The 118,379-nt window shown below is 54.0% G+C and overlaps 3 protein-coding genes, 2 long non-coding RNA genes and 2 other non-coding genes across 16 annotated transcripts; 3 read left to right on the plus strand and 4 right to left on the minus strand.

The window, feature by feature from the left end:
* Nucleotides 1-6,635: 6,635 nt before the first annotated feature.
* On the minus strand, nucleotides 6,636-8,564 carry LOC118972371 (uncharacterized). The gene is made up of 3 exons (XR_012124101.1): nucleotides 8,351-8,564; nucleotides 6,836-7,267; nucleotides 6,636-6,740 (listed from the first exon to the last, which is right to left on the minus strand). It is a non-coding gene; the product is annotated as an uncharacterized lncRNA (long non-coding RNA).
* Nucleotides 8,565-11,620: 3,056 nt separating this feature from the next.
* Nucleotides 11,621-22,725, plus strand: TNFAIP8L1 (TNF alpha induced protein 8 like 1). Of its 2 annotated transcripts, none has more exons than XM_017650987.3 (2): nucleotides 11,621-11,769; nucleotides 20,460-22,725. In XM_017650987.3, the coding sequence occupies exon 2, from the start codon at nucleotides 20,464-20,466 to the stop codon at nucleotides 21,022-21,024; it is 561 nt and encodes a 186-aa protein (XP_017506476.2). In that variant the 5' UTR covers nucleotides 11,621-11,769; nucleotides 20,460-20,463; the 3' UTR covers nucleotides 21,025-22,725. The 2 variants fall into 2 exon arrangements, with proteins under 2 accessions (XP_017506476.2, XP_017506475.3); XM_017650986.3 differs by lacking the exon at nucleotides 11,621-11,769 and adding an exon at nucleotides 12,900-12,998.
* A 1,588-nt stretch (nucleotides 22,726-24,313) lies between these two features.
* MYDGF (myeloid derived growth factor) lies at nucleotides 24,314-35,328 on the minus strand. 3 transcript variants are annotated; one of them, XM_037018079.2, is made up of 6 exons: nucleotides 35,098-35,317; nucleotides 33,933-33,983; nucleotides 28,102-28,163; nucleotides 26,973-27,054; nucleotides 25,670-25,742; nucleotides 24,314-24,908 (listed from the first exon to the last, which is right to left on the minus strand). In XM_037018079.2, exons 1-6 carry the CDS (start codon nucleotides 35,272-35,274, stop codon nucleotides 24,829-24,831), a joined length of 525 nt encoding a protein of 174 aa, XP_036873974.1. In that variant the 5' UTR covers nucleotides 35,275-35,317; the 3' UTR covers nucleotides 24,314-24,828. The 3 variants fall into 3 exon arrangements, with proteins under 3 accessions (XP_036873974.1, XP_073076583.1, XP_036873973.2); XM_073220482.1 differs by lacking the exon at nucleotides 24,314-24,908 and adding an exon at nucleotides 25,378-25,499 and having other exon boundaries at nucleotides 35,098-35,319; XM_037018078.2 differs by lacking the exons at nucleotides 24,314-24,908; nucleotides 25,670-25,742; nucleotides 26,973-27,054 and adding an exon at nucleotides 27,314-27,621 and having other exon boundaries at nucleotides 35,098-35,328.
* A 5,163-nt stretch (nucleotides 35,329-40,491) lies between these two features.
* Nucleotides 40,492-76,745, minus strand: DPP9 (dipeptidyl peptidase 9). Of its 7 annotated transcripts, XM_073220476.1 has the most exons (24): nucleotides 76,621-76,678; nucleotides 75,955-76,054; nucleotides 75,661-75,713; nucleotides 74,214-74,370; nucleotides 73,634-73,724; nucleotides 69,701-69,954; nucleotides 64,799-64,911; nucleotides 63,933-64,106; nucleotides 63,686-63,854; nucleotides 62,830-62,943; nucleotides 59,812-59,940; nucleotides 58,874-58,935; nucleotides 57,964-58,064; nucleotides 56,943-57,120; nucleotides 56,605-56,767; nucleotides 53,434-53,513; nucleotides 50,587-50,739; nucleotides 50,035-50,170; nucleotides 48,034-48,179; nucleotides 46,820-46,966; nucleotides 45,774-45,926; nucleotides 45,026-45,168; nucleotides 43,691-43,802; nucleotides 40,492-41,453 (listed from the first exon to the last, which is right to left on the minus strand). In XM_073220476.1, exons 5-24 carry the CDS (start codon nucleotides 73,687-73,689, stop codon nucleotides 41,361-41,363), a joined length of 2,676 nt encoding a protein of 891 aa, XP_073076577.1. In that variant the 5' UTR covers nucleotides 73,690-73,724; nucleotides 74,214-74,370; nucleotides 75,661-75,713; nucleotides 75,955-76,054; nucleotides 76,621-76,678; the 3' UTR covers nucleotides 40,492-41,360. The 7 variants fall into 7 exon arrangements, with proteins under 7 accessions (XP_073076577.1, XP_073076576.1, XP_073076578.1 ...); XM_073220475.1 differs by lacking the exon at nucleotides 74,214-74,370; XM_073220477.1 differs by lacking the exons at nucleotides 74,214-74,370; nucleotides 75,661-75,713 and having other exon boundaries at nucleotides 76,621-76,680.
* A 309-nt stretch (nucleotides 76,746-77,054) lies between these two features.
* On the plus strand, nucleotides 77,055-77,126 carry TRNAG-UCC (transfer RNA glycine (anticodon UCC)). The gene has a single exon. It is a non-coding gene; the product is annotated as a tRNA-Gly (tRNA).
* A 197-nt stretch (nucleotides 77,127-77,323) lies between these two features.
* TRNAV-CAC (transfer RNA valine (anticodon CAC)) lies at nucleotides 77,324-77,396 on the minus strand. The gene has a single exon. It is a non-coding gene; the product is annotated as a tRNA-Val (tRNA).
* Nucleotides 77,397-106,693: 29,297 nt separating this feature from the next.
* On the plus strand, nucleotides 106,694-112,000 carry LOC108391393 (uncharacterized). The gene is made up of 4 exons (XR_001851749.3): nucleotides 106,694-106,888; nucleotides 107,112-107,408; nucleotides 111,228-111,335; nucleotides 111,431-112,000. It is a non-coding gene; the product is annotated as an uncharacterized lncRNA (long non-coding RNA).
* Nucleotides 112,001-118,379: the final 6,379 nt, after the last annotated feature.

Consider the following 118,379-nt stretch of genomic DNA (forward strand, 5'->3'; position numbering starts at 1 on the left):
CCACCCCACCCCCAACTCCAGCTCCCTCCCTCCACAGCCTGACCTTGAGGGCTGGGGGTAGACTCTGGGGGACCTCCTGGGCTCCAGCATCTGCCAGGATTCAGTCTCTTGAATGTCACCGAGTGTCTAAAGCTGACCAGGTCTCTCGTAATCTCTGCGATGCTTTGTCTGTCTCTCCGGATCTGGGGCGTATCTCGGATCCCTCACGTGTCTCACCCTCACGTGTCTCTGGGTCTGCCCCCCTCTCCCTCTGCCTGGGTGCCTTACCTTGGGGCATCTGCATCATCCACTGCCCCTCTCCACACCCCCTAACTCCCCTCCCCAGGCCCCTGTGGAGTCGCACACCCGGTAACCCTGCCCACAGGGGCAGGGGATGGTCTGGCCTCCCTCCAACATCTCCCCTCACCCCTTCCTGCCTCCCTGTCTCTCCTCCTCCCTCTGACATAATATTTCAGTGTTTGCTGGGATCTCAGATGTGCTGGGCGCCCTCCCCCGGCACTGTCTGTCTCTGAGCTTCACATTCCTCTGCTATACCGGGTTGGGCCCCTTTTATTTCTGGGTCCCTCCATCTGCTTCCCTTCTCCCCAGGTACTCCTTAGAGCTGGGGGGTGGAACTGCGATGGATCCTATCGGCTCACTGTCTCCCTGCTTGGCTGGGAATGGGGGTGGGGAGCCAGAGAGGGAAGGGGGACTCCTCAAGGTCACACAGCACCTGGCTTGGGGTCCCCTGAGGCTTCAGGTGCTGGTCCCAGCTGCAACCCCTGCTTGCCGTGCGACCCCTGGCAGTTCGGCCTCCTCTTCTGCATGGAACAATGGGCGCACCTTCTCACGGGGTGATGATTAAGTAAACCAGCGCCGAGAAGGTGCTCAGAACATGGAAGGAATGGACTCTGAGGGTTGCTGTAGCCATGGATATTCCTGGGGGGGAGGGGGCTGTGGGGAGGGGCTGACTCGCTTTGGGACCCTCATCTGAGACAGTTTGGTTCAGAAAGAGTGATCTGGGGTGGGTGAGCTTGGTGGGGGGCAGGTGGGGAAAGCTAGTCTGTTTTACCCAAGAAAGGGGGTGAGGGTTGGGAGGCTGGGGGAGTCAGGGGCTTTGGGTTGCCTAGCAGCAAGATGAAGTTGGGGGACAGGGTAAAGCCATCCCAAGAGCAGGGATTGTTGAGGGCATTTAAGAAAAGGGGGGTTGCCCAAGATTTCAAAACAACCTAAGTGTCCATCAGTAGATGACTGGATGAAGAAGATGCGGTACATATTCACAATGGAGTATTATTCAGCCGTAAAAAGTAAAGAAATCCTGCCATTTGCAACCACATGGATGGAGCTGGAGGGTATTGTGCTCAGTGAAATAAGCCAGGCGGAGAGAGACAAGTACCAAATGATTTCACTCATATGTGGAGTTTAAGAACAAAGGAAAACTGAAGGAACAAAACAGCAGCAGACTCACAGACTCCAAGAAGGGACTAGCGGGTACCAGGGGGGAGGGGAGTGAGGGAGAGGGACTGCTGAACCACTGCCATATACATTTGATAAAAAAGAAGAAAAGAAAAGGAGGCTGACTTTAGGATTTTGCTTGGGGGTGGGGAGAGGCAGAGAGTAATCAAAGAATCTGTGTGTGTGTGTATGAAATCATTTGTTCAGTCCATATTAAGAGCACCTGCTGCATGCTAGGCAATAGAAACACAGCAGTGGACAACACAGACAAAAGTCCCCACCCTTGTGGAGGGGACATTCCAGGGGGGGGAGATGGAGGATTAACAAGATAAAGGTCAAGTGGTGAGGTAAGCTGTGGACAAAACAAAGCAGGGTGGGCACTCTGGGAAGGCCTGTCTGAGGAGGCAACCTTTGAAGGAGATGAGGGAGGGAGCCATGCAGAGATACGAAGGAAGACCATTCTAGGCAGAGGGCAGAGCACATGCAAAGGCCCTGAGGCAGGACCATTACTGGAGGGGTGTTTATATATACATAACTTTTTTCAACTATAACAGGATACTATTCTACATTAAAACTTTTCTATCACGTTTTTTTTTTTTTAAGGAGAGCAAGGCAGAGGCTTTTATTTAGAGAGAAAGCCAGAGGACAGAGCTCCCAGCTCAGGCCAGGAGGGGACAAGAGAGCCCGCGGTGCTGCGCTGTCTAGGGGTTTTATAGGCAGTTGAGGGACAAAGGGCTAGGGATGCACACCTACTAAGTGGTCCCAAATATCTTTGAAGAAACACTAAGTTTCTTATTAGTCTTCCTGGTTATTTACAAGAAATTTACTGCTCTGATTCCCTCCCGGGATGGCAGCTTCCTGGTCGGGGAGCCTATCGCTCAAGACTGCCTGCTTTGCTCCCAAGGTGGGCTGAGTTATTGTCTGTTTGCTAAGAAACTTTTTTAACTAATTTGGTTTTAAGATGGAATCCTTCCTGTTTTTACTATGTTGTTTGGGCTTGCTTGCTACATTCCCTAAGTTGCAACAAATCATTTGTTTAGGGCTAGAGGAAGAAAAGCAGCACTTGGGTAGAGTTAGAAAAATAAGTGGTGGGGGGGCAGTAGGCTAAAGCAAATCTCACAATGGATCATCTTGCTTTTGTTTTCTTCCTATCACTTTTAACAGCTGTATAGTATTCCACAACAAAACCATAATGTAATGTCCTTAAAGTTTAGAGCCCTAATTCTAGAATGGCTCTTCAAGGATCCTCACCTCTAGCTTGTGTGATCCCCTCCAACTGGGTGTGAGTGGGGTTTATGACTCACTTGTAATCAACAGAATATAGCAAGAGTGATGGAAGGTGATTTCTAAGGGTTAATTGGGTTACGTAAGATTGTAACTTCTGTACTGCTGGTTCCCCTGCCCATCTATCTCTCACTGGCTCTGTTTGCATGCTTGCCCTGGTGGGGAAGGCCAGCCTGCAGGGAACTGGCTGCTGCCAACCTGCCCTCCACCACCCTTGGAAGCCGAGCCAGCCCCAGTCGTGCCTTTAGAGGAGACCATGACCCCATCCATATCCTTAAATGTGGTCTTATGAGACCCTGAAGCAGGATGCTCACTAAGCCGTGGCTGTGAGTAGCAACGGGTGTTGCTTGGAGCCTCTAAGATCAGGGTCATTTCTCACACAGGTGACTAAGGCCACATGCATGACTTCTTCCTTGAGGTCTGTTTCTGGAAGGGGAAGAGGGAACGGCACGGGCAAAGGCTTGGCGGTGAGACAGGCTGGAAAGCAGTTTCCTTTGGTGGAGGCACAGGTGGCATTTGGGCTTGTTGGCAGGACGCTGGGGGGGCGGCCACTGGAGCTCGGGGCAGCCCAGGATGGGATGATGGTCTGGGATTTCAACTGGCCACTGCAGTCATGGCTGTGTGGGCACCAAACTGTCGGGGGGCAGGACCAGAGCGGGTGGGGGGTTTGAGGGCCCCAGAGGTCTCCTGACAGCAGCCCTGACCCCGCAGGTGCCCTGTGCATTTACATCCCCCCATCCTCTAACCCCTCCATCTCTCCCCGCCCAACTCCCTCCACCGCCCGCGATGGAGAACGGAATTACATTTTTTAACTGCTGCTTCTTTCCCCAAACCGAGGTCCATGAGCACCAGGCTAAGCGCTGTTGCTCCCCTGCAACAAATATGCGCCTTGATTCAGGTGCTGTTTCCCTCAGAGGTCGGGGGGAGGGGTCCTTTTTCTGAGAGGCGACAGCACTGAGCTGGGAAAATTCATCCTGTGGATCCCAGATGCCTTCTCCCTGAAACCTCACTCTGACCCCCTCCGCCTGAGCCAGGGTGCCTGCCTGGTCACCCTGTGCTGGAACCCTCTGTTTATATGTTTGTCACCTCCTCAGAGACTTTTCTTTTGCTCTTCACTCTACCTGGCACAACTTTCCCACACCATTAGGGCTGCCCCGAGCTCACCCTCCAGGTCTCTGTTCAAATATCACCTCCTCCAAGAAGCCCTCCCTGACAACCCCAACTCAAACAGCTGCCCCGTCACTTTCTATGCCATCATCTTCTTGCATTTTCTTTATAGCACTTGTCACCACCTACAATTCCCTTATGCTAGTGATGGTAATTCATGAAGTGCAATTAAGGGAACTGGATCTTAGCTGCCCAACTTCTCCTCAGTCCACACTACAGGCTGACAGACGTGGCCTGCCCACCCCCCTCTCCTTCTCGATCACTCTCCCGCAGGAATCACTTTGCGGCACACAAACATGTTTTAAGTGACTACTGCACTGGACCGTGCATCCAGTGGTTCCCAATGCTGTGTGCATATTAGAATCACTTGGGGAGCTTTCAATTCTTACCACCACCTTCCACCCTATCCCCTGTCCCAGAGATTCTGGATTATCTGGTCTGAAGTTGGGGGCTGGGTACCTGATTCAAATGTACCCCCAGGGTGTAGAATGACCACCCTAAGTTTCCTCATTCTCCAAAAAGACCATGCTCACTGCTGCCTCCAGGTCTTTGCTGAAGCTGGTGCCTATGACTGAAACACCCTCCCACCCCTGCTCCACCTATTTAAATCCTCCACCACTTTTTCTCTCTGTTATAATCATTTATTTTTAATTTTGAGAAAAGTGCAAAGATGAATATAGGAAACACCTGTGTATCTTCCACTGGGACCAACAGTGAATGATTAACACTCGTCATACTTACTTCAGGTCTTTTTCATTTTTAAGAAACAAAATATGAGAAGTAACCATGACATTCCTTTGATCCCCACCACTATTCACACCTTTTTATATGTTTATAGACCTACATACTCTCACCCACTTATATTCATGAACAGTGAATAGGATTATTTCGTGCAGTAAAAATATTCATTTATGTACTCATGGTATACAAAATTTTGCAATTTCCTTTTTACACTGAACATTTTATTTTTGATGGGGTTTGAATTCAAGCTTTGCCACGTGCAGGCTCTGTGACTTTGGGAAAGTTATTTAACCTCTCTCTGCCTCAGTTTCCTCCGAGTCATGATCTATTGCTAAATAACAAAGGGCTCCCCAACTTAACAGTGTGATAACCACAAACATTATCTCTTAACATTTCTAATGATCAAAAAATTGAGTTTTTTATCTGGATGGTTCTGAAGGCTCCACTGGGGCTGGGGGAGCCGCTTCCAAGCTGGTCCATGCACACGGCTGTTGGTGGGAGGCCTCGGTTCCTCTACACATGGACTTCTCAGTCGTGCTGCTTGGGCATCCTCACAACATGGCGGCTGGCTTACCTCCCTACTGAGTGATCCATGAGAGAGAGCAAGGATGAAGTCAGAGTGCCTTTCATGCCCTTGTCTTAGGAGGCACACATTGTCACTTCTGCCTTACTCTATGCATTAAAACTAAGTCACTAAGTCCAGCCTACCCTCAAGGAGGAGGGAGTTAAGCTCCATTCCTTCAATAGCCAAAGAATTATTGGACACAATTTAAAGCTGCCACATATGGAAAATAGAGATCCTAGTACTCTCTACTTTCTAGGCTGGTTTTCTAAGGGCTGCTGTGTGTTATCATACATAAAACACTTAGCACAGTGCCTGGCACATAGTAAGTGCTCAACAAATGTTAGATATTATTAGTGTATAGATCTAATTATTTTTTCTGCTCTACATGATTTCATCATGTGAATAGGTCTTAATTTATTTATGTGTTCTCTTTCTCCATGGACGTTTAGATTAATTCCTAGTGTTTAATATTACAAACACTGCCGCTGTGAACAATTTTTACACATCCTTCTTTGCTCTTGGCAAAGTATTTCCCTAAGGACCGTGACTAAAAATGGAATCTCTGGGGCCCTGGAAGTGTGAACCCAGGAAGCATCAATTCTCTTGCATCCTGTCTCCAACCATTCACCAAACAAGAGTGCACCAGAGTTAATGCCTCAGGGCCTTTGCACATGCTGTTGCCTCTGCCTGGAATGCTCTTCCCACAGATACCCACACAGCTCCTCCTCACCTCTTTTAGGTCTCTGCTCAAATGTCACCTCCTCTGAGACATCTTCTCTGAACATCTTGTCCCTCTGATAACCGGCTTCATTTTTGGCCAGAGAACTTTTCCACCTGCCATTATACACATGTCATTGGACTGTTACTGTGTGTCTTCCCCCCTGGAATGTCAGCCTTACCAGGGCAGGAAATTTCATCCATTTTCTCCAACTGCTGCTTCCCCAGCACCTAGAACAGTGCTCTACACAGCAGGCATCCAGTAAATATTGTTGAGTGGGCATCAAGGCTAGGCATAGGGCTGTATGCCCCCAGTGCATAAATAACATGTCTTCAGGAGCTGCTTGGCGTGGTGTGAAATAACCTTGAACTGCAGTTTCAAAGAGACTTATCTTAAATGTCCTTTCCATTGTTTTGCAAATCTCATTTGGGTCCTGGGGGGGGTCTGGGATGCTTCTCCCATCTGCTACTCCCACAGGATGCCACCGGATGGGTGTTTCTGCAGACAGCAGTACACCAGTTAGATTCAGATGAAACTCTGTTTCCAGTTATCTTCTATCTATGCCGAGAGATGACTATTTTTCTTTCACCGAGGTGGCTAGAAGAAAAAGACTTGAAAAATCCAGTGCATTTATTGATGTTCCGAATGTAAGTGGGTTGCAAGGAAAATATTAATTAACAACTATGGGTATTGGGGGGGAATGGAAAAAGGAAGAAACCATGGACTCTGGTTTGGAAAATGTTACCTGTTTATTTTACAGATGAGGAAACAGGGGCCCAGGAAAGAGGATTTCCCAGGACCAGGAGCCACTGGTGGACTGAAGGTCTTCCTCTAGGAAGGGAGAGGGGTTGAATGGAGCAGAAGGCATTCCATCATCTCCACCTCCTCACCCTTCTGTGAGCAGGGGTCTCTCCCACCCGCCTCACCCGCAGCTGATGAGACGATGCTCTTTGAAGATCTCGAGGAAACAGCATTACAGGCAGGAGGAACAGCCCATGCAAAGGTCCTGGGGCAGGGCAGTGGCTATTGTGTGGGAGGAATAGCGAGGAGGAGGCCCGTGTGGCTGCGGCAGAGTGAGCGACGGGAAGGGGGTAGGGAGGGGACAGGACAGTTAGTGCAGGGCCTCATGGGGCAGGGGGAGGACTTGGGCTTTGACCTCCAAGAAGATGGAGACCCTAAAGGGTTGTGGGCGGGGCACCTGACTCAGGTGCTCATGGATGCCCTCTGGCGGCTGCAGGGAGAATGCACTGAAGAGGAGAGCGATGGAGGAAGGGAGACCAATTGCACGCAGCTCCGTCTCACGTTTGTTCTGTGTCCCCAAGGCCAGTGAATTCCTTCTCTGGGCTCGGTTTTCTTATCTGCTAACGAAATTAACAAAGCCTTCCTCCGGGGTCGAGGCAGGGACTCTGAGATAACGCGCGGAAGCTGCCTGTTGCCCCGGATTCCTGCTGGGCGTGGAGCACCGAGTTACTATTTTACCGTGTCTGGGTTCTGCTCACACACCCTCGCAGAGGTGGGAAGATGAGGTCAGAGGCACCCCCAGCTCAGGCCCCGATTAAGTCACCAAGATAGGCGGGTGGGTGTTGAGGACAGCGGCGGAAATCGATTTCCCACCCGCACCGTGTGCCCCCCTCCCCGGGAGATGAGGGTGAACAGACGCTGAGCAACATCACACATTACAGGCTGTCTGGCGCAACCCTCAGCACACCTCGTTGCCCAAGACCTTCTCCTATAGGAAGCCTTCCCAGATTGTCCTGACCCTCTGAAGTCTTCTGTGTGCAGAGGACCTACTTCCATAAGCTGGGTTTAGCACTTTCTGCATCCTCAGCCAGTCTTTGCAATGCGGAATGATGGGTATCATGCGTTTGATTTACAGACGAGGAAACGGAGGCTCGGAGTGGACCTACGATTTGCCCATGGTCAGCGGGCAAGAATAAAAAGGACCCTCCCGGCTTCCTCCTGTGGTTGACGCCCGCTCTCTCTTAGAAGCAACGGAGTCCCCAAAGTGAAGGTTCCTCTTGCCAGGAGAGATCAGGCCAGCCGCTCCCCAACCACCCGCGCGCGCACAAGGGCGCACACGCGGCCGTTCATCCCCGCAGACGCCGCCTCCCACACGCAGGCGGCCGGCTGGCGTCTGCACGGCTGACACTTGTAAATACATCCTGCGGCTGGGCAAGCGCCCTCCTCCGCGCCTTCCCCGCGGCCAGGAGGGGTGGGGGATGGGAGCGACGGAGGCCGAGGACTGACGCTAAGGACCTTCCCGCCCTGTGCAGGGGAGAGGAGGTCGCCCAGGGCCTGTGATCCTGACCGCAGGCCGAGTCCCCGGGATGAAGGCAGCTCCCACTCAGGGCCCTTGGGGTAGTTGTAGGAGCCCCCCCAGGATGGCCGCGCTGGGCCCGCCCGCCCAACCGCTTCCTAAGGAGCCCTGAGAGGGGTCTTGCGGGAAGAGACGGATGGACTGTGGGGTACAGATGGGTCGCGGTCCGTGCGAGTTACGCCCGGGTTTAGGACGTGGGTGGGGGGCCGGTGCTCTGGTCACTGCCACCGGCCCCCAAAGCGCCCCGCGGGTGGGGAAGCCGCCAAGCTAGGGAAGAGGGGCTCCCGGAGACTCCCGGGAAATAGGGCTCCCCGGTTTCTATCCCCACCCTGCCACCATCGTGGTCCCAATGCGCAGGCGCGAGGCAGAGACCCAGAGAAGGACGTCGTTCGCTAGGGGCCACACAGCGCCGTGGGGGGGGTGGGGTGGGCGAGGTCTGATTTCGTGGTGCAGGTGACACTGGATGGGTCTGGGTTCTGGAGTGGCTTGGATCTGTCCAGCACGCAGATCCCGCGCGTCCCGGCAAACCATTCCCGGGAAAGCTAAGGAGCCGCCGGCCCAGGCAGTGGGCAGAGCACGCCCCCTGCCGGGCACGGCCAGAAACGGCGCAGCCAAGACACTCGGACCCGGGACCGGGCCCCCACCCCGGCTGAAGGCCCCCAGCTCCAGGTTGAGCCTCCACACTGAGTTGAGATCCGACACAGGCTGAGCTCCTTGAGACTGGCTGAGCCCCCCATCCCGCCCGAGCCCTCAACCGCGGATAGAGTCCTTTGTCCCAGGCTGAGCCCCAATTCCGAGCTGAGTCGCCCCCCCGGGAAAGAGCCCCTGGTCGAGTCTTTACTGGCTCAGCCCCTGCCCTGCTAGAGGGACTCCAAGGATGTCGGGGCCACCCAGAGGCTCTGTACATTTTTACATCCCATTTACACTGCCCCGGGTTCTAATCCCACCTCTGCCACGACCTGGGACAAGCCTATCCTTACTTTGAGCCTCAATTTAATCATTTATGAAATGGGACATTTGTGCCCCATTGCAGGGCTGCTATGAGGTTTGGGTGACTTTAATTTATGTAAAACGCTAACAGTGACTGGTACATAATAGGTGATCGAGGAGTATTAGCTATAATAATGTTATAATAATAACATATGTTATTACCAAATGTGCTGCTGGACACATAAAGAAAAAAAAGCTTTATTGGCACATAATTACATAGATTTCACCTCCTGAAAGCATATAATTCAGGAGTTTTGGCATATTACATTATTCGTTTTCTAAAATTGTGGAAAATATGTAAAAAATTTACCACCATAACCATTTTGAAGTGTACAATTCAGTGCCACTAAGCACATTCACACTGTTGCATAGCCATCCTCACCACCCACTTCCAGAACTTTCCAGTGGCCCAAGCTGGAACTCTGGCCCCATGAAACACTAGCTCCCTTTCCCCCTGCTCTTGTGACAGGCTCTTCGGTTTTCAAGGTTCATGCGCGTTGTAGCAGGTGTCAGAACTTCCTTTTTTGGCTGAACACTATTCCCTTGTACGGATGAACCATGATTTGTTTATCCATTCAGCAGTTGATGGACATGTGGGTTGTTTCCATCTTTTGGCTATTGTGAATAATGCTGCTATCACCACTGTTATACAAGTATCTGTTCAAGTCCCTGCTCTCAATTCCTTTGGGTGGAAACCTAGGAGGGGAATTGCTGGGTCATATGGTAATTTTGGTTACTCTTTTGAGAAACTGCTCAACTTTTCTGTAGCGGCTGCACCATTTTACATTCCCACCCACGAAGTAGGAAGGTTCTAATTTCTTCACGAATATGCCCACTTTTTATTTGTTCTTATTTATGGACACCAGCAGGCTTTATTATTCCCATGTCACAGATCTGGAACACTGAGGTTCAGAGAGATGAACACATGTAGGCAGATAGTGACAAAGCTGGCTTTGAACTCACCTGGGTCACTCTTTGCCCATGTCCATCCTGGACTCAAATCAATTTGCTGTGGTTTAATGAGATGTTAAACACAGTCCCTCTGCCTCTGTGGCCCCCATTAGCTACGCTGATCTAAAGAATGGGTCTCCACAGTTTGAGGGCTGAGGGCGTGGAGAGAGGGATCTATAACAGTGGGTCTCAACAGGGACAAATCTGCCCCCCTAAGGGGGACAATTGGCAATGATCAGAGACATTTTTGATTGTCCTCACTGGGGGGTAGAGCTTGTTCCTGACATCAAGTAAGTGGGAGCCAGGAATGCTGCTCAACACCCCCACGGTACCCAGGATGGCCCCACTCTACACACAGGAATTACCATCTCCCAATTTCAACAGTGCCAAGGGTGAGGAACTCTGGACCTGGCTGTGGGTGGTAGTTGCTGGGACAAGCACTCCTGGGTTGGAATCCTGGCTCTGCCACTTGAGCCTGTGTGTTCTCAGGCAAGTCACTTCCCCTCTCTGGGCCTCAGTTTCCTCCTCCAAAGGGATGTGGAGACATTTCATTTATTTTTGTCTCATGAGGCCCATGCCAGGGTTGTGTGTCCCCGGTGTGCAGAACAGGACTCCACACACCAGGCACTCAACAAACACTTGTCTGGCCTGCTCTGGCCTCCCCTGGCCCGCGCTGCAACTAACACCGAGTTGGGGCTGCAGGGAGGAAATGGGGCAGCAGACGGGATGAGAGCCGCTCCTGGGCTCACTTCCCAGGACTCACAGCTGCATCCTCCTGGGGGGCCCCAGCTGGCCCTGCCGCTCCACCCGCTGGCGGCCAGCAGGCTCCTGCGTGTCCCACTGGCTCATTCCCACGGAAATCGAGGCTGGATCGGGGTGTCCCCTGGTGAGGTCCCCAGAGCCTGTCCCCCAGTGGCTGCCTAAAACCCCCCGAGAATTTATCTGCAGCCCAGAGCGGTCTACCTTCAACCTTGGGTCAGATTCAGCCCTTGTGAGGGTACAGGAATCTGCATTTGTAAGGGTTCCCGGGGCAGTAAGTAAAGAAAACGGGTTTGTGCATTAGCCCAGGTGGGCCAACTGAGTCCCGGAGGGAGGGGCCTGCCCAAAGCCACATGGTCGGTCTGTTTTTCTTTCTGGCTCTCTCCGTCCTTTCTCTCCACCCAGCCCCCAGTTCTCTGTTTTTGACTCTGTGCCTCCTTCCTCCCCTATCTTCGTACTGTGCCCCAAGGCCAGCCCAGCACCCCCGCATCCGGCCCCTTTCTCGATTCCGGAGGAATTCCCCGGAGCCGTTTGGCCCCGCCTTAGATCCCGTCTCCTCCCGGGAGGTGCTCTGCTCCCATTGGCGACTTTGTACGTCGCCCGCACTGCCATTGGCTGGGCCCACCCTCTCGGCCCGGCCCCTCTCCTGTCCTTTCGGTGCGGGCGGGGGCGGGGCGGGGCCGCGCCTAGGGGAGGGGCGTTTGGTGGGCGGAGTCTAGCTTCCCGCCCCGCCCCGTCCCAGTCCTCAGGCGCGAGTTCCGCGGCCGCCGAAGCGGTCCGTCGGAGGTGGCTGAACAGATTGCCGACTATCGGTGGGACCGACGGACGGACCTGGGAGAGCAGGTGAGTGAGCGATGACATGGCGCCCCCCATCTCCGCACATCTAGGGGACCACCTGGCCGCCCTCTGTCTCTCCTGCCCCCTATACTCCTGCACCCCGTATCTCTCTGTGTATTTCTGTCTCAGTTTCCCTGTCCCTGTCTGTTTCTTGCTTGCACTCTGTTACTCTCTTGCTGTGTGGGTTAGGGGGAGGCAGACTGCATCTGCACTGTCCCCCGTGGCTTGGGGTGGTGCTTTGGGACCAGCTTCCCCCCACCCCGAAACACACAGGGATTCTGATGGACTCTGCCCCTTTTACAGTGCAGGGTGCCAGGTACTAGGGCCAGATTCCAGTGTCAGGAGGGCATTCCAGGTGGTGGGGAGCCTGGCCAAAGGCATGAAGGTGGGAATGACTGTGGCCTGTGGCGGTCCAGGCAGCCAGGATAGCCAGAGCCGCGCCACCCAGACTGGCCACCTAGGAGCTCCCTGGTGGCCTGAAGCCTTGGCCTCACTTTTGCCAGCTGTGAACTGGGAAGGTAGCTGTGGTAACTGGCAGGTGATCTGACCTAGATCTGTGTGCGTCCCCACCTCCTCTATCCTGGGGGCCCCAGCTGTAAACAGGCCTGGGAGGTTACTTCCTGAGCATATCTGAGCCCAGCTGGGGTTGGTGGATGCCCTGGGGGGCCGCAGCAGGGTAAGGACGGTTCCGCCCAATAGTTGGGGAGTTCAGACCTTGGAATCAAACAGACGTGGGTTTCTGTCTCTGCCACTCGCCAGGGTACCTTGAACAAGTAATTCGATTCTCCGAGCCTCAGTTTCCCCTCTGTAAAATGGAGATTGACATAACTCCTTGAGGGTCAGGGCTGCTTCCAGGATTAAATGCTGAAACATGGGCCCTGCATGTCTCCTCCTGTCCCTCACCTCCCACAGTACACCTCTCTCACCATCTGCTCTACATTCCTCCAACATGTTAGGTACAGTCCTGCCTCAGGGCTTTTGCACGGGCTGTTCCCTCTAATGCCATGCCAGGTTCACTGGCGCCAACTTTGAAACATAACAAGTTGCCCAGATGGGCCTGGCCAAGGGACTGCCAGGCAAGGGCTGAGCTACTGGGAGGGGTGGAGGAGGGGCCGGCCCAGAGACGCTGTACCTATGGAAACCAGAACAAAGAACTGTCCCTCCAGCCACACAAACACACCTGGGCTACGCTTCTCCCACTTGGCAGGGCTGATGGCTTGGGATGCCAGTAGTGGGTGAGTGCCCAGACTCCTGGAGGGAGTGGGTGGAGGGCTCGAACACTGTTCTGACAGGGCGCAGGGGGTCTCTAAACCAAGAGACCAGTCAAGTGTGGAATGGAGGCCCTGTAGTGTCCCCTCCATTGGCCTTATGCAGGTCAGATTCCCCCTGAGACTGTTTGCTCATCTGAGGCCTGGGCAGGTGAAGGCCGTTTGGTTGCTTCGGTGATCCAGTGTGGTAGATTCAGGAGGCCTTAGTGTCCCTGTCTGTGATATGGGGCCAGGAAAGGGTGCCTGAGGAAAAAACTCCAGCTGTTGTCATGGAACCATGCCCAGAGGCAGATGCTGAATAAGGACTCATGCTTGTCTGGGTACAGCCTCAGGTGTTACAGCTGCTCAGGTGGGGCCCAGAGATGACAGGACAGGACGTGGCGCAGTTATGCCGCATGTGGCTCCTGTGGGATGCTGCATCCCCACCCTACCTCAGAACAGCCTCCCCGGATTCCCACCCACCTTAGCTTTTGTGAGGCCGCCACTGGCCGAGTCCTTGGGATCTAGGAGGCCCTGCCTCCAGGCCTGTCTCCCTTTCTGTGGGTGGGAAGCATCCACCTGGGGGAGCCTTGCCCCTTTGGTCATTTATTCACTCAGCAAACAGGTTTGAGCACCTTCTGTGAGCCCAGCCTGGTGCCGGGTGCCTGGGATGCAGCAATGACCCAGGCCAATCTGGTGGCCTCCCTTACTGGGCTCATAGACAGGTTGGGAAAGATAGCCATTCATCCAGAATAATCATTTTGCTTAGTTATAATTGCAAGATAATGGAGAGACAAATGGATGGGAACTTGATGGGGGATCTGGGAGGGCTTCCTGAGGAGGTGATGTTTGAGCTGAGGCCTGAATGACAAGAAAGTAATAACCAATGGGAAACCTGGGGAGAAGGGCATTCCAGCCAGAGGGGACAGCCAGTGCAAGGGTCCTGTGGTAAGACCCTGCCTGGCATGTAGGAGGAACCGCAGAGAGGCCCATGTGGCTGGGGCGGAGTGAGAGAGGGGGAGGGCAGGGGCTCGTGGGTGTGGGGAGGCCTTGGGCTTTGACGGGAGGAAGGTAGGAGCCCTGGAGGGCAGTGGGCAGAGAAGGGGGTACCCGACTCAGGTGCTCATTGACGCCCTCTGGTGGCTGCTTCCAGGAGGACAGACATGGGAGACAAGGGCAGGAGCTCTGGAACTGGGGGATGAGGGCAGAGGCTGTACGGAGGTGAGAAACAGGTGGAGCTGTGCTCACTTAGGGGCTGTATCCGCATCCTGCCAGGTGACCCTGAAGCCTCCACCACCTGCTGTCTTTTGCTCAGCCCAAGCCCTAGCCTGGCCTCTGCAGCGGGTCAATGGTGGTCTCCCAACATTCATGATTGGCCCCCAAGCCCTTTCTTCAGTGGAAATCTGACCACAGTGGAAAGCACCCCAGCTCCCACTACAGCCTGGAGGCAGCCAGGCACCGCCTATTATTGGGGTGGCCCCCCGAGGGCTCCAGGGAACCTAGTTTGAGAACCACCAGTGTCCCCACTCTCTCTTTTGTCATATCTAAAGTGGGCACTGACCACGAGGTCTGAGTAATGGTCGATAAAGGGCTTGATGCAGTGGGTGCCTTGATGCCGGCAGTGGGTATTGTGTGGAACAAGGACTTGGGGGGCATTTGCCCCTGTGAGCAGTGGCCTGGGGCCCCTGAGGCCACCCTGAGCCTCTGCAGCAGGGCTGGGACAAGATGGAGCGGCTGGCTGGGCCATGCTGAGCGGGCCATCAATTATTGATGCGCTCTGTATGGGGCATGAAGAATTCATGCGGTGGGGGCAGTTGCCCGCGGGCCAGTGGCATGCTGGAGCCAGCTCGTCCCCGCTCATGGGAGCCCGTGGCTGTATTTCCAGGAATTTCACCATTTGGCTTTCACACAGCCGTTATTTAAAATATATATGAACGTCTAGTTAGATACAATGTATCCAGAGAGTGGATTGGTAGTTTCCAGGGGCTGCAGGGGGAGTGGGGGAATGATTGATGGGGATGGCTTTTCTTTTTGGGGAGGTGAGAATTTCTGGAATTAGATGGTGGTGGTGGTTACACAGCTCTGTGACTATGTGAAAACCAGCGAACTGTACACTTTTCAAAAGGTGAATTTTGTGGTATGGGAATTAATATTTCCACAAAAGTTACGAAAAAGCAAAAGTCATAAATAGTCAAAAATCATAACTTGCTAATTATTTTACTACATTTTACTATGATCTGTATCCTTGAGGTTATTTTCATCTACTGTATCTGTTGGGTGGAAATTGTGAGCACGTCTTCCCAGCTCTGTTCCCAACTTACCATCGAGTTAGAAGCTTGAAATGGGCCCTGGTGGGAGAATTTACACCAGGGAAATGGGCAAATACTACCAATCAGGGCTTGATTTCTTGTTCTGTTGATTGTCTTGAAAATCAGGGGTTAGCAAATTTTTTCTGTGAAGGGCCAGATAGTATACATTTTTGTCTTTGCAAGCCACTCAGTCTGTGTCATCTATTCAACACTTCCCTTATAGTGTGAGAGCAGCCACAGATGATGCATAAAGAGGCATGGCTGTGAGCCAATAAAACTTTATTTACAAAAACAGGCAGTGGGCCATAGTTTGCCAACTCCCGGTAGAACTTGGGAAAGTGATGAAGAAAATGTCAATAATGAAAATTAAACTTAAAAATGTGACTTGTCACAGCTGTCTCCTTGTGAATAGCACAAAAGCACTGAGGAATTTTGCTCCCACTTGCAAAAACCACTATCTGATTCGGCGAAGGCCATGCTCATGTGACTGATGACTGACTAAATGCAGTTCTAAGTCTTGTTTCACGTTAGTCTTACTTGTTAATATAAAGGAACACACCAAATGAGTCTCTGTCAGAACTGCACTCACTTGCCAATCACATCTGTAGGTTGGCTACTGAGAAACATTTGGCAAAACGCACTAGAACATTTTGTGAGAATCAATTGGATATATTTACAGTAAAGAATACTGTATAGCTTACTGTGTGTGTAAATTGTGTGGTGTGCATCCTGTGTGTCAGGAACATTTATGATAAACATACGTATGTACATAAGTGTGTGGATTTGTTTTTTGCTGGAAAGCTTGTTGCCAAGAATTTCCCGGCACATGTGGCGTTAGGATACAGCATTCACGGAGAATCTGAGGGGCACGGAGGACCCTGGAAGGTGAGATTTCCGGCCCACGCCCAGTGTCTAGAACCGGGAATGTGTGGGTTGAGGGGCCACCCCAGCATGACCATGGCCCAGGAATGTGTGGGTGGGTTGCTGTGTGCTCAGCCCAGGGTGTCTGGGGGAGCATAAGTCATATATCAATAGGCGGAGTCAATTAACTGTCAAAAATAAAGGGGAGGTTTGAAAAGACTGGGAGTGAATTATTTACGGTGTCAGGGGAAGCCTCTCTGTGCAGGGGGAACCTGTATATTGCGAATGCACCCTCCCCTGGCTCCCCCATTGTGGGGCAGAGGGCACAGCACAGGCAAAGGCCCTGAGGCCACCATGTTGCAGGGACGGCCATGAGACCAGTGAGGCTGGATCTGAGCGAGGGAGGGGGGCACAGGAGGAAGGGCGGTTATACACAGTCACAGGGAGAGGTGGAGGAACCAGGGAACGGAAGGGATGGGAAGAACAAGGTCCACAAAGGCGGGTGCGCTCCGCCCTCAGGGGAGGCTTCCACTGGTCTTGCGTCCTGCCCTTTGCCGCCACCCAGAAGGGGTGCGTTGTGTCTAGAGAAACCCTGAAGTTCAAGATCACTGTCTGTGGCCAGTTTGCAGGGCATTTGGGAGCTCGAGTGTCCAAAATGGGACAGGGATGACATTTGGAGTCCAGAAAACAAAGTGGCAGTTGGCAGAGGGCGAAGGCCAAGGTGCCGACTGCGGTCCAGAATTCTGGGGGGGAGGCTGTGGGGAACAGGGCAGGAGTCAACAGGTCCAAGGACTCCGCACCTGGGCACCCATTTCACAGATGGGAGGGCTGCTCCCCGGGATGGGGCGTGCCTGGAGTCACAGTGGGGAGACCTCAGGGCCAGGGGAGGGCCTGGACGGTGGACAGGCCTTTGGCCTTGTCGCTGTTCCTTCTACATGGAGGGCGCGGTCCTGCTCCAGAGCCTCAGCACCAGCCCCGTCCGTTCCCCCGACCTTGCCCCTCCAGTCCCCCCAGCTGGAGGAGCCCCACCTCCGGGAGGCCTTCCTGGCCCTCCTGGCCGAGGTCACCTGCTGTCCCTGGCTGTCACCGCCCCCCTCCGCCTTGTCTTCCCCTCTCTCCCTGAAATGATCCTGCTTGTTCCTGTGTTCGCTGCTTGTGAGCTTTACCGCCACCCTATTCATTTTATTTTCAAACTGCAGGTGGACAGCACCATCTGGGACTTGGTTTCAGGAAAATGGGGCTTCCGGGTTACTGTGTGGTAACTGCACGGCGTAGGTCTGGGGGTTAGGACCCCCTGGGGGGCAGGGTCTCTTGGTTCTTCCTGTGTGCCCAGTGCCTGGGACACAGTCGGTGCGCCGTAAATGCTCACTGAGCGCCGGAGGGGGTGTTCCAGCCAAGCCCTGAAGCTTTAGCGAGCTTTTCTGGCCTCGCATGAGAGCCAGGCACTGGGGCCCCGGGGAGGGCAGGGAGCGGGGGCCCTGCCCCAGGAGGGCCCTGAGGCGGCCTGGCTGCCTCCTGGCTTGCCGGCCTCCCACCTGGTGAGTGCAGCAAGCAGGAAGGAAGGCGGGGGTTATTTCGGTCTCTGGCCCGCTCCCCTGGGGGGCAGTCATCCCGTCAGGACAATGGGACGGGGAGGAGCGGGCGGGTGGCAGGCGGCTGGGCTGGCCCAGGTGTGGGTCGGCCTGGGGCTGCCCCAGTGGTTGGGGTGGAGGTTAGAAGGGGAGACTGCAGCTGCCCCGGCCCCTGCTGCTCTTCCTATTGGGCTTGGGAGGAGGTACAGCTGGGGGCCCAGGCCCTTCTCGAAGCTGGTAAACAGGCCCAGCTGCCCTCCTGAACCAACACTCCCCATCTCAGGGCTTGTGATGGGAAGGCCAAGGCCCAGAGAGGGACAGAGCCCTGCTCAGGGTCACACAGTGACCGAGATAGGCTGACAGACCTGGGCTCTAGGGCCCTGGGACGCCAGGGCCTCATCCCTGAGCTCAGGGAAAGGCCTTTTCCTCTCTGACTCTCAGTTTGTCCATCTGGAAACTGGACAGATTGGGATTGTCCACAAGTTTCGGCCCCAGAACAGAGCTAGCTCCAATCTGTGCCATTTCATAGATGGGGAAGTTGAGGCACGAGGTGGTTGTGTCACTTGAGCAGCTGGAGCTGGGAGCAGGCCCTGAGCACTGGGGCTGCATTTGCCATGGGACGGCTCCCCGCCTTCCAGGACTCAGAGCAGGCACCCCCCAGGCATCGGGGTCTGAGAAGGAAGGCGGAGGGGGTCAGGTGTGCAGAGGCGCTGGGGGCAGGCAGTCACTGTGTTGCTCTGTGGCCTTGGAGAAGTGGCTCAGCATCTCTGAGTCTGTGTAATTTCTTTTGCAAAACTGGCAACCAGCCCAAACCCTGCCAATACCTGGCGGAAATGACAAAATGGGCCAGGCAGCTGCCTCAGGGCCTGGCACCTGGTGCCGGTCACCAGCATCTGCTCCAGTCAAGGCCTGTGTAGGCCCCGGGTCCGGTGACTGGTGCTGGGGGCTGGGAAGGCTGTCCAGTAATCTCCATGCCCACCCTGACCTCTGAGGGCAGGCGAGAGGGCAGCCGAGGGGTGGGACTTCTCCTGGGGCTTGAGCTCGCACAAAGATGGGCTTTGTGGGGCCTCCTGGGGGTGAGTGGGCGCCCACGTGGCATTCCTGGTGTGGCTGCCTGGGGCTGGGTGGGGGTGGATTCTACCCGAGGGCTGGGGTGGCTCTCGGGCTCTCCTCATTCACTGGGCAGATGTCTCTGGCGTCTCCAAGGACACAGTGGCTGAGTCAGGGGTGGGGCGCAGCAGTGGGGAGGTCAGAGCAGGGCGCGTCAAGCAGTGATGGGGGAGCCGTGTGGCCCACCACGGAGAGGAGGTGCCTCACCATCAGTTTGGGTGTTCAGGGATGGCTTCCTGGAGGAGGTGGCATCTAGGCTGAGGAGAGGGATGAATCTTTGAGGGGAAGAGGCAGGAACGTCGGGTCCAGGGCTTCAGGGGATGTATAGGAGTTTATGAGGAACGATGCAGGGACCTGAATGAGATGTGGGGCTTAGTCCTGGGGCTACAGGGAGCTGCCATCTGTTCTCAGAGGGGAGGGGCCGTACCCAGATATGCAGGAAGGAGGTGGTAGGAGTAGAGTCTGCACCATGTGGCGAATCTGGAGACACCCGTGGCAGGAAGGATGACAGAGGACAGATGGGAGGGGCAGACAGAGGGCCCTGCAGTGGGAAGCCTGGCCATTGGTCCCCCAAGCCGGCCTGCCATTCTCCTTGGCCATCTCCCCAGCCCTCTCTGGGGCAGCAGCTTTCACAGGTTAATGTTTCCATATAGAAGGGCTCATCGGAGTGGTGCGTTTCCAGAAACCCCACAAATGGCCCTGGCGAGCCCACAGCCAGGGCCACTGGCCCTCCCAGTCGGGGCCCGAGGCTTCAGGGACGTGCATTGTGAACTCATGGGGATAATAAGCCTGGTGAGCTGGTAATGGTAACTGGGCCTCCCCTCAGAGCAGCCTGGGGCTGGGACCCCATTTAGATGAACAGCAGGATGGGGTGGGGAATGGGGAGCTGGCCTTAGGGGGCATGAGGTCCTCCTGTGGTGACTCACCTTGGCCCCTTCTCCACCCACAGCAAGGATATGGTGGGTTGGGGGGCTGGGGCTCACAAGTAGTGACTTCAGAGCGTTCTGCCCACGATTTTACCATTACACATTAATTCTTTTGACTTAACACTCTCTTATCTTTTAAGAAATAAATTCCCTACACCCTCTTTTTGTTGTTAAGAAACAAATTCCCTCAGGTTGTCATCGTCCCACAGTTTTCCTGTGTAAGGACTTTCCCTGCTTCTAGCTACGCGGAGCTTCGCTCCTCTGGGCCTGGGAGTGTGCAGATCTTTCGACCTGGGATGTGTCCACCCCCATTTTCTCACCTGTCCCTTCCTCCAGGAGGCCTGTGAGGACCCCCTTGATCTACTGGGGTGCCCATGCCACGGGCTCTGGTAGCTTTCCCGATGGTGGCACTCACCACCCATTCCTGACATGCGCGCTGGCCTGTCGGTTCTCCGCTGTGCACACCGCGCTGGTACACCATTGGTACTTAGTAGTAGGTCTGCGATACGGTCACACTGTCCGTATGGCTCCCTGAAGGTATGCCCTTGGCATGCACCCATTTCACAGATTGGGAAGACAATGGTAGCAAACAAAAGTGGCCCACCAGGCAAGCCCCGCCCTGCCACCAGGGGCCAGGGGCACTGACTATTGGTCTGTCTCTCCTCCTGGCAGGGCGATGGACACCTTCAGCACCAAGAGCCTGGCCCTGCAGGCCCAGAAGAAGCTCCTGAGCAAGATGGCGTCTAAGGCAATGGTGGCCGTGTTCATCGATGACACGAGCAGTGAGGTGCTGGACGAGCTGTACCGCGCCACCAAGGAGTTCACTCGCAGCCGCAAAGAGGCCCAGAAGGTGGTCAAGAACCTGGTCAAGGTGGCCATGAAGCTGGGCGTCCTGCTCCGTGGTGGCCAGCTGGACAGCGAGGAGCTGGGGCTGCTGCAGCGCTTCCGCCAGAAGGCGCGTCGCCTGGCCATGACGGCCGTCAGCTTCTACCAGGTGGACTTCACCTTTGACCGGCGCGTGCTGGCCGCCACCCTGCACGAGTGCCGGGACCTGCTGCACCAGGCGGTGGGCCCTCACCTGACCGCCAAGTCCCACAGCCGCATCAACCACGTCTTCGGCCACTTTGCTGACTGCGACTTCCTGGCCGCGCTCTACAGCCCCGTCGAGCCCTACCGCTCGCACCTGCGCAGGATCTGCGAGGGGCTCACCCGCATGCTGGACGAGGACAGCATATGACCCCCGCCTGGGGCGTCCTGTGGGGGGCAGAGGAGGGTGACCTCTCCGCTCCCACCCAGCTCTGGCCGCGTGCCCGGACAGGTGGCCCACCCCCTTTCAGATGCTGAGCTGTTGGAGGAAGCAGTTTTCCGGACCTGTGCTGCTTCTCCTCCAGCCCCATCCTGCTGGGGAGAGGAATTCAGTGTGGAGACCCCACAGCCTGCTCAGGGTGGCATGTCTGCAAAAGCCAGCATTTCCCACTTAATAATGTTGCTAGGGCTTTTCGTTCCTTCAGACAGGGTTGTGGTGAACCAGAAAAGGGTGCACTGTGTACCCCAAGTTCCTCTGTGGCAGCCCTCCCCCCTGGGCCTCCAAATGTGACCTTATTTGGAATAGGGTCATTGCAGGTGTGATTAGTTAAGATGAGGTCACACTTGGAGTCGGGTGGCTCCTAACTCAACATGAGTGGTGTCCTTATAAAAAGGGGACATTTGGACACAGAGACAGAGAAAAAGGCCATGTGGAGGTGGAGAGATGTGTCTACAAGCTGAGGGACACCCAGGATTGCCAGCCACCCCCAGACACGGGGAAGGCCTGCCACAGGCATCAAGGAACCAGCCTGGCTGCCACCTTGATCTCAGACCTCCGGCCGCCAGAACTGGGTGGGCACTGTCAGCGAGGCTGCCTCTGTTTGACTGGAATTGGAGTCCTGATTCCCTTGTGGAAGGGGACAGAGTGGGCCCCCAGCGTAGGGCTCCGAGTAAAGCCACCTGAGATGCACCCACATTAATCGGTCATTCATGCTGGGGAAACACACACAGATGACTATTTCTGTGAACAGACCTGACAGGACAGTTCAGTGAAGCTTGGCTTTGGTGGTGCCCAGAAGACGCAGCGATTCTTAGCTCAAGATGGGCACACAGGGCGTGGGAGCATCCTTGCCACGTCTGTCAGTCAGAAGGGGACATGGGCTTTGAAAGGTTGCAGAACGCTGCCAGCGGGGCAGATGTGCCAGGGCGTGGCAGGTTAATGCGGGTGCCCATTGGGGAGGGGAAAATGATGTCCTGTGACCGCCTGAAGAACTGCGTCTGTTGAGGGCATAAGTTGCAAATGGGGCCTGCAGGTCTTTTTAGGCAGGAAGATGGGTTTGGTTGGCCCCCTCCAACGTTTGACACATTTGGAATTAGCTGCCAACATTTTAAAACAAGGAAGCAGCACATCCTGATCTAGATTTGGAGGTTCTGGAACTCCCCTGGGGCCTGGGCTGCCCCCTGGTGAAGCTGCACCGGGGTTGCCCCCTCTCGGCTTTGCCACAGTCTCCACCACTCCCTTTCGTCTCTCCCTGGCTGAAAGGAGATAATGACCTCACCTGCAGGACGGCCTTTTTGTACTTTGGTTCCTCCTTCCCTGAAAAAGCCAAAGTTCTTTCACCGAGAGCCAGCCCCACTCTTCCAAGACAAAACTCCTCTCTTATCTTCTGTCAAGAAACGCATCTTCAAATGCAAGTGCACACGTGCATTTTGAGCACCTCCAGAAGCCCCAGATGAAAGCCTTTGCCCTGGGCTCTGCTGCCTGAATGTGTCAGTGTGCGTAACGCTTTGTAGTTGTGCCCTGCTGGGCTGTCCAGCCTGTCTGGACTCTTTCCATAAATTTGAGGTTTAATTTAAAAAACCAGAGAGCGCAGCACAACTATTTAAATAAAAGTGCCCATCTTCCACTCACATTATGCGGAACTGGTGATTGAATTTCTCCGCGCCGTCTGACAGCTCTCGCGTCCTCCTGGGGTTTTTGCCTTTTCAATCACGGCTGCATGTAAATGTCACACGGCCCTGACCCTCCCTGACAGGTCTGATTTCCGCTCCACCAGTTGCAGGGGTGACAACACTAGCAGAACGGCCGGGCTTGGCTTCTGCACGCCCAACGGGCTCCGGCCAGCTCTCCATTGTGACCGAGGTCCTGGGGCTGGGGTGGCTTTGTTTCTGAGCTTACCTGAAAGCTACATAAAGATGCCCTCACATGTCCCCTGGGGGCAGAGATGTGCCCACAGTTGCCCTGCCCCATCTCGGCAAGGCGCCCTCACGGGCTCTGCGACCTAGGTGAGGCCCAGGGACCTGGAAGGGATGACTCAGGACTGCCTGTGGGAGGATCCCACTGCCAGGCTGGGGTTTGGCCCCCACCCCTCAGGGACCCCGGTGCAACACTGCCCCCAAGGTTTCCGACGGCCCTGTTTTTGCAGGAGGCTCCGGGCGATCTTGTCTCAGGCCCTGGAGGCTCGCTTGGTTTTTCAGTCCCTTGAACCTCAAAGTTGGGAGTCAGGAAGGCTCCAGAACCCAGGAGGGGACCACACAGTATCGGCAGGTCCCTGTGCTCAGCAGACCTCGGCTGGGCGGCCCTCCCTGCAGCCGCGTGGGCCCCAGAAGTCCCAAGGCAGCACCGACATGTGCTGTGAGGATGACGGCAGGCTGTTCCCTCCCCCGAGGGTCTTCGGGGCCCGAGGACCCCCGCCCCTATTTGTTCACTCACCGGACTCTGAACCTGCTCCTACATCAGCACCGAGTGTGGACAGGGTGTCCGCCTCACTCCGCCTCCTCCAGGTGAGCTACCCTGGGCAGGCCCAATGCCCTCCACCCGCTTCTGGCAAGTGGGGTCACAGCAGCGCCCAGGTCCTCAGCTGGTAGGAGGGCCAGGCATGGGAAAGGTACAGGGACCCCTGTGTCAGTCCCATCGGTGATTCTGATCAGCAAGGACCCGATTCACAGCCCAGCCAACTGATGCCAAGAGAGCTCTGCAGTTTCTTTTCCCATTTGCTCCCGAGAAGACACGGTCGGAGGGCAGGTTGAAGGTCAAGCTGGACATCAGACTCCCCCGCCCCCACTGCTGGGAGACCAAGGCCCTTCTGCACGGTAGGGCAGCTGGGGATTTATTTATTTATGCTGCTTGTGGGTACCTGTTTTAAGTCACCATGCCACAGCCTGGCCTCAAAAAATTAAGCAAAGCCGACCCCCTGGGTGCATTGGAGCAGGTCTGCCGGGGGCGCTCTCCCTCTGCCAGGGCCGCCTGTGTGAGCCGCAGGTGTGGCCAGCTTTGTCCCAGGGGATCAGGGCCAGCCAGCGCCTGGCGCTCAGCAGGTTCATAGCTGGCCACCTTGGCACCGAGAAAAGGTGTGCCCAGGGTCTCCAGGGGTTTCGGGTGATGGAACTCACCCATCTCAGGGAAGGGAGGTGGGGGTGGCCAGCCCCTGCTGCTGTCCCGGGCCCCCAGCTCTTGCACCCTGCCAGGTGGGCACCAGCGCCAGTTACCAAGTCTGTGATTGTTTTTCAATCATCTTATTTATTTAAATATAAAAGAACATCTCACTTCTTCCCAGTTAGTCTGAAAGGAGGTCCCCTGGGGAGGTCGGAAAACAGCTGGCTTGGGGGGCAGAGAGTGGTGAGGTGGCTTTCCCGGGGAGCACCCTGGAACCTGGCCTGATCCCAGGGAAGACAGCCACTGGCTTCAGAAACCCCCCTGCTGGAAGCCCCCACTCTGTGCCCTGATGCGTCTTCTGGTAAGATGGATGAGCAGCGGGTCTTACCACTCTGTGCTCCGGAGAACACGGTGGAGAACTGGGCCAGAGCAGGGGGCACCAGGGGAGGAGCCCAGCACATCTTCGGCTTTCTGGCCCCCCTTCTCTGCCCTAGGCTTCAGCTGCTCTGCGAACCCCTTGGAACGGGGCAACGTCAGCCCGTTCAGAAAACCAACAGTGCCCCCTAGGAAAGCAGCCCTCTCGGGGTCTGGCTCCGTCAGCCGACACGAGGAGGAGCCACCCCCCGATGGGGCTCCGGGTCACAGCTCACTGCGGGACGCCTTGGCCACGATCACCAACTTGGACAGCTCAGCCTTGAATGCCCCAGGCCTGTGGGCCACTGCAAGAGAGAGGCGGCAGCTGGGCTCGCGCCACCCCACAGCGCTCCGGGTGCTGGTCGGGGCGGGGCCCACAGGGAGGGAGCAGTCTCCGCAGTCGGCTCCACAGGGAAAGGCCCCTGGCACTACAAGTCTCACAGGTGAGGGACAGAGAATTTCCAGGTGGGAAGACTTGTGGTCATTTCTGCCATGTGGCGAGTGGCTGGGGTCGGGGCTCAGACTGCATCATCTCCTGCTCTCACTGGCAAACTTGGCTCATGCCCATATGATGGTACTTTCCCAGCAGCACCAGGGAATCTGGCCTGTGCCCACCATCCCGTCTGCTCAGCGCTGCCCTGACTCTCTGCTCATCCTCCCCTTGTGCTGCGTGTCCACGAGCTAAGGGTGACTTTTATATTTTTAAATGGCCCTAATAAAAACCAAAAGAACTAATGGTATTCTGCGTTTTGGTCAAGTGATGTGAGATTCACATTTCCTCTGCCATGAAATAAAGTTTTATTAGAATGTGGCCGCACCCGTTCACTGACATGTGGTCTACAGCTGCCTTTACCCTACTGGGGCAGGCCAAGGAGCTCTGACATGGGCCTCCTGCCCTGAAAAGGGAAAATATTTCCCATGTGGCCTTTGCGGAGGCAGCCTGTGGCTGCGGGCCCCGACCTGGAGGAGCCAATGGCAGCCCCCTCACCACGGGGGCCCCTGCCCGCCCTCTCCCGCCTCCTCTGCTTGGGCACCTGGGGTCTGGCTCACATCCTCCTTCATGTACCTGCGGTTTTCGTCACTTCAAATTCCTCGTTTTTCAGGGGAACATCGCTCTCTCTTTCAAATGCAGCTTTAGACTGAAAGAGGACAAGTGGGAACTTTTCTCATCAGGAAAAAACACATTTTGACTAAAGAGGTGCAGGATGCTTGTCTAAGCACATAAAAGAGGGTCCTGCAGAAGCGGTGGGTTGGTCCACTTGAGAATGTCGCCCGGCCTAGAACTTCATGCCTCTGCTGCAAATCCTAGGAGGAAGCTTATTTCATTCCATTTTTTTTCTTTAGTTAATAATTTATGGAAATGGTACCAGCATGGCCGTTCCTTAAATGTGATTATTAAAAATCAGGATTGTGTCTCAAATCAGTTAAAATAATAGAATTTTAAGTTAGGAAGGGACCCCACAGAGTAATTAGTTCAGTGGTGTGGGGGTGTCTGATGCGTCCAGTTGGAGCCACAGCCCCCCATTGTGCGATCAAACATCCGCTGTGTGAAGGTGTCCCGTAGACGTGATCGAATCCACCACGAGCTGACTTTTAAGTCAAGGAAGTTATCCCCAGTGACCCGGGCGGGAAGGGCCTTCAGAGCAGAGCCGAGGCTGCCCTGAAGAGGAGACCCTGCCCAGGGACGGCAGTGTCGCCCGGACCCAAGAGGGCCTGCCCTTCCTGCCAGCCTGGCCAGCAGGCTCGGGAACCGCCTTGCCGATACCCCACGGCAGACACCAGGTCATGGCAATAAATCTCTTAAAGCCTGTCTCCTTTTGGTTCTGATAAAGAGGTTTTCTGGACTGACAAAGTCGTTTCCATGCTGTTTCTGACCCCATCACAGAAGCGAGGGCTGGGGGAGAGGCTGTGCAGTGCAGCAGGCCTCTAGCGGGGCACCTGGGGGTCAGGAGCATGGGAGAAGGGGCGGGCTGGGCTGTGAACCAAGGCCACAGGGGCCGAGGGGGGTGCCCTTCCCAGCCCTCTGAGCCACACGGCCTGCGCATCCAGGGCATGAGAAGGGGCCCCCATGCCCTCTGGCTTCTGGTTGGCTTTGGGGTACTGGTGGACTGGAGGAGAGGGAAGCCGGGTGGCCCCTTCCTGCTTTTCCCGACAGGTCTCTAGGAGTCGGCTGGGTCCCCCTCTGGGTACCACAATTCCCCGTCCCGTGCCTCCAGGCCTGGGGTCTGCCTGGTGTCCCTTGTCCTGCCCAGTTACAAAATCCCCTCAGAGGACTTGGTATCCATCTCCCCACCGCCTCCGGCGGTCTGGGAGGCACAGTCCCCGGCGGGGCGCCCCGCCAGCCACCCGCACGCCCCGCTGGTACTCACGTAGGCCATGCCGTACTCGATCTCAGCACCCCGTACCTCCGCCTTGAACTGTGTGAAGTACAGGTAGGACTTGCCCTGGGGTCTGAGAGAAAGGCCGGGCGAGGGGGTCAGCTGGGGGGCAGGAGACCCCTGCTTCTCAGGATGGAAACAGTTTCAAGGCACTGCTCACTCTGTGTAGAACGGGGCCCCTCCCAATCACCCCATCTTTCCTTTTCGCTGGAATGTTCTTCCAGCTGAGATGCTGACAGGCCTCTTTCACCTTCTGGGCACCAGCTGCTCTAGGCCGGGGACCCTTGTGTTCATTCACTGAATGATTTTTTAATCAAGTGCTAATGATAATATTATTATTAAATATTAAATTTATTGCATTAAAATATATTGCATTGCAATGGGGGTTGGGAGGGTGAGAAGGACAGGAGTTAACCAGGAAGGGGGGGAGGCAGGCAGTGGGGCCCCCTGCCTCTGCCGTGCTGCTCTCTGAGGCCCCTGGGAGCTGGGAGGGGCACGGAAGGGCCGCCTTTCAACAGGGCTGGAGAAAGCCTGCTGTGCACGCTGGGCCTCCGGCCCCTGGTGCCTCTGCTCGTTGCCAGCAGGGGCCGGTCCACAGGACAGGTGAGAACTTCCCCCAGCGCTGCTTAGTGAGCACCTGCTGTTTGTAAAGCAGCGAACAGGAGGCTGGGATGGTGCCAATCAGCATGATCAAAATGCCGAGTGTCCTTTGATGAAGGTCACCGTCACTGCCCTGTAACGGACTCTCTTGTGGATCTGTCCCCCTGCAGGGGCCCCAGGCCCAAGGGGGGCAGCCACAGCCTGGCCATCAATGAATCATCAATGAACGCTGGAGGCACTGGCTCTGTTTGGGTTGAGCCCCAGGGAGCAGGGCCACAATCTGACACAGGTCCCTCACCTTCACCCCACCAGCGGGCTGAGCATCCCCTTCCTCTGTCCCTGGGCTCCAGGCAGCGGGATCAGGAGGCAAACAAGGCGTTAGCCCAACGGCGGGGAGCGTAAGCCCTTGGATGATGGCCATGACTGAGGGGTGGGTTGGGGAGCGCCTGGGAGCCCGCCAGCCCCTCACCCGGGGCTGGCACCCCTTCCCGGGACCCCACGGCCAGGACCCTCAGCTCACCTCCAGATGGTGCAGGTGAAGTGCTGGCTGTCTTCACTGGTCCCCAGGCTCATCTGCCACTTCTGGGGAGAGAAGACGGACACAGGTCACTGGGTCATGAAGCGTCGCGTGCGCAGCCGCGCCCTGCATGTCAGGTCCAGTGCAGTCCCGAAGGGAGCAGGCCTTTCCCCGGCCTCCCGAGCCTCCCGGCCACAGCTCAGCCCTGAGGTTCCCCCAACTCCCACTCTGCTCCGGGGCAGGGAAGTCACTGTGTGACACCACGTGGTGGCCGTGTGTCATTACGCTTGTGTCCAGACCCACAGAATGTACAGCACTGAGACTGACCCCTCACGTCAACCTGGGGTGACGGTGACCTGTCGGTGGAGGTTCACCGAAGTGACCCACGTCCGGTGCGGAATGTGCTGATGGGGTGGGGGGTTATCAACACCTTCTGCTCAATTTTGCTGTGAACCTAAAACTGCTCTAAAAAAATAAAAAATTACTAATGTTTTAATTTAATATAAACCTTGTATTTAATACTAGACTAGTTAATATGAATTAAACATTTTTAATTTAATATTAATTAAAAATAAAAAGTTTTAAATACAAAAAAAGAAGAGAAGGACGGGATCTGCACGCTTGCTCGCAGAGGCTGCCAGAAGCCCTGCGAGGGGACATGGCGGTCGGTGGTCGCGGTTCCCGCAGGACGGGGCGGGAACGGGACAGACGGGGGCCTGGAAAGCTCTCAGCGTGCTTTTCTTTTTGAACAGCGTGATTGCAGTAGCTTTCTTGAAAAAATTTTTTAAAAGTTCAGTTTTAGATGGTTCCAAAACACACACCTCTACCAGTGTATTCGGATTTTCATGGCCTCTGCACACCTGGCCAAATGGAAATGCGGAAGCCTCCTGCTCCGTTCTGGGCTGTTGAAGGCATTTTTATGTGTTGCTGGTAAAAATGAGCATTTACAGCCCTCTCCCAAATGGTAGTGATGGCCTCCGATCACTGGGATTCCCGGTTTAATGTCAGAGCTTTTTCATTAATAAAAACGAGGCCATGTTTATGTTAATTATAATGGGGGTAAACGGTCACTTAGGAGCCTTTTGCCTGTGGCATGAAGGTGGGATACAATTATTTTGTATCACAGAGAGACGGCCACAGGCCACACCTGCCGACTTAACGGATTTTTTTTTTTCTACTTACAAATACCTATCATGTGGCTCAGGGGTGGGGGGGGGCGCCTCTGAGCACCTGGAAAAATTTTATGCTATCAAATCCACCTGGGGAGGTTTTCCTTGGAAAAGACTCTTGAAAGTGAGGCAAGTGTTTGTTTTTTTTTAATGATGAACACAAATTTAAAACTGAGTTTCTTAGCCAGTAGGGTCAACATCCCTGTGAGTAGTTTGGTTTTTATAAACAGAGCCGTGGTCTGGTGGCTGCAGGGTGGGTGGGCGATGAGGTGTCATGGCGAAGCTCGGGTTCTGGCATCGGACCCTCACATGAGTGTGTTCTGGGGCAGCCTGTTCGGCCGGAGCCTCTGTGACCTTCTCCGTATGGTCAGGGGACTGAGGAATGTAAGGGGCCAGGTGGAAGAGATGACATGTAAATGGCTGCTGATATAAATAACAGATGGGGACTCGGACCATGTGTTCACATACGACTCTATGAGTTCTGACAAACGCAGACAGCTGGGTGTCCACCACCCAATTACTTCAATCTCCCCAGTTTGTGCCTCTCCCTGCCTGTTCCCTTTGGAGTCCACCCCTTCCTGCAAATTCCTGGTAACCACCGATCTGACCTTGGTTCCCACGGTTGTGCCTGTGCAAAAATGCCACCAGAGGGGAATCAGTGTGCAGCCTGGAGTCTGTTTTCACTTAGCACATGTGAGAGCCACACATGTTGCTGCATGTATCAACGGTGGGTTTAGTTTTTAACAGCTTCACTGAGAAAGTTTACATACTACACAATCTACCCTTTTCAAGTGCACAACTCAGTGTTTTCTAGTATATTCAGAGTTGTGTAACCATTGCTACTTTAACATAATTCCAGAACATTCCACCACCCCAAAAAGATGCCCCTTCCCCAGGAGCAGTCACTCCCCAATCTGGCACCCACAACTCCACCGTGTGTGGATTTGCCTGTTGAGGACATTTCACTGAAATGGAGTCACCACTGTGTGGCCTTCTGTGTCCGGCATCTCTCACTGAGCACTGTGTGTTCAGGGTCCATCCCTGCCATCGTGCGTGTCAGGCCTTCATTCCTTCCGTGGCTGAGTGACGCTCCGGTGTGTGGACAGCCCCCGCTGTGTGTAGCCACTCGTCAGTGGATGTCCATCTGGGTTGCTTCCACTTGTTGGCTACTGTGAATCATGCTGCTGGGGACAAGTTCCTGTGTGGACGTTAAGTTTTCGCTTTACCGGGCAGACACTTGCAGTGGAAGCGTGGGGCACATGGTGAGTGTATGTTCAACTTTGTAAGGAATGGCCGGTTTTCCCAAGTGGCTGCGCCACTCTGCATTCCTCCCACGGCGGATGAATGTGCCAGCTGCTCAGCACCCTGGCTGGCACTGACAGCTTAGGAATAACCCTGTGCCAACTCTCACGTGACACCAGGTGGCCTCCCAGGTGATCCTCTGGAGAGACACCCCACTGCCAGAGAAGCAAAACTCCTGTTCCCCCTCCGAGGTCCTGGGCTGCGGGCTGTATGGCGGCGCACTGGGCCCTCCTGGGAGCCCAGACAGGGACCAGTTTCTTCTCTGTTGACGGTGCCTCTGGAGAAGCGCCACCTGGGCCTCCCAGACTTCCGTTCCAGCTGCATCCCTGCGAGTATCTCCAACCGTCCCTGTGCATTTGCTGAGAATCCAGCCAGCCATTTGCCTGTGAGGTGGAAACAGGCAAGCAGCCAAAGAGCCCATGGGCTGTGGGCACCAGTCACGTTGAGCAGCAACGGAGCTCACCGCCACTCTCCCGTGGCACCACTGGCATGGCAGGTGGCCACCTGCAGCCTCTGACTGTCACAGTCCTAGACGGGTGCTGCTGGGCTGCGCCCAACACATCTGCTTTTCTCTCGGGTGATGTCCTTCAGGACAGAAAGAATCAAGCCTATTGCTGCTTTCATGGTTTGTGGCCCAACGGCTGCTCCCAGAGAAGGCCCTGGCCTGGGGTCGCACCCGCCAGGTGTGAGTGGACTTGGCTCTCGCCCCCAGCTCTGCAGAGGACTGTGCACCCAAAGGCTTTAGTCACACAGGTGCGCCTGCTTTTGTCCAAGCTGCTGGTGACCCTGGGCACGTCCTGGTACAGAGTGGCTGCCAGGGGCATGTGCTTGGGGACCTCGGGCACTTCCCAGCTGGGAGCTTGGGTTGGTGCATCCTCAGGTGTGACGTGGGGATGACAACAGGACAGTCTCCCCTCCCGGGGGTGGGGCTTAGCCCAGGGCAGGGCGCCTAATAAAGGCCATGGTAGTGACGCTGTTATGATTTTATCCACCAACACTTCGATCATCTACACAACCGAAGCAGCCTCGAGAGGGCTGGCACGGGCAAGGGGGTGCACTGAGAACAATTCAAGAGCTCTTGGGGCGCCGGGCTGGACAGTGGGGTTTGGCTCACTCTCAGGAAGGATGCCCCACCACGTGGCCCACCCCATGAGGAGTGGACTGTTTGGAGAAGCAGTGAGGCCTGGAGGTGCTGAGGGAAGGGGCAGATGCTCACAGGATACCCACTGTGCTGGCAGCAAGGGGAAGGGCACACGAAGCCCAGCAGAGCTGCCACCCGCTGGCACCCCTGGTAAGAGTGTCACCAGTCATTTGCCACATTTTGTTAAAGTACTGTCATTGGGAATCATTTACTCTATTTGCAAACTGGACATATCTAAAATAATAAAAGTGGATTTCATGTTACTCTTGCCCAGTGGTTCTCACCTGGGGATAATTCTGTCTCCCAGGGGACACTGGGCAATGTGTGATGTTTTTGGATGTCACACTGGACGTGCTCCTGGCATCGAGGGACTGGGGGCCAGGGAGGCTGCTCAGCTCCCTGCAGTGCCCAGGGCGGCCCCCAGAGTGAGCCGGGCCTGGTGGCAGCAGTGCCAGGGAGAGACCAGCTCTGGCCCATTTCAGGGCACTGTCCTGAGAGGGAGAGCAGACCGGGCTCAGAACGAGCATGTGGAGCATGTCCGGCACGCACACGGCAAACGCTGTAGGGGTTCCCAGGCAGCCTCTGCTCTGACGCTACGCTGGGATGGGACACAGCGCCGGACTGTTCTGGAATGGCAGCAGTGCTTCCTAAAGTCTGGGTGTTGGGGAGAAGAGCACACTTAGGGACACAGAAGCTGTTTCTGCTGACTTCTGTAGCTGTAGCTTTTCCTCTTCAATTCTCTCTGGTTCTTGCTAATGAAGCCTGGGTCCAAGGAAAACACTCCCTTTGAACACTGGCCGTTCTCCCTCCGGACAAAACCGGGTGGCGGCATCCAGCCGCGACTTAATAACGGTATTTTATTCTCAGAATATTTATCTGTCATAGTGCATTACTGGCTGCTTTAATACTCTATTGCTGTGTGCGTTCATGTCTCGGGGCTGCCGTAACAAATTACCACAGATTTGGTAGCTTACGACAATTGGGATTTATGCTCTCCTAGGCCTGCAGGTCTGAAGTCCAAATCTAGGTGTCAGCAGGGCCAGGCTCTGTCCAGTGGCTCAGGGGAGAATCTTTCCTGCCTCTCCAGCTTCTGGTGGCCCCAGGAGCTCCCTGGTGTGCGGCTGCTGCCTCATCACTGCCTCCATCTTCACACCGCCTCTTCCAACTTGCGTCTTCTCTCAAATCTCCCCTGAGGGTCTCTTATAAGGGTACTTGTCACTGGATTTAGGGCCCACCTGGCTAATCCACGATGACCCCTTCATCTCAAAATCCTAAACTTAATCACATCTGCAAAGATTCCATTTCGAAATAAAGTCACATTCAGTTTCTGGGAATCAAGATGTGGACGTATCTTTTTGGGGGGGCCCCATTCAGCCTACTACCCTGCATAATAAATCACCACAAATTTAACAGCTGCAAAGCAATGCCCATGTGTTAGCTAACGGTTCTGCAGGTCAGCAGGCTGGGCTTGGCGCGGCTGGGTCCTCCGCTCGGTCTTGAAAGTGAAACTCAATGTTATCAGTGAGACTGTGTTCCCATCTGGAGCTCAGGGTCCTCTTCCTCACACGTTTGCGGCAGAATTCAGTTCCTTGTGGTTGTAAGATGAAAGCATTCATTTTCCTGCCACCAGCCAGGGGCTGCGCTCAGGCCCCTACAGGCCACCTGCACACCTCACCACGTGGTCCCCTCGAAGCCAGCACTATTGCACCACATCCTTCTCATGCTTCAAAATCTTACCTCCTCTTCTGCCACCAGCTGGAGAAAACAGCCAGCAAGGAAGCGGGAACCTCAGTGTCACGCGGCGAGACACCGAGTTCTCCATCAGCTTGAATAAGCCTGGAGGAGGACTCTGCCCCAGAACTTGCAGATGAAAGCCCAGCCCGGCTGACCCCTTGCGTTTGGCGTTATGAAGCATCCAGCGGAACTGACCACGACTTTGAACCTCCAGAACTGAGAGATGATAAATGGGCATTTTAAGCTGCTAAGTTTGTGAATATTTGTTACCTATCACAGGCAACGAGTTCAACATCTTTAATACAGGCTCACATCCCTCCTCCTCTAGAACGATGAGTGGAATCTGCCACCACTATTTAACTTGAACACTGTCTTTTACTGGTTAAGCAAGAATAGCTGAATAAGCGCCAGTTGATGCACATATGACCCATCTCCTCTGTATGACAGTGGGTATCATAGTAAACTATGTAGAATTTTCAACAACTCACCTCATTGGTCCCTCCTTGAGAAGCATAGGTGAACACACAAGTATATTTGTCCTAGAGAATGGAAGAAAAAGAGGCTTGTTAGGAGGTAATCCTTAGTGCTGAAACTACAGGCTCTCAAGATGTCCTTCTGAGATCCGGATCAAGATCTTGCTTTTGAGCGTCTATCCTAAAGGGACGGAAGCAGAGCCAGATATTTCTAGCTATGTCCCTGGAGGCCAGCCCCACTCTGCGTATGAGTGAGCTCCTGGGTCAGGACAAACAACCCATGTGGCTTTCAGGGGAGTGAAGAACAGGAAGGGGGAAGTCACATACCCTCTAGCACCCACCCGTGTGGGAACATGGACTCTGGACGCAGGACACCTGGGGGCCCATCTCTGCTCTGCTGTGTGCCTTGGAACAGTGTAAACTTTCCTGACCCTGCTCTCCTCATCTGTAAAATGGACCTAACAGAATGCGTTTGACACAATACCTGGCTGTAAGGTAGTACAACAAATAGAGGCTGCTGCTGTTAATTGTTACAGAAAGGGAAAAGGACGCCGTCTCCAGCAAGCTGGGGACACAACTGGGCTAGACTTAGGCCAGCTGCCTCCAGGTCAGGAGGGCCTGGTCGCACATCTCTGTGAAAAAGATGGGGGCCCTGGGAGATGGAAGGAAAGAGCAACATCTGTCCACTTCTTCCCTAGTCAGAACTGCGGTGGGACTGACCTGCGGGCGGTGGAGGCGAAATACCCCTCATCCTCCAGTGCCCCTGTCCCCACCTCTGGGCCCACTACGCCCTCCACTGGCGGGGGATTCGCCTGGGTCTGGGGCTAGGGCTGCTTGAGTACGCGGGGCATGTGAGGAGTCAGGGACTGAGGCTACTGACCGAGACCCTTCAAAGTCACCAGAACCCTGCAAGCCGAGGCTCCTAGCCTGCAAGTTCAGGCCTGGGTCAGTGACGACCCCGCGCGTAGAGTCTCGGTCCCCGACGGTCCGCGCCCGCTCCTTAGACCCCGCCCCTCCGCCCCGCGACCCCTCAAGCCCCGCCCAATCCCCGCCCCCAGCCGCGCCGCGCCCCTCGGGCCCCTCCCCCTCAAGCCCAGCCCATGAAGGTCTGCGCCCCCTCTGTAGGCTCCGCCTCCGCAGGCAAAGTCGTTCAGTCCCCCGGAGCTGCCGCGGCACATACCCCCGGGCCCGCGTTCTGAGAGAACGAGTGCACGACGCCGCCGGGCCGCACGTCAAATGCCACCGTCATGGGCTCGAACACCGCCTCCGCAGGCCTCAACGCTACGGCAGTCAGGAGCAGCGCGGCCCACAAGCTCGCGCTGCCGCCGCCGTCCCTCCTTTCCCTGGGCGCCGCCATCTTGGGATCGGGTCCGCGAGGCAGGGTCGGCGGACGGGACGCGGCGAGGGACACGTGGAGCGTCCGCCGGAGGCCACGTCGGCCTCGGCGCGGCCACGTGACCTGGCGCGCCCCGCCCTCCCTCCGGGACCGCCGTGGTGGGGGCGGGGCTTGGGCTAGTGAATCCCTGGCGTGCGTGGCCCTGCTGCCAGTTCTCCCGCAACTCCTGGCCATGTGGCCCGTCCTACCGCTCTTCCAATTGGTAAATGTAGTAGGGGAATAAAAGGTCGCCACTAAGGTCCAAATTTATAAATCTAGAAATGAGAGAAATGGAAGGTGACAGTGGGTCCAGTTCCACGTAATTGTTGCCAAGATCCGTGGACGATTCTAAAAATTGGTGGGGGAAAGTATGACGAGAAACAGGATATGTGCATAGCCTCAAAGTATTTCCCCCCAAGATACTTCTTAGTTACAGAGAAAAACAGTAGTGTCACAGTGGGGACGCCATGGGCAGCCCTGTGGTCGACGTTAACGTCACCAACAATGATGATAAAAAGCACTGGAGCCACCGGGGGATCCCCTGAGAAGGGACTCCCAGCAGCATCTCTGGAATTTCTGCCCGACATGCAGGACTCCATCTAGTAAGTGAACGTCAGGCCAGGTCCCAAGCCGAGGGACATTGCACAAGATAACCCAGCAGGTCCCTTCAAAAATGTCATGAAACAGAAAGGCTGAGTAGCCATTACAGAATGAGTAGCTGAAGACAACAAAACATGTGGCGTTCAGGATTGGAACCTTATTTTGGTTGGGGCCCTTAGGACAAGAATACCACAGACTGGGAGCTTTATAAATAACACCTTTATTTCTCACATTTCTTAAGGCTGGAAGTTCAGGACTGAGGCAGGCTTATTGGGTATCTGCTGGGGGCCCGCCTCCTGGTCTTCCCGCTGTGTCCTCCGGAACTCCCTCTTTTTCTGTTCATAAGGGCATTGATCCCATTCACTGAGGGGCCCACCCTCAGTACCTAATCCCTTCCCAAAGGTCCCCACCTCTCACGGTACCGTCACACTGGGAGTAAAAATTCAACATGGATTTTGGTCTGTAGCAGTCTCGTCAGTCCATAAAAATCCTGGTCCAGAGAAAACTACCTTAGAGGGAGACATGGCGAAATTCAAGTAAACTCTCTACATCAGATAATAGGACTGTACTGACATTCATTTCTTGGCTTCAGTAATCTGGCTCATACCATAGTTACAGATGTCAACCTTAGGGGAAGCTGGATGAGGGGATTAGAGAATTCTGTACTATTCCTGCAGTTTTTCTGTAAGCCTAAAATTATCTCAAATTTAAAAACTTTAAAGGAAATAATCCTAACCTCAGGGGATTATCAGGATTGAGGGAATGCAGGTAAAGTTTGTACTAGAACGGACTCTTGTACTAGCTGTTGCCAGCATCAGATGCCAATTAAGCAATCCCAGGTTTTCAGTTAGAGAAGAAAAAAAAATTTTTTTGGTCACAAATGGCTTTATTAAAATTTCAAGAAAACACTAGAGGCCTAGAGTGTCCAGAATAAAGCTTGTTTTCCTAGGCCTTCCTTACAAGCACAGAATCCAGAGACATGTCCCAGGTAACCCTGACCCTGGGCTCTATTTTACCGGTGGAGGAATTCAAATCATTCTCCTCAGATACAGAGGGTGAAGTTCAGTATCAGGGAGGTCAGAGGACCCAGGAGAAGGCTGATTGCTCTGCAGAAAACCCTAACTCCCGAACTGACGCCTTTCTGCTGGGACAGCCTGTCTTAAATTGGGATATCTGCTTGTGTCATGAAGTTTTTCCCTCTTTCCAACTGCCTGCTCTGGATCCGTTAGAAATTGGCTCCCCAAACTGGCTGCGAGCGGTCCTGTTTCCTCGGTGTTTGACACAGCGTGGTTCCACTCCTGTCTCCCATTACCTCGCTGCGTGTTTGACCTTCAGCCTGTCACTGTGAAGGATTCAATTAGTGGCCGAGTGCTATTGCTAACAAGATATTTCAATTGTGAACTCTTCAAATCTCCTACTGAAAAGGGCGAGGTTTGTAGGGGGAGTGTGTGTCTTCTTTTGAGAAAGATTGAGCCCCCAAGCTTTCCTTTTTTTTTTTCCTTTTTGAAAAAAAAATCATACTGGAGAGATTAAAAGGAAAAAAAAAAAACCACAATACTCCAAAGATTCTGGTTTTTTAATCATGACATGAAATCTACCTGGAAGTCCTAAAGGAAATGATCGGATGACACAAATTTCATGAACTTCTCTCTATGGTCAGGACATCATAAATGGGGTCGGTATGGATATAAAGGGATTGCATGGAGATCCTCTGTGGTAAATAAATAGTTCTGTATTTTGATTGTGGTGGTGGTTACAGAAATCTATACAGATGATAAAGCAAAATAGAACTACACAAACACACACACGAACACGTGTAAAAGCTGATAAAATCTGAATAAGGTTAGTCTATTAACTAACTGCATTGTATTCCTAAATTTCCTGGTTTTGACAGTGTACTCTGGTTAGGTAAGATGGAAATGGGGTGAAGGGTTCAGTGGGGCTCTGTGCTATTTTTGCAACTTCCTATGTGTCTATAGTTAGTTTTTTTATTTTTTTAAGTACCATAAATGTGTTTAAAAGGCAAATGACAAACTGGAAAATATCGGCACCAGATAAGACACAGGATTTCTGTCTGTCATGAATGGGTTCTGGCAATTAGGTAAGAGATGAGCTCTTTCAACAGGAAGGAAATCAAGCATATGCACAGGGAACTTGAAACAGAATCGGGGACCCCCTGCTGCCAGCCGATGGCCACCCACCCCAAACCCATGGTGGTGAAAACAAGCAGCCCATGTGTCAACCTGGAAGAAGCCAACGCCTCTTAATCTGCCACCTCAGAGACTGAGACCTTCTGCCAGCAGACATCTGTCCTTTTATAGCTGCCCATCATCTGTCCCTGCTTCGTTTTGACACCCCACTTCTCCTTCTAGGCCTCACCGTTGTGGCAGGAATGTGACCGAGTAACGTTTCACCAGTGATTGATGTCTCATGACAATCTGACTTTTAACGGAGTGAAGCAGGGGTAGAAGATTCTGATGACAAATTGCTGCTCTCAGATGACTGTGGTTTTCCAGTTGCCAACCTCTTGGGGCAACCCTAATGCCCCTTTTCCCACCAGTTTTTGTCTTATGACTAGTTCCTTCTTCTACTTTATATCACAGTGGGGTATGTGAAAGACATCTTGTTCCTAATACTGATTTTAAACATTCATTGGCTGAAGTTCATACCCATAAACATTGAGATCAGCAACATAGTTTGATTTGCCAGAGATAATGACAATGGGCTGATTTCCTTCATATATAAAGAGTGCCTTCAAATCAATGAGGCTAACAGATCAAAGAAAAGGGGGGGGAAATGATTACTAGTAAAAAATTGTCTTAAACATGAAAATATTCCCACATAAAAGAAACGTGAGTTCAAGTTACAGTGATTTACCATGTTTCACCCCTAAGATTGGCATATAAAAATGTTTGATAATGACCTGGGAATTCCACTCCTAGGAATTTACCCAAAGAAAACAACTTCTCAGTTTCACCCCTATGTTTATCACAGCACTATTTACAATAGCCAAGATACAGAAGCAACCTAAGTGTCCATCAGTAGATGAATGGATAAAGAAGATGTGGTACATATACACAATGGAATATTATTCAGCCATAAGAAAGAAACAAATCCTACCATTTGCAACAACATGGATGGAGCTGGAGGACATTATGCTCAGTGAAATAAGTGAGGCAGAGAAAAGACAAATACCAATGACTTCCCTCATTTGTGGAGAATAGCAACAAAGCAAAATTGAAGGAACAAAATAGCAGCAGACTCACAGACTCCACGAAGGGACTAGTGGTTACCAAAGTGGAAGGATGGGGGAGAGTGGGTGGGGAGGGAGGGAGAAGGGGATTAAGGGGTATTATGATTGGCACACATGGTGTGGGATGGATTATGGGGAAGACAGTGTAGCACCGAGAAGACAAGTAGTGACTCTGTGGCATCTTACTACACTGATGGACGGTGACTGCAATGGGGTATGGGGGGGACTCGATAATAAGAATGAATGTAATTAACAACATTGTTTTTCTTGTGAAAACTTCATAAGAGTGTATATCAATGACACCTTAATAAAAAAAAGATAAAACATGTTAACATGTAGACTGGTGAAGGAATGGGGAGACAGGCACACCTCTTCCCTTTTGGCAATGTGTATGTTGTCATAGTCTCTTTGGGACGCAATGTGACAAGGCTATTTGTTGTAGTATCATTTATAGCAGGAGAGGACCAATTACAGCCTGTGGGCCCCATCCGGCCAGCTGCCTGGTTTTGTAAATAAAGTTTTATTGGCACACTGTCATGCCCACTCAGATATATTATCATCTGTGGCTGCTTTTGAACTGCAAGAGCAAAGTTGAGTAGCTGTAACTGTCTGGCCTGAGAAGCCCAAAATATTTACTCTCTCGTCCTTTATGGAGATTGTCTGCTGACCTCTGATTTATACAAAAAAAAAAACGTAGAATAACCTATGATATCCCTTAAAAGATGCTTAGCAAAATAAATTGTAGCACATCCAGGGGAGGGAATAGAATCCAAGTATTAAAAAAATACAGACTGGGGAGGAGTTACCTCTCCAGAGCGAGGGTGCCTTTCCTCACATATATATCTTTCGTACTCGTTTGTTTTGTTTTTTAAGCCGTTAAATATTAAAGCGGGACTTCCCAAAGGATGGTGAGGATGGCTGCGCCGGACGAAGCCATCCTGCTGTTAGAAATTCAGGTACCATGCGTGCTGTGTGCCCGGCCATAGTCAGTCGCCAGTCTCCCTAGGGCTCTGGACTGGGGTGTGGCCCGCCCAGCGTCGTCTGCATTTCCTGATTCCCGAACCGCACAATCAAGCCGCCTGACAAGCACAGGTGCAAAAGGATGTAGTGGTGGCTGGGCGGAGCACCCGGCCGGAAGGACGTGTGCCTCGGGTTGGCCTGTTGCCCTAGGAAAGCCTGGGGGCGGGGCATCTTCCAGCCAAGGCATGCGCCCCTCCCACTTTTGTGCCAAGGCAGCCGTGGTTCAGGGCCAGGACCACGCTGTCCCCTCCTGGACCCGCCTCCCTCCCGTCCACTCCGGGGAGCCCCCAGCACCCGCCGAAAGAACCTCGGGCAGGTGGCAACGCTTCCGTCTGGAATCGTTTAATGAGTCTACTTCTTACACGCATAATTATAAAAGAATAAGAATCGACAAAAATATTTTCTTTCCATAATATGTAGAGGTGGTTCGTTTCTGGTGGGTTTTTTGTTTGTTTTGCCCGCCCCAGGCAGAACTCTAGGCAGGGAGGAGGGAAAGGAAGGTAGGCTAAGGGTAACCCTGAGGCGGGGAGGGTTCCGCGCCCACCCCGAGCCTGGAACCCTGGAGGGTTCCGGGTCTGCGCGCCGGCTGGGCTGGGGAGGGCGGCAGCGCTGACCCGCAGAGGCGACCTGCTGTTGAAGCGGGGCTCACCGAGTGCCGCCTGGGGTGCACCCCACGGCCAGGCGGCAGACCGATTCTAGATTCAGGCACCCCTTGCTTTGCGTTTTTTAAATAATTGTGGAAAACCCCTCCCTCCAAACAAAATGCAGATATGAAGCGGGCAGGTAGGGGAGGGGAAGCAAGGCCTACTTCTGCCGGCTGGAGGGTCAAGGCCGCGGTGGGGGCCACGGGCCGCAGGCTGGCTCCTCCGAGTCGCTGCTGGCCTCTCCACCAATGGGCGTGCACGCCTCCTGCTCCCGTGCCACGCGGGGAGGGGGCGGCTTCAGGAAGGCCCTCGTGGCTGTCGGCCTCACCTCTTGTCCAGGCAACCAGGGAGCAGCAGACAAAAAAACCCCCAGGAGCATTTAAAAAATGATAAAAAAGCGTCAGGGGCAAAGGCGCGGGCTTCTGGGGCCGGCCGTCCAGCGCAGGCGCTGGGAGGAGGCGCCGCGCAGTGGCCTGCGGACCACTCCTGCCCGGTCCCTGTGGCAGCGAAGCCACTTGTGCTCTGAATGTGCAGGCCCCGGGCCCCGGGGCTCAGAGGTGCTCTTGGAGAAAGTGCAGCAGGGTGACCTCATAGTGCTCGCCGGACTCCGGGCAGCGAATGCTGTGTCTCTCGTTGGGGTAGATCTGGGGGGACAGAGAAGGCAGGCTGGTGGCACCGGGGTCCCCCCTGCCTCTGAAGCCCCTCCACCTTCGGGCTCAGCGCGTCTCCCCTCGCACTGGGGAACTGGCTGACCTGTGCTGATTCCCCGCAGGGCCTCAACCTGCCATGTAACTGGTTAAATGACAACCTCCTACACTGCGGCCGTCACTTGAAAAGCTTAAGCACCTGCTGCTCTGTCCCCAAACCTGGGAGGTACAATGAACCCATCTCGGCAGAGGGGGCGGGGCTTCACATTTCAAGGATGTTTCCGGGCTGGTCACCCCAACTGTTTTCATTTCAGCAAGGGCCATGTTGGGGCTATATGCGCCAAGGCACCCAGGATGGCCACACCCCAGGCTTTGCTAATTTTCTCGGTCCTCTCACCCAGAAATGAGAGGGGGGATCATTCTCAGAGAGGGGCAGCCGCACGTTGGTTGCAATAGTCCAGTTCCTGAGACTGACGTCCTGGCCCTTGGATGGATGGCGACACGGCACAGGTCTCGCCTCTGGTCATGAGGTGAGGGCTCCCGCACCCTGACAATTCTCAGATGGGCTCGTGGGACAGGTGGGAAACCTGCTCCAGGCTCTTCCAAAGGACCCAGCCCCAGTCTCACCCAGGGGCTCACTCCTCCCTCCCTCCCAGTGAGATGGGTTTCTGAACTAAACTATTCCTTCCTCTCCAACCCACAACCACTGCCTTGAGAATGCAACCACCTGTGCAGAGGTCTCCCCTCCTCCACCCCTGCCTCCATTAATCCATCCCTAGATGAATCAAAAGTTTGCTCACACTGTCACAGCATGGGCTCCATTCCTTCCCTACCTACTTAGCAGCACTACCTGGGAAAGACCCTGCTGCCCTCACCCCTTCGTGCTACACCGAGTCCTGGCTGTCTGGTTACTTCCTCCTCCTGGGCTCTGAGGGCAGGGGGAGGCGCTGGCTGGCTCCAGCCGGGGCCTGGTATGCAACGGCAAATGAGATACATGAACAAAGAGGACCTGGGACCCCTAGCCTCTCAGGTCTCCTGAAACAGAAGGTGGGGTGAACTCCACCTCCCTTGGACATGCCCACACCCGCCTGTGTGCTACCTATTCACCTGTTCTCCCTGAGAGGCGCTCAAGGCCTTGCTGAGAGGCAGGGGTTATCACGACCAGTTCACAGATGAGGAAGTGAGGCCTGAGGTTAGTGGACCTGCCACCTGCAGCCACCGATGGCCACACGGGGAGGGCACAGCTACCTCTGGCCAACAGGCAGCTCTTCCCTCCACAGGGAACACTGCCTCCCTCCTGCCCTGACTGTGCCCAGCCGCAGACCCCGAGGCCTGTCTCTCCTGCCCCACCACCCTCACTGGCACTCCCTACAGAACTGAGCACGCAGAGGCATCTGGGGGGCACGAAGACGGTGAGCTAGTGGCATGTGATCAAACCCATCCCTCTCACCTTCAGATCACCTCCTGAACCCACCAGGACTCCAGTTCCCCACCGCCAACCCGTCTCCTGGAAGGTCAGCTGACTGGCCCCCGTCTGTGGGGCAGTCGGGGGATTCAGGCCACACAGCCAGCCAGTCCTGCTCACAGGCCCACACACCTCTCCTTCACCCTGACAACAAAACCCAGCCGAGGCTCCGCCCTTGGTCTAAGACCCACCCCCTCACGGGGAAGCCCCGCCCGTCATTGGGGTCTCGCCCTTCCGGGTGCCCGGATCCCACCTCCTCTCCCACAGACTCATGCCGCTCTGCTTGCCTGTACGGGGGCTACTCCCTCCTGCATGTTCCCCGTGCCTCGTGTCTGCCACAGGGTCCCTCCTGTCCTGATTCTATGGCACCCTTAAATTTCACCTCCTCAAAGAATTCTCTGACCTCACTCCTTAAGGTAACACCCCTATTAGATGCTTTCAGCATCTTGTACGGTGCCTCTAAGGCAAGTTCATTGGTTTAAAATAAAACGTGTGTGTGAGATACAATTTCAGTGACACTGACCTCCCTCTGCTGGGGCGGGTCTGGCCCTGTCCCCTGGTGTTCCCAGCACCGAGGGCAGCAGGGACCCAGAAGGGCACAGGGGGTCCAAGTGGGCGTGCAGGACGGCAATGGTGGGTGAGCCACAGAGGGCCCAGGGAGGCTTGGCCTCGGGTGGCAAGCCTGGTAGCCGGTGACTCTGCCACACCCCGCTGCTGCCCACCCGGCTGGCTCCTGGGGAGAGGCCCAAAGCATCCAGGGGCCACCCACCTGGAGGTGGTAAGGTTTTCCTGCTCGGATCAGTTGGGAGACGAGGAAGTTTGTGTGGAAAAAGTGCACGTTCTCATCCAGGAAGCCGTGCAGGATGAGCAGGCGGTTGGGCCTGGAAAACAAGGTTGGTCTGAGGCGGGACCCTCCTCTGCTGCCCCTGGGGGTCAGCCAGGGCTTGCGCCCCGCCCCGCCCCCACCCCAGGGACGGCGGAAGCAGCAGATCAGCACCAGAGGCTGACGGAAGCAAAAGAGGGGCATGCCTGGCGCGTCCTTCCAGGCAAGGGGCAGAGAGGGGTGTGTGTGCAGTTGTGCATGGAACGCCCTGAGCTACAGGAAAGCTTCTAGAGCAGTGCCGCCCTGGCACTCAGGGATGACGGAATGTTCTAGACCTGCCCTTGCCCAGTGAGGTTCCGCCACTACCACCACCATCACATGTGGCTCCTGAGCCATTGAAATGTGGCCAGTGTGGGTGAGGAACCATATTTTTAAAAAATTTGATTCTCTAAAAACAAAATCCAGGTGAAATTCACATAACCTAAAACGAACTCCTTTTTAAATAAACAATTCAGGGGCATCTGGGGCATTCACAGTGTTGTGGAACCATCACCCCCATCTGCTTCCAGAACATTCCCATCAGTCCAAAGCAAACCTGTCTGCTGGCAGTTACTCCCCCTCCCCTAGCAACCACCCACCTGTGTCTACCTCGACGGATTTATTATTCTGGTGAGTGTGATATAGACTTAAATTTCAGTGGCCGAGAGAGGATGTGGGCTGAGTATCAGGTGGCACAGGACCAGACCGGGGGGTTCGGAGCTCGGCTGCATGCTGGCATCCCTGGGGAGCCCAGACCAACCCCGGAGCAAAGAGAGCAGCCTCGTGGGGAGGGGCCCAGGTGGGGACAGCCTGCGACAAGAACCCAGCACCAGCAGCAGGGCCTCTGGCGGGCGCCACACCAGACAGCGGAAACACTCCTTTTTTTTAATCAGAGAAAGAAGCAAATGCCAAAAGGGTGACAGGGGACATCTGAGTTAAAGGCCCTGAGGGTACAACCGTACGGACCCGTGTCCTGAACCACACTGTCAAATCCCACAGACAGGCCGCTCAGGGTCGACTGACTGAGGGCCCCATGGCAGGGCCAGGGGCCCCCTGCCTCCGACGGCACCCGTGGCGTGAGGGGCGGTGAGAAGGGAGGTGCAGAAGACCCGGGAGCCCAGCCTGAAGCCGCAGGAAGACCGTGGGGGGCATCCCGGACAGGGCGGTGGCAGAGCCAGTAGGGGTGGCAGCAGAAACACGGGGGCCTTGGCGACTTAGAAGGCCAGGGCAGGGGGACCTTACTCGTTGGGCAGCTTCTCCACATGCAGAGCCGCAGAACCCGCTTCGTAGCCAAGCTGGTTGTTCTCTGGGATGTCCATGTAGCGCTCCGTGTACCCTGTGTCATAGGCCATCCAGACTGTGACTGGGGCACCCGCGATGGCCACCTGAAGGCCACGGTGGACACAGTGGAGACAGAGAGAGGAAGAGAGAGACACACGCGGGTCAGGGCCCCGGAGCCCACACTCGGCCGGTTGTCCCAGGTCCCCCCCGAGGACGTGAGGAGTAGGCATGCACGCACGGGGGCTGGCAGGGGAGGGCCCTCAGACCGTGCGCCCCCGGGACTGTGCACTGTCAAGGGAGGGGAGGTGGGCCGAACAGCACGTTCAGGCCAGGCTCGGCCCCTCCCTGGTCCCACTGCCTTCCGGCCTCCTCCTCCTCATCGCCGCCCCGCGGTGCCCTGACTGCCGCCGGCCTGGGGGCCCCTCCCCCGACGCTCTTCACACCATGCCCCACCTCTGCCCATCCGAGGCCGGGGTCCCAGGCTCAGCCTCCCACAGAGAGCTGCCGGCGGGGTTTTGTGCAGCCGGAGGATGCCATCCTGGGGTCAGCAGTGGCGGGCAATGAGGAGGGGGGCTCGGCCCCGTGGGGCGGCTGCGGGGAGAAACAGCCACGTGGCAGGGCCCCTGCCGAGACGCCTCCCCGGGGGGCGGGCTCCGAGGGGCATGGGCGGACGCCGGAGACAGGAGGGCGGGGTGGGGGCGGGGCCCACCTTGAACACGTGAGGCTTGTGGATCAGCCCCATGAGCGAGAGGAAGCCCCCGTAGGACCACCCGTGGATGGCGACTCGGCTCAGGTCCACGAAGCCGTACTTCTCGGCCACGAACTGCAGGCCCTCCACCTGGTCCTCGATCTCCACCTGGCCCTGAGGGACGAGGCCGGGCACCTCTCAGTGGCCTTCTTCCAGGCGTGCACCCTGCTGTCCCACCCCTGTCACCGGTGGGGAGCCTTCTGCCCGGCTCACACCCAGCTCTCTGGAAGCCACTCCTCTCTGCAGGCCCCATTCAAACCTGCTCTCTAGGGTGGCGGGTGGGCAGCCAGGCCCACCACCAGCCCTCCCCTGCCCCTCGCTGACTCTGGGAAAGTCCTGTCCTGTCTCTGGACCCTCACTTTTCCCACCCCTCAAATGAGAATGTTAACAAGAATAGGATCCACTTTATAGTGGATGTGACGATGACACGAGATGGTGCGTGTCCTGCCTTCAGAAGCCTGGCACATGCTAAGGCTTAAAGGGACAGCTAGTGTCATCACCACCACCACCACCGTCACCACCACATCACCACCACCGTCACCACACCACCACCGTCACCATCACCATCACCACCACCACCGTCACCACCACACCACCACCACTACCATCACCACCACTACAATCACCACTACCACCGTCACCATCACCACTGTCACCACCACTACAATCACCATCACCACCACCACCATCACTGCACCATTTTTACAGCCACCAGTCCTTGTGGCCCAGCTGTTGGGACTTCCTGCTGGTCAGGCCTTACAGATATATCTGGGTGCATCTGGGTCTCAGCACGAGGCGGGATGTCTGTATACCTGTCTCCCCATGAGGTGCAGCTCAGAGCTGAGCAGCAAAGTGGACATGCCCCTTGTTCCAAAAGGCTCCCCGACTTGTGCCTCTGGCATCCTGGCCAGGACTGCCCTTGAGGGAGGTGGCTCAGGGCCACCCCAAACCCCAGGTCTCCCTTCACCGCACTGGAAAGGACCAGAGGAACTGGGGAGAGATGTTACCATTTGGTTTTTTAGGGCCCCTTCGAACTGAAGCCCCCGCTGACATGAGCCCCTGCCATCAATCACGACCACAGCGTAGCCCAGGGACGCCAACGTGTTAAGCCGCAAATACTTGATTCCTTTGAAGGAGTTATTCACCAGCTGTACCTGTAGGGGACGGCGAGGCGAGAACATGGTACTCTGGGTGTGGTGTGACACCCGGCACGAGAGGCCGGCCGGGCTGGGCTAGACAGGCCGATGCCATGTGACAAGGCAGGGGACTTGTAGCCTACTCAGGGTGCCTGTGCTTTGTTGGAAGGCTATGTATGGATGGCCCCGTAAGGGTTCTGGATGTGGAGGGGTGAAAGGTCAGGTGGGGGGCCCTCTCGGCACCTGGCCTTGGGCTTGGGGTGTGCTAGAGAACAGGGCCCCAAGCAGGTCCCCTTCGCAGTGGGGGCCTTTGCTCCAGGCCCTTCCTGGAGTGACTCCCTGATGTCTGCAGCCACGTCCTGCCTCGACTCCACCTGCCAGTTATCCCTGAACGGCACTCAGAAGCCAGTGGGGGAGGAAGGCAGGTTGGTGTGGGCAGCCACGGCCTCTGAGTAACCTCACGTACACCAGGTCCTTGCTTTGGCACTACTGGTCTTCAGGGCCTCATCTTTCTGTAGGGCGCAGTCCCAGGCACTGTTGGGGTGTTGACAGCATCCCTGGTACACACCCACTGGATGCTGGGAGCATCCCTCACCCGTTATGACAACTACAAATGTCCCCAGATATGGCTGAGTGTGACCTGGGGGACAGAACACCCCCAGGCAAGAATTGCTCTCTTGGACAGACCCACCTGCCAGTCGGCCTGCTTGGCCCTGTCCTGTCCCCTTCTCACAGCGCTGGGCCCAGGGCTCATGGCTACCGCTGTTCCTAAGCTGGTGACCAGGGGTGAAAGCGGATCACTGCTGGACAGGGAACCCAGAAGCACACACGGGGGTCAAGAGGAGCTTCCCAGAGGGATAAGGGAGCATCCTTGGTGGAAGGGGAGGTAGGCCATACGGAAGGGCGGGGTGTGCAGAGATTTAGCAGTGGAGTGGGGCTCCCAAGGAGCCTGTGGGGTCAGTGGGGATGGGGTGGGCACTGGGAGGTGGCCAGGGGGCCCTCTTGCACTGACTCTTCTCCTGGCCTGGCTGGTGCGCAAGGACTGGCATGGAGGGAAGGCCGTGGGGAGCAGGGCTGGTACCCACCTGGGGGCCTCCATACACAAAGAGGACAGTGGGATGCTTTTTCCCAGGTTGCACTGCGTGAGGCTTGTAGATCATGCCGTAGAGCTGCACATCTGACCGTGTATGGAAGTGGAAGATTTCCGGGGGCACATAATCAGGGGGGCAGCCTGCAGAGACAGAGTGGCGTGACTGCTTGGGCCGGAGTGCATATGGCTCCAAGCGGGGCCCACTCCCGGCCAATACCCACACCCTACTGCCTGGTCCTGAGCCGCAGAGCGTGGACAGAAGGCACCCCGTCCTCTGTGCTCCCCGTGGTTTAAACCAGAATCCAAGGGCTGGCTGTGACTCTGGAGCCTGTGAGCGGGGCGGCCTGGCCCTGGTCTGTCCGGAACTGTGTCCGGCAGGCCCCTGACACTTGCTGGAGCTCATCTGTGGAAGCGACAGGGTGTCTGGGTTGTGATTAACAGCCAATTTTATGGTCTGCTTCTGATTTTCATGCCTTTACTTGTGCAAATCGGCACTGGTTTTCTAATCATGATAGTGGGGCGAAGTCTTTCTTTAAGACAGGTTTATTTAGGTGAATAGGGTAAGCTGATTGAGAAGGAAAGCAACCTACACGTAGTCATGTAGGTTGGGGGTCGGCAAATGCTTTCAGTAAAGGGCCAGAGAGTATTTTTGGCTTTACGGGCTGAAGAGACATTGGTGATTTGTTTCATAGCTACATGGCTTAGCTGTGTGGTCCTAATGTGCCCACACACAGCACATAAATGAAGTCTACAAGCATGGCAAGATGGGAGTTCGGGGCGGTGGTGCCCTAGTCCACCTGCCCACAGCCCTGGGCTGAGTGTCAGGACAATCGAGTTCCCATGGCTGCATCCCCTTGCGGTGCCTGGGGCCTGGCAGGATCCACTCTTTCCCAGTTTCCTCCCCTGTAAAGCCAGGGCCAGAGTTCCTGCTCTGTCCTGCCCCATGTGGTAACGTGTGGAGAGTCACAGACTGAGCTGTCGGGTGGAATCATCTACTTAGATTCCAGAGAGGGCGACAATCTAACAAGATGCTTTCTAGCCCAAAGGACACCTGACAAACCCAAGGGATTCTTACTTCCTAGAATGCCCTGGGCATCTCGCGCGTGGCAGATCTGGGACTGGGGAAGGGCGTCTACGGCAGTGAGTGACTCTCGTGTGCCAGGCCCTGTGTGAACATCTGGCTTTCTTCTTACGCACCGCCACTGTACCATTGCGTAGATGAAGAGTTTCAGGAAAACAGTGGCCTATAGTTCTGCAGCCAGAATTGGAACCTGGGGCCACCAGAGCAGAGTCCTGGCCACCCTCCAGGGTCCTGGGCAAACTGACCAGCTGCCTCCTGTTCCCTGAGGCCCCCCTCATGGCCAACCCTGGCTCCTGCCACAAAGGCTTCGAAATATCTGCTCTGTGCAGGTGCCCTTGGACGGCTGCCCCTGCGCATGTGGTTGCCCCACACAGGGACCCCATGTCTGGCGGACTCGGCTCCTGTGATGTGCTGACGGGGATCAGCTCTGGTGTAAAGATTAGGGGATCAGAGCTATCAGATGGTCCCATTTTACAGACGGGGAAACTTGAGTGTTAGCATCCAGGTTGGTGGGGGGCAGAGCTTGGCTAGGAGCTCCGGTGGGGGGTAGGGGGTACCTCCAGCAAGACTCAAGCACAGCGGGGCGAATGAGCAGGCAACTGCTCTTTAACCTTCTGGTGCCTGACCTCCGACCTCCTCGCCTCAGCACAAAGAGCTGAGTGTGAGTCTCTGCTCTGGGGTGTGCAGCCCTTAACTGCCCTGCAGGAATCAGGCCGTCCCGGCTGGCAGGGCACATAGGACAGCGGGGCCAGTGGTCATGGCTCAAGGATGCACTCTTGGGTTGTGTGGCCTTGCACCCACCAGGATGGCCCCTCTCACTGGTGTTACTTAACACTTCATTTTACCATCAGGCAAAGTGAGGCGCCCAGCAAGAAGGGACTTGGCCAGGGCCCCAGGGGATGTGGGGCTACTCACTGGCTGCCTCCATCATGCTGGCCCAGAAGTGGGGCTGCTTGTGCAGAGGGTCGTCGTCGGGGCCACTCAGCTTGTAGACGTGCACGCAGGGCGGCGTGCCCACGCTGCTGTAGTGGCTGATGAACATGTCGAAGTTCTGGGGGGGGGGACAGGGTGCTGAGCGATGCTGCAGTGCCTCCCTGCCCACCCTCACCCACCACTTGCTGCCTTTATGCTGTGGGCTCACTGTTTAAACTCCAGAACTCGTCTACCCACGTGAGGTGGGTGCTGTTCCCATCACCCCCTTTGTGCAGATAAGCAAACCAAGGCTGAGGGTAATCTGCCCTGGCCAGGGACCCCCAGGTGGTAACTGACAGGCCTGGTCAGAACAGATCCTTCCGATGCCAGAGCCTGCTCAACTTGCTGGTTCCACAGGCAGCAGATTGCTACCAAATGCTTGCCCTGAACTGGGAGTAGCCCTGTGCATGGCCGCTGCCTGACATTCTACAATGTTCTGAGAGGCTAAGGGTAGGTGCGGGGATGGTGCCATCGGGTGCACAGGGAAGTGCCCACCTGGCTCATGGAGCAGCTGTGGGAGAAGCCGGGGGTGGTAAGGCGCACAATCTCGCCCACCGACTCGTAGCTGGCCACATAGAGGTGGTGCTCCAGGGGCGTGTCCTTGGTGCCCTGGAAGTACACGAGCTTCGTCTCCTCGTTGACCCAGATCTGCAGGGGCACAGGGGCTCCTTGTGACGCAGCCCAGGGCTTCCCGAGCCTCCCTTTCCATGGAGGCTGGTAGGGGGTGCTGACACCCAGCAGAGGGACCAGGCCCCTCCTCCTACCCCCATGGGGAGGGTCCAGAGTTCGGGGTACAGGGGGCTCGTTCCCTTTCTTAGTCCATTGGCTGGAGAAGCACCCTCTGGGAGAGAGATGTTTCTTGGACCTGGGGTGGCAGGACCAGCCCCCAACCTAGCTGGGGAACCCCAGGTCCTCTGGCAGGACATGGAATCAGAATGCTGACCCTGGACAGCTCCTTCGGGGTGTGCGCAGAGCAGGGGCAGGGCGCAGGCCGGAGGTTGAGGGGCAGGCCGTCCTGGGTCCAGGGCCCACCCACCCCTGCCCTGGTCCCTGGTCGGGTAGCCCACTGCTCTGACCCAGGGGCTTGGGGTGAAGACGTGCCAACTCCCTGTACCGCCTGTTTCCCAGGTGAACCCCCAGCAGACTGTGCTGAGGGTGCCCTCAGGAGGAGCAGGAAAGAGCCAGACCCTGGGGAATGGCCGCTGCCTTCCCGGGGCCACCCTGGGCCAAGTGCTTAAAAAGGGCGCGTCCTCTGACCGGCAGTTACACCCTGGGAACTGTTCCTGAGGACTCTGCCCAAGAGCCAAACCCAGAATGGAGGGACAAAGATGCTCAGAGTATTCTTAAGAAAACAGGGAACAATTTGAACTCCCAGACAGACAGATGGGTTCTATCATAATGGCAGAATTTTTGCAGCCACAAAAAAATATATTTTCTTTAAAAAAACAAACAAACCGTACAAATCACCCCCTCAAACAATGATGCTCTGTATGTCCTGTGGAGATGTGTGCAAACAGGAAAGATCTATGGTGACTTCCCGCCAGGCGTCTCCTCTGAGGAGGAGGTGAGGCTGCAGGGGCTGGGGGGGTGACGATCAGAGGGATTTCGAATTTAGTCTTTTCTAGACCAAATCAGTTTGTACAACAAACGCTGATGTGGTTCGTCACTTCCTCACATTTAAAATAAACGGGGGTTTCCTAGAAATAGAGGATGTCCTTGGAAAACCCCAACCACATGGAGTTTTGGGGCCAGTTTTGTCACGAGGACCGGCAGGAAAGGAAGTGACCCCCGGAGGCCCCCAGACAGGCCGGGCAGGGCAGGGCAGCCCCCTCTGCCAGCGCAGACCAGCTGGAAGGCAGAGGGGCACATGGCCTCCTGTTATAAGCCACTCTTTCTCCTTTTTTAATGTTTAAAATGCTATGGTTGCTTTTTTTTTTTTTAGCTTCTGGGTAAAAAGATGAGATGGTTCAGATGCTGAAACATTCACAGAGATGGAGAGGCAGTAACTCGGGCTTGTGTGTGTGTCAGACGTCACGCTGAGGGTTTCAAGTTACTTTAAGGCAGAGTCCTTGCCCTGGGGTGGCCCTGCCTGTCAGGGGACATCTGTGGTTGTCACACTAATGGGTGCTTCTGGCATTAAGGGGTAGGGGCCAGGGAGGCTGCTCAAGGCTCCCCTGGGCCCAGAATGGCCCCCCCAGAAAATGAGCCAGGTCTGAATGTCAGCTGTGCTGACGGGGATCAGCTCTGGTGTAAAGATTAGGGGATCAGAGCTATCAGATGGTCCCATTTTACAGACGGGGAAACTTGAGTGTTAGCATCCAGGTTGGTGGGGGCCAGAGCTTGGCTGGGAGCTCCGGTGGGGGGTAGAGGGTACCTCCAGAAGACTCAAGCACAGCGGGGCGAATGAGCAGGCAACTGCTCTTTAACCTTCTGGTGCCTGACCTCCGACCTCCTCACCTCAGCACAAAGAGCTGAGTGTGAAACCAGACAGAATTGGGACCAGGATACGTTGTCTTGCAACTTGATTCTTTCCCAACAATCTGTAGTGACATCTTTCCAGGGCAGGGGCAGGGAGTTCCGTCAGGTGTGGTTACACTGTAATCAGTGCCATTACCTACAGAACCCTGACCCAGTGTCCCCACTGCTCACTCACTCACTCAGGGTGTGTCACTCATGATGTCCCATGGCAGGAGGAGTGCACGCAGGTGCGGTAAGCATGCAGGTGCTAATGCCTCTAACGCCTGTCTGTGGTCCGCGAGACACTTATGCTTGTGTGAGGTAGGGATGCAGGAGGGTTAGAAGAATTTGCAGAATTGGACCCCGGCGAAGCCACTATGGTCAGGCAAAGTCTTGCCACGTTTTACAACGGTTTGTGTGGGGACGAGTAGAAGGCATGCCTCTTGTGTCTGAGGCTGTGGCCTTTGCTCTTGAACCTCCTGGGGCAGGCGTTGGGTGGGCCCTGGTCAGAAGCCTGGGGACAATTCCACAGTAGGCAGAAGTGTCCCTCAAACTGCTCTCCGGGGAGAGGGGGTCTCATAGACCAGAAGGAGGGTAACTAAAAGACCAAGGGGTGCTGAGAGCAGACCATGGCCCTCCCACCAGGATCCAATCGACGGGGCCACGGAACAGCCCCTGCTTAGTGACCCCGGTGTCTCCAGTTGGTCAAACCAAGGCCCTTGTGCCCCTGAGTGTGCCAGAGCCCCGGAGGGGGCTGAGCGCAGCACGGCAGGAGGGAGGGGGTCCCGGGAGCACACAGGGCGGGTGGCGTGCATGCATGCGTTGCATCTGAACATAGAGTGTGCTGCGGGGCTGGCGGGCAGGGCTGCGAGGAGCTTCTGGTACCTTGGAGCCGTGCCTGGCCAGGACCTCCCATTCCCCGCTTGTCAGGGCGATCTCCTCCTTGATGGGACACTTAAATTCACCTGCAAGTAAGAAAAGGGAAAGCTGTGAAGGGGGGGGCCCTGGCTGCTGTGGTGGTGGGCAGGCTTGGCAACACTGGACAAAGGGGCCACGTGCAGGGTCCCCAGCACGTGGACGTTCCTAAGAAGATCCAACAATCTTCATTTTCGTCAGAAGCTCTCGGTTTTAGAACGCTGTGTAGTCCCCAGGCCCTGGACCGGGGATCTCTCGGGACCCGCTGGGATGCCGGAGAACCAGATCTGGGTCAGAACCCTTGAGCTGAGCAATGGCTCAGCTGAGTTTTTACGGCGGTGGGTTTTTTGGGTGGATCTCGCTTTTGAATTTTTACCGGGTACACATTTGAAATTTAAGGTGGATTATGACCGATGGCTCGAGTTTCTTTCATGTTCTTTTGGGTCGAGAGCAAACTATTGAGAACTTATATCTACAGAGAGACAGATGTCCCGTACGCAGACAGAGGGTGGGTAGGCCACAACTCCCAGAGCAGAGATTTGGGCCGAGCGGTTTGCCACAATAAGACCTGGGAGGGAGGGATGCTCCCCTGTGTCCCTCACTCACAGAGGCTGGACACAACCGATTTTCTGCTCACCCAAATCTCTATGATGCCCTTTCTCTGTCGGGCCTAAGGAGGCGGAGGGTGGGGGTGAACTGCACACTGCCCCCGTCTTGGGATGGCCCCCACCACTTGCCATTGGTTGGCCTACGCCTGTGTCCCAGGCCAGCCCTGCCCTGCTCCCTGTGAGGCCCCCCAGGCCCAGCCAAGGGTCAGCCCTGGTGAGGGACCTCAGTCCCATTCACTCTTGCTTCCAAGTCTCATTGGACTTCTGGATTCAAGCCATGCTTCTCAGGGCCCAGAGGGCCCCCAAACCGCACCTGCCCAGTCTCTCTTGCAGGACCCTCAGCTGTGAAGGCCACTGTGTCCCCCGAACATGCTCGCCTGCCAGTGCCTCCAGGCCCCAACCTCCCTCCCACCTCACCGGGACACCCCGAGGCTGCCTTTGAGGAACTCATTCCTTCTGACCTGAGTGACAGGGCCTTGGCATCTCGGCTGCTGGATGGCTCTCCCGCCGGTGTGAGCCGAGGACAGGAAGTGTGAGGTGGGGCCCACGCAGGGCAGATGGGAAACCACGCGCGCCCACCTCAAAGGCAGGAGGCCCCTGACAGGTACCTGATGCAAGTCCTGCCCAGCAACCAGCAGGCCAAAGGTAGCTCGGCCATTCCATCTCAAGAAGCAGCAGAGAGGATTTCTCAATGAAACCTCACAATATTAGGTAGCAGCGGCGAAGTCAACAGACACACAGACAGCGAGATGCCAGTGGGCCAAGAACACCGTGGAGATGGCTCGGCCAGCCTGAGACGGCCCTGTGAAGCGCCGGTGACAGCAGCTGCTCCGAGGCCCCCGTCTTCCTCGACCCCTCATCGCATGGGCTTCGCCTGGTCCTGACACCCAGGGGCCCCGGACTCCACCCTCTCAGGGTCTCTGGTCTGTGCTGGCGGCTGCCTCAGGCCTGTTAGTGGGCTTTGTCTCAAACTGTGGGGAAGCACTGGGCCATGTCAGGGAACATCTGTGGTTGTCACAACTGGGGTGCCTCTGGCACTGCGGGGTGGGGGCCAGAGATGCTGTTCAGCACCCCAGAGTGCCCAGGATGGCCCCACCTCAGAGAATAACTCAACCCTAATGGCACCTGTGCCAAGAGGGACAGACACTGTTCCAAGCTTAAAGAGCCCTGGCATGGCTCCTAGACTGCACAGCTTCCCTCCCCAGGCTCAGCCCCTTGGCGCTTGGTCCTCTGCCGAGACGCCATCTGGTGAGGATGCCCATGAGCCCATCGTGAATCTACTCTGCTGCCTGGAACTCCGGGCATGCAAACCTACCCAAGCGGCATTTCCACTAGCGGGCCGCTTCCACCTGAACATGTTCGAGCCCAAACCCTGGGTTTTCCCCTCCTGAAACTGTCCCTCTCGGAGTCTGCTGCTCAGACCAGACCTCCAAAAGCTTCCAGGTGTCCCGGCCTTTCCTCTTTCAGATTCGGCAGCCAACCTGCCAGCACACCGTACTCACCCCCGCTCCACCCAGGATCTGACCCACCTGGGTCAGCCCAGCCAGCTGCTGTGACTCGTCCTTGTCACCTCTCCTTCACCTCAGGCTGTGCTCTGTGCAGCGACCTGGGGAGTCCTTTTAAACTAAGCTCAGATCAATGGGAAAAGCTCGAGACCTCTCCAGAGCCCACAGGCTCTGCACAACCTGCCAGGTGCCATCCCCTGCATCCCTTACTTGCTCTGCTGCAGTCGCACGGGCCCCTAGCTGTCCCGCCAAAAACTCAGGCCCAGTCCTGCCCCAGGGCCTCTGCATGGGCTTCCCCCTGGCCTGGAGTGCTGTGTGGCTGCCTCTGCCGCCTCCTCCAGGTCTCTGCTCCATGCACATGACCCAGAGACGTCCGCCTGACCTCCCATTCTACAAAGATGGCCCCTCTCTCTCCACTGCCTTGCAGCATTTCCTCCGCTATGCTCATCTGCCCCAAGACAGCATCTCTGGTTTTGTTTTCCTGCCCACCTCCTCCACTGGCATTCCACAAGACCAGGCATTCTTCCTGTTCTCATTTTACAATCATACTCCTGGCATCCAGAGCTGGCGTTGGCAACCTTTCCTATAAAGGGCCAGAGAGCAAATATTTTTGTCTTTGTGAGACATACAGTTTCTGCCATGCTACTCAGCTCTGCTGGCCATGGCATGAAAACAGCTGCAGGCAACCCACAGACGAATGGGCATGACTGTGCGCCAATAAAAGTTGATGTAGAAAAACAGACAGGGGGGCTGGATTTGACCTGTGGCTATAGTTTGCCAAGCCCTGGTGTGAGGAGGACCTGGCACCTAGTAGGCACTCAATAAACACTGGTGGCTGAGTGAACGAACAGCTGGCTACAATAACCCCTGCTGGACGGGGAATGATGTGTGGAAAGCCTGGCTTCCTGCTCTGCCACCCCTCCCAGGTGGGGCGGCTGGGTCACAGGCAGGATCAGTGGACAAACGGCGCATGGAACTAGACGGCTGACGGGTGAGCAATGGTTGGTGGTGAGTCAGGCTCCGCTCACCTTCCTGGGGAGTGAAGGGCTCGCTCCAGTCATAGCCGTGGGCCTTTAAAACAGCGGTGACCTTGTACAAGTGGCAGAAGCCGGTCCTGCACTCGTTGGCTCGGAGGAAGCAGAGCTCGTCCTCCCCCTCTGACTGGGGGAAGGGGTAGAAGATGTCATGGACCTGTCCAGGCAGGAGAGGAGAGGCCGTGAGAAGGTGGCCTCGCCCCCCCGAGGAAGGTGAGGCCCTGGCGGACGGCTGGGCTGATGGGGAGGTACATCCAGCCTCCCGCGGACTCTCGCGCCCGATGCTGGCCCGGCGGCCCAGGTGGGACGCAGCCGCCCCCCCCCGCCCTTACATTGATCCACACGTCGGTGACCTCCTCGTACACCATGTGCGGCTGGACATTCCTGGGCACCGCTCTGGCAAAGGCCATCCGCTGCTCCTCGCGCTCAGTGATGGGGATGAACAGGGCCGGCGGGAGGAGGATGAGCTGGAGCCGCTGCTGGGGCCGGTCCAGGAACATGGCCCAGGCACTGAGCGGCAGGACGAGAGGGAAGCCGGGTGACGCGTGAGCCCCCCTTCAAAGTGGTGTGTAAATCAGAACTGTGCCCATTTTGCCAACACTTGACCAAGTAACCCTGCAGCCCACAAAGGTTTCCTGGCTGGCACATGCACTCCGGGGGACACGGAAAGATGACAGAACACTGTAACTGTTCTGGACACCTCTCATGCCATTAAGTCTTAGAGCGGCACTTGGCAAACGTTTACAACTTCTGCCAAATCCTCAGCCCACATATACCATGCTATACCTCATATTTTGCCACAAATAGGCAATTTTTTGAAAACCTGAATGTATTTAAATGGTGACCTGTCAGTACGAGCGGCAAAATGGAATATCCACAGAGAACCACCAAATCAGAATAGCATCGCAGGTATGTGAGAGTCTGGCGAGAGGCCACGGCCCGCCAAAGGCCCTCAGCCTCTGTCCAGGTTGCCAGTTAGGACAGGGACCTGGCAGCGTTTGGGAGGGGGGCGGAAGCACATTTTCCTACAAAGGGGCTGGGAAGTAAATAGTTCAGGTTTGTGGGTCACACAGTCTCTTTGGCAACTGGTCAACCCTGCCAACAGTGCGAAAGCAGCTGCAGGCAGTCAGTAAATGAATGAGTGTGGCCGTGTGCCAATGAAGTTTTAGTTATGGACATCCAATGTGGACTTTGTATCGTTTCCACATGTGATCAAGTATTGTTCAGCCCATGGGCGGCGGTGTGGGGGCTCTGGTTCAGGCGTGCTTGTCCTTGGCATGGGCAGAGGGCTGAAAGGTGAAGAGGAATGCTCCCCCTCGCCCCCCGCCCCCCAACTGCGATGGGGACACTCACTATCTGCCGTCCCGGGTCCACCCGGCCCTGGCGAGGTATTCCACCTTCGGGAAGAGCACACCGAAGGGCTGTACCAGCTCCTTCTCTTGGGTCGAGACGATCTAGAGAGAAGAGACCACGGACCCAGTCACACTGCAGCCTGACCACATGCTGCTGGGAGGAGCTGGCCACCGGGAGAGGGACGCCGTGCCCCCCAAATCTGCACCCTGGAGTCTTAACTCCTGGAACCTCAGAGCAGGGCCTTCTTTGGACACAGGGTAGTGGCAGATGTAATCAGTTAAGACGAGATCATACTTTGGTGGCCCCAATCCAACAGGACTGGTGTCCCTGTGATAGGGGAAATGTGGACACAGGCGCACCCAGGCAGAGAATGTCTTGTGACAGACACGGAAGGTGGTGGCCATCTGCAAGCCAAGGGAGGGCATGGGACAATGCTCCCTCACAGCCTCGGAAGGAACCAGCCCTGCTGACACCTTGACACTGGCCTTCCAGCCCCCTGAACTGGGAGACGATAAAGCCCGTTGTTGAAGCCCCCCTCTCTGGTCTACACTGCTTTGTTACAACACCCAGCCGGCTGGGAACTGAGGGTTCTGGTCAGGTTGTCACTGCAGAGACAGGTGGCCATGGGCAAGCCAGCTTCTGGATGCTGAAGCTTGTGTGAGGCTAAACAGGGCTGGCTTGGCTTCCCCCATGAGGACCACTGGGAGAGAGGCGGGCAGGGCCTTGGGCACGTCCCACACATGAGCTGCCCCAGCCTGTATCCTCCAGCTGCCTGCTCCGATCAGTGTGACCGGTGCCCACCTTGGGGCCCTGCTGATGCCAGCCCACTGTCTACCAGTCTCTCAACACACAGCCTGGTCCCCCAACTCCTCGTGAAGAAGCTTTTCCCGAGGGCCCTGGCCCCTCTTACCTTGCCTTGACTGTCGGTCTGGAACTCGGCCAGTTTCAAGGTGATCTTGGGATTCTTGCTGCCTGCAGAGAAAGCAAGGTGAGCCTGGCGGGTGTCAGGGCAGAGGCTGCAGGGCGGCACCTTCAGAAAGGTGACACAGATGAAGGGTGGTACAGGGAGGAAGGAGCCGGGTGTCCAAGGTCTCCCTGTGGGTTCCCACCCTTTCTGGTTTGGGCACAAAGTCCCCCAGGCAGGACTTCTGACTTTGGGCCTAGACCTTGTTCCCGACAGTGATGTGACAAGCTTCATGATTTAAGAACAGAGGCCAGACCCTGTGCTAGCTGAGGATTAGGGGGGTGACACAAACTCGACAAAGACACCTCTCTGCCTTTGGAGAGCTTGAGAGCTAGCTGCGAAGGCACCCACAATAAAACCACTGATGACACAGAAAGGTGGCACGGGCCCCAGAGACACAGCCGGGTCCTGGGCTGTTGGGAGGCATAGGTTATTCGGCTGGGACAACCCAGGCCTGCTTGCAGAGGTGGGGTATGGGTCAGGCTCAGTTCAATCACAGTCTCAACTCTGGCCCTCACTGGCACCCAGGCAGAGCCGTGTCTGAGCCTTGGTTTGTCTGAGTCTTTCCACCTAAGCCAGGAACTAGAGGAACCGTCAGGAGGCCCGACCTCACACGGCACATAGTAGGTGCTCACTGATGGTTAGTAAGAATGATTATTTTGTATGCTTCCATGGAGACCATAGACAGACTGAATCTGGCCTGCGGGTATATTTTGCGTAGCTTACTATGTGTTTTTAAATAATCTGAGGGACGTTTTAAGAATTGGGAGATTCTCAGGTGACACTGGATTCTTGGCTTCTCTTAAGAAACAGGCAAACTTGGGTCTGACCATTGCCCAGATGCCCTCAGCCACCCCGGGCCCTCTCCCGTTCCAGGCCCTCACCTGTCCTGGGGTATCTGTAGGAGTCCGTCTTCCTTTCTTCCAGTGCAGGAGAGGGCACATGAATGACTTCGACCTCCGACTCATCGACTTCCTCGTAGAGGACTCGAAGTGTCTTGTGGCCTTCCGCACCTGGGAGGGGCAGGGCAAACCGCTGAGGGTGCCGGGCAGCCCCACTGCCATCCCAACCCTGCCCACACACCAGGGCCCTGCTCTACCACTGCTGGGCCCAGACAAGAGCATGAGGCCTGGGGTGCGATGCTGGCTGGGCCCTTACTAGACCTCACGCCATCACGTCTCCTCTTGGGGCCTTGAAACCCCAACCCTGGGGCCTCAAGAAGTAACTGCAAGTGGAGACAGGGCCTTTAAAGAGGTGATGAGGTTAAAATGTGGTCACTAGGATGGTCCCTGAGCCAAAAGGACCCATGTAAGGGGAGGTTAGGACACAGACACACACGAAGGACAGAGCAGGTGAGGACGCAGGGAGAAGACAGATCTCCACGCCAAGAGACAGGCCTCAGAAGCCACCCCTGCCGGCACCCTGACCCTGGGCTTCCAGCCTCCAGGGCTGGGAGAAAATACCTGTCTCTGTTTAAGCCCCCCGGGCCTGTGAGACATCTGTGTTTAAGTTGCCGGCCTGTGGGCCTTTGTTCTGACGGCCAGAGCCGGTCGGCGCACAGGGTCTGGCTTAAGAAGCAGCATCAAGTTAGAAGCTGTCGGAGAAGCCGGTGACTGACTGGTTGCATTAACGTCACAGAGATGGAGCCCGTGGCCTCTCCTTCCTCAGCCGCTGGGAGTACTCCCACTCTGTCCTAAGCCTCCCTAGGGCAGGACCACTCACACCTCCAGCCCGTGCCACACCCCAGTCAGCCCGCAGGCCAGCCCGCCCCCCACTAGCCTTGGGTGCAGGGCTGGAGTGGCTCAGGGGCCTGAGGCCACCTGTCCCAGCACAGCGGGCCTGCTGCTCACACTCAGTGCCTGGGGCTTCTGCATCTGTCCCCGGGCATGGAGGACCCTGGGGGCCTTCAGTTTGTCGGCCAGTAAGAAGCCCTCGGTTACCTCGGTCTCAGAAAAGCCACTGCTCTGTGCAAGGCAGCCGGGAGGTGGCCCCAAGGCCTGGGGTCTGAGGACAAGGTCACCCCAGGAGGAATAAGACTCCCTTGGGCTGCAGTATTTGGGGTCTTCCCCAAAGGGGCTTCAGGGCCACTCTCAACAAAGTAAGGTCCTTTGAGGTCATCTAGGCCAGTGGATTTCCACCAGGATCCACTCTGTGACCCCAGGGGACATCTGTGGTTGTCACAGCTTGGGTGACACATTGAGTGGGTAGGGCCAGGGATGCTGCTCAGCGCCCCCATGGTGCCCAGGACAGCCCCAAGGGGACACAGCCCCAATGTCCGCAGCGCCGAAGGGGAGAGACCTTCATTTTAAGGACTTTATAGACCAGTGTGGCGTGGTCAGGTGCTTCAGGCCCCCAGGGGGCCGCAGGCTGAATGACCTGACCAAGGTAGCACATTCCCAGTCTGGGGCCCCCCGACCCCGCCCCGGGACGTGGCCCGGGGGCACATGCTGCCCTCTACCCATCCGGAGGCAGGAAACTGCCCACCCTGGCTAGGGCTCGGTGCCACCAGCAGGCCTCACAGGCCACCTAACGCTGGCAGCGACTCCTCTTCCCAAGAGCCAGCTCTTCGTATCACAGGATTTTAACGCCTAGCTGCTATCTACAGTAGGACTATAAAGTCTTTTTTTAAAGTCGATTCAAGGAAAAGGTGGGTAGATGTAAAGGCAACAGCGACAGCAGACGGGCGGCATGTGGCTCTGATGGTGGACGGCCAGCGCCCAGCACCCTGGATGCTCGGCTGTCCCGGCCACGTGCTCTGCTGAAACACAGGGGTCTGGGGATGAGCCCCGGGGCGGGGACACCAGCCAGGCCCCGAGCTGGGGCGACTGAGAACAAGGCAACCTCAGGGCCACTGCTGGTCTAGGGGCAGAGGGTCTGACGCTACTCGTGCACCAGGAAACAACTGCCCCAACTCTCGGAGGTGCGATCTGCTTGACTGAATACGGGGTGGGTAAGATCCCTCTGTTCTGCTGGGGCAGAATAACAGGAATACAAAAGGGCCCACTGACCTGGCTTCTCTCATAATTGTTGGCAAAATCCATCCGGACTTAGCTTCACCTCAGCTGTCTCACAGCTGGGACTCTTCCCTATGGCAGCTCTGGGGTCCTCAGCACTGCTGACACTGGGCTTGTCCTGGGCACTGGGGCATATCCTCACCCACTGTCTGCTGGGAGCCCCGAGGCTTAACAACCACCAACGTCCCCAGACAGGACCCAGTGTCCCCTAGGGGCAGAGTCACCCCTGGTAACGCGCCACCGACAAGCTCCAGAAGGTCGGGACATGTGTCCAAAGACATTGGCCGCAGTATTGCTCATAACGTGAAGCAAAACCAAACCATGAACCAGGGACAACCAGGAACACGGAACCGGTTTCAGTAAACCGTGGCACATCCACGCCTGGGGCGGCTGCGGCCTTGCAAAGCCCCCCTGCGCTGACCGCAGCAGACTGAATGAACGCACTCCCACCGCATCCCGATGGTCCTGGGAGGCGGGCCTTTGGGACAGGATTAAGCCCTGAGGGTGGGGCCCTCCTGAATGGGATCAGTGCCCTTACAACAGAGACCCCAGAAGGCCCCCAGCCCCTTCCTCCACATGAGGACACAGTGAGAAGGTGCTGTCTGTGAGCCAGGAAGCAGCCCTCACCAGACCCCGAAGCTGGTGGCGCCTTGACCTTGGCCTAACAGCCTCCAGATCCACAAGGAGTGAGTGTCCGCTGTTTATACGCACTCCCTGCCCCCCGCTCCAGTCGTGGCATTTGTCATAGCGGCTCACAGGGACTGAGGTGCTGATGTGACAGAAAGGCCGTGGAGGTTTAAGTGAGAAGAGCAGAAGAGCAGGTGGATGGGCGCTGTTAATAAAAGCGGCATGCGCGGAGGTGGCTTCTAACAGCGGAAAGGGACCTACCCTCCCAGGAGGCTGTGGGACACCACCAGTAGCCAGTGAAGCGGTCGAATTCTTCCTGGATGACAAAGGTGGCCACGCCAGCAGACCTGGGGTCATCGAGGACATTGGGTAAGCCTGGACGGGGAGAGAGCCACACGAGCAGTGAGACGCCGAGCCGACAGGAGGTTTCTCCCCTGGTGCTGTGGACGTGTGGGGCTGGAACACTCTCGGTGGGACCATCCCGGGCACTCTGGGCTGTTGAGCAGCACCCCTGTCCCTACCCCCTCGGTGCCAGGAGTGCCCTCACTCAGCTGTGACAACTACAAATGTCTCTGGACGTGGCCAGCATCCAAGCTGCCCTGGGCTCTGAAGCTTGGGTTTAGAGGGGAACCCAGGGCTGTATGGCAGGGATCTGGGGGATCCATGTGGGACCAGGGATCCGTGACATGAGACCACAGCGCACAGACGCTGCAGACATCTGCAGAAGGGCAGTCGCTTCCAGCTGGCAGGGGTGTGAGGGCAAGATTTGGGAGCAGGCCTAGCTGAGCTTGACCTGATGGTGAGGGACAGGAGAGCTGGGTGGGAGGGGCCCGACGAGCAGGGGGGCTGAACAATCGCCTGGTGGGGAGGCCAGGCCAATAAAGCAGAGACTGACCACAGTCCAGGTGGCTGGACTTGGCGAGGCCAGGGGAGGGCTGCACGGGAGGGTGACCCACGGGAGCAGGGCCTGGGGAGGGGCCTGGCTGTTGGGGGCAGTGGCGTGGGGGCGGGGGCCTTTCTAGAAGCTGGGCAGGCGGCTCTGACTGCAGTCTGCAGGGTGTGCTGGCCTGGACCCCAGCCGACCGAGTCCTGCATGTCCCTCTCTGCCCAGCCTCACCTCTGTGACAGAAGGTCAGCCGCCGCTCCTCGCCCGTCTCAATGTTGGCTACCCACAGGTCGCTGTTGTTGATGAACGAGAAGAAGGTGGGGTCGGCGGGGCAGATCTTGGGGTCCATGCGGGGCCCAGAACACTGTGTTTTGATTTCCAATGGCTTCATGGGGGACACCTGGGGACAGAGGAGCCCGGCTCAGGGGGGCAGAAGGCCAAATGGCTGCCCGGCCACCTGCCAGGGACTGGGGCTCACCATGAAGCCGTTCTTGCCCCCGTCCCAGCAGTGGAACAGGCTGTTGCTGGCCTGAAAGAGGAAGAGGCCGCTCTCACTGTGGAAGTCGTAGGACGTGATGCCGAAGACTCCCAGGCGTTTTCGCTCCCGCAGGAGCTCCTCTTCCCGAGAGTAGACCCCGTGGTGGGGCGTGGCCTGGGGACATGGGGACAGGGGCGCATCAGCAGCTGGGCACCCTGGGCATTCGTGGGAGGAATCTGACCATCTGAGTTTGGTGCATGCCAAGGAGAACTTTCCAGTGAGCAGAGCTGTGCTAGGCAGAAAGGGCAGAGGAGTCCCAGACCTGCTGGCCGTGCGGGTGCCCAGCGGGCCCTGGCGGGTTTCCAGGGCTCACCCAGGGCTTCCTCCCTTGGAGCCCCGTCTCTGGGCTTGGCCTTGCCCACGAATTACACGTGGAGGTGCAAAGGGATGAGGGCTGTTAATGACAAGAAGTGTGTCTTTAAAAAGCAGAGCCCAAAGCGAAACTACCCCACGAAGGACGCCGTGTGAGCACGAGCTGCCCGGCAGGGGCTAAGGGGCAGGCAGAGGACGGCGCTCAGCACCGGCACGGAGGAGCTCAGAGGGTGTCACCCGCCTCCCCACCCACCACCCTGGCACTGTCACAAATAAGCCAAAGGGCACTCTGGTGCCTCGCTGCCATCTCCTCCCAGTGACAGTCTCTATAAAAAGGCGTCAGCCCAAGTTAGTGCCACGTCTTTGGCGAGGCGTTTAGAAGGAGGAGATGCATCTGATAAGAGCTCCTATCAGAGGCCTGGTCTCCAGGGCCTGGGCACACGTGGGGCAGGAGGGTGCGGGGCGGCTCCCGTGCAGCCTGGCGCCCAGCTCACCTGGAAGTGATCCAGCATCTGCTTCCAGGACAGGAGCAGCAGAGCCTCCTTCCGCACCTTCCTGGGGATCTCAGAGTAGAGGAGGGAGTTCTCTCGGCTGCCGTACGGCATCCCTGCGGGGGGACAGAGGGAAGCCAGAGGGGTAACCTTGCCCAGGATGGGGAGATGGCCCAGCTGCTCCTGCTCCTCCCCAGAAAAGCTGTGGTGGCCCCGGTATCTGGAGCTCAGCGATAGGGACGGCGTCTCCCACTCCTGAGCTGTTGGTGCTGAATGGCTGGGCCTAAGTTACTGAAGAAACAGCGCGCAGGGCAGCACCAAAGGGCCACCGGTGACCTACCACCCTCGGCGGGCTGTTTGCTGTTACAGGGTTTTGCACGGGCCCAGAGTGAACCTGGGATCAGAGTAGGAGCAACTGTGGGACAGGAAGTGGGAGGAGGGTGTCCAGTCCAGCGTCCCAGCCCCTCTGCTGCCATCAGGGCGGGTCACTCCCTGGGGGGCGGAGCAGACACGCCTGACTGGGAACCACTGACCTACTCTACCGCTACCCATGAGAATAGCTGCCCAATGGGGGTTCTGTGCAGATTAAATGAGGTAAGAAATACAATGCACTTAACACAATGCCTGGACTATGTCAGCTTGGAGAGAGGCCTGCGAGCTTCACTAGTAAACTGCAACTTTTCACATTCCTGCATTCTGTGATTGGGACGTATCTTAATGTTGAAGGTGTGGTCATGTCCTTAGTGGCAAATAAAAGACTGGTTATCCTCCAACCGGTAGTGTTTTTGGCATAAGGTTAACAGCCGAAGGAGGATGACTCTGTCTGGAAGCCTTGGTGCCCCCTGGCCATGCAACGAGGTGGGGAATGGCGTGGCACATTCACCACGTGCAACCCTGCAGCAGCTGGCAGGACGTCCCCTGACAGCCACGGATGCGCTGTGGGCTAACGATGGATCACAGAATTCGCGAGCCCCTCTCCGATCCTCTCTCGACTTGGAGTTTTTCCAGAAGGGAGACTCGATCTGGTGCTGGCCTCTCTAAGGGCACTTCACACAGCCACGGCCAGACTCATTCCCCGTGAAAGGCGCAGACGCGCCACTGGGCCTTCTTCCTTCTCGAGTTCACACGAAAAGTGGGGATGAGAATGACGTGGTGAGATTCCGATTCCACTTACGTGAAATGTCCAGAGCAGGCAAATCCAGAGGCGGGCTGAGGGAGGGGCTGCGGGGGGCTGCCTGCTAGCAGACATGGGGCTTTTTCTAGAGCCAGAAACGCTCTGGAATTAGATCGTGGTGACAGCTGCACAATACCGTAACTACACTAAAAACCACGGAGCTGTCCACCTTTAAAAGTGTGGTTTTTATGGGATCTGAATTAGATGTTAATTTTCTTAAAAAAAAAAAAAAAAAAGCATCGCAGGGCATGTGGAAGCTGGGAGGGAGCAGGTGCGAGCTCTGGACCGCCCCGTCCGCGGGGCTCTCTGGCGCAGCTGGAGCTCTCCAAACAGGACGTCAACAGCAGTGGTCTTGCCAAGGACACTGGAGCCACCTCCCCTTTCCAGCTGATTAATAAGTGATGACACCAAATGGCGCAAGCCAGCACATTCCCCGAGTGAGCTGCCCTCAGCACTGGTGACAGTGACGACCGATGAGCGAGACGGGGGTCTGAGCAGGCCGATGGCTGTCTGCTGTCTGCCCCTCCCCTGCCTTCTCTTCCCAGCTCTGCCCCACCCCTGGGGACAGCACCCCCACCCCCAACACCCACTGGCAGGGCAGGTGGCCCAGGCCTGCACGGACGCTATTTCTACCACCGTGGCCTTGGTGGCTGGCCTGGTGGCCATGTGGCCCATACTGGGCCGGGGCTCTCCCCTGGGTCTGGACACAGGACATGAGGACACAAGAGGTCTCCCTCCCCTCTAAGGGACTCCCAGAGCTACCTGGGGCCAGTGCCCAACTCAGCCCAACATAAGACGCCCACTTGCATCAAGGGAAAGCTGACCACGTGGAGCGGGAGAGGCAACATGGACAAGGTTTCCCAGCGCTGCAGGTGGAGCCTGGAACCTGAGCTGCCACCATGCCATCTTCCTGGCAGCAGAAGCCAGCACATTCCCTTCTCTGTTCTGTCTTGTTTGCCTTGGGCTTTATAACACCCATCCGGAAAAGCTTCCCTTGTGGACCTAGTGACTGGCTCCATGGGCTTCCTGGTGCCCACTGAGGAGGCAGGGGCCCCCAGGGGGAAATGGACAGGGCAGGTGACACACTCAGAAAGACAGGCTGGGCCTCACCCTTGGAAGCCCTCTGTGCTCAATCCACGGACATCTGCAGGCTGCCAGCATTCACCCAGGTGCTGGGCTGCTGCAAAGATGGACTCTAAGTACTTGGGGGCTCGGGTGAGGTCTGCCCTAGGACTTGGACAGGAAGTGAGGTCAAGGGTATGCGACGGTATTGAGTGACACAGACAGATCGGGGAAGTGGGCACAAAGTCACCCTGACTGCTGGCGGGCCTCTGGGCTGCCCTAGGCATGCTTTGGAGTCAGCCAGGTCCACAGCTTTTGTCCGGTGCGGCCCACTACCCACTGGGGTGGGCCCTCGGCAGCATCCTGTGGACCGCGGGGACCACCCTCCCCAGCCCGACTGTGCACAGGCCATAGCCACCTGGACATCTGACCTATGCTGAACCAATTCAATTCCCTCTCCTGCAGAGAAAGCTTGTCTGTTTCTACTGGCGTCTGGAACCCCAAGCATGAGCCCCAGGAGCCCAGCAGCAGGAGGCAGGTGGGCAACGAGGTGGACCCAAGAGAGGAGTATGTCCAGAGCACATGGCAGGCTCCACATTCTCAGTGCCATGTCACGAGGCCCCCAGGGGCTCTCAGACATGCCCCTGGGTCCTTACTACGAGGTGTCCTCGGTGGCTGACCTGGGGTGGAGGGTTTCTGTCTTCCGGCAGCTCTGTGGCTGGCTGAACAACGGCTCCTGAAGAGGTCTGCGTCCTAATCCCCAGGACCTGTGACCGGGTGCCTTCCTTAGCAAGAGGGACTTTCTAGAACGGGACGGAGCTGAAGACCTCGGGCTGGGGGATCAGCCTGGATGAACCAGGTGGGCCCTAAGTGTCATCACGTGTCCTTGTAAGGGAGACAGAGAGAGACCTCAGCCACACCGAGGAGGCCCAGGGGACCAGGGAGGCCAAGACTGCAGTGATGTGGCCACAAGCGGAGGAACACCAGCAGCCACGCCACCAGGAGCGGGAAGAGGCAGGACCAGATTCTCCCTCGGGCCTTCCAGGGAGCACAGCGTGGCCCTGCTCACTCCTGGTGTCACACAGTTTTCGGGACTCCTGGTGTCTGAACCGGGAGAATAAACGTCTGTTGTTGAGGCCGTGGCGACGTGTCCCAGCAGATGCCCATGAGGGCCTTGACCAGGACGGCAACCTGAACTCGGGCAAGTGAACGGTGGGCAACTGTGTCGGGAGAAAAGGCTCACGAGGTCGTGGACCCTCCGGGGAAGGAGAGGCAAAGGCCACCAGAGGCCACACGTCTTGGCCACTCTCAGTTCCCACAACCAACTCCATCTTGGGTCAGTGAAACCTGAAGCCTGCCTGTCCTGATCTCCCCGAGGCCGGAGCTGGCAAACGTCCTCCTGCAAAGGGCCAGACTGTGCGTATTTTCGGCTTTGTGCACCAGGTGACCTCTGGCACCCACACTCACAGCAGCCACAGAAGGTAGGGGAAGGCCCAGGCGTGGCTGGGCGCCAATGAAACCAGGTTTCCAAGCACAAGACGGCCTTCACTTGCCCACCCCTGTTCTAGGCCATTCCCGGCTCTACTGCTGTGCTGCCAAGCTGCCCTCTGGTTTCCACGTGGGTCTCCATGAAGAGAGGCTGTGCCGCCTGTGGGCAGGGGACAGCCATCTGGCATCCATCTCAGTCACTGTCAGGTCGCCAGGATGGGGTCAGCCTCAGGTAGAGGGTGTTGACTGACACCTGCTCGTCTGCAGGCACTGCCCCTAGGGCTGAGGGTGCACGGACGGCGAACCAGCCCCAAAATGTCCAGTGTTGTAGCTGAGCTCCTGTCCCAGGTCAACAGCCATATGTCAGGCTGCTTTCAAAGGAACACGTTTGGAACTGTTCCTTCTTGCCTGGTGAGACCCTTAGGCAAAGTAGGGCAACGCTCACCTGCCTGACAGACATTTACTGTCCTCTGACCAGAAGCCAGGCCCTGGCCAGGAGGCTGAGGCTACCAGCACACAAGATACTCATCAGTGCCCTGCAGGCCCTCAGGTGGTAAACTGCAAGTGACAGAGAAAGTGAGGCACAGGCCCACAGGAGAAAGTGACTAGCAATTAACAAGCTCACCCCGGCTATCTAGGGCAGAGACAGCACGTCTCCGGTAATCCCAAGCACGTGGTTATGCAATCATGGCACCTTCCCTTCCCTTGAGCCTCAGGATCCTTCTTAACACATCCGCCCACAGCGAGCACCTGATGGAGTTACTTGCGCCTCCCCCTGCTGGGGGCGTCCTGTTGCTCACTGGCCCAGCCCCACCCAGTCTGGGTGCCTGGGAAGTGACTCAGGCGGTGAGCCTAGCTGACCCGGGATGGCAAACAATCGCAGGGGCCCTGGCCCACCCACGTACGGGACCCAAACCATGTGGCTGCCCCAAGAGCCGGGATGGGACCACCCCTGCTCCGCTCACCAGCACCCAACCCCCTTGTGGGACCCCTGCACCATCAGAGCGACGAGATGTCACCATGGGTGGCACAGCGTCGTGGGACAGTTTGCCCAGGGCCAGGCCCGTCTGTTCGGACTTCCTAGCTAACAGGACCACAGGACTTCGGAGCAGCCGCCATCCAGGAAACACCGCCCTGGCCAAGGGCAGCCTCCCGGGCCCAAGGCTGCCTGGAGGGCTTACCGAGGTAGTAGAGGCGGTGGGAGTGGGGGCCGGACTCATCCGTCTTCTGCACAAACTGGAAGTCGTGCGGCGCCTTGTTGACGACGAGGCCCGAGTTCTTGCGGCTGCTGTGGATGACGTCCCGAAGCTCGTCCCAGGAGCGCTTCTGCACCTGGAAGCGGGCCGCGGGGTCCTCCACCTCCACCGCAGTGCCCCGGCCGGATGCTGGCGCCCCAGTGGCCATCCTCTCCGCCCCTTCAGAATTCAGTGAGAAGCTATGAGGGGAAGGGAGAGGATGAGAAGGGGGCTGGGGCCCCAGGCCCACCTACAAGCTGCCGCTCCGCATGTACTCCCACCCCTCCAGACCAGCCTGGCCCCCGTGCAGCTTTCCCCATCTGCCTAGGTATTTCTTCAGCTGTTTCACTCCCTCCAACACCACGAAGGCTTGGGACATCCACGCCACCATCCCCTCTGCTGAGTGACTACAACTGTCTCCCGAGAGGACTCTGCACACCGCTGCGAATCTGATCCCTTAACTGAAACCCTGAACACCCTCTCTTGGTTTTCCATAGCCCCCTGGGTAAACACCAGGTCTCTGGACAGCCTTCAAGGCTTTCTGACCTCTGCCAGGCCTCCCCCTTTCATCAGTTCTCCAGCCAAACTGACCTTCTCCTGGCTCCTCGAACAGGCCAGCATCCTTTATACCCCAGGGCCTTTGCATGTGTTGTTCCTCCTCCTGGAACCCTTTTTTCTGCTCTCTGCTTGACTAACTTCGTAGGTGAGCTCTTAGTGTAAATGCCTGTCAGGCCCTCGGAAGCCTTCCTTAACCATCCGTACTAAAGATGGTCTCCGTCTTCGTCCCTCACACGCCACCTCGTTGCGGCCGCCCTCAGAGTGTTCGTCACAATGGTGGTTCACTGACTGCCTGACCTGCCACGGTGGTGTCCCCAGAGCTACATGTGGCCCCTGGCACACAGCAGGGGTCCCACGGAGGGCCGCGGGATCTCTGGTACTACGCCTTCTGGGAGTCATAGTCGCTCACAGGCAAAGAACTGAGTACAATGAATTTAACTGAGCACCGAACCTCGGCGCCCTTGCCCAGCAAGGGAAGCCCTTGTGCCTCACCGGAGGTGCTCAGGCGAAAAGGCAGCACAGCCCGAGGGTGACAGGGGCACACGCCCTCCCCTCAGAGGACGGCCCACAGCCTCCTCCCGCCCCTCCCCGCCCTCGCTGCTGAGCACACTTCTTGAACAGACTGGACCAGCCAGGCAAATATTTGCTTTAGGGAAATCTAAACATGGCCACGGTGACCCGGTTCTGGAAGAGCTGAAGCCATCTAGTGAGTCCGGCTGAAGGAAGCAGGGCGGCCTCGCTTTCCTCCCTGGGCACCACCCAGCCAGAGGCCCTGGGGACGCTGGGACTCCTGGGACCACCTGGCTTTCCAGGGGGATGTCAGTGTTTGTTTACCGGAAGTTGGGGCTGCACCCAAGGCCCCACAGTGTGGGCCACAGTGGCCGGCACAGTGTGGGCCAAAGGCTTTAGAGAACTAACAGGCAGAGCCGGGCACCCTTTTTCCCAGGTGCCTCCCAATTCCCAGACAGCCTTGCCCCTTTCTCACAAGAGACCCCACGGTGTGGCCACTGTAGGAGGAAGGGCCCCTGCCTGCTTCGAGACGGGGGGAAGGATGCCAGAAAGGCACTGACGGCTTCTGAGCACCGCCTCCATGGGCTGATTTCCAACTGACCCCGGAACAAATGACAGGGAGAAATGGCCCTTCTCAGTAGATCTACTTGAATGGCCGGCAGTGGCTCAGGGGACACAGCGGGCCAGCATGTCCTGCCCCCGGCCACAAGGAGCAGTCTGTCCAGCTCCTCCCACAGTGGTTTTGATGACACCGACCACAGCACATCCTATGGGGCCCTCAGAGCTTTCGGGGCCCTCAGGTCAAATAAACCCTGGAGAGGGCTGGAGACTTGCTGAGGGTCACACACAGCACGACCTGCCCACTGCAGAGCTGCGGTTTACCTGCAGGGCGGTAGGGGCCGGGCTGGCTGGCTGAGCACGCCACAACCCACGAAGCCCCAAGCGCCTGCTGGCAGCAAGCCCGGAAAACCAAGCCGGGGGGCTCCTCCCACCAGCCCAGCCCCCACCCCAAACTGTTTTTTTGCTCACAGCAGAAAAACGGATAGTGGCCTCAAGGGCTCCCAAAGGGGACCCCAGCAACCAGAGCCTGGTGGAAGCACTCACAGAATCACGTGGCCTATTTCCATAGCAAAGTACAATAAAAACGGTCTTGCCTCTGATCGCTGCAGATGGCCCAAGGAGCAAAAATACGGCCCAGGAGATGAGAAATGAAATGAAACATTGGGAGAAAGTTCTAGAAGTGGCTGGGCAGCCTGAGCTCCCAGACAGGCTGAGGCTTGGTGCTCTGCCCAGGCCCTGCACTCAGCCCAGAAGCAGAGAGGCTCCAGGGAGGCGGGGACAAAGGAGCAGGTGAAGGAGACGCCGCCGTTCCCACCCAGCGCCAGCCTGTTGCTGGGCTTCTCAAGTCAAGAGTTTACACAGCTGGAGAAATGAGAGGGAATTCCAAGCCACTTAGGCCAGGTCCATCTACACTTTCCTGCTGCCAATTGGTCGCATGCCGCACAGCCTGTGAGCGCCACTGGCAACTGCTCGGGTTTGACCGCCTGTGCGGTCATTAACAGCGGTCATTAACAAGGCCTGACGGGAGTTCTGCGAGCTCTGGGCCCTCAGGGCATCCGCTGGAGACCCGCACAGGGGCTGTGGCAAGGCAAGCAGGCAGAATGCAAGAAGAAACCGTGGATTCTCGGTGTGGGCTGCCAGTCTGGGAGAGTTCAGGCTGAACACAGAGTGACAAGACAGGAAGGGAGGTAGGCGCTGGGAAGGCGCTGGGCAAGGGGAGGCGAGGAGCGGAAGGCCTACCACGCTTTGGAGGAAGGCATGCCTCCGAGTGGCCCTCAGTGCAGTGTCCTGGGTGAAACAGCGGGCCATCCCCTGCCTCGAGGGGGCTGCCCAGGCACCATCCAGGCCTTCCACCATCACAGCCAGCCTTAGAGAGTCTGGGTGCAGCTCAGCCTGTGCCACCCAGGACCTAATGCACTGGAGAAGGGAGACTTGGGTCCCCACTGCTAACCAGCCCCCAACCCATGTGCCCCCAGACACGGGAAGCCTGCATCAGGGGAATCAGTCACTGGGCGGACATCACGTGTCTTCCAGAGGCAGCTTCAGGTCCGTTCCTGCCTCCCGGATTGCTCACGCTCGCTTAGGGTGTTAGAAAACCAACAAGGAGATCGGTCACCTGGGTGAGGGATTCCTACGGCCTCCTCACCTTGTCCCAGACCCCCAGATGTGACACTGACCCAGCGCACAGGCTTGCGTGCATAATTACACTGAATCCTCACTGTACCCCTGGGTGGTGACTTCTGGGGTCACCCCAATTTGGGAGACGAGAGTGTGGGCTCAGAGAGGTCAAATGGCCCACCCAATGTCACCCCATGAGGAAGGGGAGGGGAGCCTGAGTCTGCAGCCCCAGAACCCACATCCCAACCGTGAAGCCTGTGGTTCTCAGCTGGGCTGATCCTGTCCCGGGGGGAAACGGGGACGTGTCAGGGGACGTCTGTGCTTATTATCACAACTGGGATTGCTCCTGGTATGAAGTGAATGGGGGTCAGGGAGGCTGGTCAACCTCCACAGTGGCCAGAACAGCCCCCCAGGAAACAATCCGGTCCTGATGTCAGTAGACCCGAGGCTGAGGAAAGCTGCACACCCACACGGCCTCCTCACATGCCACAGAACAGTGCCTGGGGAAATGCAGAAATGAAGGGGGCGGCAGTGGGGAGCAGGGGAGGTGTCTCCCCAGACAGAAAGCTCTCAGGAACTCAGGAACTCTGCAACACCCCCACCGATCAGGGCTCCTGAAGCCATGCCCCCTACCTTCTCCAACTTCCTGTGTTCTCAGTGTCCAGGCGAAGCTTCTTAACTTTCCGCATTCACCGCTTGGCTGACCTCAGGAGGGTGGGGGAGCCTGCAGGTGGAGACACCCCAGGGCTGAAACTCCCAGCAGTCCGGGACAGCCAGCCCTTGCCCCTTCTCCCCTCCCATTTCCTGAGGGGAACACCCAATCCGTAGGTGTGCTAACGAGGCAGCAGGTCAGGCCCTGCCCTGAGAGGGTGCCTGGCATTTGCCAGAAGCCAGCATTTCTGGCTGACTGGTTCTCCCAAGGGAGAAGTCGCTGTGAAGATGGGAGTCTCAGATGACTCCAGATCATCCTCAGGCACTTGCCAGAAACCAGATAATCCCAAATTCCCCACGGGGACTGCTCTCAGATGGCCTTCCCCATCTCACCTTCGCCCTTCGTCCTTGACCATGACCTCCATGCCGGCCTTACTCTCCCCTAAACCCACCGACTCATTCCCACCTCAGGGCGCTGGCACTTGCCAGTTCCTCTGCCTGGGACACCCTTTCCTGCTTCCCGTATGACATGCTCCCTTTAATCCTTCGGGTCCCATATCACCTCTTCAGGGGTCTCTCTTGGCACCCAGTCCAAAGTTGCTTCCTTGTCGCCCCCATCCAACACCTGGTCTGCTGCACACCACTCCTTCCAGGACAGCTAAGCTCTCAACAGGGGTGAGTCAGAGCCTCGGCCTCATACTAGCCCTCAGAGTAAGTCCCTGATGGGTCAGACGGTACAAACCAGGGTGACTCCATGTCTCTGAGTCACCTCTCCCTCCCACTAGGTGTATTTAAACATGGGCAGTATCCTAGGGCCTCAGGAAGATAGATGATGATGGAACAGAATCTCCTGGGATTAGTGGGTCCCCTAACCCAGTGGGTCAAAAGCAAGCCTATTCTGCCCCCAAAGGGACATTTTTGGTTGTCACGACTGGGAGGCATGCTATTTGCATGGAGACCAGGGGTGCTGCTAAACAGCCCACACTGTGCAGGATACCCTCCCCGCACCACTACAAAGACTGATCAGGCGCCAGATAACCACAGGTGCTGAGACTCACAGCCCCTGCTCAGGAGTGAATACTCCCCACCGGGATGTTAGCTCCACAAGCACGCACATCCATCCTCTTCCTGCCGCACCCCCTGAGCCAGGAAGCACTCAGTCAACATTTTAGGTTCAATGAGTGAGTCCCTGTCCTCGCTTGAATGCTGTCTAAAGTCAAAAGGACCTCTGGTTTAGTTAGCACCTAACCAACTTCCTGATGGGCAGGCAGGTGCCCAGAGGCTTAAAGAAAAGCAAGCACAGACAGGTCACAGGAAAAAGATCACACAGAAGTGAAGCAAAACGTCCCTTTAAAAGAGCACTGGCTTCCCTCTTAGTCCAGGAGTGAAAGGAGTGGTCTCTAGAATCAGAGAGAGAGGGGTTCAAATCCTGCCTCTACCACTTCTGATCTGTGTGACCATGAGGGAACCCTTTAACCTCTCTGTGCTTTCATTTCACAAACTATAAAATGAGACTGCAATCCCTAGGCTTGGGGCTTGTGTGAAGATTAAATGAGACTGCACAAATAAAATACCTGTCATAGCAGAAACTACGATAGCCAGCACTGCTGACTTAACAAGTTATTGAAAATCACACCCAGGGGAGAACTGGGTTAAAGTTCCTTTCAGAGCCAGCATCCACACCATCCACTAAGTTAGGTGTGGTTGGATGCGGCCCTACCTCCACCAAATCCAGCTGCAATCAGTACTCTCTCCTCTTTCTCCACCAGTCTTTCCAGGGCTTCTTACTGGGACAGCTGGAGAGGGATACTGGATGGGAAGAAAGTCTCCAGCCAGAGCACACGAAGCTGCAGCTATTGGTCTGGGTCCCTGCCAACTGTCCCAGAGGGAAATAACCCCAGGGTTGTAGAAAACCACTTCCTGCAGACGTCTATTTCCCAGAGAAGGCAAATGAACCCTACAAGCCCACACACCAGCCTTCCTGGCCACCCCACACCAGCACAACTGACCTTCTAAAGGGTCCAGAAAGCCTCCATTCCGGCTGCATGTGTGGGACACAGACCTTGACAGAGTAAATGTGTCATTAACAAGGACGGGTAAGGGAAGGACTGGCTAACCCACTCTCTCTCCTTTCACCTGGGAGTCCCGACTGTTGGGGCCTGATTCTCTACCTGGATAGATTCTAGCGATGCCTCACCGCCCTGTAGCACTGTCCAAACGCACCTGGACGAATATTCCTCCCACCGGGCCAACTCCCCCAGGACCCAACGGGGACTACAGGGATTGGTGATCAAAGTGCACACCTCCTGGGCTTTGGTCCCTGCTCCTGGAAAGCAGGTTCGTTCTTGCGTCAAGACAAGTGACTTCCTCACCGTGGGAGCGCGTGGCGGGAGGGCGAGGTGTCTGTGGTGGGGGAAAAGGGAACGGAGACTTCTGATGGCTCAGCGGCAGCGTGGATGGGGAAGTGTCAAGGCTGGTCTAAGGCTGTGTGGGAAGGTGGGCCGGAGCTGGACAAGCCTCGGCGGGAAGCTGAGAGAAGGGGATGTGGGTGGCGGGAGACCAAGCGCTGGGAAGGGGTGCAGCGGATGAGGACAGGATGCGGGTCAGGGAGGTGGCCTCTGCTCTCGTATCGGGGGCATGTGTTTGCACGGGGAGGGGACCTCCAGAGCCTGCAGGGAAGGAGGGAGTTCTTGGGTGCGGCCACCCCCAGAAGGGACCAGAGGCAGGCGGCTTGGGCAGCAACGGGATGGGTGTGGACGCCGGGCCGGGGAGAGGCTTAAAAGCGCCCCGGCCAGCGGAGGTGGCGGGCTGGTTAGAAGGAGCCGGGCGGAGGGGAAACCGAGGCGGGAGCTGTTGGAAACGGGAGTCCGGCCAACGGCGAGGCCAGGGAGGAGTGAGCCGGGGAGGCCAGTCAACGGCGGGTTCAGAGTCGCGGCCGAGGCGGGACGGGGCGCGGGGGCGCTGCTCACCGGGGCTCGGGGCCGGCTCGGGGCTGCAGCGGGACTGGGCAGGGCGTCCCAGGGCCGGAGGCGCCTCACTCTCGCGGCTCCATGCCCGGGACTGCGGCCCCGGAAGTGGCGAGCGCGGGGAACAGCAGCGCTGGCGGACACGGGGGACCGGGCGGCTCAGGCTCCTTTGACCCGGAAGTCGAGTGGCCCAGCCGGCGACCTGGGATTGGCCACCGCCCGGCCGGCACCAAGGCGCCTCCGGTGCTGGGGGGGGCGCTCTGGCACGGCCCCACGGCCCTCCGGGCCAGTGGCGTGGGACGTCCCACGGACGACGTATTCTGGCATCGGGAAGGACGCAGGAGGAAAAAAGACACCCCCACGTAACTTGGTATCACCCAGTCAGAACGATAATACTTCCACTAAAGATATATAGGAAAGCCCCTAACAGCTGTGCAGCGTTGGTGGTATAGTGGTTAGCATAGCTGCCTTCCAAGCAGTTGACCCGGGTTCGATTCCCGGCCAACGCAAGCATTGGTGATGATCTTTTCTCCTTCACAGTCTATGTAAAACTTTTCGGTAAAATCAATTACTTTGAGAAAACTTTAAAAACTCCATAGTAATTTTGAAAATGGCAGAAAGAATAAGAAAAAAAGGGCACAGAACAAGAATTTGTGTAACTTTAAATTAGGTTTTAAAGCTATTGTATATATAGGAGAAAAGTAAGTGTTTCCGCCCGGGATCGAACCGGGGACCTTTCGCGTGTGAGGCGAACGTGATAACCGCTACACTACGGAAACCTGCGGAGAATGTGCTCCCCGGGAGTTTCATAAACAGACTGCAGGACAGAAATTGTCCCACTGTAGCGCTGAGATGAATATTGCTTGGTTGCGGTCAGCCGAGATGATTTCCGCTCTTTCTGAAAACCCATCACTCTGCGGGAGACAATGGAAGCTGGAAGGAATTAAAAAACAAGAGAATGTCCAACAAACTCCCAACACACTCACATACACACATCTTTACAATTTTGTCAACGCCTTTTGTATTAAAACAACCCAAGACAAATGTTGCTAAAAAATCTGAAGACAGTGTTTCATGAGTTCGTCTCAGAGATGGAATCTTGATTTAAAATATCCCTAAGTGCCTACAGATACGTACCATATTGGTTCGTCCCAAACCACTTTCTACAAGAACTTGTTGTAAAGGATTTTTATTGTGTTTGCACTCTAGGTGCTGGGGGGCGGGTTGGGGCAAAAGCCAGACATAGAAAGAAGATAATTAAAATGACTTTTCATCTCCTAACCTAGAGCTAACTAGTTAGCATTTCAGATCAGTCTTTTCGTTCCTTTTTTAAAAGAGATAGTATAAGGGGAGGGAGGTAATGGCAAGAATTTAGGGTCAGACTTCTGTGAAATCTGCTTCCCCGCACCCTCCCCGAGACCAGAATTAGGGGCAAAAATTAAGACGGATGCAAAAAAACCTCAATAATCAAGATAGCGTTTTAACGCAATATTCTAAAATACCCAATCAACGGCGAAACCAATCTCATGGTGAACAACACATTAGAACTTCAAATCAGGACAGGTTTTTGCTGTGCCTTGCCAAACTATACTGGAGTCTGAAGCAAAAGCAAAAACGTGTGCCCTTCTTTACCTCTTTTATATATACATGCATAGATTTTCTAATGGCTCTTTTCCTCTAGAACATCGTGGAAAAAATATTGAACCTTGCAAGCAGAATATTAAAATTCACAACATTAGGAAGTTAGTGTAATTTTACTTTCCTGCATTTAATGGGAGCAAACCCAGCAATATCATTTTCCATATCTACTTCTGGGGGCATTTAACCATATTTAACCATTCAAAAATTACATAAAACATATATCGAGAGGCACATATTTTTCCTTCTGCCTCAGAGTCTAATATGACCCAGCAGGGCACTGTCACATGACAATACATCGCAAAGACCTTCTGTATTAGTTTCCTACTGCTGCTGTGACAAATTAGCACAGAAGCTGCAAACAACACAAGTTTATTATCTTACAATTCGGGACCAAATTGCTCTTAAGAGGTTAAAATCAAGCTCTGTTGGCAGACATGTTCCCTGTGGAGGCTCCAGGGGCCACTCCGTTCCTTTGCCTTTTCTGCCTTCTAGAGGCCACTGCAATTTCTAGGTTCACGACCCTGCATCGCTCCAACTTCCGGTACCCTTGTCACACCTCCTTCGATTTTGACCCTCTCTCCTCCCTCTTATAAGGACACCTGCGATTACCTCAGGCCCACCAGATAATGCAAAATGATCTATCTCAGGATCTCTAATCCCATCTGCAAAGTCCCTTTTTGCCATATAAGGGGACCTATTCACAGGTTTTGGGGATTAGCATGTGGACATAGCAGAGCCACGTTATTCTGGAGGCTTTGAATAAGACAGACCATGGGGAGCAGGGTGAGGGCAGGCGCTGAGGGACCAGGGCAGGGGGTTCCTCTTGTGGTCCAGGTGAGCAGTGATGGGCAGAGGCAGTCTGAACCCTCCAGTCTGTCCTCCTCACATCCGACGCCAGAGGGCGCCCGTGAGCACCTAAGTCAGGTCTCCGTCCTCTGCGCTCCGGGACTCGCACCTCTTTCTTGTTCAAAGCCCAAGTTCTCCCCGCTGCCCACCAGGCCCTCCACGACCTGCCCGTCCACTCCTTACCTTCCCTTGTTCCGTCTCTCCTCCCTGCCCCCTCTGCTCCAGCCACACGGGCTTCCTGTTCCTCCAACAGGTTCAGTGCTGCCCCAGGACCTTAGCACTGGTTGTGCTTGCTGGCTTCCCCCAGGTATTTCCAGGGCTTTCTCCCTCTCTTATAATTCATGGTTTCAATGTACCTCCTCAGAGGGGCCTTCCCTGAGCCTGGCTAACTTTAAAACTTCCTTCCCCCACCTCCCCACCTCCACTTTGGCATCCACAAATTCATTCCCTTCATTTTACCATGTTCTTTCATTGGCTTATTAGTGCCTGAAATAATCCCATTTTGTAGGTCTGTTTACTTGTTTCTCCTCTGACTTCCCCACTGGGGTACGAACTCCACCATAGCAGGGTTTCTTGTTGTCTGTTTGAATCTACTCTTTTCCCTACATGTCACTATAGACTCAGAAACATTTCTGTTGAAATTAGAAACAAATGAACAGATGGCCAGAGGAAGAGAAAAGACCTGGGAGTGAGGGTGGAGTAATATGGGTGGGCTCTTTGGTGGAGGGAGAGAAGTTCAGAAAACATGTTCTCTCTCCCAAGAATCACCTCAAGGCCTGAGAGCTCACTTACCTGTCCCCCCAAAATACCCTCATTTAAAATGATTTCTTGGGTCCTTCAAATCTGCTTGGGGCAGCCAACGAGACGTGTGATGCCCAGTCAGTTGCTCCCTCTCTCAGCTTGCATTTGCCTGTTTGAGGTCCAGCAGGTACCCGGGGAGAGGAGGCTACAACCTGAGAAGTGCCTTGTCTGGGAAGGACAATAATTCCATCTTCCCACTAGGTGTCAGCAGGAGCACAGCCAGTTGGGCATCGCTCAGTGTCCCCCAGTCCCCGAGGCCACCCCTTCCTCACTGCCTACTCCCTCCACCAATCCAGCTCTACTGGACGCTCCCTGGATGCCAGCATCTCAAAGTCAGACATTTCCCCCCATGCACACACCCCAGTATTTGCAGAAGTGTCCCTGTTCCCAAGCAGGCAAGGTTGCCGGCCTGTTCTACCGGGTGTCTAGCCATTCCAGGAGCCTTCAGGAAAGCCGGAAGCAGGAAGAGGAAAGAAAAAAGGGAAACAAGCAGGGATTCCATGTTTCCAGTCTGGGAAACACTTCTTGCAAATGCTACCTGCGTAGACATCTTTGTGTGTCTGAGAAAACTATGCATGGGATAATGGAAATGTGGGCTGGGAACTGCTCTAAGAAATGCCACATTAACCGAGGCATAGAGAGGTTAAGTCATTTACTCAAGGTGACACAGAGAGGTTAAGTAACATTTCCAAGGCCACATAGCTTATAAATAACAGAATCACGATTCGAAGCCACTGGTCTCGTTGCAAGGCCGTGGCATAAGACTAGACTGCCTCCGAGGCAGATGAAGTTACAGTGATCATGACAACTAAAAATAAAATGCAATAAAAAGCCCTTGAATCTTTTTCAAAAGGGTGGGGGAGAGCTTCTCTTTTCATGGCACACCTTTTGTGTTGAATTTTTGGTGAACCAAGAGTTAGTTTCATAATTCAACCCATTAAAAATAGTAGAAATACAGACTATTTGTTCCCAGTCTTTTCAAAACAATAAGGAAGTCATTTCTGATTTAACCGATGTCCTCTGTGAGCTGGTATCACTACTTCAATGAAAAATAAGTTAAGAAAATAATGATAGTTAAAGTGCCAGGTCCTGAAATTCAGGTGTTTTAATCACTTATTTATGGAACTAGGGTGTGTACGGGGTGGGGGGTCCTCATTATGCCCATTTTACAGATAGGGAAACTAAGGCTCTGGGATTTAAGTTACCACGGATTCTGTGTACTGAAGAGAGAGCTTGATTTCAGGAACCATCTCATTCACTTCAGCTCTACACTGGCCCCCGGAACAGCGCGAATAGGGCTCTTTCAACTGAGAGGAATTTTCGCTATTAATATATAAATGATATGTTCCCTGGGTGTCAGACACACAATAATCATCTTTATTCTCAGGGCCACGGTGGCAATTCTTTAACAGATTCCTCCCCAGGGGAGGTTTGCTGGGAACCACCCACATCACTTTATCTTTGCAATTTTCATTGGCTTATGAAATGATGCCTTTTCTCTGCAGCCCAGGCTAGGTTCCCCCTGCCCACAGTTCCTGCCATTTGGGGGTCCTTCAGTTCTATCTCACACACCAGGACCATCACTGCCACCAGAACAGCATGCTAATACTTACTGAAGCCTCCCTGGGCGCTGGGTATTCTTCTGGCACATATCAGGTTATACTTCCAACAAATGAGGTGTGATTATTAATCTCACTATCCAGAAACCTTTCCCCAGTTAACCCCATGCCTATAAATATAGGAACAGCCTTCTCCATCGAGAGATGATGACAAAGGAGGCATATTATTTTTGCCAGGGGACAGGGTGGGGGTGAGGGTGATGATGCAGGAATGGCGATAAAAGAGGTTTGTGCGGTTGGCAGAAGCTACAGGATGGGGAGACTTGGGGGTTCGGCATGGATGAGACTTTCCTCCGGGCCTCTTTCCTGCTATCTCTGCCTCTCATTTCCCTGCATCTTGAGGCCACGTTGCATTGTTCAGCGATATTCGTAAATGTAGGGAGAAATGGGACTTCACAGGGGGAATGATAGAGAGACGTGAGATAGCTCTTTTTCCTCACATCTATCTCTCCGGCCCCCACAGTCACCCCAACACACACAGAAACTACTGGAATTTCCCCAAGACTGGGTTTCTCTCTCATTCTCTCTTGGATGACCTGGTAAACAGCCTCACTGTGTGATGTCAGGCGGGGGGCTTTCCCTCTCTGACCCTCAACTTCCTCATCTGTGACACGGGGATAATAATAAATAAATAAAATCAGGGCTAACTGTGGGACTTGGCACGGAGTAGGTGCTCAATCAGAGTGTCCAGGTGATGTGTGTTGGGCCCTGGATGCCGTCCAGGTGGGGACACTGGTGCAAGTTCTGCCATCAACTGGATGCGTCATCACAACTGACACTTCTCACCACCTCACTTCCCATGTGGGGATTCTCACCCCTGACCCCCACCCCGAGTCCACCATGAAAATGCATGCACCCCCCAACTGTTGACTGGGCTGCTATAAATCCTCAGCCGGATTTTCCAGGTCTGCTCTTTGAACCTGCATACCACCGGAGGGTCACATCACAAATAAAGAGCAGCCATGATCCAACAATCACAACGGATGTTTGTTGGGCACCACCTGCGATACCAGGCAAGCGGGGGTCCCATGCTGACCTCAGTTTTCTCGTCATAAAAAGGGGGTTACAACAGCATCTGTCTCCTGGGGCTGTCACAAGCACTAAATAGGCCACGATGCACCTGGCACTGGGCAAGCCAGTGGTGTTGAGGACCTGCTCCCTTGCAGGTTGTTCAGCCCAGCCCCTTGATTGTCCACCCAGGCAGGGGAGCACAGTGGTCTGCCAGTCTTCCCTCCAGAGGTCTTCTTGCTTTTTCTGTTTTTCCTCAAGCCCAGCCCCTGTGCCTTAGCCATTTGCTCTGTTCACAGTGTGCAGCCTGTGGCACTCAGGAAAGATATTAATTCTATGAATGAATGAGCAGACAAACCGGAGAAAGCATTCTGACTCCCTTCTGGAAATCTCTTTCCTTTGAAGAAGTAAGGCTGACTTGCTCAAGAGTCTATTACATTCACTTAGTGTTTATCCCCCAAGGTACTAAAGACTTCTGGTTAGGAAGACAGGCCTTGGACCCGGGCAGCCTCCGCTCAAATCTCAGTCTTGCCCCTGAATTGCTGTGTGACCTCAGGGAAACTACTATCCCTTTCTGTGCTTTAAGTTCTCACTTGCAAAACCGGAATACTGTGAAGGGCTTAATAGGTGATCCTCCAGAAGAGTGTTTTTGATGTGGAGGTTAGTTTTCTGTGTCCCTTTGACTGGGCCACTGGGTGCCAGATGTCTGGCCACCCAAGGCCCTTTCCTAAGATTCTCTCTGGGGATTGATTATCGACTCCCACCTGCCTCCCCACCTCCTGTTGGTTTCCCTTGGCCCTGTCCACACCTCTGTAAACCAATAAACCCTGCGAGGAATCTCTTTCGGTCCCCCATCCAGAGCAGGCCAGCTCTGTCCCGCCAGGACCCCGATTCAACTGGAACACACCCCGAACTGCACCACAGACGCGGCCTTGCATTTGGGGCGGAGTAAAGAGAGGCCTGGAGGGCTGCTGGGGGTCCAAGGCGGGGGTGGCCCGGCTGAGGTCCAGGATACGGGGTGGGAGGCTGCGTGGAGCAGCCTCCTGCGCAGCCCCTGTGGTGCCCGGGGCGGGGACAGAGGCGGACGTCATTTCCTAGATGGCAACACGGAGGCCTGGGGGCCTTTCTGCTCCTCCCTCCGTGTCCGGAGGAAGGGCCGGTCGGGGCGGGGAGGGCAGGGGGGCGGCGCGGGACGCGGAGGCAAAGCGGGGCGGGGGTCTGTTTATTAGCTCTCGCCGCGAGCTCACGGTGAATGGGACCGAATCACAGCCGCCGCCCCGAGAACTCGGGCGGGACCGGGCTGGCGGGGGGCGGGGGGCCCGGCTAGCCGGAGGCCCCCCGGTTGGCCAGGCGGGGCGGCGGGGGTGCAGACCGCCCCGCAGGGCTGTGCAGACCCGCTGCATTCAGCTCCACGATGGCCAATCAAAGACGGCAAGGGACCCCGTGGCTGCGGGAAAGGAGGGGACGGGGGCGGGAGCCTGGGGGGGAGCCCCACGTGAGCCAGGGAGCCGTCACCTGGCCTAGGGCCCCAGGCCCACGCAGACCCGTGAGGGTAGACACATGTGGGGGCTCTGGGCTCCCCAAAACACAGAAAGGCCGGAGGTCTGTCCTTCACCACACCTGTCCCCCAAGACGGGGAAGCCAGTGGGACCCAGATGGGCAACAGAGCCCGTTGCGGGTAAATAAACAGAGGGACTGAACGGCCTGGGAAGCCCACTCTCCCACCCCTGCACTCCGTGGCCCCCCGGGGGAATGCTGAGTGGTGGCTTCATTTCCTTGGTCCGCAAGGCTCTGCTGGTCTGTTCCTGGGCCGGCAGTTGCTCAGGGAGTCCACTCCTCAGTGCAAAGAGGTAGGGGGTGCGAAGGACCCTCCCAGGGGGGAAGCAGGCCGTGCCTCCAGGAAGCCCTCCTGGATTGCCAGAGGCCTCTGGCTCACTGGGGATACCCCTTTCCCCACCCCTTTCTGGGGCGTCCACCCCTCTTGGGGCTTCCTCCCTTCCCTGAGGCCCCGTCCCTGAGACCTCATACTTTTCAGAGTCCGCTTTCCCCTTCTCCCCTTGAGCCCCCTCAGGCTCCCTCCCCTGGGACCTGGAGCCAGAAGTCCTCTGCTGGGCCAGGCTTGAGAGGCCCCCTGATTATTGCCTGGCCGGGCTTTTGGGGAGAGGCGCTTCCACCTCTTCTGGCTTCCGGGTCCAAGCAGCCTGCTTGCAGTCTATAGTCAACACTTGGTGGGTGACATGGGCTGGGGGCCATGCCCAGACACCCTCTGTGGTTGTCAAGTGGGGGCAGGTCGTCCTGGGGATTTTGGTCAATACACATAAAATAATTTCTCACCATAACCATGCTCATGTGTCTAGTTCAGTGGCATGAACTATTTTTGCATTGTTGTGCAGCCATCCCCCCATCCATCTCCAGAACTTTCGCACCTTCCTAAAGAGAAACTCTGTCCCCAGGAAACATCAGCTCCACATTCCCACCCTCCCTACAGTGAATACACTACACTTGAGAGCAAACATGCCTGTTATTTACAACAACCAAGATATGGAAGCAAGAAAAGTGTCCATCAATAGATGAATGGATAAAGAAAATGTGGTACATAGACACAATGGCATATTATTCAGCCATTTAAAAAAAAAGAACTCTTGCCATTTGCAGCCGCATGGATGCACGTAGAGGGTTTTATGCTAAGTGAAATAAGCCAGGAGGAGAAAGACAAATACCATATGATCTCGCTTATTTATGGAATATACAAATAAAACAAAACAAAATGAACAAAAGAGCAGTAGATGCAGAGACACTGAGAAGTGATGACAAGGGGTTACCATGGGGGAGGACTGGGGTGGTGGGTGGGGGATAAAGGAGCACAAAAATTCTCCATCGCAAAGTAAGTTGGTCACAGGGATGCTAGCACAGCATAGAGAAGACGGCCTGTGATTCTGTAACATCTTCCTGTGTTGACAGATAGTAACCATACTAGGGAGGCTAAGGATTTAATAACACGGTAACTGTTCAAACAGTGTGTTGTGTACTTGAAACCAATATAAGATTGTATATCGACACTTCAATTAAAACAATAAAAATTTCATAAAACTAAAAAAATTTTTTAAAACATGCCTGCAGAAGTTCTCCCAGGCATGTGTGAAGCTGTGGGGTCCAGGGTATGATTGCAGCATCCTTCATAAGTTGCCAAATTGTCCCCTAATAGGGAATTGGCTAAATCAATGATGATACGTCTGAATGCTGGAATGTTCAAACGATTGAAGGGCTGTGAAATAAGAAGCGAAAGACCCTTGCTGAACAGATCTGGAAAAATGTCCAAGGGGAATTAAAAAAAAAAAAAGACACGGCACAGATCTGTAGAGCTTGCCAGTTTTTATGTAAAAGGATGGCAGTACTGTATCACGTATTTGAAAGTTGCCAAAGAGAGTAGATCTTACAAATTCTCATTACAAGGAAACAAATTTGTGACTAGGTAAGGTGATGGATGTTAGCTGAACTTCCTGTGACCATCATGATACAATATATACAAAGATCAGATGGTTATATTGTACACCTTGCACCGAAACCATCTTGTACGTCAATTGTATCTCAATACAATTGGGGAATAGAAGCAGAGGTTTTTACCCTGCCTCTCCCAACCCCAAAAAACCCCAGAAGGGCAGAAAGAGTACGAATATGGTCTAAAAAAAAAAATATATATATATATATATATATATATATGCTCATCTGTGGAACTGGGCAAGTGTCAGACAAAGCTATGAGTCTTGTTACCGTATCTCCTTCCCCATCTCTCTGTGTATGGCTGAGTTGTATAAAAATTCTACATTATAAATTAAATAATATATACACATATAGGTTATACATATAACTTATATATAATAGATGGTAATAACCACCTATTCTATATCATATAATACCGAATTCTGTGTTATATGTTGTATAATATATGCACACACATATATATAGGTTATGTAATATACAGTAATAGTCATCTATTCTATATCTTATAACACATGCATACAGCAAGAGCGTGCATTGATGTTTATTTGTATATGTACATTTGGCCCAATAAGACTAAGATCTCAGAAAACAAAATCAACCCGTAATGATTGAGATTGATCATCATTGTATTGATTATTGGAGGACTGCGGTGTGAAACCGACTCAGCCGGGGAATGGTGGGATGGGGTCCTCCTGCCCTCTCCATCTCCCTAAGTCTGCCTGCCTCTGTCTGTGTGTCCATCTGGTCCTTCTGTCACACACACACACACACACACACACGCACGCACGCACGCACGCACGCAGCCTGGAAGCCCAGGCTTTTGGGCAACCAGGGAAAGACTTCCAACGTAAACTCTTCTGTGCCTCTGGGATTTTGTCCCACGTGCATGGATTGATTACTCATGCAAAAACACAGCCTCTTTAAAAAAGGAAAAGTGGTAGCTCTATACTGCGATGATTTGGAGTGATGTGTGAGATTAGTTAAATGAAAAAAATCAATGAAATGATACTTTGGAAAGCAAATCTGTGGGAGGGAAGGGGGCAGAAAGAGAGACAGAGAGATAAGGAGACAGAGATGGGAGCCCAGTCCCATCAGAATATGTCCTCAGCACTGTTCATTGAGGCCCTTCCATCTAGAAAGTTCCTGGTTTGGAAGCAGGGAATTCGGCTTCCTTAATTTAAATGCTTTAAACAAGTAAGAGAATATGGTGGCCTTATGGGTAATTTTTATAATCCCTCCCCCAGGTATTTCTGTACTTTCCAAAGCTTTGCTAATGAACGTGCATTGCTGCTGTAAGCAACATTTGTGAGGTTCGTAGGGTGCCGTGCAAGCGTCCCTGCGTGATACGGATCACGCTGCTATGAACATGTGTATGTGGGTTTGTGTGGGGACATACGTTTGCATTCTCCTGAGTGGACAGTTCCGAGTGTACTTGCTGTGTCCTGTGATAATTCTACGCTTGACTTTTTGAGGAACCACCAGACTGGTTTCGAGAGCGGCTGCATTTTCCATTCCCACCAGCAATGCGCGACGTTCCGGTGCTCCGCATGCTCACAGATGCCTGCTGTTACCCGGCATTTTGCATCCAAGCCATCCTGGTGGGTGACCTGGTATCTATCTCATCGTGGTTTCACCTTGCATTTCCCTATGATTAATGACCTGCAGCATCTTTCGTGTTCCCATTGGCCATGTGTCTTTTTCAGAGAAATGTCCATTCAAATCATTTGCTTTTCAAATTCTTTATTCTTTTAATTGTTCTCTTCTTATTCTAAGGTTTGCAATCACCCTGCCTGATAGGGAACTGTTCTCCCCACTTCACAGATGAGGAAACTGAGGCTCAGAGAGGGGCAGGGAAGGAGGTGGTGAAATAGGTCAAGGGGGAAAGGAAACAGAAAAAAAGAAATGGGCAGTGAATTGCCCAAGTCACAGAACTTGGCAGGGGAAGAAGCCAGGTCGGTGTGACCTCCAGGACAGGAGCCGAGGTGGGGGCTCCTCCCATAGCAGAGGGATGCAGGGGCCTTTATTCTAGCTCAGCACAAAAAGGCACAAAAGGGCTCTTGAGAAAAATGAAGAGCTCAGGTCCCTGGGGAGGAGAGGCGGAGGCCGGTCTTGAGCCCAGACATCTCCCCTGAATCTGCCGTACCCACCCAGTGTGCATAGGCACAGCCTCATGGTCCTGTGTGTCATCTGTGTCACAGCGGCCCGTGGGCCAAGTACACAGAGAACCACCGGCACCCGCACGCACACACAAACATGCTCAGCCACACACTTCCGATTCTTCTAAATCAAAGCACCGCTAAGTCCTAGCTCAGCCAAGCAGCCTCCTGGCTTCCTGCCTGGGCTTCCAGGCTACGTGTGTGTGTGTGTGTGTGACAGAAGGACTGGATGGATACACAGACAGAGGCAGGCAGACTTGGGGAGATGGAGAGGGTGGGAGGCCCCCACCCCACCATTCCCTGGCTGGTTTCACACCACAATCCTCCAGATAGGCCCTTGAAATGGGGAGGGTTAGGACCGAATTTTCTAGAAGAGAAAGCGGAGGTTCTGCCAGGCCACGGGGATGTCCAGCTATTAATGATGTGGTCAGGGTCCCTTTGCAAATTGGAGGCTGGGGTCGAGACAATCAGTACTACTGGTTCAGGCTGCACGCTGTCTATTTTTATTTTTCTTATTTAAAAAAAAATTTTAATGGCTTCTCATAAAAATCCAGATCGCCAGTCTCTCTGGAAAAAAATCGGCAGATCAGGCCAGGCTGGGCTTGTTTTCCTGCCTGGAGACCCGCAGCCGTGACCGGAGGCTGGGGCAGAATACGTGGCTGCCTGCCGTCGCTCGTGTGCCTTGGTGACTGTCTGTCTGTGCGTGTGCCTCCGTGTGTGTGAGTCTGTGAGGCCGTGTGGGTTTATGATGAGTCACACCCAGCGTGGGCGGAGGGTGTGTGAAGGTGAGTTTCCAGCCCATGTGTGTTGGTAGGTGGCAGCTATGCCCCATGCATGCACCTGCAGAGGTCTGCCTGGCTGAGCGTGTGGCAGTGCTTGTGCTGGGAAGGCACGGCCTGCTGGCTTTCTGTGCATCTTGGTGCCGTATGTGGGAAGCACAGTTTGCATGGATGCTGGGGCTTCAGGAGTGTCTGGGCCTGTGCTGTGTGAGTGTGTGTGCGTACACTATGATCTGTGTGTCCGTGATGGTGTGCGTTGTATTGATGAGATCCTGTGTGCGTGGACATGGGACTGCGTGTCTGAGACCGTGTGGGCATGTGCACATGTGTCTGTGAGCATGGGTTTGCGTTCTAACATGTGTGTCTGAGGATGTTTATGTGGATATGTTCATGCATTGGTGACTGTGTGTGCACTGGCCATGGTAGTAGCTCATGATTGTGGCTCTAAGTTGGATGAAGTATAAAGACCTCTGCATGTGGCCTCAGGCACTTCTGCAGCTTGACTGGGTCCTCAGCCTGCAGGTTTATGGCGCTGGGGGCACACTCTTGTGACCCTGCCAGAAAGTGTCCCTGGGGCCTGGTGGGGCAGGGGGCGTTGTCCCAAGAATTGCAGGGGCAGCAGTGTGGTGCCCGGACTCACGGCTGTGTGTGGCTCTGGGGTGACCTCTGAGGTTGCGAGCAAGGAGGCCGACTCCTCGGGCCCAGCCTCCCTGCGCCCGGTTGCCAAGAGCATTTTCCCAGGACACCCGAGGCCTGCCATGGAGATACATCCCTGTCCCACATTACCCGCCCCTCTCCCTCCTCTCTGCCGCAGTCCAGCGTGGAAGCAGCAGGGGAGAAGGGGCCGTAGGCTGCCATCAGCTCCTGTAGGCTTAAGTGACCCATTTCCTGGCCGGCTGTGTGTGCAACACAGGCACCATTAGGGTAATGAGCCCACAGCTCCAAGGAGGGGGCATCCCTAGACCCCCAGGGCTGTGGTCCCCTCCAGCTTGCACTTAGAGGGTTGCGGGTGGGGAGTCGGATGGAAGAGCCCCAGAGAGAGGCAGAGACAGAGGCAGGACCCCAAACAACGATGCACACAGGATCAGATGGGCGTAGAAAGACAGAGGCAGGGAGATACAGAGAACACCAGCTCCTGTGTCCCACTGGCTGAGGGGCCCTCCCGGGCACCAGCTCCCTGGCATGCTGACCACTCTCAGTGCCCTGACCAGAGAATCCTCTCAACGTGCCACACTCAGGAACTGAGAGCTGGTGGCCTCAGGGGTGGGCCGAGGCATGGTGGGTGGGGCACCAACAGAGCCTCAATTAGAAACTTGGGGATCGCCCTGTGGACTTGACCCAGATCCATCTATATGCACAAATCAGTGGACAACGTATGATGAGAAGCAGAAACGCGAGTAATCCTTACATGCAAGGTCCACAAATGGACGCTAAAATCAGCGGGCGAAAGGCTGAGGGCAGAGAGTGAGCATCGTCCCAACGTATCTCCCCCAGGATGTCTGTGAATCACGAAGAGAAAGATGGTAACCTCCCGGTGGAGGCTCTGAGCTGGCACCAGGGAAACCAAATCACGAAGAGAAAGATGGTAACCTCCCGGTGGAGGCTCTGAGCTGGCACCAGGGAAACCAAGAGACCCAGGTCGTCCCCAACGAGGAGACGCACTGATATCAATTACCTCTTGACAGGGCGCTCTGGGAACATGACGCTTCAGTGGTATCCTTCCCCAAATGCATAAACTCAACCTAATTACAAGCAAACATCAGACATGCCCAAATTGAGGGACATTCTACAAAATATCTGGCCAATGCTTCGCAGAAGTGCAAAGATTGTCAAAGACAGACTGGAGGAGTCTGAATACTTTACGGGATCTTAGAACAGAATCCTATTAAGATTTAATCGCACTAATTTAATACCATCAATAACAATAGGATTAACAAGGTCATAATATTAATCCCAGTAAGAGGAAACACTGGTGAAATTTAAGGCCTGAAGTGTGGTTAAATAGCATTGTATCAGGACATGGCTAATTAGTGAACTGATAAGAGAATTAGTGAATCAATAAGACCATTAGTGAAATTTGAATAAGGTTTAAAAAAACTTTTTTACTGAGTTAGAATTGACATGTAAACTTGTGTAAGTTTAAGGTGTACAGTGTGTTGAGTTGATTGATACACGTATATTGTAATATGATTTCCACGATGGTGTTAGCTAACAGCTCTATCTTGTCGGGTAGCTATCATTTATTTTTGGTGTGAGAACAATTAAGATCTAGTCTCTTAGCAACTTTGGATAGAGCTGCACAAATGAGCCCAGGCAAGAACTACTCAGGCCGAACCACGGAATCATGAGAAATAATAAACTGTTGCTGTTTAAGCCTTTATACTTTGGGGTGGTTTGTTACACAGCAATAGGGAACTGGTACACCTCTGGCCTGTTGAGATAATGCCCCTGAATGCACAGACTCACCGACTGGTCCTGTTAAGCAAGCAGGTGACGGCTCAAAGGAAGCAGCGGATGTTTAAAGTTTCTCTCTGTCTCTCTCTCCCTCTCTGTCTCTGTCTCTCTCTCTCCCTCCCTGCCTCATCATCTCTGCGTCTCCATGTCTCTGCCTCCCTTCCTACCCACCTGCCCTCCCTTCAAACATGGGATCCTGGTTGTTGGAGAGGACCCCCTGCAAGGTGGCAGGTGGTCAGACAACCTGACACCCCCAGGGATTAGCTGCTCTGCCCCTCACTCCCCCGCTGCTGCCCCAAGATACTTGATGCGCCAGACTTTTCCACTCTACCTTGATTAAATTTCCTAGTGTTCACCTGTGAAGTTCTCTATATCCCCCCAGGCGGCGGAGCCTGGGCTTCAGTCTGCAGTGTCCCCAGTCCTCTGCAGGTCCTCCTGTGTACCAGACGGTCACATGACCGATAGTGCCACTGTACCCGCCTGGGTTGACAGGGCTGCCCTCCCCACACCCCTGCCTCCAACACACATGCACACACACACACACACACGTGCGCACACACACAGCACCTGGACCACCATCCTCCACCAGTAGACTTGCAGCATGAGCCCTGTTCTCAGCTAAAATCTTACTTTAAAAAAAATCGTAAGTTGCCTGCTTAGATTTTTTTCCCATCTTCTCCTGCTTGTTTTGAGGAGACACAAAAATGTGTGAAATTCGTGTTTCTCCTCCCCGAATATTTTTCTTTTTTTACGTTTTAAAATAATTACAGGCACTACAGGAAGTTGCAAAGATTTCCCAGGCGGTGCCTGGTCCCCTCCTGCAGCTTCCTGCAATAGTGACGTCTTACGTAACTCCGGGACATTCTCAAAATCAGGAGATTGACATCTGTGTGGTACTGTTAACTAAACGCTGGGTCTTCTTTTCCAGTTTTACACAAGCTGTCCTTGTGCACACACATCTAAGTGTGTGTATACACGCTTCTGGAGTCACACACACATGACCCACACATGCACGGAGACATGCCTGCATCCAAGCACACGAGTCGCATGCAGTGTTGCGTGCATATGTGTGTACAGCAGATTCACATGGCCACACATATGTGCATACGGCCACACTCAGACATGCCAGTGTGCACACAGCTGATCATACAAGTGCATGTAAGGGAACATTCAAACACACAGGGGCCCACGCACATCTTGGAACACCTACATGAAAGTGCACACACATGTAGTCACACCCACACACAACACACAGAGTCATACATCTGCGATCCATGCATGCACAGTCACACACACATTCAGACACCTACACACATATTCACACACACAGCCACCCATGTGTGTGCCCTCCTGCACGTGTGCATGAACACACACACACATGTGCTGCCTTGCCCATACAATAACTCATACTGGAAAAATCCACATGGTGGCTTATTATTAATATCATCAGTGCCCCCCCTCTGTGCCCCGCTTTCCTAAATCGTACCGGTCACCATGGTTTCAGGCTGCCTGCATTTGCCAGCATTCTCTCTCTCTCTCTCTCTCTCTCTCTCTCTCTCTCTCTCTCTCTCTCTCCGTGAAGAAAACATTTGCTGCATTGGTATAAGTTTTTCTGGCTTTGGATTGAACAGGCACAGAAATACATTTGGAGTTCTGGAAGGGAAGAAAAATGAAGCTGTACCGAGGCCCTCCAGCGTGGGCCTCGCAAACCCCTCACAGAGCTCTGTGTCATTCAGGCTGCAGAGGGAGACCTGGGGTGGTGGCTTGGCCCCAAAGCAGACGCTCTGGCTGCTGGGCCACCTTGCCCCTCACCTGTCCCCCTGCTGCATTTTTGATACTCTGAGTTGTCCCCCCAGCCCAGCCTCTCACCCACTTCCCACCTGACCTCTTGACCCCCTCCCCAGCCCCCCTACCCACTAACAGATACCTCAATGCATCCACATTCCAACTCACATCCACCTGCTAGAAACCTGGTCCTCATCAGATCTCACCACCATTCATCCCACCTCAGGCCAAAAATCTCAAGAGGCCCCTTGACACTTCCTCTGCTCCCAACCCAAATGTCACCTTCCCACACCCAGTTTAGTCCTAGCCAGCATCAGAATCAGGACCTGTCCAAGCAACATCCCCAATGGGGATTCCCCTCACTCCCTTTGCTCCCCACCAGCCTGGCTGCAGTGCCCAGAATGGGCCATGTTCCCTTGTACCCCAGGACCTTTGCACATGCTGTGCCTGCCTCCAGTAACTCTCTCTTCTCACTGTTTCTCTTCGTTGTGCCAATGCATTCTTCAGTTTCAGCTGAGATGTCACCTCCTCAGGGAAGCCGTCCCTGTTTCATGCTCACGCGTGTCCCCTGTACTTTGCTCCAATGTCCTGCGCTAGAATGTTTCCTTGTTTATTGTTTCTCTCCCTTTCTAGATTATAAACTCCACAAGAGACGGATGTTTCTCTGGCTCATTTATCGCTCATTGAGAACAATGTCTGGCCCACAAAAGGTGCTCAGTAAGGATTTGCTGAATAAACAAGTGAATGGGAAATAGTCACCCCTTGGGTCACGGCACCAGCAGAGAAAGGGTTTTGTCCTGTCTGGGAGAGCTAGGGCTGGGGCAGACACCAGGGTTTGTTGCAACATCCAGAAAGCTCCTTCTACCTCTGTCCATAAGCTCAGGTGGGCCCAGGCTTTTGATGTGATTAAAACAGAAAAAAGAGAGAATAGAAACAGTCTTCCTCATTTTAAAAGGGTTTTTTGGATAAGAAAAGAGGGAGTTCTTATTTCATAGATGTAAAATTCATCAACCTAAGTTTGTGTCCATACAGGAAAAGCTCTGGCAGGATGCGCTCCAAACTGCCAAGAGGGATTCCCCTGAGAGGCGGGACTAATGGAAATGTTGAGTTTCTCTTTTCTTTTCCTTCTTTAACCTGCTCAGCTTGCATTTTCAAACTGCGCTGCGATTGATCATCAAGTGACTTGCAGTTGAAGGTAGGAGATAAGCGGTCAATTTGAAAATCTGTTCAAATGAGCACATTTATTGATGTGGCCATTCTGCCCCCAACAACCTTTGCTAAGGAAATGAATATGACTGTGTACAAAGATTGAGTGCCAAAGAGCTCAGTCACTGTCCCCCCTAAACTTTGAACAACCTAGAAGTCCAATGATGGGGCCTTCATGACTTAAACCGTGGGCTGCCGTGTCAGGAAATATACCATGGCAGAGAATTTCAAAGCCTGACGAGATGTTTCTTGTCTATTAAGGGAAATAACGTACTGGGTGATTCCCTTTTTGTAAATACACAAAAGCAAACAGGTATCTTTGAGAAACACGGGGAAAGCAAAAAAATAAAAATAGGAAAGTGCTAGAAACAATTCCCCCTGCAGGAGGTGCTTGTGGGTGACTTTTCTTTTCTTTGCTGTTTCTCTCTCATTTTGAAATTATCCACAGGGAATATGCACTCATGTGATAAGAAAAAGACAACAAATTAAATTCTTTTTGAAAAGATGCAGCCGAGGCAGTGGCAGATGACTGTGTGTGTGTGTGTGCTTAGCTGGCTGTGGGTATGTGTGTGGAGATGGAGCCCTGATGACCGCTTCCCACCGACACAGGCCAGGGCTTCTCCACCTCGGCACGGGCATTTGGGGCCAGATGAGTCTTACTCAGGGAGGAGGGGGAGGCATCCTGTCCACTGTAGGATGTTCAACTGCACCCCAGTCTCCACCCATTATATGCATGTAGCACCTCCAACCAAAATGTCTCCAGATGTTGTCAAATGTGCCCTGGGAGAGGCAAAAAATAATCACCCCTCACCCAGTTGACTACCACTGGTGTCGACTCACAGAACACAGCTTCTACGACTGCCCACCCACACAGACTCTGCTGGCTGTCACAGGTGAGCTGGGACACTGCAAGCGACGTAAGTGACCCAGGTCATCGGCCTCGATCCTCATCAGCGAAGAGTTACTCCCAGGGCCCTCACCTGCTGGGGCCTCCCAGCAGCTGCATCCACTGAAACCTGATCCTGTGTTCTCACGGGGTGGGGGGGGGTGGTAGGGCGGCAGGCTTACCCAGACCCGGGAGGGGAGACGTGGCCACAGATGCACCAGGGGTGCCGCTCTGGACAGCAAGCAGTGTCGGACCCCATCCTGGGAAACGCTCCCCTCCCGAAACCAGAGACCCTAAGCTCAAAGCTGCTTAGAAAGCCACTCTAGACTCATCGGCCTCTCCCAACCTTCAGCTTGTGGATTGTTTCAATCATGGTCATTCTTTAAAATCACATATCAGAGATCACAGTCCTCACCCACGGGTGATTCTCCTCCCCAGGGGTCACTTGGCAATGTCTGAAGATTTGGGGTTGTGACAATTTGGGGCGCTCCCGACATCAAGTGGGTGGGGACCAGAGATGCTGCTCAGCAATTTACAGTGCCCAGGATGGCTCCCCCCAGACAGTGACCCCGCCCCAAAGTCAGCAGCGCCAAGGTTGAGAGACCCTGAACAGCCTCACAGAATAAATAAAAATCGTAAAGGTTAATGTTTGTTGAACGGTTGACATGAATTAGAAAGACCGTCGGACGAATCCAAAGCAAAACCATCCCTGAAACAACTTCTCCGCTGTCGCCAAATGTCAGGGAAGACAAAGAGAGCCTGTTCAGACAGGAACGCCAAACGTACGGTTCTGATCAGGCCCCAGATCAGAAGACAAAAGAACTATAAAGCACATCGTTGGTGGGCAAAATCTGCATATGGATTATACACTGAATAACAACATGGACTCCATGTTAAATTCCATGGATTTGTCGTATCCTCATTATATAAGAGACCAGCCTTTTTCTTAGAGGCACCAGATCTCTGAAGGGGCTTGGGGACAATGATGAGCTGTATATTTTAAAATGTTACCAACTGATGAAGTGCGGCCGTGGGTCCCTGAGAGGTCAAGGTAGTAAGTATTCTTCAACTTTAGATATTCTTTTCAAAATAGAAAGAAAAACCAACGTGCAGAGCTACTCAGCAGCTAAAAAGAATGAACTGCCAATCATATGCAACAGCCGGAATCAATCTCCAGGGAATTATGTTGAGTGAAAAAAGCCAGTCCCCAAAGGGTACATACTGTGTGCTTCCATGTGTAAGGTTTCCTGAACATTCTTCAAATGGCAGGACTGCAGAGGGTGGCTTTTTTTGGTGGATGCCAGGGGTTAAGGGCTGGGAGGAAATGGGGTGGGCACCCCATGGTGACAGACATGTCCAATGTCAACATTCAGGATGTGCTATTATTCTATGGTTTTCCAGATGTTGTCATTGGGGGACCGGGGGAAGGTACACTGGGTCTTGTTGTAGTATTTCTTACAACTGCATATGAATCGACAATGACCTCAGAGTGGGAAGTTTAATAAAAAGTGTATACTACTAACTAAAAATGTCTGGGCACTTAATATGTCACCAGCACTGATTAAGCGTTTTACACATGGGCTTTAAAAAAGAAACCTCAGCCTGTCAGGACGGTTCTGCCACCACTTCCATTGTACAGAAGAAGAAACAAAGTCTGCAGGGCATAAAGGGAGTTAATTTGATCACAAGGAAAGTATATCAGAATCTTTGGGAAGGTGTTGGTGGGGGTGGTATGTAAAGGCTTACAAAAGCCTTCTTATTTATTTATTTGTTTGTTTTTATTAAGGTATCATTGATATACAATCTTATGAATGTTTCACAAGAAAAACAATGTGGTTATTACATTCCCACTTATTATTGAGTGTCCCCCAGACCTCATTGCAGTCACTGCCCATCAGTGTAGTAAGATGTCACAGAGTCACTACTTGTCTTCTCTGAGCTACACTGTCTTCCCCGTGACCCCATGCACACCATGTGTACCAATCATGATACCCCACAATCCCCTTCTCCCTCTCTCCTCCCCCACCCTCCCCCACTGCCCACCCTTTGGTGACCGCTAGTCCCTTCTTAGAGTCTGTGAGTCTGCTGCTGGTTTCTTCCTTTAGTACAAAACCCTTCTTAAGATGATAATAATCATAAAGATAATTACATTCATGGTCACTGTCATTTCTTGAGCGCTAACTATGTGCCTGGCACTGCTTGTGGCCCTCTCTGTGTTCACTCATTTTATTCTCACCACATCTCAAGGAGATAGATGCTGTAAGTAACCCTGTATTACAGATGGGAAAACTGAGGCATGGACTTTATCCAGAAGGCAATAGGGAGCCACAGAGGAGGATAGAGCAGGAGACTAACATGGTTAACTTTGCTGACACCAAAATGAGTTTTACCCACACACACCAAATGATTTTTGGACAACAGCTGACTGTCCTGCAACTTAACTTAATTCTGCATGGAGACAGTGTGAGATCCCACAGGGCTCAGTCCCACAGGAGTACCCCCACTTTAGCCACCAATCACAAGTCCCTTGTGCACTGTTGGTGACTGTGTAAAATGGTACTGCCACTGTGGAAAATAGTATGAACAGTTTATAGGTTCCTTAAAAAATTACAAGTAGAATTAGCGTGTGATTCATTAATCCTACTTCTGGGTATATATCTAGAAGAATTGAGAGCAGGGTCTCAAACAGCTATTTGTGTGTCCATGTCCACAGCAGCACTATTTATGACAGCTGAGAGATAGAAATAACCCAAGTGTCCATTGATAGACGGACGCATAGACAAAACATGGGCCACCCATATGGTGGAATATTACACAGCCCTAAAAAGGAAGGACACCCTGATACCTGCTGCAACGTGGACGAACCTTGAGGACATAGTGCTTAGTGAAAGCAGCCAGAAGCAGAAGGCCAGATGCTGCCTGACTCCACTGATCTGAGGTCCCTAGAGGAGTCACATCCATAGAGACAGAACATAGATTAGGCAGGGCACCTGGTTAAGCCACACCCAAAGTCTCACCCACAGAAACTGGGAAACCATAAATATTGTTGTTCAATTGGGGTAATTTGTTATTTCAGCAATAGGTAACTAATACAGCAGCAGCATGAGAAGCTTTGTGAAAGTAACTAATAAAGCAGCAGTAAGCTTTGTGAAGTGAGTGCGCAGTGAGATGCGACAGGCACTCCTGGGGAGTGGAGTCCCTGCCCCCAGCGAGGTGCCAGCCCATCCCAAGCCTGTTGCCTCCCCTGGAAAGTGGGATTCATAGAGGCGTGTGGGGTAGATGGCAGAGTGCTTAGCTGAGGCCCTCCGTAGGGGAAGCCTGGTACAGGGGCTTCCGTGAGAGGAGGATGATTGGGAGGGACAGGGACTGTCTCATTTATGCCTGTCTGGTGACATCTCCCCTCTGAACACCGGCTCTAGCCTGGTGGGACTTCAGCAACTGTGTGTTAATACGGATCTGTGTTCTGTCTGTACACCCTGTCTTGCACATGGGGGAGCCCCTGGCATGGGTCCCATCCATGCTGGCGGCGTGAGTGCCCCCTGGCTCCATCTGTGACCCTTAACTGGCTCTGTTCACCCACGTGGATGTCACGTCCATGGTGCGGCCCAAAGCGGCTGGGCTGGGGAGCCTGGGACTTGGGCAGAGCTGGGAGCGGGAGGCAGCTCGCCTCGCCCACCCGATCCCCCCTCCTCGCCTCCCGCAGAGTCTGGAGACCCTCAGCGCAGCCACTTCTCCCCGGCGCCGGGCGGAGAGGACGCGCTGCAGGCGTTGCCCCGGCAACGGCGGGATGCCCAGCAACAAGTTCGCGGCGCTCGTCACGTGCCCGGCGCAGGCCAATCGGAGGGTCCTCCCGGAAGCAGGTCAGCCTGGGCCAAAGTCCGCCTCCCCCCGCCTCCCTCCCCCTCGCTCCCGGCGCGCGGCTCGGAGCTAATTACCGTAATTGCGGAGGGAGAGCTCGCGCGCGGGGGCTGGGCAGGCCCAGAGGGGCTGAGCGGCGAGCGCAGGAGGCAGCCCCGTCTCCCTCCCGCACCCTTGCTTCTCTTTTATAACCGGCGTCAAAGCGCTCCGTAAGCGCCTACTGTGCGCACCTGCTGTAGGGAAGGAGGGCCCGGACGCTTGCTGAAAGGGCGGGGAACCCTATCCTCCAACTTGGTTTGATTCTTAAGTTTTAGGGTCTCAAAGGAATTCAGTTGCTGTTGGCTGTGTTGAATTACACACACACACACTCCATTCCTCCGAGTCTCGGTTTCCTCTGGTATAAAACTATGGAAAGTTCGTGTTGAGGGTGTGCATTAAAACACTTAGCCCAAGGCAGTGGGGTTCGAATCCCGTCTCTGCCATTCACTGCTGTGTGACTCTAGGTGCGTCCTTTAACCTCTCTGTACCTCTGATTCCTCATAGCTTAAAAAAGCAAATAAATTGGGGGGGAGGGGAGGGTGTCCCAATATTTATTCGTGGGAGTTGTATTTATTAAGAGACTGTATATGGAGCATATAGTTGGCATTCAGTAAACAGAGGCTAATCGTCATGATACCAGCTTTCTGATCAACAAACATCAATTGAGCACCTACTGTGTTCTGGGCCCTGCTGTGGGTCTGAGTTCACATCCTCATTATGGAGAATGCAGGCCCCAAGGACCAACTGTATCATCGGCCACAGGAAGTCGCCCAGCATCTCAGGAGATGGACTGGCCTTCATGTAGGATGAACCTACAATGATGGTTCTCACCTCCAGGCCTTTGCACCTGCTGTTCCCTTTGCCTGGAAGGCTTTTTCCACGGTTTGGCTCTTTCTTCCCTGAACTGTTTCTGCACAAATAGCTGAGCGTCAGAGGGGCCTCGCTGACACGCGCACACCTTACTCTCTGCCTCAGCTCTGCGCGGGCTGCTCTCCACCTGCGGGTCGGCCAGGGATCTGTCCCGGCTCCCCCCAGCCCCCCAGGATGGGTGGTCAGGGGGAGGACATCTGCGGGGGAGGACTGTTCTGGGAGTTTTGTCAATGCATGTTTCTGAAGCCCCTCTAAAAGCTGGGAAGGAAGAACGTGGTGTTCGAGTCCTCCCAGGACTCGTTGCTGGAGGAAAGGTAAGAGGGACGTGGCTTTCTCTCCTCAACCCTGCAGCCTGAGAGGCGCCTTTCAGAAACCGGGGGGCTGGTCCCGCTCAGCGCACAGACACAACCCCAGAACGCAGCTGCAAGTGGGGGCTTTGCCCGCAAGCAGCAGCCCTCCCCCCCATCCCTGCTGTGTAAGCTTGGGCAAGCGCCTAGATCTCTCTGTGCCTGCTTCCATCTCTAGAAATGGGGCTCACAGCACCAAGTATGGTAAATTGACGTGAGGATGAGATCAGGTAGAGAGACCCTGAACCTAGTGGGTGCCCAGTAGCTGGTCGCTGGCGTTAGTGTTTAAACAGGAAAGGGACTTACTGAAAGGAGGTTGTCAAGGTCACAGGGGCAACAGGGAAGCTGGAAACTTGGTTTTGGAAATAGGCAGGTGCTGCGGGAGAAGCCATTTGGGGGAGCAGCAGGATGGTGTGGGTGAAACATCCAGCCTTGCCCGCCACCCTCTCTGCACGTGACCATGAGCTGACCTCTCTGTGCTCCCCTCTCCCCGTTCTTCTTTCAAACAGAGACAGAACCCATGTCCTGACCTCCTGGAGGGATGGGAAATCATGGCAGATATCAACGTGAGAAGGGTCCCGCAAGGTCCTGAAAGGCCCAACTTGGCACCCACAGCATCGCCCACTGATACCTGCTGCGGCCTGATGTTTGCGGGAGCGTGTGCTTGGTGCTGGTGCTGCCAGGGAGGGCCAAGGCAAAGAGCCCCGAGAGGGGTGGGCCAGTCCGATGCTAGTCCGGGCGGTGTCCCTGACACGCTTCCTGAGCTGGAGGAAGTTGTTTTCCCTCTCTGGGCTGCGTCCAAGTGAGGGGTAGGCAGCTCTGTAAGAGGAAGACCTCCTTTCCGATCCCTCCCCTGCCCCTACTCTCTGGGTGTCTTTGGTGCGGGGGGACCGTGCCCCCTCCCTGAGCCTTGGTTTCCACATCTGAAAAATGGGATTCAAGAATCATGCTGCCAGGTGCAGATGAGGAGTAAATGAGATCATTCACTCATTCATCTGTTCAATGACCAGCAAATCCCAGGCATTGGGAAATACAGTGGCGATCAACATGGGCAAGATCCTTACCCTTATACGATGTATAAAACTCTAAACCTATAGTTAATGACAAAAGAGCATCCGCAGCAACATACTTATACATGTTCACTTCTTATACAGGGTTCACTTCTACACAAGCAAGCAGTGCTTGGCATAAACTAGGTGCTCATGAAATACTGGCTCATTTGATGGCAGTAATACGAGCACACATACTGTAAGGCTCTCTCCTTCCCACAGGGTCTAAAGTGCCTAGTTTGGGGTGATTCTCACGCAGGGGCACGGGACTGAGACCTTCGTTAGGGATTCCCTGGCAGCCCCAGGCCGGGAGGACACCTGTGTGTGGTCCTGTTTGTGTGTTCTGCCCCTTCTGGGTAAATGCCTCCATTAATCTCCCCCTGCCTGGGCTTGAAGGTCGGGTTTCAGGGCCCCAGCAGATGTTGACCAGAGTAACCCTGTTTCCTTAATCCTCAGGGCTCCAGAAACTGTCCTTAGAAGAGAGAACAACAGGCCTGCTGAGGCCACCATCTGTGCAGTCTTGATTTGTAAATGCTCATGAGGGTGGCAGGAGAGAGGTCTCTATAGTAACGGCTGAGGAAGGGGCCATGCGTGTGTGCGTGTGTGTGCATGTGTGTGCGTGTGTGTGTGTGTGTGTGTGTAAGGCAGGGGACGGGTGGAAGATTCATTCGAGACTCTTATTCCTAAACCTTTTCTTCTGCCATGATGAGCTATTAATTAATACTCATTACTGGCTTATTATCCCTGGAGATAATTAGCTACTGTTCCTAACTGGAGTCTCGCGGGGGACATTTTCTAAAGAGATTCATTCATTTCTGCCCACCTGCACCTGCCTTTCTCCTGGGACATAGGCAAATGTTGCAGATCCTGGGGACCCAGAGGGGAAAAAAAATGGAACAAAGAGGCCTCTCTATGAAGCTGAGATTCCCAGCCAGACAAGGGCAAAGCCTGAATTAGCAAGGGCACAGTTAGTGATTTAAAAATGCCAGCTGTGATTATTCTGGAAGGTGGAATGGAGCCTCCTAAGGTGCCAGTGTTTGCAAGGGAAAGTTGCCATCTCTGTTCAAACGGACCAGTCAGACCCAAAGGCAGGCAGGAAGAGGGGGAGGGGGAGGGAGGACTCTGCAGCCTCCCAGATCCAAACGTGCCAAGCCCAGCATCTCCTCCTGGCCTTTGCACATGCTGTTCTCTCTGTTAGGAGTGTGCTTTCTGCAACTTCGCCTGGCTCACTCCTCTTCAACCTTAAGTCTCAGTTTAGACAGAGGTGCCTCCTCCAGGATGCCCTCCTTGATTTACACCTGTCTTCCTCAGCCTGGACTGGTACAGGGGACTCCCCCTGGCTTCCGAGTGTCTTGGTCTCTTCCATCAGAGCTTTGTTCACTCTGAGCTATAATAGCCTGGGACAGTCTGTCTCTCCAGCTAGACTTTTTGTTGAGGATTATGTCTCCTCCTACATATACTATTAAGTGAAAAAGAGCACGTTCTACAAGGCGTGAATAGAATGTTCCTTTATGTATTAAAAAGGGAGAGAAGACACTACCCACTTAGTAGGTGGCTAAAAAAGAAGTGGACAATCCCAAGTGTCAGCAAGGAACTGAATTCTCTGATCCCCTGCTCATGGGAATGCAGAATGGTGTGGCCACTTTGGAAAAAAAGTTTGGCAGTTTCTTAGGAAGCCGGATAAATTCTTACCATATGACCCAGCCAACCCACTCCTGGGTATTTACCCTAGAGAAATGGAAACATATCGTCCACACAAATACCTGCATGGGTTTATTTATAGCATCTTTATTCATAAACTCCAAAACCTAGAGATGTCCCTGTACCCAATGTCCCTGCACTGGCGAGTGGATAAACAAACTCTAGTCCCTCCACAGAATGAAACGCTACTTAGTAATAAAAAAGAGCTCATTCCTGATACACACAACAACACAGATGGATCTCAGTGCATTACACCGAGTGAAAGAAGCCAGACACAGAAAGCTGCACACCGTGTGATGCCATTTAAGTGATGTTCTGGAAAAGCCGAAGCTGTAATGATGGAAATCAGATCATCAGGTACCAGGGACTAGGGGTGGGGAAGGGGATAGACTACACAGGGGGCACGAGGGAAGTTTTGGGGGTGATGTAAGTATTCTGGATCTTGATGATGGAGTTGGAGACACATGCATATGTCAAAATTTATAGAATTGTATGTCTAAAACTGTGAATATTACTATATATAGATTATACCTTAATATATGTGGCCTTAAAAGAGAATTCTTAAAAGGGTTAAAAAAATGGTGGTGTTTGGGAAGAATGATGTATAAATTTGTACATTCATGAAAGACCTCTGGCTGGGGACAGAGAAGGGAATGGAAACTTGACCAAGAGCTTAGATCTTGGAGTTGGCAGACTGGGGTCATCATCCTAGCTCCAACCCCTGCTTACTGCAGTCCCTGGGCAGGCCCCCATCCCTCTCTAAGCCACCCACCAAATCTGCAAAATGGGGCATAGCATACCTGTTCTGCAGCCCAGAAGAGTTGGCAGGAAAATCTCAGAATCCTAGGTGTAAAAGAGTTCTTCTCTGCTCTCCTGGAGACACAAGGTGAACCCAAGAGGAGGCATTGTCATGGTGGTAGGGACAAGTGAGCAGTTTTGGAGCCAAGTGACAGAGCTGTGTTCAAATCCCAGCTTGCCCTTCTGCTTTCCTGGTGGCCTGAGGCTAGTTACTTAGCCTCTCTGAGCCTCAGCCACCTCATCTGCAACATGGGGACCACAGTGGTAGCTATCTTCTGAGTTTGCCCAGAGGCCAGAGGAATATTTGGCACGTAAAGGGTTGGACACAGAGCCCGGCACAAAGTAAAAGCTTAAGGAGGGAGAGAAAGAAAAGAGAAAAGGTTTCCTTGAGTTATCTGTTCCTGGCCTGAGCGACCAGTACCCGGGCCACCCTCTCTGACTGTATCTCCTACCCAACCCCTCCACCCTTGATCACCAGCCACCACACCCAGGATCTGTTTCCGCCCCCACCCCTGGCTTTTACCCTGACTGCTCCCTCAGCCTGGTATTTGTCCTTTAGATTTTCCCAAGCCCATCTCCTGCCTACCTTTCAGTTCTCAGCTCAGATGGCCCCACCCCACAGAGACTTTCCCCACCCACCCTCTCATTATCTAGTTACAGTCTACCTAGGGTCTGGCAAATCACACCCCTCTGGTGGGCCAAATGAGCTACTGCTGTTTTTACAAATAAAGTTTTATTGGCACACAGCCTCACCCATTCATTTTTATATTCTCCAAGGCTGCCTTTGAGCCATGACAGCAGAGTGGAGTAGCCACCAGGGAGCCCCACTCACCTGCAAAGCCAAACATATTTACTTTCTGGGCCTTTTACAGGAAAAGTTTGCTGAATCCCACTCTACCACCTCCCCCTGGTGTGTTTTCTAAATCGCAGTTATTGTGTGAGGTTATCTTGTCTTTTATTTATTTCCTTGTTTATTGTCTGTCTTCTGAACTAAATGTAGGACAAAAGTCATATCAGTTTGGCTCCCTGCTGCTGGATTTCCAGTGTCTGGCACACAGCAGACATTCAAACAATGTATATATATATATAGTGTGTGTGTGTGTGTGTGTGTGTGTGTGTATGTGTGTGTGTGTGTGTGTAGCGAATGAATGCATAAAGTAGGCATGGAGGTGTAGTTATCTGGCTATGTCTTTCTTGAATGTTGGAGGAGGAAAGGACTAAAGAAATCCTCTAAACAAACTCTTACTGTAAAAAAGTGGGGCCACACACTGAGTGTAATGTGCACCCTCAAGGAAGATAGTGAACCAAACAGGTACCAAGGTCGAGAGGCGAATCCTGAGATCTAAGAACCCTCTGGTTACTACAAAATGCACCTCTCTGCAAAAAATGATGGGAAACACAAGAGTGAAATGGAATGCACTAGCCTGAATTGGATCTCAGCTTGGGAAGAAATTCTATAAAGGACCATATTGGGATGGCTGGTGAAACTGGAATATAGACTAGTGATTAAACAGTAGCATTGTAATGATTTTGACTTCTGGAACACAGTCTTTACACTGCAGTTACATAAGAAGACTGCCTTGATCTTGGTGGATGAATGCTGAAGTATTTAGGAATGAAGGGGCAGTTTTACATGATTGGGACAGAGATAAAGGTATATGTAGAGGAAAAGACAAAAATAAAGCAGATGCGGCAGAGTGTTATCGTGAATGGGTGAATTTAGGTAGAGATGGTATGGAAATTCACTGCACTATGCTTGCAACTTTCCTGTGGTCCTGAATTTGCTTTTCCAAATAAAAAGGTTAAAAAATAAATAAGGAGGAGAACAAATGAACATTAATTTTGATTTCTAAAAACATTGCATTGAAATATTATTTATCTTGATTACTGAGTTGTGGTTTTTTTTTTTTTGGTGATCACTTAAATTTTGTACCCAAGGCAGGTGACTTGCTCGTCCTATTCCTGGCCCTGATTATTTACACCCAACATGCAATCCACACCATATCATTGATTCCTCATCGCAGTTACCTGAGAAGGTATGACCATTATCACCATTTCACTGCTGAGGGAATTCACACAGAAAGGTTCAGCTGTGCCCAAAGACCCACAGCAAGGAGGAGAAAGAGAATATGGATTAAAAAAACCCAAGTTTGTGTGTTTTTTTGGTGCAGAGCCTGCTCAGTAAAGCAAAACAATAAACTAAATTATGAGTTGGATAAGTCAAGGACTCAAAAGATCTAAGCTTGAGTCCCCCCTCTGACCCAGGCTCCCCTGAGCCCTCCATTCTCACAGGTCTCAGTTTCCCCTCCTGGAACTGGACTTAAATATTCTGAGCCTGCCCTGTTTTCCTCCAACATAGTTTACTAGCTTTCTCTCTCCTGATCCAGCAATAGTACAAGCTAGAGATGGGGAGAAGCAGGTACCAGCTAGGGTTCTTGAGCAGAGTAGAAGCTCAGAGACCCAGGAGAGGGGGCCGAGTGGGGAGACCCTGGGGACCACAATGAGTGTTCTCTCCCCCTCCAAAAAACCCTAACCCAGTTTTTGGGCAGATACCAGACTTTTATTCTGAAGCCGAGGCCGCAACCTATGATGTAATCTTTGGAGCTGCCTTCGAAGCGGAGTCCCATTGGCCAAATGGCAAAGCCCCTCCCCGGGTTCCCCGCGCCCCGCCTTCCCCGACGCCCATAAAAGCGCACGTCCCGCCTAGGAAACCGCTGTACACCTGCATCTAACAACAGGACTGGGAGCAGGTGAGGCACACAGACGAAGAGCCCCAGCCGCGTGGGGGTGGGGGTTGGTCAAAGGGACCCGGGACCCCGGGAATGGGGCTGGTTTGCAGGTCAGTGCATGGACATCTTCCCAGAAAGTGACACGGCGAAGTTGGACCATCTGGAAAGCGGAGCTCAACGGTGCTGACTACCTAGGAGGTAAGTGCTGGGGAAAGCCACGAGGTGGGTAGCAGGTATCAGTCTTAGCAGCGGCCTCTCCTTATCCCCCTTTTGCCGTTCTCCCCTCACTGCCCACCGGGAAGAAGATAAGAGGGAGAAGAAATCTTGGGAAAGGGGGGTTCTTCCCAAGAGTCAGAGGCAGAGAACGGAGGGTAGTGGGGTAAGCCGGGAAATAGAAGGAAGCAAGTCACATTGTCTTCAGCACCGAGGCCGAGGACAGCTCTCCGACAACCACGGAAGGAAATAGCTATCTATTTCAGCACCGGACTCCGGACAGCACCCCTCGGGGTCTCGGCCCCCGCGCTCCAGACGGCTCCAGGCGGGTCCTCGAGCCGAGGCCGTTTCAGCACCCGGACCGCGGACAGCTCCTCCAGTAAGGTTGTGAGATGACCCTTGCCCCCGCAAGGGGGAAGAGAGAGTGGACTTAGGTGTCTGAAGCTTCTGTAGACTTGCCTCTCATTTAATGGAATTTTCAACGAATTATTTTCCAGATAAGCAGGTGAGATGAAAACGCACACAGATATCTGTAATTCCCAGCAGGTCAGATGGCCAGTCGGTAGGACCGTGGGGAACAGGAGCCTGCCAAGATGACGTTATTGTGCCCTTTCCAGACTTCTGTGAGAAGCATGTGCCAAGCGTTTTACATGCATTATATCATGCCATCTTCAACCCTTGGGCATGAGTGTTAGTACACCAGGTGACAGTTGAGGAACAGACCCAGAGAGGAGCAGGACAATAACCCAAGGGCTTTCAGCCCGACAGTGAGGCTGCAGGTCAACCCCACATCTGTCCAAGTCCAAATTCCATGCTTCTGACATGCCTGGGTGGGAGTTGGGCCCTTGGCGATCAGACCATGCCTCTCTCCTGGAGGCCTGGGAATGAAGACAAGGGGGGCAGTGGAGACACGAGAAGCCCGAATGTTACAGCTTGGCTCAGGTGAGGGGGAAGAGCTGGGTCGGGTATCCCAGGAGTGGGGCAGGGGGTGGCAAAGAAGACTGCAATGGTTGTGGTCTAGTGCTGTGTGGAAGACTAGTGATTTTGTTGTTCTGATGTCCTATGACAACAAGTCACGGCTTCCTCATAGCGTGGACTCCCGTCGACCTCCACCTGAGACGGACAAGCGAGTGTGGGGCCCAAGAGGGGTCAGAGAGGAACCCCTTTACACCCAGAGTGGGGGCTGGCCACTTCTATGGGACAAGGGCAGGAGAGGGAATAAAACAGTGGCACACCCCCATGAACACAGAGCTATGCACCCCGTATGGGGTTGGCATGTCACTTGTACACCCCCATAAGCCTGGGAATACAAAATATCTGACTCTGAACCCAAGATCCTTAATCATGTCACTACACTTTCCTGGGGAATCAATGAGGGAATGGTGTTTGAAGCCATCCCTTGACCAGGACTCTGCAGGCTTTCCAATAAAAGTTCCAGGAATGAATTTTTTTTTTCCTCCTTCACCCTGCCATCACTTCCATGCACCGATTACCAGACGAGTGTAAACTTGAGCCTGGTGGGTGAGTTGTGGCATCATGGAGGCTCACCCCCAATTCTCTGCCACCTCCTAACCAAGTCACAGAAACCACATCAAGCTCATTCCGGCCACAGAACTTTACCTCTACCATGTCCTCAGCTTGGAATCCTCTGCCCTCCAGGGCAGCCTACTACTCACCTTCTCTAAGTCTGATCTTGTCAAGGAAACTTCCCTAGCTTCCTCACAAATGCCCAAGCCAAGTCTATATTATACATTCTCATAGACCTGGGATAGCTTCTCTCCAGCACTCCAATTATTTTTGTCTAGTCTTAAAGAACTGTCTCATTACACTGTGAGCTCCGTGAGGGCAGAGACTGTTTGTGTTTTCACTGCTGCATCCCTGGTACCCGATACAGGGCCCTAGTGCTCTATAAGCATTTGTTGACTCAATAGAGGCACCTGAGAATAAACCAATGCATCAATCAATAAATCAATCGATGACTTCAGCACATACATGAAGATCCTACTTCTCCTCAGTCTCCCCACAGAGATACCATAGGATGATGGCTGCTGCAGGTGCTTATTGGGGAGTATAATTCAATTTGTGGACACTCAAGGGCCAGCCAGCCAACTAATAGCCCCAGGAGAGAGCCAGGCTCGTTTAATTAGCGATTAGAGGCATTGATTCCTCGTCAGCTCCCGCATCCTCATCTCCCTCCTCAGCCCCAGACGAATGAAATCCTTCCCTCTCCTGGGAGTACTGCCTCAGTGGGTCCATTAGCAAGCAGAGAAAATGTGATTACAGGACACCTAGATGCCAGAGGCACTTCATGAACGGGGTGGGGAGAGGGGGGTTCCGTGTCTGGGTTAAAGCTAATGGTGAGAGATTTTCTGGTATATTTAGAATCACACTGTGGGAATGGGAGGGTTTTCAGGTAGGAAAAGGCACTCAGGTACTGCCACTCAGGGATCCCAGTGAAAGAGGAGATTCTGCCTTGGTATCCCTACGACTGTCGCCCCGCCCCGCCCCCTCCCATTCACTCCAAATCAATCATTTCAATCTGAACACCCAATCCACCCAACCACAGCTTCCTTCTATCTCCACGTTCCCGTATGTGGGAGCCTCTCCGTGACCCAGAGACCCTCCCCTCTTCATCCATCCACAGTGAGGGATCTTTCTAGAACACAAATTCCATTAACTCTCACCCTGGCCTTCAACCCCCCTGAGACTCCCATTGCCTGAGGGATACGATTCAAATATCCTCTCAGAGCCGGTGTGATCTGGCCCCTCCCTGCTGGGAGTAAGGGCTCCTCATTTCCTCACCAGCTCCACTCGACAGCTAGCTCGCCCAGAATCACCTCTTGCGGGACATCTCCAAGCTTGATTCCCCTTATAGACAATGCAGATTTCCAGGCCCCTCCCAGTTTCAACAAGCCAGAGGTGGGGCAGGCATATGAATGCAACACGGTGGAGCTGGTGGATTGAGCTACCTAAGAGAGACCTCCCATGTCCTGGTAGCTGCTTCAGGACCCTGGAAAGATAGACAAGGACGGAACAAGTAACACGAACAACACAGCCTACGGGGGGTGCGATACAGTTCTGAAAGCTAAAAGCATCTGTGGGAGGATGAGGAGTTTAAAATACGGAATGACCTGCTAAGGGAATACTGCAAGAATGAAATCTCTCAGAGACTCATGGGGAGCACATCAGACCGTGCCTTTGAGACAGGATGTGGGTTAAAAATTAAAATTAGCCAACCGTGGTGTATGATTGCTTCTCAGCATTATAATAAGTCTCAGGGATAGTGAGGGCCAGAGACCTTCTTGCAGTGGATTGAGTGCAGCAAAGTGGGTGCAAAATATAATTTCTCGCTCTGTGATGGGAACGGACTAGAGACCCCTCCAGGGGCTGGGCAGTGGGGGTGGCGAAGGAGGCGAAGGATGCTGAGCAGGGACACTGGGCAAGGGCTGCCACTCTCAGCCTCAGTTTCCCCATCTGTAAAACGGCGGCGATTGTACCTTCTGTCTTCGGGCTGTTGTAAAGATCGAGGGGATAATGTGTGTCAATGTACGGCACCATGCCTAGTACATAGTAAGTGCTCAACACCGTACAGTGATGACAGTGACAATCATGACATATGAGTAAGCACGGAGAGGGGAAGAAAAGTATAAGGGTGGAGAAATAATAGATTGAGAGATAAGTGTGAAGGAAGATATGAGGGAGAAGGGGAGGGAAGACATGAGGGAGGGAGGGAGCCGGAGGCCCATCAGCTCCTCTTGAGCAGCTGTTTAAGTCCACACCTGGCCCACTTACCTTATCAGCCCTCACACTCAAGGGCTACTATGTACCTACTTCGCTCCAGGGCCAGGAACCAGGCAACTGGGTTCAGTCTCATTGTCCAGAGCCCGTGAAATTATTCAAATTGGTCAATTCCACAAAGCCCTGGAAACCTAGTTAACCCTTCACAGCTCACCATGCATAAACTGCCCCTACAGTGCCCGCTTGCTGTCCCCCTCGTCTCCAGGGCAAGCCCTATGCCCTGCTCTTGTTTAGAGCTCCAAGTAAAATAAAATTTGCATTTTAAACATTTTAAAAGTGACAGTTCAGTGGCATGTAGTACACTCACAGAATTCCACAACCGTCACCACGACCTGCTTCCAGGATATTCCATCACCTCAAAATGAACGCTGTTCCTTTAGGCAGTCACTCCCCACCCACCCCGCCAACCCTGCTACTGGTCTCTGTCTCTCTGGATTTGCCTATGCTGGATATTTCCCATAGGTGGGGGTCACACACCGTGTGGCCTTTGGTGTCTGGCATCTCTCACCGAGCATTGTGTTTTCAGGATCCATCCACGTTGTAGCAGGTGTCAGAACCTCACTCCTTTTGATGGCCGAGTAATATTCCAGTGCACGGCTGGATCACATTTCGTTTACCCTCTCATCGGTGGTGGGTATGTGGGTTATTCCCACCTTTTGCGTATTGTGAATATTGCTGCAGTGGACATTGGTATATAAGTATTTAAGTCACTGTTTTCAATTCTTTTAGGTATATACACAGGAGTGGGATTGCTGGATCGTATGGTCATTCTGTTTAACTTTCTGAGGAATCATCAAACTGTTTTCCTGAGATTCAAAAAAACAGCCTATTGAGGCAGAATGGGCATCTAATAAACTACACGTAGTTAAAGTACATAATCATGCCATTCATGAATAAAGACAGTTTTACTTCTTCCTCCCAAAGTAGCTGCCTTTTGCTTGCTTTTCTCAGATACGATGTTGAACAGGAACGGTGAGATTGGCCATCTCTGCCTTATTCCAGATCCTGGGGGAGAAGCGCCCGGTCTTGTACCAGGAGGTGTGCTGTTCACTGTGGCTTTTCATAGGTGTCCTTACTGGGTTGAGCAAATTTCCCTCTATTACCATTTCCATGAGCCCGTTTAAAAATCAAGACTAGATGTTAGATTTGGGCAGATGGTCTTTCTCCAAGTATGGAGATGATCATATGGTTTTTCTTCGAGTTGTTCACATAGTGAAGGACACTGATTATCGAATGGTAAACTAATCTTGCACTGTTACTTCTTATTTTGATATAATTTCAAACTCACAAAAAGTTGTAAGGAGAGGCAAAGTATTTTCATATTCTTTACTCAGATTCCTCAGTTGTTTGCATTTTTTACATTTGCTTTATCATTCTGTCTTTATATATATATATATATAAAATATTTTTAGTATACATATATATACACACTACATATATAATAGTATATTTAAAATATATATATACTAGTATAGTCTAGTTTCATATATAGATTATTGTTTATATGTATTTGTTATGTGTAAGTATATAAACATGACACACAATATAAGAATTATTATATATAATATTTATATTATAACATAACTTATAACAAAATGTTTATAAATAATGTTATATAATATGTATAAATATATAAGCATGTATAAACTATATTATAAAGCCATATGACTTACAATAAAGTGTAATGTATATATTACACACATACATTACATATGTAATATGCATAATGTAATGTATGGGTTTAATGTGATATATATGTATTGTATGTGTGATGTATATATAATATGTAATCATGTATATATTACACACACACACAATGTACGTAGTGTTTTTTATAGCTACCCTCCCTGGCAGTCAGAAACAACCACAGCTTCTCGTTCTTTCCTTCTCTTGACAACTGATTTATTCCTGAGTCTGAACCAGGTGGGCTAAAACAAGGGTGAATTTCTCTCCAACTATTGCCCCCCCTGCTGTCAAATCCCCCTTCTCTGCCCTGAGGAGCACATCCTGCTACCTGGCTGGTCACCTGTCTGTTAAAAAGTCTCACCGTGTCCAGCCCTGTTGACAGTTTCCACCTGAGAGCTTTCCCCATCCCCTCGGCTGGCGGGACATGTGACTGGGAGGCTGCTGGCAGCCGCCCTCTGTGCCCTGTGCCTTTGGCCTTGTTTTGCCCCTGTGCCTGGCATGTGTCTTTCTGTCCATCCCTTCTTCACGGGGCTGGGCCAGGGCCAAAGAAAGTAGCTCTGAGCGAAGGAGCGGGTGTGCGCAGGGACCAGCGAACACCCTGCCGTCTCTGGGCTGGGCTGGGCTGGGCTGGGCTGGGCTCAGCCTGGGCTCCCGGGATCCAGAAAGGCAGGGATGGGAGGGGGCAGATTCCAGAGAGGAAGCTCAGCCATCTTCTTGTGAGGCTGCCTGCCTGTTGTCATGGAAACCCAAGCCACTTTCTTTTGAAGGACCCATTAAGGTGCAGAATACAATCAACGCCCTCTGGCAGACCCCACCCTCCTTGGTGGGAGGCGACCACCAGGGCAGGCCAGAGGAGCGGCAGCTGGGGTGCTGAGGCAGCATCTGAGTCGGCCTGCACCATCCCTCTCCGGCCCTGGCTGCAGGTGACTCGTGGTATGATCACAAGTCCCTGCTCCTGTTTGCCCACGTCCTCCCCAGTGGAAATGACAGAGGGGCACCTCACCATCACCACACTGTCTCTGAGCACCACACGGTGAGCTGGGTGTACGTGCGGATCCTGGCTGCAATCTGCCCACTGGCTCTGCCACTCGCTAGCTAGGCAACTTCCCTACCTCTCTGGGCCTCGGTTTCCTCTCTTATAAAGCAGAGATAGTTATCACACCTACCTCACAGGATGTAATGCACTGAAAGCTCTTAAAATAGTGTCAGCTTTGGCAGAGAATTCCCTTAGTATCTTATCTGAATGTCTTATGTCTTCATGAGGGGCTGAACTGCGACATGCCTACCCTGTGGTCCATCCCCTGGACCTTTGCTCCTGTGTGTGATTTTAAAACATATCTACAAACTTATTAACATCCCTCCTACATTAGTTTCCTTGCCTTGACAGGGTGCGGTGTCTGGTTTTCTCCCCTTGAAATAGACCAGACTTAGCAACTTTCTTCCAGCAGATAAAATGTGCAGAGGTGACACCATGTGACTCCCCGCACTGTGTGCGTGATATATCCCAAAGACTTTATCTCCAGACACAATCACCTGGGGGGGGGGGGTCAGGGCTTTTTTGTATGAATTTGGGGAGGACACAGTGCAGTCCACTGCAGGCACTAAGCTTGGGGGAGTTTGCCAAGCCAAAACAGAGACCTAGAATGATCTGGAACCACTGCTTCTGGCAACAAGACTCCCTGAAAAATCTCTGTCCTTGAATGAAGTATCTCTCAACTTCCTCCTTCTGTCTCCAGCCACGTAAAACCTCTTCATCCTGTGGGCTCCTGTGTCCCAAACACACACCCTGACTTATCTCCCTATCAGGTTCCCGCTCTTAAGAGCACATTTGTCTTGCTCACTGCTCTCTCCCCAGCGTCCAGCACATGGTAGGTGCTTAGAATATCAATAAATGTGGATGAATGAATGAATGAATGAATGAATGAATGAAGGCAACAAAGACATCCGCCAATACCTCCGATTGTGCTGACCATCATAAATCGGTCTGCTCCCCTCAGGGACTCGTTGAGCTTGTTTCTTAGAAACGAAACCTTGACATATTTCCCCAGTGAACAGGCAGTTCCCTGGAGAGGAAACATAGTAAGCAAACTTGTGTGATTTGGTCAGTAATTACAGACATGCAAATGAAAGCCCCAAGCTCCCTTTAACACAGTTGCTACTACGGCAGCTTTATCACAAATGACCGCAGACACTATAGGCGTAAAATGACCCTCGTTTTCTTGTATCTCACCGATTTGGTAGGTCAGGAATTTGGGCAGGACTCAGCTGGGGGTGGAGGGGTCTGTTACGCATGCGTGGTGTCAGCGGGTGGCTGGCAGGTGTGGAAGGCCCCGAGACAGCTGCACTTGCCCCGGGAGGGGATGGCTGGAAGGCTGGGCTCTGCTGGGAGGAGGACCAGAGGGGCCTGCTCATGGCCTTCCAGCACGGTGAGCTGTGGGTTGGTGACTCCCTTCGGGGTGGCTGGCTTCCCCAGAGTGTCACCTCACAGAACCAGCTGGAAGTGGGTGACTTGTTATGTCCTGGCTTCAGAAATCCCAGTACCCCTTCTTTCTTCCTCTGTAGGTCTAGCCAGTCACGTATCCACCCACACTCAAGGGAACAGGACAGACACCCTACCTCTTGATGGGAAGAGGGTCAGAGAACATGGGGCCATGCTTTTTAAAAAAAAATGCCATAAACATGGAGGATATGAACAGACACTTCTCCAAAGAAGAAATTCAGATGGCCAACAGGCACATGAAAAGATGCTCCACATCACTTGTCATCAGGGAAATGCAAATTAAAACCACAATGAGATATCACCTCCCACCAGTAAGGATGGCCACCATCCAAAAGACAAACAACAACAAATGTTGGCGAGGTTGTGGAGAAAGGGGAACCCTCCTGCACTGCTGGTGGGAATGTAAATTAGTTCAACCATTGTGGAAAGCAATATGGAGGTTCCTCAAAAAACTAAAAATAGACATACCACCTGACCCAGGAATTCCACTCCTAGGAATTTACCTTAAGAATGTAGGATCCCAGTTTCAAAAATACATATGCACCCCTATGTTTACTGCAGCACTATTTACAAGAGCCAAGATATGGAAGCAACCTAAATGTCCCTCAGTAGATGAATGGATAAAGAGGATGTGGTGCATATACACAATGGAATATTATTCAGCCATAAGAAGAAAACAAATCTTACCATTTGCAACAACATGGACGGAGCTAGAGGGTATTATGCTCAGTGAAATAAGCCAGGTGGAGAAAGAAAAGCACCAAATGATTTCACTCGTGTGGAGCATAAGAACAAAGCAAACACTGAAGGAACAAAACAGCAGCAGACTCACAGAACCCAAGAATGGACTAACAGTTGCCAAAGGGAAAGGGACTGGGGAGGATCGGGGGGAAGGAAGGGAGAAGGGGATTAAGGGGTATTATGATTAGTGTACATAATATAGGGGCGGCATGGGGAAGGCAGTGTAGCACAGAGAAGACAAGTAGTGACTCTATAGCATCTTACTATGCTGATGGACAGTGACTGTAATGGGGTATGTGGAGAGGGAGACTTGATAACGGGGGGAATCTGGTAACCACAATGTTGCTCATGTGATTTTATATTAATGATACCAAAAAAAAATGCTGTAAACACCTATTAAACTAGCAAAAAAAGATGGAGGTAGAAGGAGAGAGGCCTCAGGGGTAACCATCGTTGCCAGTACCTTGATCTTGGACTTCCAGCCTCCAGGACTGGGAGACAGAAATTTCTGTTGTTTCGTCTGGCTTAGCCTATCTCAGCTGCTATAAGAAATACCACAGACTCGGGTGGCTTCTAAACAACAGAAATCTATCTTATATCTCCCAGTTTTGGAGTCTGGGAAATCCAAAATCAGTGTGCCAGCAGGGTCAGGGGGGGTCCTTCCTGGTTCGTGGGTGCCCCATGGAGAAAAGGGCAAGGGGCTTCTCCAGGACTCTGTTCTAAGGGCGCTGATCCCAGGACCTAATCCCCTCCCCAAGGCCCCACCTCCAAATACATCACCTTTAGGGGTTAATATTTTAGCATATGGATTTTGGGGGGTGGGGTCACAAACATTCAACCCAGGACTCAGCCCTCGCAAACAGATACACCTATTCATTTCATTCCTTATCAGCTTCCCCCGCTTACACCAGGTTGCAGACTAAAGGGGTTTTTACATCTCTTCCTGCTGTAACCCAATATCTGAACAGTGCCTGACGTGCCAATAATCTCATGAAAAATTTATGGCATGGATGAACCTGCCTAATTTTTGGCATTGCTATCTAGGGGTCCGTTATATTATTTCCTGAAAGTTTAAAATATTTTCCCATTAAAGAGATTTTAAAACCGTGCCAGGATGATAGCCTCCCCGCTGGGGTTCGGCGGTCCCCATTGCCTCCTGGCCCGCGCAGGTGGCCGGGCCGTGGCCCCGCAGCGGCTGCTGTGTTTAGGTGGCTAATTACAGCCCGCGGTGTGCACCTGGCAGGCGGTCCGAGATGTGCCCGCGCATGGCGGCCAGACGTTTGTGGCCTCCTGGTCCTGGCACGGGGACAGGTAGCAGGAGAACAGGCTCTCCAGATGTAGAGGGGTACGGGAGGGGGCAGTCGCCTGGCGTGGGCCCGTAGCAGCCGCCACCGTGTCTCCTCCTGGCTGCCTCCCTGGAAGCCTGCTGGATGGCAGCAATGGATCAGAATGAACCGGAGGAGGTGCAAGGTGCCAGCGCCAGGGGCTCTTAGCCATCCTTCTCAGGCAGGGGGGTGCAGTGGTTGGGATGTGCTTCCTGGAATGATACCTTATCCAATTCCACGCATATTAACTGAGTGCCTGCTGTATGCCAGACACTGTTCTGGAAACTGGGCGCACAGCAGTGAACAAGACAGGCAAAAATCCCTGCCTTGTCCATGCTGATATTGTGAGCTTACTAAGAAAAAAAGTCACTAGTATGTAACTTACATAGTAGGTTAGGGTGCAAAGTGATGCGTAAGGTGGGAGAAAATAGCAAAGTGAGGGCATCTTAGGGGGAAGGGCTGGTGATTTCAGCATTTGCTCGTTTCTGTGGTGTCAATACTTTCACCAAGGATGACTTCAGTCTACGGGGTGGAGTCCCAGAGTGAGAAATTGGGAAGAGAAGGGCAAGCAAGGCCCGACCATCACAGAGTATTCCCACCGTGTGGATGCAGCAGGCACAAGTCACCTTGAGGGCATAGATACATAGTAAAACAACTAGGAGGTGATGAGTATTTCTCAGTTGTTTTTATGTGATTTATTAAGTTTTAGGTATCTGTAATTTAATTTTCAATACCTGCTGGGTTTAAGATCTGGTTATCCAGTGGTGAATCCCAGTTGAGACGAGAAGGCTCAAGAGGTCCCCGAGTGAAAAGGGTGGGGAACAGTGTTCCAAGCAGAGGGAACAGCACATGCAAAAGTTGGAAGCATGAGAGAACACCTTAAGTTCCTCAAATATTCCCGGGCAGGCCAGCATCCTACATCTTCCCTGTAATTCCCAAGACCTCTGGGGTAGGCAGCAGTAAAGTGAAGGCCGGAGAGTGTTGGGGGTAAGGGTCTGACTTTAGGGTCGGGGGCTCAGTCTTCACAGATGCCAGCCTGTGTGTGCAGTCACCCAGGTTCTCAGGCTCAGAAGGGCCCCACACTTGGTTTGATGTTCTGCTGTCACCATAGGGAAATTATTAACCAATTTTTGGACAAGGGGCTCCACGTTTTCATCGTGACCCTGCAAATTACGTAGCCACTGCTGCCTGTGTTCAGATCCCAGTCCTGCCATGTACTTGCCCCATGTTCTTGGGCAAGTAACTGATATTCTCAAAGTCCCTAAACCCAAAGGTTTCACTCACAATTATATTGGAGAAGTTCCCAGACCCAATGACCAAGGGCTTAGGCAAACGAATTTAGAATTTTCACCGAGGGTGTTGGGGGTTGAAGGACGGAAAGTTAAAATTTTAATTTAATAAGTGGGTAAATAAATGCACGCATAAA

This window comes from Manis javanica, chromosome 13 (assembly GCF_040802235.1).
Source record: "Manis javanica isolate MJ-LG chromosome 13, MJ_LKY, whole genome shotgun sequence".
Classification (NCBI taxonomy): domain Eukaryota; kingdom Metazoa; phylum Chordata; class Mammalia; order Pholidota; family Manidae; genus Manis; species Manis javanica.

Coding starts and splice junctions, on each gene's coding strand:
- TNFAIP8L1 (XM_017650986.3), top strand. CDS start 12,976: ATGGCTTGGGATGCCAGTAGTGG. Junction 12,999..20,459: donor GCTTGGGATGCCAGTAGTGG/GTGAGTGCCCAG, acceptor TCCTCCTGGCAG/GGCGATGGACACCTTCAGCA.
- MYDGF (XM_037018078.2), bottom strand. CDS start 35,274: ATGGCGGCGCCCAGGGAAAGGAGGGACGGCGGCGGCAGCGCGAGCTTG. Junction 33,984..35,097: donor CTCAGAACGCGGGCCCGGGG/GTATGTGCCGCG, acceptor TCCATTCTCTAG/GACAAATATACTTGTGTGTT. Junction 27,622..28,101: donor TTCACCTGCACCATCTGGAG/GTGAGCTGAGGG, acceptor CTTTACAAACAG/CAGGTGCTCACTAAGCAGCG.
- DPP9 (XM_073220478.1), bottom strand. CDS start 73,689: ATGCGGAAAGTTAAGAAGCTTCGCCTGGACACTGAGAACACAGGAAGT. Junction 63,855..63,932: donor GGGGCAAGAACGGCTTCATG/GTGAGCCCCAGT, acceptor CTCTGTCCCCAG/GTGTCCCCCATGAAGCCATT. Junction 58,936..59,811: donor CTACAGATACCCCAGGACAG/GTGAGGGCCTGG, acceptor CTTTCTCTGCAG/GCAGCAAGAATCCCAAGATC.